This window comes from Castor canadensis, chromosome 16 (assembly GCF_047511655.1).
Source record: "Castor canadensis chromosome 16, mCasCan1.hap1v2, whole genome shotgun sequence".
Taxonomy (NCBI): Eukaryota; Metazoa; Chordata; class Mammalia; order Rodentia; family Castoridae; genus Castor; species Castor canadensis.
The window spans coordinates 11,618,992-11,763,170 of NC_133401.1; the positions used below are offsets into that span (position 1 = coordinate 11,618,992).

General features: G+C 40.7%; 4 protein-coding genes, 1 non-coding gene and 2 pseudogenes across 5 annotated transcripts; 4 read left to right on the plus strand and 3 right to left on the minus strand.

Annotated features, from left to right (window-relative positions):
* Positions 1–12,026: 12,026 nt before the first annotated feature.
* Psmc4 (proteasome 26S subunit, ATPase 4) lies at positions 12,027–19,823 on the plus strand. Its single transcript, XM_020181828.2, has 11 exons — positions 12,027–12,182; positions 12,940–13,038; positions 13,153–13,339; positions 14,573–14,719; positions 14,801–14,910; positions 15,000–15,093; positions 18,519–18,686; positions 18,771–18,847; positions 18,986–19,154; positions 19,355–19,410; positions 19,575–19,823. Exons 1-11 carry the CDS (start codon positions 12,147–12,149, stop codon positions 19,686–19,688), a joined length of 1,257 nt encoding a protein of 418 aa, XP_020037417.1. The 5' UTR covers positions 12,027–12,146; the 3' UTR covers positions 19,689–19,823.
* A 5,885-nt stretch (positions 19,824–25,708) lies between these two features.
* Trnaa-agc (transfer RNA alanine (anticodon AGC)) lies at positions 25,709–25,781 on the minus strand. The gene has a single exon. It is a non-coding gene; the product is annotated as a tRNA-Ala (tRNA).
* Positions 25,782–28,177: 2,396 nt separating this feature from the next.
* Positions 28,178–60,232, plus strand: LOC109697928 (uncharacterized). Its single transcript, XM_074058704.1, is given in 14 exon segments — positions 28,178–28,273; positions 28,879–28,944; positions 31,128–31,178; positions 44,097–44,223; positions 45,324–45,419; positions 55,141–55,218; positions 55,221–55,346; positions 55,349–55,648; positions 55,651–55,709; positions 55,712–56,730; positions 56,732–56,864; positions 56,866–56,912; positions 56,914–56,994; positions 56,996–60,232. Coding segments are annotated over 12 exon segments (2,178 nt in total). The 5' UTR covers positions 28,178–28,273; positions 28,879–28,944; positions 31,128–31,154; the 3' UTR covers positions 57,084–60,232.
* A 3,557-nt stretch (positions 60,233–63,789) lies between these two features.
* LOC109697925 (uncharacterized) lies at positions 63,790–88,295 on the minus strand. The gene is made up of 5 exons (XM_074058703.1): positions 87,600–88,295; positions 85,174–86,218; positions 84,972–85,098; positions 83,828–83,929; positions 63,790–75,920 (listed from the first exon to the last, which is right to left on the minus strand). Exons 2-5 carry the CDS (start codon positions 85,183–85,185, stop codon positions 73,699–73,701), a joined length of 2,463 nt encoding a protein of 820 aa, XP_073914804.1. The 5' UTR covers positions 85,186–86,218; positions 87,600–88,295; the 3' UTR covers positions 63,790–73,698.
* A 29,689-nt stretch (positions 88,296–117,984) lies between these two features.
* On the plus strand, positions 117,985–118,887 carry LOC109697927 (vomeronasal type-1 receptor 4-like). The gene has a single exon (XM_020181829.1). The coding sequence runs from the start codon at positions 117,985–117,987 to the stop codon at positions 118,885–118,887; it is 903 nt and encodes a 300-aa protein (XP_020037418.1).
* Positions 118,888–119,889: 1,002 nt separating this feature from the next.
* On the plus strand, positions 119,890–122,067 carry LOC109697934 (gap junction gamma-1 protein-like; annotated as a pseudogene).
* A 17,568-nt stretch (positions 122,068–139,635) lies between these two features.
* The window catches only part of LOC141417883 (cell adhesion molecule CEACAM1-like), a 14,283-nt pseudogene continuing 9,739 nt past the window's right edge, over positions 139,636–144,179 (minus strand).

The window sequence follows — 144,179 nt, forward strand, 5'->3', positions numbered from 1 at the left end:
AACAATGAATGACATGTTTATGGGTTGGGGGATCTGGGAAATAGTATGGACTGTTTATAGAAGTTTTCTGTGACTCCAAAATTTCAAAATGAAAAGATTGTTGAAAAGGATTTGTGTTTCATTGCCTGTCATCTTTTTTCTTTTAAGTATTATATATTTTGTGACCATCTCATTGAATATCATTAAATATTCTATAGCACTTTAAAAACTGGATTGTATCCCCTAACAGATGGATGTTTCAAAGTTTACTTAACCAATTAGCTGTCATTAGACATTCACAATTGATTTTCTCTGAGTTTAATCCTATCCATCCTTTGCTCATATTCTTGCTGCCTTCTGAATGGTTCATAGCCCTCCCTCCACTTCTATCCTAGAATTGGAAAAACTCTTTATTCCTGCACCTTTGCTACCGATACTGGGGACAGGGTCAACCCCAAGGCCTTACACATGCTAGGCAAGAACTTTACACCTCCAGCCCTCAGAATTGGACTTCTCTTGGAACATCAGCTCTAGCAAACATGAGTCCACCTTCTGGCATGACTTCATAGATGAAGCTGACTTTCAGATGCCTCCTGCACATGAGGACTATGTTCTCTGCCAGCCCAGAAGTCTCTAGTTAATTGTCTGCTGATTCTTGGATGTATAGCCTCTCCCAGAGCCCCAGTGTTCCAGCCATGGTAACACCTTCTTTTAGAAGACAGTATAGCTGAGAGGAAGAAAGCCCTGGGCTCGAACTAGAAGAGATGAAGTTTGGTCAAGTGGTTTGCTCTCAGCTGTAGTCTTCCCATCTATTAAATGACCTCTGTGGGTTGTTCTTAACTACAAGATAAGAGGAAAGGTCATTAAAATGGTGAAGGTAAACACGGGTCTAACTTCAAAAAACTCTCTAAATGATTTTATGTCCTCATTCTTGATAATGACTGGCTTACATGTGCAAAATTGTCTGCAAATCCAAATAATAACTACTAAGTGATGCTATGAGCTTAGATTCCAATTTGAATACAGCTCTACATTTATTTCCTGTGTGATCTTGGGCAAGTGAATTCACTTTTCTGAACCTGGTTTCTCAGGTAGGATCTGAGGACATAGGAAATAGGTCAACAATTCTCACTTCAAATTCCACTTTAATTTTAAAATTAAATCAGATGCTACATATAAAGCACTTAAGAATCATTGTACAAGGTAAAAGGTAAAGACTCTATACAATTATTGGTTATTTTTACTATCCAACTCATAGGGTTGTTGTGAAGAATTAAATATGATGAGTTAAAGTACTGATCAAAGGATCAGAAACATAGTCAATGTTTATGGTTGTGATTATTATCTGTAAAAATTTCATAAGGGTACATTGATTTGTTGTTGCCATAGGGGACAGAGAGAACTTGGTGATGATTTGACGGGCTTGAGGGAATAAAGACAAAGCTCTCAGATGGGTTTAGGTCTGAAACTTGGAAACCAGAGTGATTAGAAGGCAAGGAGGAAGATGATGGATTCCATTTTAAGTGATAAATTCTAAGTCTCAAGTAGAAATCTGGAATGTCTTTTGGGTGTAAGGTGGATACCTGGAAGCAAGAATTAAGAATTCAGAAGAAAAAAAAAAGGAAGGTTTTATTCTTGTTATTGTTTTCCTTTTATTTTTGTTATTGTTTTCCTTTGGGGGGTGGTGACAAGAATGCTTATACCTTAAACAAGAAAGTGACTAGATTTGACTAATCTCTGGGTTTCCTCAGCATAGAGCTGGCAATGAGCAGGGGTCACTAAATTCTCTTTACAAATTAATGGAAATGGTTTCCCCATTTGAGCCTCAGTTTCCACACTTGTAAAATGAGGAAAAGGAAACATCTCTGAGGATTGTGTATGGAGATTCAGAGATCATGGTTTGGAATTTGCCAGGCCAAAAGTAAATGCACAAGCCAGGTGCTGGTGGCTCACACCTGTAATCCTAGCTATTCAGGAGGCAGAGATCAGGAAGATGGCAGTTCAAAGCTAACCCAGACAAATAGTTTGCGAGACCCAATCATGAAAAAACCCTTCACACAAAAGGGCTGGTGGACTGGTTCAAAGTGAAGGCCCTGAGTTCAAACCCCAGTACCACACAAAAAAGTAAATGCACAAATGGGATCCTGTGCAACAATCCACGATATTGACTGTAAAAATTCATACAGTCAATATCAAGTGTGTACACAACTAGTGGGAGTGTAAGTTAAGTTTAACAGCTAAACTAAACACATAGTTACCCTATAGCAGTAATTCTACTCTTGAGTGTACTCCCAAAACAAATTAATACATATGTGTACTCAAAAGAAAGGTACTTGAATATTCATAGCACTAAGATAGCCCTAAACTGGAAAATATCCAGGGCTAAATATAATCACATAATGGACACCATCCAGAAAGAAAATGAAAAAATCATTTCTATACATAACATAAGAGAATCCTACAACCATAACATTAAGTAAAAAAATAAAAACAACAAAGCCTAATGCACATTACACTGTATAGGTCTAGAGAGTGAATTCAAAACAGACAAAACTAACTCAGGTGAGTGACACCCTTTAGAGGGAATGGGGAAAGGGACCACGTGGGGCTTTGAGGACTGCTAATGTTTGGTTGCTTGATCTGAGTACTAGTTATTGCTGGAATGTCAAGAAACATTGCACTGCTGAAATGCTGAGAAACACTGAAGCAATGCAAATATGGCTACCTCAGATAAGAAGGCCAGAGAAAAACAAAAGGACAAGCTGCTCAGCCCAGATGATCCTCCCATCAAATATCCAACACCTCCCGTCATCCTCCTCCCCAGCCACCTTGCCTAATGCCCACCCCCTTCAACCACCCTTTTCCCGCCACAGGGTGCTTAAAAATCCCAACCTGTAAGAAAGGCCTACTCTCATCCCTCTCAGAGTGCTACTCTGATGGCCGAGGGCCCCTCTCAGGCCTCTCTCCCTCAATAAAGGCCTGCTGCTTGTGAAGTTCACAGATGCTTTCTCGGTGTGTCGCTCCTTCTCTTTTTCCTTAAGTGCCTCAGTTCTTTTCCTTCATTTACCTTCCATTTGGTGCCAAAACCCGGGAGAGAATTTTGAGCGGGGGGTTGGAGGTGTGTGGGGGGTCACCATTCTTGGGCTGTTGCAACTCGCTGGCAACCCACTACGGTGCACCCCCTGGTGTCTCCACTCTTTGCTTAATACAGACATGCTATGGCTAAGAGGTGCCTAAGTTCCAGTAAGGGATGTGGCTCATGCCCACCTTCATCCCCAAATCGCCCAGCCTCTCTCTGAACCACACTCTCTCCCTCTTTCTTTCTTGTCTTACTACTCTCTTCATGACTCTGGAGCTATTATACTTTCTAAGCCTCCCCATTACATTAACAATTGTTTTGGGCATGGGGTTAGGCGTAACTGCCCCTTCTGGTTGGACTCAAGCCCAAAAAACATGGTTAGTAGGCATTTTCTGCCTAATAGCCACATCACTCTGGTGCCTGACTTTCTGGCCATATATATGCCCTCAATTTCCCATTTCTCTGTGACCTCCTGCAGGGCCCTTCATTGATTCCACTCTGCACACTCAACACCAGCTTCAATTTCTTCAGGGATAGGTAAGACATGGCCTCTCCATCTGGCACTCCATGGCACCTTGGTGTGGTGGTCTCTGCCCATTCTCACCATCAGAATCCTATTCCTCCCTCTCTCTCTCACCTTCTGACCATTTGGCATTGGGGAGTCTGGCCCCTGGCTACATAGGTTAGAGATGGCTACCTACTGCCCCAGGTTCATTTTCTGGTTTTGCAAGTTTTCTCTGGGGGACACCCTAGGGTGTCTTCTACATAACCTTACCAAACTGGGCCCAAAGGGCAATCTAAAACCAAAAACATCTGTTTTTCTACAGAAATTTGGCCACAATAGAGATTAGATAACTCCTCAAAATGGCCCAAACTCAGAACTTTTCATCCCAATATTCTCTAAGACCTTGACAACTTTATTGTGAGAAATGGCAAATGGCAAGAGGCTCCTTATCTCCAGGCTTTCTTTTACCTTAGATCCCAACCCTCCCTTTGTTCAAATGGCAGCCCTTTCCAAATTCTTCTTCTTGACTCCCACCCTTCTCTGTCAGCACCCAACCCCCTTCTGTTAGCCTTTGACTCAGACCCCCCAAATGACCCCTCCATTGATCACCCCCTCCCCCTAGCCCAAGTTCTCCAGACTCCCACTCTTCCCTGGAAGGGTCCCCTCTCCTCAGAAAATCCCTCCCCAGGCTCAGCTCTTCCTCTCACTTTGTCCCCTCTCCAAACCCAGTCATGGGCACATGCACCCATGACTATCCACAGTAGCTGTCCACATCTACCCATCCCCACCCAACTCCCATTCTTCCCCTATAAGAGATGGAGGGAGTGGAAGGGACAGTCCCAGTCCATGTCCCTTTTTCTATGATAGGTATTTTCCAATCGGGAAATATTTCCCGAAGACTGGGCTCCTTTTCAGATAATCCTACAAAATATCATAAGGAATTCCTCTGTCTCACTTGGGCCTGTGCCCTCACATGGGGCGACATTTACAACATCATAAATGACACCCTCATGGAGGACAAAAAGAAGAGCATATGGAAGGCAGTGTAATAACATGCTGACAAACTCCCTGAACAACATCCCAACAGACACCTTCCTGCAGCCAAGGCAGTTCCTAGAACTGAGCCTCAGTGGAACTATCAAGATGGGGACCCAGCACCACATGATCTCCTGCCTATTAGCAAGCATGGACAAAAATAGTCATAAACCAGTCTGCTTGCTTTGACACCCCATATACTAAAACAAGTCAACTATGACAAAATTAAGGAGCTCACACAGGATCCAGATGAAAACCCCACCCTTTCTCAATCACCTCATGGGGACAATGACCAAATATACCAACTTAAACTCAGCCTCCCAAGAGGGTCATATTTCTTACACCTCCACTTCATCAGCCAGTCAGCCCTGGTTATCTGCAAAAAGCTGCAGAAACTTGAAGAGGGCCCCCAGACTCCTCAACAAACCTTAGTTAATATGGTCTTCAAAGTCTTTAGCAATAGGGAGCAGGAGGCCAAACAAGGGTAAAAATACCAAATTCTGGCTTCTATTCTGTGAAACCAGATGTCCCATACCGGCCCAAAGGACCTACCCAAAGGACACAGCAAGCAGCACCCCCCCAAGCCTGCTTCCAATGTGGAAACCCAGAACATTGGGCAAAATCTTGCCCTAACCCATGCCCACCAACAAGGCCCCACCTACAATAGCCAATGCGGACACTGGAAGATGGACTGTCTGCAGAGAAAACAATCTTTTCCTCCAGCATGGCCTCAGATTCTCAATAGAGTCCCAGCTGAGGATCCAATACCGATGTTTCACTGGGTGACTGACAAGGCCCAGATCATAATGTCCCTGCCGCTGGCAGGTCCGCTGATCCCTGGGTAACTGGGATGGTATTGGGAAACCACAATTCCTTCTTCCTTGATATTGGGGCATCTAGATTAGTTTTAATTGAATATGTGGATCCCCTCAAAAAAATCCTCCTTCCCTATTGTAGGGGTAAATGGCATACCACACATGCCCAACGTGACCCCCCAAGACACTGCATCTTTGGATTTAAATCCTCCACTCATCCTTTCTTAGTCATTCTGGCTTGCCCCTTCCCAATACTAGGAAGAGACATACTCCATATACTTTTTATCCCACCATTAATCCCTGCTAACCCATACAGTTTATTCTCCCTATCTGAGACCTTTCACTACCAAAAACCTCTCCCCACCTCCTACAAGAAGTCAACCCCCAGGTTTGGGACACATAGCCTCACACCACACCCTTGTTAAAATCACTCTAAAGGACCCCTCTACCCCCATTGTCATTCCACAATATCCCCTGGGTAGGGAGGAACACATGGGACTAAAACCAATTATAGACCAACTAAAGACCTCTCATCTCCTAATCCTTGTTAATTCCCCTTACAACACTCCCATCCTTCCTGTAAAGAAATTCTATGGCTCCTTTAGAGTAGTCCAAGACCTCAGAAAAGTCAATGTTGTGGTCAACCCTATTTATCCTATATTCCCTAACCCATATTCTCATCTCTCCCAGATCCCTCCCTGAACCTCTTCTTTTTCAGTCCTAGATATCAAGGATGCCTTCCCTACATCCCTCCTCCCAATCCTTATTTGCCTTCACATGGACAGATCTCATTACCCACCACACCCAGCAATTAGCTTGGATGGTCTTTCTCCAGGGATTTGGGGACTCCTCTCACCTTTTTGGCCAAGCCCTACAGCAGGATCTCAATTCCTTCAATCTTTCCCCAAACAAGCACATCCAGTATGTGGATGACCCCCTTCTAAGAAGCCCCTCAAAATCCTTATGTGAGACCCCCACCATTATTCTTCTTAATTCACTAGCACACTGGGGATTAAGGGTATCAAGGAATAAGGCCCAACTCATTTCAACCTCAGTCTCATACATGGGACTTATTAACTCTGGGATATTGCCAAATACCCCAAAAGAGAAAAACTACCATACTTTAAATCCCTCTTCCCAAGACAAAAAGGGACATTCTTTCTTTTCTGGGATTAACCAGGTATTTTAAATTTTGGATACCTAATTATTCAATAATAGCCAAACCACTATATGAGGCGGTGAAAGGAGATGTAGATGAGCATTTACCTTGCCCCAGGGCCCTCTTAACCCCATTTAATCTCCTCAAACAAGCTTTATCAAGGGCCTCTGCACTTTCTATTCCAAATTACAATAAAATTATTCACCTATATCTACACTCAGATAAAAGCCAAGCCTTGGGCCTGGTAGCCCAACATGCAGGAGACTCAGTGACTCTTATAGTCCACTTCTCAAAACAATTAGACCCATTTATGGGGGCTGGCCAGCCTGCCTAAAAGTATGGCCACAGCAGCTCTCAATACCAAAAGCCCAAAAAATAACCTTCAACCTTCAACCTTGACAGTTTGGTCATCTCACGATATTCAGGACTTAATTAGCCATAAAGCTTCCAACTCCATCTCCCCATCTTGTGTCCAAATCTTACACTCTTTTCTCCTATAATCTGATCTAACTTTTTGGCAATGTGAGAGACTACCTTGCCACCCTCTTACCCTCAAACAGCCCCCCTCATCCAGTGACCTCTATCCTGTGACTGCATTTAAATACTTGATGACTTTCATCACATCTTAGACACCCCCTTACCCAATGCTTCCACCTGGTTTGTGGACAGGAGCTCTACAAAGGCCTCCACTACCACTGCACCTAAGTCAGGTTATGCAATAATCCAGGGGCACCCAAAGAGTACTACATACACACTCATAGAGACAAACAGCCTTCTTCCTACAACCACTTCCCAACAGGCAGAATTATATGCTCTTACACAAGCATTACAAAGGGCAAAAGATAGGATGGTTAACAGTTATGCAGACTCAAAATACACCTATAACATCATCCATTCCAACAGTCAGATCTGGAAGGAATGGGGTTTCTTAACAACCAAGGGGTCCCCAATAACTAATGCAAAACATATTATGGCCCTTTTACAAGCAGTCACCCTCTCCCACAAAGCTGCCATCCTCCACTGTAAGGAACATCAAAGAGAACACTTTCATATCTATTAGCCATAACTTAGCAGATACCACCACCAAATGGATGGCAGAAACACAAACACAACAAACCCCTCTCCAAATTATCTTGCTAGTCCACTACAGTTACACAGAAAAGGAAAAGGAATTGTTAAAAACACAAACACAACAAACCCCTCTCCAAATTATCTTACTAGTCCACTACAGTTACACAGAAAAGGAAAAGGAATTGTTAAAAACTCAAGGGGCCAACCAACACCAGGGTTACTGGCTTCTTAATGACTCCCTTGTCCTGTCAGAACATCAAATAAAACCACCCTTCATAGAGTCTTTCATTCTAACGCTCTGTCCTTACTTCATTTTATTAAAACCCACATTGCCCCCCACCCTAGTCTTCATAAAACACTAAAGGAAATCTCATCCTCTTGCCCCATGTGTTCCAAAACCAGCCCATTATCAAATGTCCTACACCCTTCTTTTCCTACCCACCAGGCAAGAGGCCACTTGCCCGACTTGGACTGGCAGGTAGACTTTACCTACTTGCCCCATTAAGCTCACCAGATATCTTCTAGTTTTCATTGACATTCTAACAGGGTGGATAGAAGCTTTCCCTACTACTAATAAAAAAATCCTCTATGGTAGCCAGTATACTCTTTAGAGAAATCATTCACCATTTTGGTCTCCACAACACTACAATCAGATAACAAAGTCACTTCTACCATCATTCAACAATTAACCTCCTAGGTGGGATCAAGATGCCATCTCCATATTCCATACCATCCACAATCCTCAGGAGGGAAAGTGAAAAAGGTCAACCACACCCTGAAAAACTCACTCACTAAACTTACTCAGGAACTCCAAATGGACTGGATTAAACTATTACCTTCAGCTCTCCTCCTTACCCAAGCCCTCCCACAAAACTTCTGCTAATTAGCCCTTTTGAGGACATGTGTTGCCGCCCTCTTGTAACACCCTCTAACATTCCTTCTGCCCCACTTTCTTCATTACCTTATATGAGGACAACACTATGGGTACACCTGGACACCTACCTCCCAAAACCCACCTCTCCTGCTCCTTCAAACCCTGACCCAGTTCAGATCAGGGAATGGGTTTATTACAAGGCCCCCTCCCCTTAAAACCTCCTTGGAAGGGCCCTCTATGGATTATTTTAACAACCCCCACTGCGGTTAAACTGCAGGGATATAAACCATGGGTTCATGTATCTTCTATAAAGCAAGCCTCGTCTACCCTTGCTGCACTGACCCCTGCTGCTCTCTCGTTTTTCAGGACTGGACCCATCAAAATCTGTATTACCCATCTGCTCTCCATCTGAGAAGCAGATGAACTGACTCCTCCAAGTCTACCAGGCCTTCCTTCAAATACTTCAAAACCAGCTTACAAATTATCATCTACCACAAGACCACATCCAGATCATCTCGGACCTCTGGCTACAAGGAGATCTCATCAACTTCACACCTGACCAAATGCTCTTCTCTTTTGTGTTTTTTTCACACTCAATTCTCACCATTCCTCTCACAATGAATCTCTTGTCTCTACTCTCTTTGTAGAGGCACTCCTCATCCTACCCCTCCAACAGGTAGCAATAATCCCAACCCCTTTAACTGTATACTCTCCCTTGATTAATACCTCTGCTCAACTACTTTTAGCCATCAATCCCAAATTCTCCTTTTGCTGGATCTGCACTAGGTCCACTGAAAAGGGATGGACTGCACTCCTGCCACCTTAGTAGACCACCACAAGAGGGGGACCATATATCAAAGCTCGGCTCACAGGGACACTGTGTTCTCCACCTGCTGCTCACAAAGCAATAATGCCCAAATAAAGCCCAAGGCTTTATTTGACTTAAAATTCCTACTAACACCCCTACTGGGAAACTCACAACACTCCACCCTTCCAAAAGCGCCTCCTCGTATTATAGGCTCTATAGCCCAGGCTGACCTCTATGGGACAGCACCTTTATGCAAACAAAGACCCTACTTTCCAGATTCTTGGCCCATAGGCTCCCTTAATGTCTCCTGCTGTGCACAGATCCTTCTCCTCCCACCCACCCCCCCATCATGGGCAACTCAAACTCCTTAACCAAGGGAGTAATGGGTGCAAACACATCAAAATGGCCTACTTCTTGACCCTCAACCTATTCATTTCATCACACCACCATTCCTTGCCTCCCAGGGCAAGTTCACTACAGCCACCTCGGACTTTTGTAATGGGAGACTCCAACCTAGTGCCATTCCAGTCTTCAATATACTGGGACTCAACTCAAACCTCTTCTCCAAGAGTAACTTCAAACTATTATTCACACCTCATTCCCAGCTCTTTCTCTACCTGTCAACCCACTGGCTCATCATGGAGTCCTCACACACACCTACCAATGCCTCTTCTCCTCTCTTAAAGCTCCTTCTAATGGCCTCCCTCTCCATCTTCTTCCACTCATATGAAGAGAGCAAAATGCAGATCAACTAGAACCCCTCCTTTCCTTCAAGTTAATGTGATGTCTCTTCCCCTCCATAGGGATCATCTTACTGTATGGGTCACAAATATATACATGCGTGCCTACTAACTGGATGGAAATTTGTACACTCATCTTAATTCCCCCAGTCTCATACACCATTAACACAGAAATAATCCCCATTCTGGTTGTTAGCTTGATATGTACAAAAGAGATATTGGCCTCACCCCCTTGGTGGTGGGACTGGGTCTTCTCACTAGAGTTGGAACAGGTTCAGCTGGACTAAAAGTATCAATTAGCCAGTTCCAGGAACTGTCAGAAGCCCTAAAAGAAAGCCTTAATGATATTGCCTTACAGATCTCTGCAATTCAAGACCAGATTAACTCATTAGTAGCAGTGGTCCTACAGAACAGTAGAGGACTAGATCTCCTCACAGTTAAAAAAGGCAGGCTATGCCTTTTCCTGGGATAGGATTGTTGTTTTGTTTTGGTTTTGGTTTTTTGTTTTTTTTTTTTACCAGTAACTCTGGTGTAGTCAGGGACAGGATAAAGAAACTCAAGGAGAAGGCACAACAGCTAACATCCTCACAACCTATTAATATTCTTTCCTCTTTGTATCTGTGGCTCATCCCACTGGCAGTCCCACTCATCCTTGTTTGTCTGGCCCTAATGTTCCTTCTATGTCTCATTAATATTCTTCAAAAACTTTTACAGGAATGTATTACCACTAACTCCTTGGCTACCTCAGGGGAGCAACTCAAGGCCATTATATTTCTACAAACTCTCCAGGCTTGACAAGAAAAAACCCTCACCCCTGGCCAGCCAGAAGTAGTCAGAATACAAACAGTGGCCCCCCACTCCATATATATAATATATATTTTATATATATATAATATATATATGCCTGAAATACTGGAATGTCAAGAAACACTGAAACAATGCAAATATGGCTACCTCAGATAAGAAGGCCAGAGAAAAACAACAGGACAGGCTGCTCAGACCAGATGATCCTCCCACCAAATGTCCAACACTTCCCTCCACTCTCCTCCCCAGCTGCCTTGCTTAATGCCCATCCCCTTTCAACCTCCCTTTTCCACTCACAGGGTGCTTAAAAACCCCAACCTGTGAGAAAGGCCTACTCTGATGGCCGAGGGCCCCTCTCACGCCTCTCTCTCCCAATAAAGGCCTGCTGCTTGTGAAGGTCGCAGATTCTTTCTCAGAGTCTGTCCTTCTCCTTTTCCTTAAGTGCCTCAGTTCTTTTCCCTCGTTTTCCTTTCATTTATACCTGGCGTTCAATTTGTGTAAATTCATCTAACTATAAGGTAATGATTTGTGCTCCTCTATGTCCTTATACTCCAGTACAAATTTACTTAACAAAAATTGTAGCTGGTGTTTGTATCCCTAGTACCAGGAGCACAGGTTTGGGGGACAAACCAAGGTTCCAATCCTGTTCTGCCATTTCTGCCATTTGTGACTGTTAACGTGGCTTCATGGCTTGATGTCCATTTCTTTCTCCATAAAAATCAGCCCCGATTCTATTTGTTCCAGTTCTTATGGAACTGCAGACTGGGCTTCCCACTCCAGGGTGGTGCCTTCTGGGCACAATCTTGGGGGTGGCTTATGAGAAGACCGTCTAAAAGACACTTTCCATGGAAACTGGAGGCCTCCTAAAAGACCCCTTTTATGGAATCCGGCCCAAAGCCACTCCAGTCCCCCAGTAAATGACAGAGCACTTGGCAGCTAGACTGTGCCCAACTCCTCAATCTCAAGAGCAATGTATCTGCGCCACCTACTGGACAACAGGCCCGCGAGCCGGTGCTGGGCAAGATGGCGCCATTGCTCACTACTGCGCACGCGCAAGACGCCAACCCTGTTCGCGCGCTCGCGGGAAACGCAGGGCGCCTAAGTGTGTCTTGGGGCGGAAGTTTTGCCGCACTTCATTCCATTGGGTTTGTGCAGCCCTCTCTCGGCGGTAGCTTAAACTACGTTTCCCAGGATCCTGTTGGCCGGAAACTTCCGCTGTCGTCAGCGGAAGCAGTGACTTGATTTGGCCCAGCCACACACAGGCGGGCTTGGTCACTATGGAGGAGATAGGCATCTTGGTGGAGAAGGCTCAGGTGCGGTGGGAATTTGGGTTTTGGGGCCGACCCGGGCTGGCGGGGTGAAGCTAGACCTTAGTGAGGGAGGCTAGGTGACTTTGAGGATCCCAGCCCGGCTTTGGGTGACTTCAGAGGCCGCAGTGTGGAGCTCTGTACCGTCCCGAGGCCTGTCTTGGTGGCCAAGTGGTTAGGACGGTGGCAAGGTTCAGGAAGCGAAGCGGGGGGTGTTGGGGGGTGGGTAGTGGCGTTAGAGGGTTTTCCGAGGCCTGGCTAGGGGTGATTATGGACATCGTTGACCTGTCGGGTTGGGGTTGAGTCTGGAGATGAGTGGTATATGGGACCTGGCCTTGGGATGTTGGTGCGGTGTGACTAGAGGAATGGCTGATGGTTGTGGCTTGATTGGGGAAGGCGTTGCGATATTACTTGTGGCTTGGCTGAGTAATGCATGTCCCTAATGTGATTTGGGAGTCTGACATGAGAAATCTTTGAGGTGAGGCACTGGTAAGGAGTTGATGGAACATTTAGATCCTAGTTAATGACATTGGGATCATGCTATGAATGGCTTATCAGAGCAGGTCCGTTTAGGAGGCAAGTTGAGAAAAAGGGCTTGCTTAGAGATCAGAAACCTATTTAGAGGGTTAAGTTTCCAGGATTTATTTGGAGGAACTGAATGATGTTGGGAGCCTGTTAGAAGTGGAGGACTTCATGATGAAGTGGGAAGGGGACTCATAAGGGAATTCTCTTTTTCAAATCTGAGTTCTTCCTCTTGGTCTAGGATGAGATCCCAGCACTGTCTGTGTCCCGGCCCCAGACTGGCCTGTCCTTCCTGGGCCCTGAACCTGAGGACCTGGAGGACCTGTACAGTCGCTACAAGGTATATTCAACCCCAATCTGAATCCTGCACAGGGCCTAACATCTCATGCTTCCCCTACTTTCTGCCTTGGCACAGCAAGGCCTAGAGTCATCTCTCTCCTCTTTGTGCTCACAGAAGTTGCAGCAAGAGCTGGAGTTCCTGGAGGTGCAGGAGGAGTACATCAAGGATGAGCAGAAGAACCTGAAGAAGGAATTCCTCCATGCCCAGGAAGAGGTGAAGCGAATCCAGAGCATCCCACTGGTTATTGGGCAGTTTCTGGAAGCTGTGGATCAGAACACAGCTATTGTGGGCTCTACCACAGGTGAGTGGAGAGGTGGGCAGGAGCACCTCAGTCACCTGTCCACTCAACACCTAATTCCTGCCATGTACCAGGAACTGGAGACTGACATGTGCTACATTACAGCTGTTGAGATAGGACAGTTTAATAGTGGTGATCTTCAAAGGATTTTGAGTGATCCAAAAGGAAAAATTATTTTACTTCGTAAGTGTCTGTCTTCTGCTGTTTTTTTGCTGCTTAGTTATATGTATATATACATACATATGTATAATACATGCACATAAGAGATTTGGCTCTGGTAAGGGCTTAGTATTTGGTAATTGCTACTATTAACTTAAGTCCAATCTTCTCTGGTGTCTTACCTGTTTTTTCCTGCTTCTGGCCTTTGCTTCTGTGAGCCAGGCCATCTTTTTATAAAGGTTCTGGGCAAAGGTGTGGTACTACCTGAAATTGTAGTGATGGGGTATGAGGAATTGAAGGGAGGGTGGCATCCAGGGTGAGGCCTGTATCTCTGAATGTGAGATTCAGGAGAACGGTGGGGCATTCCTTAAAAATGGCAACAGGGTAGAGGGGCAGGTTTGGAGGGAGGCAGTAAGAACTGTCTAGGACATTTCAGGGAGCTGTCTAGGAGACTATTGGACAGTCAAGTTGATGATCAGAAGATAGATTGCTGTGCATCTGTCTAACAAATTGGAGAGGAGAGATGGAGGCTGGGTGACCAGGAATCATGAGGAAACCTAGACAGAACATAGGGCTAAATCAGGGCAGAAGCCAGGAAAAGAAGGAGAAGGATTGTTGGAAAGAGACTTGGGAGGCTGGGTGGAAGGGTATAGTGATTGATGGGCTATGGAGAGAAGGGGAGAAAGGTCTAGGACAAGGCTCAGGGTTCTCTATGGGGACTTGGAGGTAGTAGGTGTCCTTGAGACAGATCTGGGAGGAGCAGCACAATTTTGGGAAAGATACAGGGATTATATTGGAACATGTTGAGTGAGAGATACCCAGGGGGAATTGTGCTGGACATCCAGAGCTGGAACTCAATATAGAGTCAGGGCCATAGACATACAAGGAAGTTATTAGTGTGAGTGTGAGGGATGGATTAGAAGAGGCAAGACTGGAGACTGAGAGGGGCCCATCTGTGTCTCAGCGAGCAATATTGGTGACCTGAAGGGTACAACTATGAAGTAAGGGAGAGGGTGGAAGGGACAGTTTTGAGGCCCTGGCAATTCTCATTTCCCCTCTTCCTTCTTGTTCCCAAAGGCTCCAACTATTATGTGCGCATCCTGAGCACCATTGATCGGGAGTTGCTCAAGCCCAATGCGTCAGTGGCCCTTCACAAGCACAGCAATGCCTTGGTGGATGTGCTGCCTCCTGAGGCTGATAGCAGCATCATGATGCTCACCTCAGGTTAGGGGGGAGGGTAGGACCGAGGATTCCCAAGGGGCCCTGTGTTCTAGGCTGGAAGCCCCAGCTCTGCTCTCCCACCAGACCAGAAGCCAGACGTGATGTATGCAGACATCGGAGGCATGGACATCCAGAAGCAGGAGGTGCGGGAGGCTGTGGAGCTTCCGCTTACACACTTCGAGCTCTATAAGCAGGTGAGGTAGCAGGGCAGGGAAAGACCCCACTGGATCTGGGGTTGGTGACAGGACTGTAGACTCATCCTTTCCCCACCTCTGGGTTTCAGATTGGCATTGATCCTCCCCGAGGTGTCCTCATGTATGGCCCACCTGGCTGTGGGAAGACCATGTTAGCAAAGGCTGTGGCACATCACACAACAGGTGAGCCTTTTGCCCCTCACCTTGCTCCCTGCCTGCTCATCCTCCAAAGGAAATGGAATAGCACAGGAACTACAAACACGGGCTCTGGAGTCATAGTCCAGGTATGCCTCTTACTGGCTGTGTAATCCTAGACAAATGACTTCAAGTCCTTATGCTATAGGGGCTAGGCAGAGATTTAGAAAACAATGGCTTGCATGTTGACAAGGAGTCACATCTTGTGATCACAAGAATCACAAAAATGACTTGTGACATACAGCAGGGTCTTGCTGACAAAAATAATAGCCTCAATCTGATCATCTAAAGCCAAAACCCCACCCTGCTCTACATGTGGAGTTGATGGTCCAGTTTCCAGAAGTTAATGACATTTGACCCTGTTTCCCAGGACAACTACCCCCATGTGTGCAGAGACAATAAAAACTTGAGGTCTTAGGACCTCCAGCACAATGCTCTTTCTTCAGTCTGCCTACCCTCCCATCAGGATGGTACACTTTTGTTTTTAGGACAAAAACTTACTTATATACAAAGTTCTTTTTTTATCCAAAAATGCTTTTTTGAAAAAAAAAAATCTCATCTTCTATTTATTGGTTTTTAACCTTATTCGTTAACCCAAATTATATATATGATAGAATGAAACAAAGATCACCTGTCCACATATAGCTGCAGCTATTAGGTAAACTTTACTGTCACTAGGATTTTTCAAAGTTGTTTACAAATTTTTTTCCTCTGGTCTTACATGAGTCTAAGAGTTACAGAATATTATATTCTACCAGGACTGGCTAAGATAATAAAACTTCCACATGACCTTGACCAGCAAAACTTAGTACAAGCCAGAGAAGTCAGAAGGGAAAGAAAATACACAATGAACCCCAAATCTTTACATGGTAACCCTGTAGTTGCAATTTGGGAAACAAGTATCTGGTCTTTCTTGGCCCAGGAGAGAGAAGGAATAAGTTTCTACTGTTGTGCAAGTTTTGCAAGAAAATAGTACACAATGAGAGCAAAACTAAAAAGGTGGTCCTTCCATCTTGATAAGGAATCAGGTATGACTACCAGAATCAGAAAAAGTCACCACTCCTAAGTGGGGGTCTCCTTCAGTCTCCTGGCTTGGCTTGCCAAAATATGTCACCAGATGCAGGTCACTCATTCTGGGGGCCAGAGAGTTCTGGGTCTCATCAGAGAAAAACTCAACAGTAGACATATAGGAGACTTAAACAGGAACAGGTTTGCAAAGCAAAGCAAAAATGTACCCTCCAGATGGAAGGATGGCAGGCTGAAAAAGGAGCACTCTAGGCTAGGTGCTGTGGCTCACATCTGTAATCCCAGCTGCTTGGGAGGCAGAGATGAGAAGGATTATGATTCAAGGTTAGCAAGACCCCATCTCAACCTATAAGCTTGGCATAGTGGTTCATACCTGTCATTCCAGCTATGTGGGAGGCATAAATAGGAGGATTGAAGTCCAGGCCAGCATGAGCAAAAATGTGAAACTACTAACAAAAATAGCTAAAGCAAACAAAGCTGCAAGTGTGGCCAAAGTGGTAGAGGGCCCTGAGTTCATTCCCCGTACTTCCAAAAAAAAAGCACTGTGCTGGAGGTCCCAACACCTCAAGCTTTTATGGTGGTCTATGCTGGGAAATGGGGTCATGTGTCATTAACTTCTGGAGACCAGGCTGCATGTCATCTGTTCCACATGTGGGGCAGGGGAAGTCTGGGGCCTTCGGTGGTCAGACTGAGGCTATTGTTTTTGTGGACCTTGGGGCCTGTGGGTCAGCAAGACCGTGCTGAATGTCACAAGTCCTTCAGTTAATGTCAGCAGTCCAAGATATGCTTACTTACACAAGTCATGATTCGTAGCCCTCAGGTTTTCTGACTCTCAGCCTAGCCCCAGCTGGGCATGGTAGTACATGCCTGTAATCCCAGCATTCAGGAGGTAGAGGCAGGAAGGTCAAGAGAGCTTAAGGCCAACCAGGGCTATGTAAGGATTCCATTTCACCAAAAAGAAAAAGAAAAGGCCCTAATTCCATGGGGTGATTATGAGGTGTTAATGAGATAATGCAATATTTTTCTTAGGGTGAGTTGTGTGTTGTGACTTGTTAGTGGACTGAAGCTGAGGGGCAAGTGGTTGGAGGTAAGAAAGGGGACAGTCTGTGCAATAGTCAATACTCCAGGGAAGCAGAAGGGCAGTGGGATTGCCCTGGAAGAAGTGTTGATCCAGCTTGTATAGTAAGCCTCTCAGGAAGGGACTCACAGAGGAAGCAAGGTGTGAGAAGTCTGCCAGCCACACAGATTGGGAGAGTGCATTCCAGACAGAATGTAGCCTGTGCAAAGGCCCAGAGGTGAGAAAGAATTCATTTAAAAACTCATGAGTAGATTACCTGCCAGTAGAGCAGGGACCTGTTGCTTTTGTTCTTTCCTGTTTCTGGTGTCCAGGGACAACTGTGGTAGATACTTAGAGATAGTGTTCTTGAAAGACTGACTGAGGTAAAGGCTGTGTTTGGCAGGGTTTAGGAGGTGAGGCTGAAGAGATCATGAGGGCTCTGAATATAAACAGTCTCAGACTACTTACAGTCTAAAAGAATTCTGCCTGCCAATTAGAAGACTTGGATTTCATGACAGCTAATGTTAAGCCTTGTGCACAGTTTGTAGGACAGAATACTCAATGTGTAGAAGTGTCAAGATTTACTAATTAGGAGTTGTGGTTGGTGCTGGGCACAGTGGCTCATGCCTGTATTCGTAGCTACTGAGGAGGCAGAGATCAGGAGGATCACCATTCAAAGCCATCCCAGGCAAATAGTTCATGAGACCCTATCTCGAAAAAACCCATCACGAGAAAGGGTTGGTAGGTTTAGGCCCTGAGTTCAAGCCCCAGTACCACCATAAATAAATATTTTTTGAAAATAACTTTAGAGAAAATGATTTTAGAGAATTCCTGTGTGCCCTTCACCTAGGTTCCTTAGTGTTACTCTTATATAACCATAGTACAATTATGAAAAGTAAGAAATTAATGTCAACACAATACTTTGAAGTATAGATTTCCTTCATATTTCATCAGAGTCCCACCAGCGTCCTTGTTCTGTCCAGAATTCCAGTCCAGACAAACAAGCTTAGCTGCATTGGAACAGAAGTTGCACACTTGCTTTGTGTTCTTTGTTCTTAGTGAATTTGGAGGTGCCTCATCATTAAGTATTGGGCCAAAAAAATGATGTATTTAGAGTTCATGATGTGGTCTGCTGTGTCTCTGTGGGGCCCAAGCAGATGGCTGGTCCTTGGGGCTGGATTTAGGTTCACCCTGTGCCTGAGAATGACCCAGCTGCTAGGAGCAAGTGTCCAAGGAACAGGTTGTCTTCAGGAATTCCCAGTTTCAGTTAAAGCAGAAGGGTCCCCAGAGGATACTCATCTCCATCTGACCCTTGTCATTCTCCCATCAGCTGCATTTATCCGGGTTGTGGGCTCGGAGTTTGTACAGAAGTACCTGGGTGAGGGCCCCCGCATGGTCCGGGATGTGTTCCGCCTGGCCAAGGAGAATGCACCCGCCATCATCTTCATAGATGAGATTGATGCCATTGCCACCAAGAGATTCGATGCCCAGACTGGGGGTGAGTGATGCCCAACAGGTACCGGGTCTCGGGCAGGCTTGTTGTAGGGCATGCGCTGGACTGACTGTATTTGCATACTCTCAGCTGACAGGGAGGTCCAGAGAATCCTGCTGGAACTGCTGAATCAAATGGATGGATTTGACCAGAATGTCAATGTCAAGGTTTGAAGTTTAAGATGGACAAGGGGAGGCGTGGCACAGGAATCAGGGAAAGGGAAGCTGGTTAGTGCGGACTGGGTGTCATGACAGCAAAGACTGCATAGGGAAGGCAGATGTTGAGCTAGCCTCTCTTGGTACCAGGTGATCATGGCCACAAACAGAGCAGATACCCTGGATCCAGCCCTGCTGCGGCCAGGGCGCCTGGACCGTAAAATTGAATTCCCACTCCCTGACCGCCGCCAGAAGAGGTTGATTTTCTCCACCATCACCAGCAAGATGAACCTCTCTGAGGAGGTTGACTTGGAAGATTGTATCCTGCTCTGGAAGTAAGGGGAAATGAGGATCTGTCTTCATCTCTGCCTCTGCTACCACCACCAACACCACACTGTGCAGGGGGGAACCAAGATCTAGGGAGGAGGGATGGTCACCACGATGACCCTAGGATGCCTTCCAGCTCCAGGCATTTACCCCATCATGTAGGGAATGGTTTCCTTAACTCACCTGCTGCAGATGTGGCCCGGCCAGATAAGATTTCAGGAGCTGATATCAACTCTATCTGTCAAGAGGTGAGCAATGGTTTCTCTCTGATTCAAGCAAGGGGTGTATGAAGTCCTTTCCCCTTCCCAGAGACCACTGTGCTCAGTCCTGTCCCTTGTTGCATCCCTGGGGTCTTGGGCCCTGTCTCTTCCTCCACCATCACAAGTAGAGTTTAATTCCTGTCTCTCAACAGAGTGGAATGTTGGCTGTCCGTGAGAACCGCTACATTGTCCTGGCCAAGGACTTCGAGAAAGCATACAAGACTGTCATCAAGAAGGATGAACAGGAACATGAGTTTTACAAATGATCCCCCTGCCCCATACACCACCCCACATCACACGGCCGGGGCTTCTGTCACCTCCCTAGGTACCTCTATCCCCAAACCTAGTTTTCTTTTCTTTTTACCCAGGATTTGTTTGTTCAATAAATGGACTGGATTGAATCTGTTTAATTTCTTCTTGGAAGTTAAACTCCTTTGGAGAACTTGAACCTTGGATAGCATCCACTGGGTCCCAGCTGATCTGACAGATAAGCGGGTGAGGTACATGGCCCAGATTGCAGCTTGAGAGAGAAGCAACGAATTTAAACCAGATGACTTCAAAAATGTAGAGAAAGGGATGGAAAATGAATCTCATACAGAAGCTTGACCATGGAGTAAAGCCCAACCCTCATTTCCCACAGACCATTTGGGTTTTCAGTGATTCCTGCCTTCCTTACACTCTGAAGTAGTATTAAGGACAGACAGCTCTACAGAGATCCAGAGCAGAGCATGGATATGGAGTGAGGGAGGAGGTTGAATGCCCTGGTTCTGTGAATGTTTCTGGCTGTTGTCTCTTTCACCTGTGTCACAGCACAGATGCGTTTGGTTGCTAAGCAGTTTCCTCCAGTCCTCACTGGCATCCCAGTGCTCATGCTTGTCCATATGCTCAGGGGCAAGTCCCTGAAGTGTTCTCTGTCCTGGCTGGGCACATTGAGTCTTTGTTGGGCATGTTGCTCTGCGTCTGGAGAACTGTGACATCTGGCATAACTCAGGGAAGTCACATGTAACTTGTAAATCCTTTTCCGTGTTTCTTTAATGCCTGAGACTTTCCCTTCAGTTTGTCTTTGTGACTGCTGGGGTTCCATTTCTGGTTAAAGCTTTGCTCATCTTCATTACTCACAATTCCTCATTCTTGATTACCTGTACTATATCCTGTGATCATTCATCACCTGCTCATCCATTTAGCCGCCATTTAATATGGTTTTGAAGACTGTGTGTAATCTGATCTCTGCTTTTGATGGGACTGGGGCTAACTCAGGGCTTTATGCTTGCAAAGCAGGCACTCCACCATTTGAGCCACACCTCCAGTCCCCCTGCTCACCGCTTACCCTGTCTCTGAGCCCATCATCCAAATACTGTCAAGGCATCCCAGCCTTGGAGAGCCTGAAGGTGTGAACTCCCTCTAGCCTTTTGCATATGCACTTCCTTAGCCTGCTTAAGAGTATCCATCCATCTGTACCCTGTCAATTCTCACTCTCTTGATATCATTTAGACATCTCCCTTTGGACAACTTCCCTGGCCCCCCAAAATGAGGAAGGAGTTCTTTACCTGTGCTCCCTGCACCTGTTCATGCTCTGCTCAGCCAAGCTTCCATGGTGTTAGACTTCCTTGTTCCCCTCTAGGCTGGAATCTACTCTAGTCAGGGATATGGCTTGATCACAGTTCAACCTTCCTGGCCTACACATGGTAGACATTCAGTGGATGTTTCTTCAAAAAAATATGTGAGTATACATTTGGAATTAAGGAGGGAGGAGGGCATAAGGAAAAATAATTGGAGAGTAGCAGCTTTCCAAGTGCTGGGATTATAGGTCTTTGCCATCACACCTGGCTAGAGTGAACTTGTTTTGTTTTACTTTGTTATGTTATCAGAGCAGCCTTGATGTTGGTATTCTGTGAGATTGTCTGTGCCCAACAGAAGATTAATGTGACTTTGCAGTATCAGGACAGCTTTTGGCTAGTGCAGTACAGATAGTTTGCTGAGCAGCCTGGCTACTGTCTCACATCTTAGAAGTGAAGTTTTTGAAGCAGGTGTTTCCTTGCCAAGGAAAACATGCACCTCTTTCCTCTGTTGCACTCTGCAAAAGCAAGGGGAAATGAATATATATATATATATATATATATATATATATATATATGCACTTGTTTTTAATTATAAAAAACAGCACACTGTGTGCACAAAATATAAATTTATAATGAAACAGTGTATTACACATTTGTGTGAACATCATCCAAGGACTTGGTGATTTCCACTAAACTGAATATCCACTGAAAAAATGAAGATGCCTTAAAAGGGGGAAAAAAAGCAAGCAAAATGATTTGCGAGTTCCAGAGAAATTCATGCAGTCATTAAGGTATCTGGAACTCAGAGGTAGACATATGCTGATTCCCAAAGTGTGTTCTGAAGATGGCTTTTGTGTTTTCACATTTATATGTTTCTGCTTTTGTTTTTCCAACACTGGTAGACTGAAGTGTGAGGATCTGGGAGTCCCACAAAAACAGATGGTTTGAGCCGTTAGCTTTGGGTACTGTTTCAACTGAGGGTGTTTAGGCAGCACCCTCTTCACGCTTCACCTCATGCCCAGAAAGGAGGTTTTGTTTTGTTTTGGTATGGTTTTTTTTTTTTTTTTTTTTTGAGACAGGTCTTACATACCGCAGCCCAGGCTCAAACTTTAGATCATCTTGCCTCTACCTCCCAAGTGCAGCACCACCATGCCCAACCTAAGCAGGGGCACCATCCCACCCTTCCCATCAATGTTCAGCCAGTTGGTGAGAGACCAGCTCAAAAGCCAGCCAATCAAAACACAGAAAGATCAGAGGAGCCCAAGAGTTTCAATGAAGCAGTAGAGGAAGGCACTGTAACAGCTAGAGGGTGGGCTCCTTCAGGAGGAGGAGGGTCCTAACAAATTGAATCTTGTAACCCACAAGGATTGATACCTTTGGATTCATCAAAAATGCTGGCCAACCCCCCATCAAAGTAATTAATGCACATGCATCCACTTTTGTTTATCCATCTCTTCAACTGTTCTCTGTCTCATACTTCAGATTTCTCTGTTCTTTTTCCACTTGCCAATTTTACCCACATGTTCTGGAAAGAAAAAACTCGGACTGGTCCCTTCCTTTAGGGAACTGTTTAATGGAAGAATGATTCTTGTCGATCATGGAAAGTGCCGTGGAGGAAAAATTGTAGGGAGAGCTACCCTCTGGGCTCCCTGAGAAGGGAGAGCTGGGAAAGGAAATGTTCAAAATGAACATCTTGTACTAGAGAAGAAGGAAGTACTTAAAAGAATGGCAGGACGTGTTACAAGGACAGGGTGGAAGGGCTGTGGAGCTCCTGCCTAGCAAACATGAAACCCTGAGTTTAAACTCCAGTACCGCCAAATGGAAACCAGATCAAAGGGACTTCTATTGACCAAAAGCTGGCATGATTTGAGCACAAAAATAGTGCTAGTTACAGAGCATGGGTCAAACCTTAATCAGTTAAAAAAAAAAAAAGTGTGATGAGGAACCAGAAGTTTATGTTGTTGCAAATACCCTTAAAAAGGTTTTATCTATATGAAAAAAGTCCAACATTAATCATCAGATAAATGCAAATGAAGCCACAGTGACAAGATGTCATCTATTGGAATGGCTACTATCAAAAAGACAAAGATTGGTGTGGCTCATGCTGTCATTCCAGCTAAGCAGGAGGTGTAAATAGGAGACCAGGCCAGCCACAACAAAATGGGGAGTCCTGAAAATATAAAATAACTGAATAACTGAAAGTGAAAAATAACTAAGGCAAAAAGGGCTGGGGGTGTGGCCCAAGTGATAGAGTGCCTGTATAGCAAGAATGAGACACTGACTTCAAACACCAGTAGCACAAAAAGAAAAAAGACAAGAAAACAAGTGTTGGAGAGAATGGGAACCTTTGTATACTGTTGGTAAAAATGTAAATTGGTACAGTTATTATGGGAAACAGTGTGAAAGTTCTCAAAAAAAATTAGAAGTATCTTGTGACCCACTATTGGGTATGTATCTAAAGAAAGGAAATCAATATTTCAGAGATATTTGTGCTCCCGCGGACTAGTAGCATTATTCACCATAATTAATGTATGAAAACCTAAATGTTAATAAGGGAAATGTTTTATATTTGATAGTAGAGCATTATTCAGCCTGAAAGAAGGGAGGAAATGCCATTTGTGACCACATGGATAAAGGGGTGAAAAGAAGACAGCCTGCCAGTACACGCATGCTTTCTACTTCTTGGCTTCAATGAGGTGAGGAACTTTCCTCCAACAGGCCCTTCTGCCACATGGACTGAGACCTGAAATCATGACCAAAATCAGTCAATACTCCCTTAAGTTGTCTGCCCTGGTATTTGGTCACAATGACATAAAACACAGTAAGCATACCTCACATGACAGTCTATATACTGCTAACTTGTTGAAAATGTCTCCTTTGATCGCGGTACCGAAAAGCAGCAACATGACAAATGTCATCACAAAATCTGCACAGACTAGGGGACATGTCACAATGGCACAGATCATTCTGCACCCATCCCAGATGACTCACTGTCTTCAGTGTCAGCCTTAGAAGAATAGGCAGATGAAGAAGTGTAACTTTCAGCTAGATGTTCAGTCAGAATGGTGGTACATGACAGTAATCCCAGCACTTGGGAGACTGAAGCAAGAGGATCATGAGTTTGAGGCCATCCTGGGCTTCATGAGACTGATCATGTCTAAAAAACAGATGATGGTGATGGTGCTCAGTGTCTTGACTTGCCCTCACACTTGGGCATCTTCCCTTTTCAGGATCTTCAGGTGCATGCACTTTCTTATGTGGTAAGATACTGTTACCTAGAGGCTAGAGATTGTAAGCAAAATGCGAAATGTAGCAAAAGTAATAAAAAGTTTAGTAAAGGAAGGATACATTTTTACAGAGGAGAGTGGATTGTATCAGAGAGATCAGTCACACACTTTTTGTGTCCCAGCTTTATTGGCATTTCAGGGGAAGTTTTTAGAAAGCCTTTTATAAATTTGTCAAGACAATATTGGGTTTTCTATTTTATAATATTGTCAAGGCAGTATTGAGGTTTTTTTAAATCAATTATATCTTATGACACTCCTTTTATGACATGTTTTAGCCTTTTGGTTTTGCCCTTGTCTATTTTGGATCAGTCTTTTAAAGTATCATGTAAAACCCTTTTTTATCCAGAGAATGTCTTTTCACTTACAACTTTGTTTCCTCATGTCCTACCATATTTCATTAGTTGTATCTCAGTATGAACCCTTACACAGTTCTTCTGTGACATGCTTTTACTCTTCTGACATTGCCCTTGTCTTCCTGTTTCTATTTTTGGAAAAAGCTTTTGGGTTTAGGACAAAACCTTATTAGCACTTAAAATCCTTATTCCCCCAATTTTTATGACCTTTTTGTATCTCCTTATCTCCTTACTTTTTTTTTAAAACCTTGTCATCTTTTCACACATGACTGTAGATAGTATGTAATATTTGCTGCTGCTTAGATTTTTTAAAAGGATGTCTTTACACAGTTTTCCCTTCTTTGGTCCTATATGAGTCTAAGAGTTACAAAATATAGCTGGGCTCAGTGACTCACACTTGTAATCCTAACTCCTGGTGAGGTGGAGATGAAAAGAATTGTGGCTCCAAGGAAGCCCAGGCAAAGCTATTGAGGCCCATCTCAATCAAAAGTTGGGCTTGGCAGTGGGCACCTGTGAGGATAGCTGTCTGAGACAGGCCCTAGGCAAAAAAAAGTAAAAGAGGGTTAGGCCTGGCTCAAGTGGTGAAGCACCTGCCCTAGCAAGTGCAAGGCCATGAGTTCAAACCCCAGTACCACACACACACACACACACAAAGTTACAAAATGTTATATTCCAGCTAAGATAACAAAACTTTGAAATAAGCCAGGAGCTGGTGGATCACATCTGTAATCCTGGCTACCTTGGGAGGCTGAGATCAGGAGGATCAGCCTAGGCAAATACTACATGAGACCTGAGCTCCAAAATAGGCAGAGGAAAATGGACTGGAGGTTTAGTTCATGGAGTTCGAGCACCTGGTTTGAAGCCCTGAGTTCAAACCCCAGTCCCACCAAAAAGAAAAAAAAAAACAAAAACAAACCAAAACACTTTCGAATGACCTTAAATACCAAAACTTAATACAAACAAAAAAAGGCAGAAGGGAGAAAAAAATAGACAAAGAACCTAAAATCTTTACATGTCAACCCTGTAGTTATAGTTTAGGATACAAAAGGCAAATTAATAGGTAATTATTTGGTCTTTTTTTTTTTTTTGATGGGACTGAGGTTTGAACTCAGGGCCTCATGCTTGCTAGGCAGGTGCTCTACCACTTGAGCCACTCCACCAGCTTATTTGGTCTCTTTAGACACAGGACAGAAGAGAAGCAAATCTCCACTGTTTAAGTTTTGTAAGATAATAGTCCAGAATGAGAGAACTAAAAAGGAGGTCACTCTAATGAATCAGGTTAGTTTACCAAAATCAGAGGAAAATTAAGTCACCTCCTCCTGAGCAGGGGCCCTGAGTCTTCTGATTTGGTTTGCCAAAATACATCACCAGATTTGGGCAACTGGGTAGGAGAGCCAAACAGTTTTTGATATGGACACAGAGACTTAAACAGAAACATGCTTATTCATATAAGCAATCACAAGAGAAAAATAATCCTCTGGATGAGCAGGTTGACAGACTCAAAAAAAAAAAAAAAAAAAAAGAGTGCTGCTCTGGAGTTCCAAAACCTCAAGCTTTTATTGGGGCCTTAGACGTGGGGTGGTCAGTCCTGGAAGAGTGAGCTATGTGCTAGTAACTTAGAGACTGGGCTCTGTGTCATCAACTTCTCCCACATATTGGGTGTGGGGGGTGGCCTTGTATTGTCAGACTGGGGCTTTTATTTGACCCTGCTGTATGTCACAAGCCATTCCAGTAACGTCAGCAGTCAGGATGTGATTCCTTATCAACATCCAGCCCATAGTTCTCAGCCATCAGATTTCCTAGCTTTCTGCCTAGCCACTATATCAATATGAGGTCCAAGTGCAGTTGCTTAGTACTGCAGCTCCTTTTGTTGAGTCAGTGCCATATCCAGCTAGGACAATCTTGGAACCCAGTGCCCTGCAAGAAAAAGCTGAGTGGCACCACACCAGAACTGAGCTTGGTGTCCTCAGGGTCCCAACACCTGCTTAAATTTATATAGATAATTGTGAGCTTGTACCGTTATTGTTGGTTTCAATCCTGTTTCACAGGGGTCTCACTTTTCTCCCTTTCCCTGTTTGTAATACCCTGCTCTGACAGGGAGAAGCCTGACTCACTTTACCAGATCAATTTCCCTATGACTAATAAACTCTCAACACTGCTGCCATCCCCTACCCCATGCATAGGCTTACTCACCCCACTTGAGGTTTGACACTCACCAACTCTTACCCCACCCACATGAACATTACCAACACCTCCATTTGGGGTCCCACACCCAATGTTGCACAGCATTCACACTCAGTACCTGTTTGGACTCTGAAAGCCATGCTAGGATGTTTGGTGTGGACTTTCTCCTTACCCTGCTCATTCTAGTGATACCTTACTGGCCCATTTTACCACTTGGAATTTCTCGTATAAGGCTCTGCCACCCTGCACTATACCATCCCCTGCATGAAATTTCTTCCTTGCAGTGCTAAGGTCTGAGTCATTGCTGTGAGCAATGACCTTATAGTTTTAGAGCTGAATTTTTCAAGAAGGGGAGAAGGAGGGCAAAATGTTTCATCATTTGAAATAAAGCAAGTAGTTCTCTGGTGGACTAACTTACATAGTCTCAGACATGTTCCTGTGTTCATTCACTACACAACCATCTCACATTCAAATTACACACGAAGACATGCAAACTGATGAGGACTAGTCAGGGAGTTAGGAAACCTGACGACTAAGAACCATGGCTTGGTTGTTGATAAGGAACCACAAACACACTGCTGATGTTAACAGATTGGCTTGTGACACACAGCAGGGTCTTGCTGACTGCAGTTCCCTGGAGCCCACAGAAAATAACAGCCCTAGTCTGACCCCATTCAAGACCCAAAATTCCCCTCGCCTGACATGTGGGAGGAGTTGATGACATACAGCCCAGTCTCTTAAGAGCTAATGACACATACCCCAGTTTTCCAGGACTGACCACCCCCATGTCTGCAGACCCCAATAAAAGCTTGAGGTCTTGGGACTTCATCACAGTGTTCCTTCTTGAGTCCGCATGCCTTCGGTAGAAGCTTTGCTTTACATCAATAAACTCCAACCCTCATATACTCACAGCAGCAGTACTCCATGTGTCCTAATAAACCGCACTGAAAATCTCCAAACCACTTGCAGTCACAGGTGCAGTCGATCCCATAACCCTTACAGTGACAGATACACGCTCACAGGTGCAAAGGGCCACACACTCGTGTTTAAAATACACATTTCCCAGGCACTGCTACTACCCAGGGGAAGAAAGAGACAAAATTCCGCTTTAAGGAGCTTGCGCTTAGTCCCGTGTCTCTCCGAGTCCGGGTCGTAATCATGGAGGCACTCAGCCGTCGCCACTCATGCATTGTGACCAGGATCGGTTAACCGATCCACGTCAGAACGAGACGGTCCCCAGGTGTAAATTCTCAGCTTTCCCTACCAGTGTTTGAGAAGTAGGAGGGGCTGCCAGTCCAATACGCGCCTGGGCCTGCGCAGAGCCTCCAGTTTTCGCCTGTGGACTACATTTCCCAGAAGCCCCATGGGCGGCGTTCGCCTGGCGCTAGGAGCGCTTTCCGATGCGTTCTTGAGGAAGTGCCCAGCCATCTGGAGAGTCAGTGGCGCCGGGAAAAGAAGTCAGCTCTAGGTGAGGCGGAGCGGGACTCTCGGGGAACAGTGTGCACGGGGCTGGCTTTCTGTGTGAGGAGCCCCGGGGCGCGGACGTGGCGTATGATGTCCCGGCCTCACGCCTCTGGAGAAGAGCGGTTGTGTGTCCAAGTGTGACAGTGGGTCCGCGGGTGGCCGTGCGTCTTAAGGCGGGGAGGGAGGGGGTTGGACCTCGGTGACCCCGCCCAGGGTGCAGTTGTGAGGCTGAGACTGGTGCTTGGCGCTTTTTGGTGCATGTCACCGAGCCGCGCGCGGCTTTCTCCGTCCTCTCTCCTCAATGGCAGTGTCCCTAAGAAGAGAGTCAAACGTTGGGCGTTACAATAGAGGTTTCCAGAAAGAAGGCACAGACCGGGGCTCGCGGGGGTGCTTTAAGTTAGAAATGTCCCCGAGACGGACTCCTGGGACGACATGATGGGGAGTCCCCTCTTGGAGGGGCCGTGGGGCGCCCACCGCTTTCCCGGACCTCGGATGTGGGAATCCCAGCCTCCCCTCACATCTGGCCGTGTGTGTGACGTCAGGGCAGATGTGGCCCTGGGGGAGGTTTTCCTCGGTCGCCTGTGTGTCTCCTGATTTCCTTCTCCCCAGGTCCTGCCATTCTCAACTAAAATAAAGTCCAGAGGAGGGGGAATTGTGGGACATCTACAAATCCAGGTCCGTGTGAGTGTCTGTTTCTTCTTTGTTCATAAAATGCATTGTGTCTTTAGGACACGGGAACATTTACTTTTCTGTTCCTGAAATGGGAACCTGTCCTTGGCCTTTCTTCCCGGTGACTGATGGAGCGTACTGTAGATCACTCAGTTTCTTCCCTGGTCTCCAAATGCCCCCTCCTCATTTTTCAAATCATTCTTCTGTACTCACTTTTTTAAATGGTAGAGAACTGCATATCATGGAATCTAATGTTAAAAAGCTTTGTTTCCTAGAGATTAGTGCCTAGGTAGAATGACATTATTGATCTCCAAAGACCCCAGTTTAAAAGTAAGGCAAGATCAGAAATGGCTTGATTGGCATCTGTAAGTGACATGGTATTCTGCTTTGTAAAGTTTTAAGAATGGGAATGTGATTGGAAGTCTGATTATGGAAATCTGTGGCAACCTATGGCAGGATTTTCCCAGGGAGTGAGTTGAGATTTATATTTATAAAGATTTAGAAAAAAAAAAGAAAAAAGATTTAGTCATAAGAATAAAAAGTACTTATATTTGTAATGATAAATAATAATCAAAATTCAATTTTATATGAATCTCATTTATTAAAAGTGGGATTTACTGGTGGAGTGGCTCAAATGATAGAGTGCCCCCCTAGTGAGCATGAGACTCTGAGTTCAAGCCTTAGTACCGCCAAAAAAAAAATAATAACCAATAGATCAAAGAAGATAAATTACAAAATACATAAATGAAATTAAAAACAGGGCTCGTGGAGTGGCTCAAGTGGTAGAGCGCCTGCCTAGCAAGCATGGCACCCTGAGTTCAAACCTGAGAACTACCAAAAAAAAAAAAAGTGGAATTTGAAGGCATTTTATAAGGATTATATCCAAAGCAATACTTCAGTTGACTGTTCAGTGAAAAATAGGAGAACCAGACACTGTTCAGTCTGCTTTGCACAAATGTTTTGAGGCTTTGGCTTTGATCCCCAGCACCACACTACACACATACAACTCTTGGTCATTCTGCAGATGCTGCTCACCTAACTTGTGTTCAAAGAATCTTGATAGTAAAAACATCTTGTATGAAGGCAGAATGCTCAAAAACTGGTAGGCATTATTTTATAACAGTAACACTGATTTCCTCATTGTTTCTACACATGTCAAACTAATTGGCTTTCAACCTGTTAAATTTTTTATTTTAAAACTGGATATAGATTTATCATGTACTTCTGATTATATTACACTTATATTACATCAGGGACTTATAAAGGAGAATGTTTAAAATAACCCCAGCATTACTAGTACTATTTGAAGGAGTTATATTTTAGCAGTTTTTCTGTGCATTTGTGAGTGTACACACGAGTGTACTTTTGTTTCTCCAGAATAGAAATAGCACTGAACGATTTTGATTCTGATTTCTGATTCTGGGGCTAGCGACATGGTTCAACTGGTACAGCACCTGCCTAACAAGCACAAAACCCTCAGTTCAAACTCAAGTACTGCCAGAAAAACCTCAAACCAACCAAAAGCCCTCCAATTCTGATTTCTGATTCTGCAGAATAGAAATTGCACTGTCAGTCAAAGGGCATAGAGACGTTCCAAGTCCTAGTTAGAAAAAGTAGTTCTATCTAACCAAAAGTTTCTTATGCTTCTGTGCATCTAGAGAAGTGCCAAGGACTTTTTCAAGTTTAGTAAACCTTCCAGATATTCATAAATCAATTAAGCATGGCAGTATGGTACAATTTATCACATGGGATAAATCTGATAATACTGAAATCCTTCAGGATTATACATTTTTATAGATTTTTAAGGTGACTTTCATAAGACAGCAACTCTTCCCTTGTCGAGATTTTTTTTTTTTTCGGTGCTGGGCTTGAACTCAGGGCCTTCACCTTGAGCCACTCTACCAGCCCCACTTTTGTGAAGGGTTTTTCAAGGTAGGATCTCACAAACTATTTGCCCAGGCTGGCTTTGAACTTCAGTCTTCCTGAGTAGCTAGAATTATAGGTGTGAGCCACTGGTGCCCAGCTGTCCAGATGTTTTAAGGCTCCATTATGGAACTAACATTTTGTAGAAAAGATGTATAATAGGATACAGAACAAGATGTAATAGCTATGAATATTAATGAAAATCTTTTTATAGGTCAGGGGAACAAAACTGAATTTCATATTAAACTTCTTGTACACCTTATTAGGTTCTTAAACTAGTGTGATGATGAAGAATGATGTCCTTCCAACCAGGCATGGTAATGTACTTCCTAGCACTTGGTATACTGATGCAAGAGAATTGAGAGTTTAAGGCCAGCCTGGGCTACATAGTGAGACCCTGTTTAGAAAACAAACAAAAAAATGAAGCCTTTCCTTCTGTAACTTCAAACACAAAAGGACATTTCTTGGTTATCTTTCTGAGAATCAATTTTGCTACTGTTGTTAATTTAAAAATAATTGCATCTTCAAGGCTTGGCCCTAAAATTTTTAAAATATTATTTAAAGAAGAGTGGGTGTGAGACTCAACTTTTTACTATGGGAAAAAAAAAAAACAGTAGACAATAAGTCTGTTGGGTAAGGATGTAGCTCAGTGCTGGCCACTTGCCTAGCATGCACCAGACCCTGGGTTTGATCCCAGCACTAAGAAAAAAATTCTAGCTAATAACAATGGATTAATAATACTATCTAACTTCTAGTAAGCACTTTTATAACATTACATTGTATATATGTGTTATCTCAGTCCTCATGACAACTCTCATGAGAGGTGTGGTTCTTAAACTAGTTCATCAAAAAAACTAACTGAAAAGTTAACAACTGTCAGACTGAGGCATTCTGAATGTCTCACAACAGAATCTTTTATCAGTGACCTTATATTCTTCCTAAAATTTCCCATATCAATCAGTAGTTCTTGTGAATATCTTTCTCCAATTATAAATGAGAACTAATATATCACTATTAGTAAGGTCTTCGTGTACTACTGTAACTAACTTTAATTTGCTTAACCTGTTGCCAGCTGTAGCTATTTATAGTATTTGGTATAAGTATTTAGTATACTTACAATATTAAGTATAAGTTGTTATGGGATAAAAATCACATGCATATATTTTAAATAGCCATTTCCTAAAAAAATCACCTAAAAAATTGCATTCACAGTGTGCTGGATCTTATGATTGTAATTAGAGGAATATAAGGAACTACAAAAAACAAAGTTGCTGCCCTTAAGTTATTTGTAATACAGCAAAGAATATAAAATTAGAATAGACCGACTAAGTGTAAGGTAGAAGATAAAAAAGCCAGTAGAGGAATCCAGATCTGCCTAAGAAGTCAGAGGAAGATGTTATTTCTCTAGCCACCATCATCAGATTGTGACCAAATTATTTTGAATTCAGGGAAATTCAATGCGATAAGTGGATTTTATGCTGTGTGCTTTATACCAGCTCTTTACATTGAACTATGATGATAGATATATTAAGTATCTACATTCTCCAGTATGATAGCTATTAGCTACATGTTGCTATTAAAAACCTGAAATATGGCTAGTGTAAGGAACTACACTAATTTAAAATTTGATTTAAATAGCCATATGTGACAGTGGCTATAGTTCTTATTCTAATGGTGTTAGATTTAACATGAGACTAACAAGATTATCTTGCAGCAGTGTAGAGGATGTCACAGCTGAAAGAACAGCTTCAGAGCAAAGTAAATGAGCAGGAATACATGCAGCACTACAGGGAAGGAAGCCTAATTAAGACCAGTGTCAATGTCTGTAAGGCATGGCAGTGCATAGACACATTAAAATCTGGTTTGCGGGCAGCTCAGTGCTAGAGTTTGGGAGAAACAAAACCAAACCCAACCAGAGTTGGCTCAGGAGCTGGGAGCTAATGGGAAAAAAGACAGTCAATAAAAATGTAATAGCTGTTTTTAGATTATTTTGAATTTTCTCTTTAGGTTCAAAAGAAGATGAACTTTCTCTTATCAAATTGAAATACATATTCATGCTTATGTTTTTTTTTTAATTTATGGAATATACTTAAACACAAAGAATATGTCATGCAGATCAATGGTGCTGATATATTAGGATATACATTTCTCTCTGAAGGATTTGTCTATCCTTCACTCTGTGTATGTGTTCGTGTATTTTTTTAACAAATGTAATGATACTATATGTTCTTTTCTTTCTTTCTTTCTTTTTGCAATATTGGTACTGAGGCTTGAATTCAAGGCCTTATGCTTGCTAGGCAAGTTTACTCTTCCACTTGAGCCATGCCCCCAGCCTTTTTTTCCTTTAGTTTGTTTTTCAGATAGGGTCTCATGCTTTTGCTCCAGTGGGCCAGCCTTGGACTGCCATCCTCCTATCCCAGATAGCTGGCCACCATGCCTGGTCCCACATCTGCTTTTCAACCTAATTTTTCTGCTTACAAGGTATTGTGGATATGCTCATTCTTTAAATATTTTCTCCAAATGTCCAGTATTTAATATCTATCTAAATTGATATTTTGTTACATACATTATCTGTAATTTACCTAACCAGTCAGCTATTGCTGGACTCACAATGCTGATATCTGCCCTATCTGTATATATCATTTTACTTTACACAGAGCCCACGAATAGGCTTGCATGCTTAATTTTTTCACATACTTATATACCGTGTTTTAAGGTTGTACAAATTTTTAATGTTTAGAAAATATCCATTTCCTCTTGACAGCCTTTAAAAATCATTTTGTTTTTGATACCGGGGTTTGAACTCAGGGCCTCAAGCTTGCTAGGCAGTCGCTCTACCACTTAAGCCACTCTGCCAGTCCTAAATATCTTTTTAAATAATAGTTGTAAGCTTGTTATTTCTTGATAAAATTGTATCAAAATTTAATAGATTCAGTAGGTGATATTTTATGTTTAGTGAACTATTCATGCCCTGAGTTTTAGGGGATAAAAGCCAGAGTTGAAAGAGAATAGATTTTATTCAAAACACAGCTCTGCCTCATACTAAATGTGAATTTGAGCAAGCAACTGTAGTTTGAACCTTCTTACCTCATCCGTTAAACAGAGATAACTGCATTGCATGATTAAATGTTAATATGATAAAGAGTGTTCCATCACATAGAAGACTCTAAAATGTCTGTTTTAATCATTATCACTTGGTAACCATGGTCACGAATTCCTCCCATCGTTTTCTTTTTCTTTTTTTTATTATATTCATATGTGCATACAATGTTTGGGTCATTTCTGCCCCCTTCCCCCTACCCCCTCCCTTACCCCCCACCCCCTCTCCTTCCCTTACCCCCCTAACCCCTCACTACCAGGCAGAAACTATTTTTCCCTTATCTCTAGTTTTGTTGAAAAGAGAGTATAAGCAATAACAGGACGGACCAGGGGTTTTTGCTAGTTGAGATAAGGATAGCTATACAGGGAGTTGACTCGCATTGATTTCCTGTGCATGTGTATTACATTCTAAATTAATTCTTCTTGAACTAACCTTTTCTCTAGTTCCTGGTCCCCTTCTCCTATTGGCCTCAGTTGCTTTAAAGTATCTGTTTTAGTTTCTCTGCATTGAGAGCTACAAATGCTATCTAGTTTTTTGAGTGTTTTACCTATCCTCATACCTTCCTTGTGTGCTGTCGCTTTATTATGTGATCAAAGTCCAATCCCCTTTTGTGTTTGCCCTTGATCTAATATCCACATATGAGGGAGAACATATGATTTTTGGTCTTTTGGGCCAGGCTAACCTCACTCAGAATGATGTTCTCCAGTTCCATCCATTTACTGCAAATGATAACATTTCATTCTTCTTCATGGCTGCATAAAATTCCATTGTGTATAAATACCACATTTTCTTAATCCATTCATCAGTAGTGGGGCATCTTGGCTGTTTCCATAACTTGGCTATTGTGAATAGTGCTACAGTAAACATGGGTGTGCAGGTGCCTCTGGAGTAACCTGTGTCACAGTCTTTTTGGTATATCCCCAAAAGTGGTATTGCTGGATCATATGGTAGATCAATGTTTAGATTTTTAAGAAGCTTCCAAATTTTTTTCCAGAGTGGTTGTACTAGTTTACATTCCCACCAGCAGTGTAAGAGGGTTCCTTTCTCCCCACATCCTGGCCAACACCTTTTGTTAGTCGTGTTGCTAATGATGGCTATTCTAACAGGGGTGAGGTGGAATCTTAGTGTGGTTTTAATTTGCACTTCCTTTATTGCTAGGGATGGTGAGCATTTTTTTCATGTGTTTTTTAGCCATTTGAATTTCTTCTTTTGAGAAAGTTCTGTTTAGTTCACTTGCCCATTTCTTTATTGGTTCATTAATTTTGGGAGAGTTTAGTTTTTGAGTTCCCTATATATTCTGGTTATCAGCCATTTGTCTGATGTGTAGCTGGCAAATATTTTCTCCCACTCTGTGGGCGGTCTCTTCAGTTTAGAGACCTTTTCTTTTGTTGAGCAGAAGCTTTTTAGTTTTATGAAGTCCCGTTTATCTATGCTATCTTTTAGTTGCTGAGCTGCTGGGGTTCCATTTAGAAATTTCTTGCCTATACCTATTAATTCGAGAGTACGTCCTACTCTTTCCTGTACCAACTTTAGAGTTTGGGGCTGATATTAAGATCTTTGATCCATTTTGAGTTAATATTGGTATAGATTGATAAACATGGATCTAGTTTCAGTTTTTTTGTGGACTGCTAACCAGTTTTCCCAGCAGTTTTTGTTGAGGCGGCTGTCTTTTCTCCATTGTGTATTTTTAGCATCTTTGTCAAAGACAAGTTGGTTATAGTTGTGTGGCTTTATATCTGGGTCCTCTATTCTGTTCCACTGGTCTTCATGTCTGTTTTTATGCCAGTACCATGCTGTTTTTATTGTTATTGCTTTATAATATAGTTTGCAATCGGGTTTTGCAATACCTCAAGCGTTGTTCTTTTAACTGAGTATTGCCTTGGCTATTCATGGCCTCTTGTGTTTCCATATAAATTTAATGATAGATTTTTCAGTCTCTTTTATGAATGTCATTGGGATTTTGATGGGAATTGCATTAAACATGTAGATTACTTTTGGGAGTATAGACATTTTTACTATGTTGATTCTACCAATCCATGAGCATGGGAGATCTCCACTTTCTAAGTGGTTTCAGTTTTTCTCCGTTAAGTATAATGCTGGCTGTAGGTTTGTCATATATAGCTTTTATAATGTTGAGGTACTTTTCTTTTATTCCTAGTTTTCTTAGAACTTTTATCATGAAATGGTGTTGGATCTTATCAAAGGCTTTTTCTGCATCTAATGAAATGATTAAGTGGTTTTTGTCTTTGCTTCTGTTAATGTGATTTATTACGTTTATTGATTTTCGTATTTTGAACCACCCCTGCATTCCAGGGATGAAGCCTACTTGGTCGTGGTGAATTATCTTTTTGATGTGTTCTTGAATTCGGTTTGCCATTATTTTATTGAGGATTTTTGCATCAGTGTTCATTAAGGAGATTGGCCTATAGTTCTCCTTTTTGGAGGTGCCTTTGCCTGGTTTTGGGATAAGTGTAATACTGGCTTCATAAAATGTGTTAGGCAGTTTTCCTTCCCTTTCTCTTTCATGGAACAGTTTAAGGAGGGTTGGTGTTGGTTCTTCTTTAAAGGTCTGATAGAATTCAGCACAGAGTCCATCAGGTCCTGGACTTTTCTTTTTTGGGAGACTCTTGATTGCTGCTTCAATTTCATTTTGTGTTATAGGTCTATTCAGGTAATTAATGTCCTCTTGGTTCAGTATTGGATGATCATAAGTATCTAGAAATCTGTCCATTTCTTTAAGATTTTAGAATTTATTTGAATATAGGTTCTCAAAGTAGTTTCTCATGATTTCCTGAATGTCCATGGTGTTTGTTGTTATCTCCCCTTTTGCATTCCTGATTCTACTAATTTGGGTTTTTTCTCTCCTTATTTTAGTCAGGTTTGTCAGGGGTCTATCAATCTTGTTTATTTTTTTCAAAGAACCAGCTTTTTGTTTCATTAATTCTTTGTATGGTTTTTTTGGTTTCTATTTCACTGATTTCAGCTCTTATTTTTATTATTTCTCTCCTTCTATTTGTTTTGGGATTTGCTTGTTCTTGTTTTTCTAGGAGTTTGAGACGTATCATTAGGTCATTGATTTGGGATCTTTCAGTCTTTTAATATGTGCACTCATGGCTATAAACTTTCCTCTCAGAACTGCCTTTGCTATGTCCCATAGGTTCTGGTAGGTTGTGTTTTCATTTTTCATTGACTTACAGGAACTTTTTAATTTCCTCTTTTATTTCATCAATGACCCATTGTTCATTAAGCAATGAGTTATTCAGTTTCCAGCTGTTTGCAAGTTTTTGTCTTTATTTTTGTTGTTGAGTTCTAGTTTTATTGCATTGTGATCAGATAGAATGCATGGTATAATTTCTATTTTCTTATATTTGCTGAGGCTTGCTTTGTGCCCTAGGATATGATCTATTTTGGAGAAGGTTCCATGGGCTGCTGAGAAGAATGTATATTGTGTAGAGGTTGGATGAAATGTTCTGTAGACATCAACTAGGTCCATTTGATCTATGGTATATTTTAGAACTAGGATTTCTTTATTGATTTTTTGTTTGGATGACCTACCTATTAATGATAATGGGGTGTTAAAGTCTCCCACAACCACTGTGTTGGAGTTAATATATGCTTTTAGGTCCTTCAGGGTATTTTTAATGAAATTGGGTGCGTTGACATTGGGTGCATATAGGTTGATAATTGTTATTTCCTTTTGGTCTATTTCCCCTTTTATTAGTATGGAATGTCCTTCTTTATCTCATTTGATCAATGTAGGTTTGAAGTCTACTTTGTCAGAGATAAGTATTGCTACTCCTGCCTGTTTTGGGGGACCATTGGCTTGGTAAATCTTCTTCCAGCCTTTCATCCTAAGCTTATGCTTATTTCTATCGATGAGATGGGTCTCCTGTAAGCAACAAATTGTTGGATCTTCCTTTTTAATCCATTTCGTCAAACAGTGCCCTTTGATGGGGGAATTAAGTCCATTAACATTAAGTGTTAGTACTGATAGGTATGTGGTGATTCCTGTCATTTAGTTGTCTTAGTTGTTTGAACGTTTGATTGTGTGTACCTAAATCAATGTGACTCTCTACTTTCTTTTTTTTTTTTCCTGTAGTTTGGTACTGCCTGCCCTTTCATGGTTATGTTGGGTTTCACTTTCTGTGTGCAGAATCCCTTGAAGAATCTTTTGTAGTGGTGGCTTTGTGGTCACATGTTGTTTTAGTTTTTGGTTATCATTGAAGACTTTTATTGCTCCATCTGTTTTGAATGATAGTTTTGCTGGGTAGAGTATCCTAGAGTTGAAGTTATTTTCATTCAGTGCCCAGAAGACCTCACTCCAAGCTCTTCTTGCTTTTAATGTTTCTGTTGAGAAGTCTGCTGTGATTTTGATGGGTTTACCTTTGTATGTTTTTTGTTTTTTCTCTCTTGCAGCCTTCAATATTCTTTTTCAAGTCTCTGTACTTGTTGTTTTAATGATAATATGCCGTGAGGTAGTTCTATTTTGGTCAGGTCTGTTTGGTGTTCTGGAGGCCTCATGCACCTGTATGGACATAGATTTCTCTAGATTTGAGAAATTTTCTGTTATTATTTTTGTTGAATATACTATGCATTCCCTTTGCTTGCACCTCTTCTTCTTCTTCGATGCCCATGATTCTCAGGTTTGGTCTTTTGATGGAGTCGGTGAGTTCTTGCATTTTCTTTTCACAGGTCGTGAGTTGTTTAATAGTTCTTTGGTTTTCCTTTAATTACCATTTCATCTTTGAGTTCTGAAAGTCTGTCTTCTACTTGTTCTGTTCCGCTGGAGTGGCCTTCCATTTTGTTTTGCATTTGTGTTTCGTTCTTTTTTCTGAGGTTTTCCATATCCTGAGTCACTTTCTTTTTAATATTGTCTTTTTTCAACCTGAGTTCATTTATCTCTTTATTAATCATGTTCTTTGTTTCACTTTGGTGTTTATACAGTGCTTCTATTATTTCTTTTATTTGTTCTTGTGCGTTCTCAAATTCTCTATTTTTGTTGTCTTGGAATTTCTTGAGTGTCTCCTGTGCATTTTGGTTGACCGTATCCAGTATCATCGCTACAAAATTCTCATTACTTGCAGGATTTCTTCTTTCATGTTGTTCTTGAGGGCGTCATTGGGTTCTTTGGCATAGTTCACCTTCGTTTTCTTGAAGTCTGGATCTGAGTATCTGTTTTCTTCATTTCCTTCTGGTTCCTATACTAATTTATTGCTGGGGGGAACTGGTTTCCCTGTTTTTTCCGTCTTCCCATCATTGCCCTTGGTGTTGTTACTGTCCCTGTACTGTGTGCAATTAAGTATTTTCTAGCTTGTAATAATAACAATGGTGATATCTAGAATGGAAGGGTGAGAAGAGAGGGAAAGCAAAGAAGGTAAAGAAAAAAGGAAAAATAAACAAACAAGTAAAAAAAAGAAACAAACAACAAAAAAACCAATGTCAAAGAAATAAACAGGGAGAGATAGTGCACTAATCAACAGTAAGCTAAACAGGCATTAGAGAGACAGGGAGAAGATTAAAAAAAAATCCCCAAGTTCAAATGCAATAAAGTTTCAGTCTTAATAATTTTGGTGTTAGTCCCTCAGCCTCCAATCCTGGAGATGGTGTCTCAGAAGTAGTTCTGTCGTTGTTTCATCAAAGGGGAAAAAAAAACAATAAAACAAAACAAAAAAAAATACAACAAAATATCCCAAGTTCAAATGCAGTACAGTTTCAGTATGTCTTTCAGCATGAGGTTGTAGTTCAGTTGTTGACTCATCAAAGGAAGAGAAAAGGAAAAAAGAAAAAAGAAAAAAAGTCTGGAGACAGTTCTGTGAATGGCTATCTGAGGCTGCAGCTCACTTGCCCACTGCTGTCAACCTGCTGTTGCTGGAGGCTTTATTTACGCAGATCTCTGGGGTGAGCTTAACACTCACCTGGCCCCTCAGGCTTTGTTTACTCAGAGTTCTCCTGGGTGCCATCGCCACTGCTACAAGCTTTCCCCTTTCCAAGCACACTGGAGGAGGTGACACTGCACCCGCTTTCTCTGGCCGACGTGTTTATTTACAATTCATGTGGGAAGTGGGCCTTCCCCCACCCTCCTGTGGAGTTTTCCTCCCACAGCCACTTTTACAAGCTTTCCTGCTCTTGGTTGCTGGTCGTGTGCCGCCTCTCCTCCCTTCTCCAGCCCAGTTTGTTTATTTGCAGTTCTGTGAGGGATTGCCCCCCCACATTGGTACTCAGGGCACCCCACCCTCTTTGCTACATGTCTTTTTGTTGTTGTTGTTGTTGTTTATTCAGTTTGTTTTCTATCTCTTTTTTCTCTGGGTAGGGGCCAGTCTGTCCAGGGGGCTATGCTGATCTGGCCCAGGGTTGTCTGTGGGAGTACCATGTGCTGCTTAGCTTACCTGGTGGTCTGTATCTCTTGAGCCAGTAGGAACTGGCATCTGGCAGTGCGGGAGCCCTCCTGGTTTCTCCATTTAACATGGAGTGGGGATGCTATGCATGGGCTAGGGGTGTGGAGGAGTCGGAATTTTACCTCTTCTTGGTGGTTTTTCCTGCAAGGTGTATCTCCAGCGTCTCGCCAAGATTTTACTTTAGGAAGCACACTTTCTGCTTCCTCCCTCTAGTCGCCATCCTGGAATCTCCTCCTCCCAACCTCAGTATTGAGATAGTGGATGGTCTGGTACTCCAGCAGGAAAGCAAAATAGATGATCCTGGAAGGAAATCGAAGTTGGTTGGAAACAAAGCCCAGAGGGTTCTGGGTCTGTAGTTCTGGCTCAGCAAGAACTTTATTTATGCCATTGCAGTTTTGCAGTAGGAAGCACTGCCTGCTCTTTTTGCCTCCATGTCTGCAGAGTCCAGGCACATACTCAAGCCATGAGTGAAGTTCAGGTTTGCACAGGATGGCCCTTTCTCAGCTCTAAGATGGAGACAGACAGGACAGGATCTGCTCAGGGACCTAACACTTCAGTCTAAGCTACAGTTCAGCATCATCAGAAATTAGGATGGACTAGAGGTCCTGCTGGAATTACTGGCCTGGTTTCACACAGAAGGCCTCTGCTCTGAATCTTCACTTGCATAGTAATTCCCATGGTTCAGGGAGGGCTTGGTTTTATCCAAGCTCTCTTGTGTCTCCCAGTTTCTTTTTGCAGTGCATGGAGTTAGAAATAGATATGAAGGGGAAAAATTTGGGGAGTTCTAAGGCATACCTCGTCTCAAAGTCACTTCTTCCTCTCACAGCCATGGCCTCTCTGGACTCTGCTTCTTTAGTGAATGAGAAAGCCCACAGAGGAGTGGCGGGTTTTTACAGTTCTAAAACCATGGCCCATATAGGTTCCTTTACTCTTCCTTGAAATACTGTGTTTTTTAAAATTCATGTGATCATTTAATTTTATTTATTTAGCAGTTCTGGGAATGGAACCCCAGGCCTCACACATGCTAGTTAAGTGCTCTACCACTGAGCTTCAGCCCAGCCCTCATGTGACCATTCCTGTTATCCTAAGGCTTCCTTCTTACTTCCTAGTAACTCTGATACAGTGAAGGATGGTGCCAAACAACTCAGCATCCTCATTTGCCCCTTTTTTCTTTGACCTGTGCTTACCTGTTCAGCACTCATCTATGTGCCCAGTTTTATTCTCAGGAGCCTTTATGAAGCAGAGAAAGAAGTCCCTCAAGGGAAATATTTGAGCCCCCATAATAATAGTCATGATTCTGTGTAACACAGGGGGTCCCATCAGGCTCCACACACCTGGGTTTTGCAGGCTTATAGGATAGAATTAGTTCTGAGTGTTTTGCTATCCCATTTAGTGTTTGAGGTGACACAAACACTGTCTTCCATGGGAAGAGGCAAGATCTCATGTATTGCAAGTCTGACAGTTCTAGGTTGAAGTGTGATTGAGGCCTGTATTGGAGCAGAGGGGTTGTTTAGGGATCTGTCCAGAGGATCCCTAAGGGATTAACAATTTGACAAAAGTTAATTTTGAAGTTGACAAAATTGTACTGGTCTCCAGTGACATTGGTGTCATTGTGGACCATTCTATGTCAGTGTCCTGTAGCTCAGGAATAAGGTTAGTGTTACTGAGGAATGGAGGGTGGCAGATGAGAGAGCCTCCAGATCTTTAATGAAGGATGGGAATAGGCTCACAGGATAGGGGAAGACCAACATTTTGTCCGACCCAAACCCTTATGTATAAAAGAAGAATTAAGCCTGGCATGTCCACAAGACGAATGTGTTAGTTTGTTTTCTGTTACTATGATGAAATACCTAAGGCTGTATTCTTTATTTTTGTTTTGCTTTTTTGGTGTTTTTTGAGATAGGTTCTTGCTACGTTACCAGGGTGGCCTGGAACTTTTGATCCTCTTATCTTATACTCCTGAGTAGCTGGATTACAGACACCTGCCCTGAAGCTTACTGTAAAGAAAAGAAATTTGACTCACAGTTCTAGAGGACCAAGGTCTAGCGGCCACATCTGATGATGGTCTTCTTGCTGGCAGAGTCCCCAGGCAGTTCAGGGAGTCACATGGCAAGAGACACACTGGCCCCAAACTTCTGGACCCAGGTGATGGTCCCCCTGCTTCAGCTTCTTAAGTAGCTGGGACTGTTGGCACATGCCACGTGCCCAGCTCCACCCTCTTAATACCTCATAATAGGATAAAACAGTTACCTCATAATGGGAATTTAATTCCAAGTTCAATGCATGAGCCTTTGTGGCACACTCAAACCATATTAGCTCATAGAACAGACAGTACAACTAACCAGCCAATAAATGTATTTACTAAAGACATTGTTTACATAAAGGTGAACCTGAGGGTTTTTTTTTTTTTCTTTCTTTCTTTTTCCTTCAGTACTGGGGCTTAAACTCAGGGCCTTCACCTTGAACCACTCCACCAGCCCTTTTTTTGTGAAGGGTTTTTTCAAGATAGGGACTTGCAAACTATTTGTTTGCTTTGAACTGCAATCCTCCCGATCTCTGCCTCCTGAGTAGCTAAGATTACAGGTGTAAGCCACCGGCCCCCAGTGAACCTGAGTTTTGATGAACTCATATAATATTCATCAAGTCCTGTTTTCTAAAGTTGAGATTTTAGAGTACTTTTGTGGAAAATAATTATTTTTAAATTCCTTGAAGAGAGAATTATGGAACTGACATTTATTCAGAGTGTACAATGCAGGTAATATGGCAGATGCTTACTAATACTGCCTCATTGAACTGAGAAGCTGGGTTTTTTTCATTCCCAGGCCTTTGTATAATTAAGTTTTCTCATGGTCTGTAGGATGTTTTGTCTGCATCAGCAATCCTTCTTTAAAACCATAAGTACTCTGCTTCAGAAATACTAATTCCCTTATTCTTCCATACATGTTGGAGGCTTGAACCTCAGTTTACTTGTTTGCTATCTTGTTTTCTTTCTTGCAAATCAGTTTTTCTTTTTTATTTATCTTGTTTTCAAATTATCATACATTAATAATACAGGGAATTCCATTGTGATATTTCCATATATGTGTATAGTATACCTTGAACAATTTTACCTCCTCCATTATATTTCCATTCTCCCTTTTCCTCCTCCCCTACCCCTTTTCAAACAGTGTTTGGTGGATTTCATTATGCTGAAAATAGTGCTTTTTGGGGAGAGGCAGTGCTGGGGTTTAAACTCAGGGCCTCACACTTGCTAGGAAGGTACTGTTACTGCTGGAAACACTCTGCCATACCCCCCAGCCCTAGTTTTTTATCTTGAAAATGCATTTCAATTAAATTTTTTTAATTAAAAAATTATTTGTCATTATTTGGTTGGTTTCTTGGCAGTACTGGGGCTTGAACTCAGGGCCTGGTGCTTGCTAGGCAGATGCTGTACCACTTGAGGCACATACCTTTTTTGCCTTTAGTTATTTTTGGATAAGGTCTCGGGTTTTTGCTAGGGGCTGGCCTCAGACTGTGATCCTTCTACCTATTCTTTCCCAAGTAACAGGAATGACAGATGCACACTACCACACCCAGCTTATTGATTGAGACGGGGTCTTGCTCACTTTTTGTCTGGAGTGGCCTCAAACCACGAGCCTCCTGATCTCCTGTGTAGTAGCAGGGATTACAGGGGTGAGCAGGTAATCCACCATGCCTGGCCAAAAAATTTTTTTCAATAATGCATAGATTTGTCATTACAGGTATCCTTGGCATTTAATGATGTGGCCATAGACCTCTCTCAGGAGGAGTGAGAGTGCCTGGACCCTGCTCAGAGGAACTTGTACAGGGATGTAATATTGGAGAACTACAGCAACCTCATCTCACTGGGTAAGATACATACCCAAATAATGTACAGATCTGTTTTCTGGAATGTCAGCTTTTTCCACTGTGGAATTCCACAGCTTTGTTCTAAGAAGTGACCTGAATTCTTGATCTGTTGCTAAGGAAATAGTTTGAGCATTGTTGGGTGGAAATGACACCTGTGTTATGTGCCTTCATCATCTCCATCCTTCAGTGTTGTTCACTCTTCCCTCTGGTCCTTCCTGTTGCTTGTTTTTCTAAATCATTCCTGGATTTGAGTTTTGTGGCATTTTCAAAGAAACTTATGTATATACCCCATATACTTCAAGTTCCTGCGAAGCTCCAGGTTCACGTCTGCCCTCCTGCAAGAGAACAGCTGGAACCAGGGCTTTGGTTTTCTCACACTAGCAAGAGAGCTTCTATGGATTATACAGTGGTGGACTGGGTTAACAGTGTTCATTTAAAATCCAGGAAGTACACCCTGTCCTAGAACACATACTCTCTTTAACTTGTTCTATGTGAATTTTGTGTTTTCCTTTGAAGACGTATCTAAGGAAGAACATGGAAGCAATTTAGGAAACTTGTATGTCTTTTAGCAAAATAGTAATAACAAAATAATACTATTGATACTCTATGCATCCTTTTAAGCCTTTACATATATATTAAATTGTGTGTGTGTGTGTGTGTGTGTGTGTGTGTGTGTGTGTGGTCCTGGGGTTTGAACTCAGGGCCTCATGCTTGTTAGGCAAGTGCTTTATCACTTCAGTCACACCCTAAGCCCTACATATATTAATTCATGTAATTTTCACAACAGCCTTATGAAGTAAGTAGAATTAGTTCTGCTTTGCAACTTTTCCAGGTCACACAACTCATAGGTGTCAGAAGACTTGAACAGGCCATGGGGCTGCAGTTTGTGCTCACAACCCCTCTCTACTCTGTCTTTAAAAGTAGAACACACCTTTTTCTTCTCTTATCTGGTTTCTTTGAACTCATACTCATAAGTCCATCTTATAATGACTATTAAGTAGCCTTTTTCTTCTTTGCTTTGAAGGCATTAAGACATTTTGAAGTTACGTTTTTGGGGTTTTTTCCCCTACAACTAGTGTCATTTCTTTTCTCATGAGCAGAATATACTATTTTTAAGCCAGAATTGATTACCTTATTGGAGCAAGAGAAAAAGCCCTGACTGGAAATGAGGGACGATACAAGGAGTTGCTACACAGGTGAGTGATGGCAAATCTGGCAGGGGGCTTGTAGCACAAGGGAGGAGGCACATCCCTGACATGTTTGGAAGGCTTCCAAGGTCCGAGGCCTGTGGAGAAGGGCATGAAACCTGGGAAACAGGATATTTTCAACAAGAGAGCTGCCAAAAGAACTTCACCCCTTTGCCATACTCATTTCACTTCTTTCACTTTTCCTTCCTTCTTCAAAGAGGGCTGCTTTCTTGCATCCTTTGACAACCATTTTACCTGTTTCCAGGTATGTCCTCTTTTACATGTGGAACTGTATTCATTTATCCATTACTTAAAATTATTTTATTCAACAAGTATTTTCTGTGTACCGTACCTAAACCAGGCACCGTGCTGGAGTCTAGGCACTACCAATACTTGTTTCTGCTGTCATGGAAATGTTGATGTCACAGTGTGGGAAAGAAGTAAACAGATAATATCAGATTCACATGTTCTGTGAATAAAATCATGCAGGACAAGGAGACAGAATATTTGGACATTAGCAGAGCTAAATTAGATTGGATCAAGAAAGAACATTTGAGGTAAAGCCTTATTTGTTCAGTGGTGCTGGATGAAACCCAGGGCCTCACATGTGCTAGGCGGAAGCTGTACCACTGAGCTACATCCCTGCTCTGGTGCTGATGAGTCTGAGGTCTCAGGCTGTGTGAATTTTGAGGAGTAGCATTCCAAGCAGATAAACTGCACATGGAATGATTGTGAGATCAAATGTCACCTGTGTTTATTCCTAAAACCAAATTAGGCCAACTAACATGAACATCCTTATATAGTTATTTTTTTGTGTTTCCATTTCTCCTAGAAATATATAGAAATAAAATTGCTGGGTTATAAGACAAGGGTATTTTCTTAATCATATGTTGAGGTATATATTACATAATATCAAATGCATCCATTTTAAATGTCAACTCCTGTAATTTTTAAAGATTTAATTGAACTATAATTGGCATCTAATAAACTGCATGTATTTAAAGTGTAAGAATGGCTAAGACCATCACATAAGGCAGTAGTCATCATATTCTTCTCTAAAAGTAACCCCTCCCTCCTGCTACTGGTCTGGGGTCATAAATTCCTTAAGTTTTTATCTTGGAAGGTCTTTATTTTTCCTTCAGTTTTGAAGGAAAAAATGAGTATAGGAATCATGGTTAGTATTTATTTTCATTCAGAACTTGAAATATGTCATTCCAAGCCCTTCTGGCCTGTAAGGATTCTGAAGAATCTGTTATTCTACAGGGGTTGTCTTCAAATGCATCTTGATCCTTTTCTCTTGAAGATTGAAATTTCTTTTTGTGCTGTACTTTGACAGTCTGGTTGTAACAGGTTTCGGTGAGAATCTCTTTTGCTCATGTCTGTTTGGGTTTCTGTAAGCCTACTGTGCCCAGATGTCCATGTGTTTCCCACATGCTATTATTTCATTGACTAGGTTTTCTTTATTTTTCTGGTGGAACTCGGGTCTGAACTCAGGGCTTCATGCTTGCAAAGCAGGTGCTCTACCACTTGAGCCAAGCCTCTGGTCCATTTTGCTCTGGTTATTTTGGAGATCTAGGTCTTAAATTATTTGCCCATGCTGGCCTCCTACTATGATCCTCCTGATCTCAGCCTCCCAAGTATCTGGAATTACAGGTATGAGCCACTGGTGCCTAGAGTTGAGTGGGTTTTCTATGCCCTTAAACATTATTTCTTTCACTTCAGTTATGCTGATGCTACAGCCAAAGATTTTGAATGCTGTTTTTCTTTTGGTTTTTTTTTTTTTTTTTTCCTGTCTGAATGTGGTATTTTGAAAGACCTGTCTTCAAGTTCCAGTATTCTTTCTTCTGCTTGATCTACTCTGTTGAGGGTTTCAGCTGAGACTTATTACACTTATTGAACTTTATATTTCCACAATTACTAGTTGGCTCTTTTTCATAATTTCTCTGTCTCTCTCTCTCCCCGCCCCCCCACCTTTTGGTGGTCCTGGGATTTAAACTCAGGGGTGTGCACTTGCTAGGCAGGAATTCTATCACTAGAGCCATGCCCTCAGGCTTTTTTTAATTTTAGTTACTTTCCAGATAGGGTCTTGCATTTTTGCCTGAGGCTGGTCTCTGATCATACAGAGTAAGTGGGTTCACAGATGCATCCCACCACTCCTGGTTTTTTTATTGAGATGGAGTCTTACTCCCCTCACCCCCACAAGCCGGCCTCAAACTGTGATCCTCCCAATCTCCACCTCCCAAGTAGCTGGGATTATGGGTGTGAACCACTGTGTAACAGCTCTAGTTAACTTTTTAAAATTCACTCCTTTTCAACGCATGGTGGCAGGTGCCAATAATCTCAGAATTTGATAGGCAGAGACAGGAGGATTGTGTGTTTGATGCCAGCCTAGTTACATAGGAAGACCCTGTTCAAAAAAAATCATTCTTTTGAATTCTTTTTCAGGTATTTTATCCACTTCAGTATCTTTTGAATCAGATTCTAGAGTGCTGTGGTCTTTAGGAAGTGTCAATTCCTGTTTTTACGTATTTCTTTTGTTCCTATGTTGAAATTTCCACATCTGGTGGGATGGATGTCTCTATCACTTTATGAGATGACCTCCTTAGTAAGTAGCTTTCTCCTGAAGATGTGTCTTGGGTATTAGTTCATTATGCAGTGTTTTCCAGCTGCTCACTTGTGTCATCTTCCCGTAGCATCTTAGATGATTAGTGAGTCTGGGTACAGTGTACACTGTGAGAGTCAGAGGAACCTGATGTCCTTGTGGATCATACAGGAGTGAGGACATGCCAGCAGTTCAGCAGCTGTGATATAGACTGTATGGCATGTGGGGTGCACTCTGTGTGTCTACTCCTGCCATGGCAGTGCTTGCACCTAGCAGATGATGGGAGTTTTGTTGCCATGGTTATCCTGCTCAGTTCAGAGGTCTAGACATATTTGTTAACGTGTTTAGCTGAGGAGCCAATGGGGCAGAGCTTCCATCTGCAGGATTATGACTGATCACCTTCCATCCAAGCAGGAGGATATGGAAGTGCCTGGGCGCCTCAGTTGGCCTCAATGACCTTGGATAGCCGTTCCTCAGCAGTTTCCTCTGGATCAGTTGGTGGCAGGGGCCCCAGCCCTCGTAACTAGGCCAACCCCGTGCCAATGTGCCTTGGATCAGGTATTGGGTATGGAGAGCCCTTCATCCTGGGAAATGGGGTGCAGCAGGAAAGGGGGCCACCCTCTTGCCAACAGGCAACACGCTTTTGTGTGGAACCAGGCACTAAACCATTAGTAGGTGACCTGCTCTGGGTCAAGGAGCTGCTTTTTTTTTTTCCAATTCATTTATTCATATGTGCATACATTGTTTGGGCCATTTCTCCCCACTGCTCCCTCCTCTCCCCCACCCCCCCTCGCTTCCAGGCAGATCCTGTTCTGTCCTTTTCTCCAATTTTGTTGAAGAGAAGACATAAGCAATAATAAGAAAGACATAGCGTTTTTGCTAGTTGAGATAAGGATAGCTATACAGAGAGGTTCCTAGCATTGCTTCCATGCACAAGTGTATTACAACCGGAATTGATTTATCTCTACCAGACCTCTTCACTACTTCCCGGTCACCTTCCCATATTGACCTCTGTCATTTTAAGGTTACTGTATTAGCTCCTGTGCAGTGGGGACATCAAACACTTTCATGTTTTGGGTTTCCTACCTATCCTCATTCCTCCCATATGTGCTCTCCCCTTAGTGTGTGACCCAAGTCCAACCACATTGCTGCATTTGCCCTAGATCTAAAGTCCGCATATGAGGGAGAACATACGATTTTTAGTCTTCTGAGCCTGGTAACGTCGCTCAGGATGATGTTCTCCAATTCCATCCATTTACTTCTGAATGATTAGATTTCATTCTTCTTCATGGCTGAGTAAAACTCCATTGTGTATGAATAGCACATTTTCTTAATCCATTCATCAGTAGTGGGGCATCTTGGCTGTTTCCATAACTTGGCTATTGTGAATAGTGCTGCAATAAACATGGGTGTGCAGGTGCCTCTGGAGTAACCTGAGTCACATTCCTTTGGGTATATCCCCAGGAGCGGGATTGCTGGATCATATGGCAGATCTATGTTTAGATTTTTAAGAAGCCTCCATATTGTTTTCCAGAGTGGTTGCACTAGTTTGCATTCCCACCAGCAGTGTACAAGAGTTCCTTTTCCCCCACATCCTCACCAACACCTGTTGTTGGTGTTTTTGATGATGGCTATTCTAATAGGGGTGAGGTAGAATCTTAGTGTGGTTTTGATTTGCATTTCCTTTATGGCCAGAGATGGTGAGCATTTTTTGATGTGTTTTTGGCTATTTGAATTTCTTCTTTTGAGAAAAAGAAGAAATGTTTATTTCAGTTGCCCATTTCTTTATTGGTTCATTGATTTTGGGGGAGTTTAGTTTTTTGAGTTCCCTGTATATTCTGATTTTCGGTCCTTTGATGTGTAGCTTGCAAATATTTTCTCCCACTCTGTGGGTGGACCATTTCTTTTGTTGTGCAGAAGCCATTTAATTTTATGTAGTCCCATTTGTCCAGTCAAGGAGCTTCTGAGCTGCAACCTTGCTGTGATCAATTGAAAGTCCGCCCTGGACACAAGGGTTTGTCTCTTTCATCCTGTGCAGACCACCTGACAAACAAACCAGCCATCCTGATCTGCCACCTACCCATCCACCTGCCTACCTCAGGGTCTGTGTCCAGCAGAAATGCCTCCTTTCATTTGTTCCTGCTTGGGCCAAGACCTGGGTGAGGATGTTCCCTGGATCTCTTATGCACGCAAGTGCATGCGCCCATTCCCATTTTGTGGGAGGCACTTCTTCCCCAGAATTTTCCTGCCGGGTGGCTCTGCACCTGGAGGTTGGCAGTGAGGAACCCGTTTCTTCCTTTCCCCTTCAAAAGGTCTCAGGCCTGACCGCACCAGTAGTGGTGAGGAGCCTGCAGCACTTGTCTGCTGACTAGACAGTGGTGTAGGCCCAGGTCTTCATGGGGAGAGGAGTCCGAATCTCAGCACTCTGTCTGTGGCCTTCACACCTATCTTGTCAGTAGTGTGTGATCAGACAAGGTGCAAGGTACCTGACAGCAGGGACCCCCATAGGGCACAATGGCAGCAGGAGTTGTAGTGCTGCTCTCTGCTGCTACTCAGAACACACCTGCCCACGAGCAGAACTTCAGGAGCTTCCCCCCCCTCATTTTTTTAGCCATAGTGCCCGCCGGGGATTGAGCCAGCATGGGTCATAGCTGGAACTGGGCAAAATTATTCTCAGCTGAGGTGCTCATGGAAGTGGGCTAGAGCAGAACTTGACCAGACTAGGGAGTTTTCGCTAAGGGCCAGGCATGGTGGCTCACATCTGTAATCCCAAATCCTCAAGAGGCAGAAAGGAGGATTGTGGTTCAAGGCTAATGCAGGCAAAAAAGTTGGTGATACCCCATATCAGCAAACAAGCTGGGTGTGGTGGTACACATCTGTGATCCCACCTATGTGGGAGGTATAGATAAGAAGATCTCTGTCCAGTGCCGGCTGGACAAAAAAATTCAAGACCCTATCTGAAAAAATAATTGAAATAAAAAAGGAATGGGGCGTTGCCCAAGTGGTAGAGCGCCTGCCTAGCAAATGCCAGGCCCTGAGTTCAAATCCTAGTACTACCACCAAAAAAAAGTTTCTCACCAGACCTTAGGGTTTACAACCCAAGGGTGGGGTGACAACTGGTGATAGGACATTGTTCAAGACCGCCCTAACATGTCCCTGTGGAATCAGAGCTTTTTCCCTGTTTTGTTAGTGACAGGTGCCCATGTTCTTCTGTGCTATGACAAGGGCTGGCAGGAATGGTGTGGGTAACTGCCTTCAGGCCTGGCATCCATTTGAAACCTGAACTGATGAACAGTACAATGTTATGTTTCAGGGACCCTGAGATGGGAATTTGCAGAGATTTCTAACCCTTAGAGTAGTCCAAATCCAGGCAATTGGTCCCTTGTCAAGATGGTTCCACGCTACAGCACCCTGGGGGTTTGCTGGGAGAAGATGTGAATTCCATTTCCAAAGCCAGGCTGCTGTGCAGATTTCAGGTTTCTTCTCTAGTCAAGCTGCAAACCTGTAAGGGTTGTGAAACTTCCAGCAGCCAAAATTGCTGGGATCTGCACTGGGAGAGCTTGCCAGGACTCTCCCTTTTACTTCCACCCCTGCACAGGGAGATTCCTCCTCTGGCCATGGAGCCAGGGTGTTTTATTTCTCTTACTCTGGTGTTATTCCAGGTCTCTAGAAGTTATGGGATCTCCATTTTTCTCCTGTTGATTTCCCATGATCACTCACCTCAATATACAGCTATGCATGTCTTGTTTGGTTGTTTTTTGTGAAGGAGCAGTTGAGAGCTGGGTGCCTGTTTTTAGCTACCTTACCTTGTCCCTTCTTTTCTGTTTTCTTCTAGAAATTTTACAGTTTTATGTTTTTACATTTATGTACTAATCGCAAACACTCTGTCAGAAACTTGAAGAGGAAGGAATACTTCTAGACTCAGTCCACAAGGCCAGCCTGATCTTGACACAAAAACCCAAATGCATTTATAAGAAATCTAAAAATCCGTGTCCTTCATAAACACAGATGCAGAAATTCTAAGCAAAATGTTAGCCTTTACATCCAACAATTTATGAAAAGAATGGCAGTTGCTGGCAGGCCCTGGTGTTCCTTGGCTTGTAGAGGCATCACTCCTCTCTCTATCTCTTTCTTTACATCTCCTTCTCTGTGTGTCTATCTCACTCTTACAAGTAAACCTGGATTTAGGGCCTATCCTAAGTCCAGGATGACCTCATTGTGAGATTTTTAACTTAATTAAATCTGTCAAGACTCTTTGAATTTAGGTCACAGTCTTAGGTATTTAGAGTTAGGACTTGGTCATATCTTTTTTTGGAGGCCACCATTCAACCCACCATGTCTAGGAATAAAGGCTATTATAATGTTTATATCATTTTCCTTCCTTACTCTACTTGTATAAACCTGTAGTACAATTATTAAATAGAAGCGAGTTTGAGGACCTGTGGGGTAAATGAATAATAAAAGTCAACTAATGCTTATTAAATATCTTAGTACTTTAGTTAACATAGGAACAAAAGGAATCAACAGTGGCCATGTACAGGGCAGAATGTGAAAGGTGGTGGAGATGCCTTATGTTCAAGGTAACAATTGGTAATTGGAAAATAATGACATTCTCCAAAAATATTTTTGGGCCAGGTGTGTTGGCTTATACCTATTATCACAGCTACTCTAGGGTAACAGTGATCAAGAGGCTTGTGGTTCAAAATGGGCCTAGGCAAAAAGTTAGTGAGAGTGAAACCCAATTTCAGCAAACAAGGTGTTTCAAGTCTATAATCCCAAGAGGCATAGGAATGAGGATCATGGTTCAAGGCCACCTCTGGCCAAAAAAAAAAAAAAAACAGAACAAAAAGCATAGGACCCTATTCAAAAAATAACTAAGGCAAAAAAGATTGGGGCTGTGGCTTAAGTGGTAGGGTGCCTGCCTAGCAAGCTTAAGGCAGTACTGCCTGCAAAATGACATTTTTCCATTTACATATTTTTGGGGGGTGTTAGAGGGTTGAACTTGCTATGCCTCCAGTCCTTTTTTGCTTCAGTTGTTTTTTGGGTAGTGTCTCTTTATTTCTGGGGCTGGTCTCAGACCATGATCCTCCTAACTGCAGCCTCCCATATAGCTGGGATCACAGGTGTGCTCCAGCATGTCTGGCTTATTAATTAAGATGGGGGTCTTGCTAACTTTTTGCCCAGGCTGCCTTGAACCTGGATCCTATTGATCTCCTAATTGCCATCTCCTGTGTAGCTGAAATTACAGGAGTGAGTTGCTGTACCTGGCTCTATTTAAGCTTTTGACTGAATAATCTTGGGTGTACATTTATTCCTTTTTTGTTATTGTTGGGAAGTAATATAGGAAAGAATACATTTAACTGCACAAAGATAACAGCAATTTGGAATCAGGATGTATTCTTAACTCTAATTTGGGGAAATTAGCTGCCATTTTAGTGACTTGTTTGTAATATTTACTTTTATTCTGGATTTATTACTTTTTAAAATATAATGGTTTATTTTTTCTGTGATTATTTAACACAGTGTATATGTCAGAGTTTATTTTTCAGTGTCAGAAATTAAAATGGAGATTGTTTCTATACTTAGTTGAATTGTAGGCACAAGAAAATGCACAGAACAATAAGAAACATTTATTGTATATAATTGAGAAAAGCTACAGAATAGAACTGAGTTTTGGACTATAGAATCAAGAACACAGCCTGGCCAGTCCTGACATGGTTATCAGGGACAACCTTCCTAAGGAAGTGACATTTAACCTGAGTCCTGAATGGTGGAAAGGAGCCAGTCATACCAAGAAGTAAAGTTGGAGGATTTCTAGGAGAAAGAACTGCCTGTAAAAAGCCTTAAGATGTAGGAAAAGTTATGGCATAAACTATAAGATCTGAAAGGGCGAGTTGTGTAGAAGACCTAGAACAAAGAAGACAGTGCCTTACATAAGGTCTTTCAAGTAAGCAAATACTTTTTTTTAACAAGGTTATATGTTTGGGTTTTATTTATTTAAAAATTTTTCCATTAGCATAAATTAATTGTACAGAAGGGTTTCACTGTGATATATATACATGCATGTAATGTACTTTGATCAAATTCACCCCCTCTATTTTATTCTTTCTTAACCCATCTCTTCCTGCCCCTTCCTTTTAAACAGTTTTTAGTGGGTTTCATTATGCTGTTTTTACATATTTGTATAATGTACTTCTGTCATTCACAGCCCCTCCCATCACCCTCTGCTTTCCCCTTAATAACCTCCTCAGTTATTGTCATATTATTATGACAAGATTATAGGTCTAGATTCCACATATGAGTGAAAACATGTAATGATTGTCTTTTTCAGCTTGGCTTGCCTTATTTATGGATTTTATTTTAAAGGGAGAGAGGTTTGGGGAAAGCATAGGTTCTCAAGTTGTCTGCACGAAGATCATGTGATGGAAAAGATTAAAAATGCAAATACAGATTTTGATTCAGTGTGTCTGGTTTGGCTCCTGAAGAGCAGTATATGTAACAAACTTCCCTGAATACATCCAAAATGGATTAACCTACTCTGATACTCATCTGTTTTACCCTTTTTAAAAGGCACATCATTTTCTGAGATCATTCTGCCCTCTTTCCTGTTGTATTATAGGGCTAGGAAAGTGTGAGGTGTTTGACCCTCAGCACCAAAAAAAAAAGCATTACAATAATGCAGAGTTGTCTAAGGCAAACTATAGCCCGTGAACCAAATAGGCACACTGCCTGCCTTTGGGTGGCTCATGAGTTTTGGCTGTTTTTACAGTTACATATTTCAAATGGCTAAAATAAAATCAAAAGAATATTTTCTGGCAGAAAATTTAATTCTGTTTTTGGTGTCCATAAGTAAAGTGTTACAGCATAGCCACACTCATTCAATTACACATCATTGATGGCTATCTTTGTGCTCTTAACTCAGAGCTGAGCAATTGTGACAGAGACTATATGCCACACAGAGCCTAAAATCTTTAGTGTTGGCCTGCTGCAGAAATGTTTGCTGACTCCAGGTCCATAGCTTTTACTTCTAATGTGTGTTACTTCAGTTTACTTTTTATTTTTACTAAAGGTGCAACCAACCATCCCAACACAGAAAAGTATTATCTTCTTTCTTTCTTTTTAAAACAGATTTGGAGTATAAGTATGTCACCAAGAAGTTATTTCCAGAAAAGGATATTAGTGAAATATATTCATCTCATTTGAAGACAATGGAAAAAGTAAAACCTCCACCAATAAGGACACTATTTTCAAAGATGGTTTACAGAAGAAACATGGATTTGAGAGACAACAGGGAAATCAGATGGAATGAATTAGTCAAATGATAATCCAAAACCAAGGTCTCTTCCTGCACATCAGAAAATTCATACTGAAAGGAAATTATATGAATGCAAAGAATGTGGGAAAGCCTTTAGACAGCAGTCATACCTTATTCAACATCTAAGAGTTCATACTGGTGAGAGACCTTATAACTGTATGGAATGTGGAAAGGCCTTCTGTGGAGTGGGAGACCTTAGAGTACATCAGATGATCCATGCTGGAGAGAGATCCTATGAATGTAAAGACTGTGAGAAGGCCTTCAGACTTAACTACCACCTTACTGAACATCAGAGAATACATTCTGGTGTGAAACCCTATGAGTGAAGGAATGTGGGAAGGCCTTCAGTCATGTTAGAAACCTTAGAGTACATCAGACAGTTTTCATGCTAGGGAAAGACTATCTGAATGTAAAGAATGTGGGAAGGCTTTCAGATTTAATTAGCAACTTACTGAACATCGAAGAATTCATACTGGTGAGAGACCTTATGAATGTAAGGTTTGTAGGAAGACCTTTAGGGTGCAAGGATATATTAGTCAACATGAGAAAATCTGTAATGGCATAAAACCATATAAATGTAATGAATGTGGGAAGGCCTTTAGTGATAGATCATACATTTCTCAACATCAGAATATTCATACTGGTGAGAAACCCTACGAATGTAAAGAATGTGGAAAAGCCTTTTGTCTTCAAACGGAACTTACTTGACATCACAGAACTCACACTGGCGAGAAGCCCTATGGCTAGAAAGAGTTTGGAAAGGCTTTTATTTGTAGCTCTCAACTTACTTTACACCTGAGAACTCATACTGATGAGATTCCTTGTGAATGTAAGGAATGTGGGAAAACCTTCAGTAGTTGCCACCATCTTATTCAACACTACAGAATTCATACCGGTGAGAAACCCTACATATGTAATGAATGTGGGAAAGCCTTTCGTCGTCAAGCAGAACTTACCTAACATCTCAGAATTTATACTTCTGAGAAACCCTATGAATGTAAGGAATGTGGGAAGGCTTTTCTTCATAGCAGTCAACTTATTTCACATCAGCAAATTCACACTAATAAAAATACTTAGGAAGGTAACAACTGTGGGAAGATTTTTAGTTGCCATTATAATCCTACTCGACATTATAAAATGCATACCAACGGAAAACCCTATGAATGTAAAGGATGTGGAAAGACATTTTGCTTTCAAAGAGAACTTATGCAGCATCACAGAATTCACACTGGCAAGAAACCCCTAAAAATATGAAGAATGTGAATACGCCTCTAGTCATCCCTGTTGTCTTACAATATTCATCACAGAATCTACCCTGGTGAGAAACCTGACATATGTATTGAATGTGGCAATACTTTTATATGTAGTAACCAACTTACCTTATATCAAAGAATTCAACTGGTGAGAATACAGGGAATGTGGAGAGACCTGGAGTTGTCAGTATCATCTTACTCAACATTTTAGACATCATACTGGTGAGAAACCTAATAGATGTAAATGCTGCGGGAATGCCTTTCATATTCAAGCAGAATGTACTCCAACATTACACAATTTACACGGGTGGGAAACCCTCTGAATGTGAAGAATGGGAAAGCTTTCAGTGTTGAGTGAGAATGTATTTGGTATCACAGAAATCAAACTGATGAAAAACCTTGTAAGAGGAAAGAGTGGGAAGGCCTTTATTCATAGTGATCAACTTACATCAGAGAAATCACGGTGTGGAAACACTAAGCATAACACAAAGAGGACTCAGTGACCTCTAGAAAATGCCTTTTACCCCAGATAATTCATAATATAAGAATTTCCTTACATGTTAGTGAATATATAGAAATCACTTTTGCTTCATACAACTTAACACAAATGGTTTTAAATGTTAAAGAGTTTAAAAACTAGCATCACTGAGCCATGGTTGTACCTTAGTTGCCTGTTACTGGTGTAGAGCATCTGAAACCTTTGGCGACCTTCCTCTGCCCTCCCCCCCATATACTGTTACTGTTGTTAACTGTTCTTCTATAAAGTACAATAATGGATTACCAGAAAAATGAAATGGAAAGAAAAATAGACATACAATAAAAAACTCATTTTTCCATTTCATTGATATACATTAGCTGTCAAATGCTCTAAAAATTTCTGAGGAGTTGCACTCGTGTCTGCACCTTAACTCATTGCAGACCAGAAACAGTTTGTAGACCAGGTCAACACATGGTCCACATTTTGATAAAGGACTGTAACAGAAAATGACTCTGTCATTGTAATGAATGTGGGAAAGACGTTAGCCACGGTTCATCATTGTAATTCATACTTCCACCTTTGCTTGTGTGTTTTTTGGCAAAACACTTTCCCCTCTGTGCCTTAGTTTTAAAATGGTAATAGTAGTATCTACCTATTTTCGTGAGGACAAAAATGTTAATAAAAACAAGACTTTTAGAAGAATATTTGGCATACAGCAGGTACTTGATAAATATTACTGTTATTATTTGTATCGTTAGTGACAGTATTAGTAAATTTGTGGGACTACCACCCTGTGGGTATAAGGAATGTAAGTATTATCCATTACCTTTCGCTCCTTCCTTAAATTTGGAAAACTAATTATGGACAAAATTAAGTAAACTAGAACAAACTTTTCATTTCTACAGTCAAAACTCATTTTGGAAAATGAGTGTAAAAATCTAGAGTTCGTGAGTGTGAAGATTGTAAGGAAAGCTTTTGAATAATTGGGGAAAGCTGTAATGCTTTTCTTAATCCAAAAATCAAGTATGCTATAGTCTGCCCCTTATTCCTACAATTCATGATAAACTAGAAACACAAGAGACCATCATCCATTTGAGAAATTTAAGAGCACAGTGAACTCTGACATCTTCTCTGGGTTCAGCCTGGGTCTGGCTTGCGTCTATGCAATGACACATTTTCTGTGTAGTAGATGAGTTTAGACTGTAGGTGGGACATGTCTCTCCCAAGAATAAAAGCTGCCTCCTGCTTAATCCTTAATAATCCTTCCATAATCCTTAATACTCCATCCATATTTATGTTTTCTCAATTGTGTGAGTAATTCTTTTCATATGTTATTTTTCTTAATTCTGGGACCAAAATAAATTCCATAGATTACATTTGGTTATAAAATGTTAGTCTTTTAAAATAAGAATAGCCCTGCCTGCCACAACATTATTGCAACATTGACTTTTTAAATGTTTAATTGTCTTATAGAATGTAACATTCTGCATTTTTATCACAGTTTTTTAAAAGTATTTTTTGTAGTGAAAGTAATAGTAAATTTTATTAGGAAACTTTACTAATAAAAGAATGAAATGAATGAAAGTGGGTTGGGTCATCTCTAAAGTGACAAGGAGAGCAACCAGAGTATTTTTAATGGGCTCATTTATCCCTAGCATTTCTCATGAATTGAAAGTTAGAATTAAGACTCAGTAAGGTGCAGATTAAATATTTTGGAATATTTTTGTCAAATTCTTATAGGTAATATTCATATTTTCAATTTTTGGGGGGGCTGGGGTTTGAACTCACAGTTTCGTGCTTACAAAGCAGGCACTCTACCACTTGAGCCACACCCCCTAGTCCTCATATTTCAATTTGCAACCCATTCAGTGCGATACCACTATGCTATCCTATGTTCATTCCCTTAATGCAGTAGTGTGCTTTCAAAAATGTTTACACCAATATATCCCATTCTACATGTTGACCTTAAATATGACATTGACACTCTCTCATCCAAAGGTAGGGCCCATGATCCTTTTTAATTTGGGTAGGCAGGCCTGTATTTATAGCAGGAATGACAGTATATGATTTCTAAGACAGTGACAAGATCTAATACAGTCTGGCTGACCCTCGAAGTCACACACCATGCTATGACAATGTCAAGTAACCACATAGAAAAGCTAAGTGTCCTGACTACTGCCCTAATTAAGGTCCCAGCTGACAGCCACCAGTAAGTATGAAGTGTGAGTCTGTAAGCCTTCAGAAGTTTCTATTAGCCTGGTGCCAAGTAGAGCAGAGACAAGCATTCTCCTGCCTACCCAAATTGCAGATTCTTGAGTAAAATGTTTGAAGCTACTGTTATGGAGCAGTTTGTTAATAGCAATTGGTTATATTATAATTACAAGAGTTCTCTGCTGTGCCAGACTTGAAAACTCTGAACTTGGAAGGCACGCCCCAACACACATTCTCTCAGCAAAGGTTTTACTGGCCCAAGGCACTCAAGTAAATCTTAAGACTAATCATTGAGTGACCACTTAAACATGCTAATGTAGGAGTGAATTCTAGGAGATCAGAATTCCTGGAATATAAAAAAATAACAATCAGAATAGCAAAAACATTTCAGGTCACACACTGCAGGAAACACAAAAACTACAGAATTCAATAAAATTACTAAACAAAGGATAAAAGTACAGAAATGAGAGGTGTGTGGTGGGGAAAGTGTGTGATCAGAATCCAGAGTTGCTATGATACACAGTCTCAAACTTACAAAAGTTTGGCTTATAGTTTTTCCAACTTACAATAGCATGAGAGTGGTATGCCCAGCTTTCTCCAGGCTAGCAACATCGAATACAATACTGTGATGCAGGGTGGCAGCAGCAAGCCTTAGCGACTGGTCAGCCACACTCACAAGGAGAAACAACTAATATGTTATGTGTTGCTAAGCCATGAGGTTTGGTAGGTTGGGTGTAGTAAATGCATTTTCAATTTATGGTGTTCAGCTTGTAATGGATTTAACAGGGAGGCAACCCCACTGTAAGTCAAGGGCATCTGTACAGTCCACTTACAGGGGGAAAAAGAGGAAGTATAAAACTTCCTCAAAGAGCATAGGTTGTGTGGTTTAGCAGACAAAGGCTTGAAAACAGATATTATAAATGTGTTTAAAGAATTAAACAATGTGCAAGCAACTAAAAGTATGGTGTTAATGTCTCAACAGATAATGTCAGTAGAGAGAAAGTATTTTAACATGAACCGAATGGGCATTCTGGAGTCAAGAAGTACCAGAAAAAAGAAAACAAAAGATGGGCTCAGCAGTAGTTTTGAGCTACAAAAAAGAATTTGTGAACTTGAAAACAGTGCAGTAGAAATTATGCAGTCTGAAGAACAGGGAGAACAAAAGAAAGATGAAGATGAACAGAGCCTCAGAGACTTGCAAGACATCATCAAGCATACACCGTGCACATGACAGGAGGGCCAGAAGGTGGAAGGAAAAAAAAGAAGTACCTGAAAAAAATATTTGAACTGGGGGTGCTGCTCAGTGGTGCAGCACCTGCTTAGCGTGTGTGAGGTTTTGGGTTCCATCCCCAACACTAGGAAGTATAATAATCATGGTGAAACCTTCTCAAAGTTGACTACACACACAACACAATCTCAAGTTCCTGAGTAGAATAAATTCATAGATCAATACCTACAAACTGTCAAAGAGTGCCACATCAGAGTCAATTGTCAGAACCCAAAAACAGAGTATTGTGAAAGCAGCAAGAGGAAAAATCATCAGAAGCAACAGAGACCAGAAAGCAGTGGGATGGCATGAGAAGTAGTAATGAAAAACTTACCAACCAGGAATTATATCTGCAGCAAATGAGCTCTCAAAATATAGAGGAAATGAAGACAATCACAGATAGCAATCAAAATAATTTGTTGCTATCATACTTGCCTAACAAGGAACATTAAAATTCTTTAAAATTTTTTCTTTAGGCTAAAAGAAGGTAATGCCAGATAATAACTGGTCACTACTTTGGCAAATGAAAAAGTTCTACTCTTACTTTAACTGAAGGCGATGGTCTAAATCAATAATTATAAAATTGTATGGTGAGTCCACAATGTATAAAGATGGAGTTCATGTTACATGTATTAAAATGATAGCACAAAGGAAGGGGAGGACAGCAAAGTTTCCATATACTATTGATATTAAGTTGGTAAAAATCTCAAATTTCTTAAGTATTATAATTCCTAGAGCAACCATGAAAAGACACCCTTTTTCAAGGTTATAAAAAAGGACTAGGGATGTAGCTCACACTTGCCTAAAACTTGTAAGTCCCTGGGTTTGATCTGCAGTCTCCCAACACACATTTTAACAAGAGTTAAAATGAGCCAGATGTGGTGGTGCATGCCTGTAATCCACACTGCCCAGGAGGTTGGGAGGATCTTGGTTCAAGTCCAGCTCAGGCAAAAGGTGAAACCCCTCCAATCTCAACAAACAAGATGGGTGTGGTGAAACATGGTTGTACTCCCATCTATGTGAGAGGTGTAAGTAGGAAGATCATGGTCTGAGTCCATCCTGGGCATGACCCTATCCAAAGAATAATGCAGAAAACAAAAATAGGGCTGGAGCTCAAGTGGTAGAGTGCCTGCCTAGCCAGCACAAGGCCCTGAGTTCAAACTCCAGTAGTGCCCCCCCACCAATAAAAGGATACGCTACAAAATACCAAGACAAAGGAGGGAAGAGAGAGGAAATAAAGACATGTGACATAGAAAACAAATAGCAAAATGGAGACACAAATTGAACCACGTCAATAGATAAGCTGAAAATTAATGCATGGAAAAATAAAAATTGAAAAAGATCCATCATCCAAATAGAGATCAGATGGCAGCTGGAGTGATTATACTAATGTAAGACAAAATAGACTTTTTAAAGTTACTAGAGCCAGGCATTAGTGGTTCATGCCTGTAATCCTAGCTACTCATTAGGCAGAGATCAGGGGGATCGCAGTTCAAAGCCAGTATAGGCAAATAGTTCATGAGACCCTATCTCAAAAACTCATCACACACACACACACACACACACACACAAAGGGCTGTCAGAGTGGTCAAGTGGTAAAGCACCTGCCTAGCAAGCATGAGGCCCTGGGTTCAAACCCCAGTACTGCAAAAAAAATAAAGTTACTAGAAATCAGGTGGGGCATTATTTAATGATAAAAGGTTGAGTATCTTAGTAAATTACTAACAATTATGAACAAATATGCCCTTAACAAAGGAACACCACACATATATGAAACCAAAAAAATTGAAGGAATAGACAATAATAGATGAAGAATTTAACACTCTACTTTCAAAAGTTGATATAATAGGAAGAAAACAAGAATGAGCAGGGTGCCAGTGCCTTACGGCCTGTATCTTAGGTACTTGGGAGGCTGACATGGGGAGGATCATGGTTCAATGTCAGCCCAGGCAAAAAGACCCTCCATCTCAACCAATAGCTGGGCACAGTGGTGCATGCCTGTCACCCCGAGCTACAGGGGAGGCTGAGATTGGGAGGATCGCAGTTCCAGGCTAGTGCTGGCAAAAAACATTTGCAAGACCCCTATCTCAACAGGGAAATAAACCTGGGTGTGGTGGTATGTGCCTACCATCGCAGCTATGGCCGGAAGTATAAAATAGGAATATTGTGGTGCCAGCCAACCTGAGCAAAAGTGAGACCCCATCTTCAAAATGAGCACAGCCAAAAGGGCTGGAGACATGGCTTAAGCGACAGAGCACCCTGAGTTCAATACTTCAAACACGCAATAGCTCAGAAGAAACATTCCCATTCCAAAAGGGATGACTGGAGAAATACCAAGGAGGGTCAAAGGAAGAGCAAAATCCAGCAATGCACGGAGCTCAATCCTGCAGCTCTGTGGTTGGCCTCTGGGGCACATAATGGCAGTGGAGGGATGTAAGCACCACCAGACACAGGCATCCCCATCCCTATGGCCTTGCTAGCTAATGCCCACAAGCACGCTCTCTTGTCTGGACCCACTTGCTGCCTGTAGCTTGCTTTAGCAGACATTCCACATTCTTGGCATCTCTAACTTCTGGGGTCTCCACTTCAGCTTTGGCTTCACTGTCATAGCTTCATGCATCGCTCCCCAGGGGCTGCCTGCAGGGTCTCTAACCCTGCCACAGACTGCCTGGTCTCACAGGCCTTCTCTTGAAATCAGTTGAAGGCTCAGTGACCCCCCCAAAACACTTGCATTCTGCATGCATGCACAACAGCATCACATGGACAAGACCAAGTTCTGCCAGCAGCGGGAGCATACGCCAGACCGGCTTGGACCACAGTTGCAGCTGTCTGTGCATGCCTGGACGGCTGAACATGGTGAAAGGGATCCTGGGGAATCAGCAGGGCACCCAGGGACTCTTCTGAAGTGAAAGTCTTGCACTTAGACACCTTTGAGTCTATGAGGGGTGGGGTCTTGCTGATTCCTGAAATGCCCTCAAGGTATCTTTTCTATTGTCCTAGTGAAAAGTACTTGGTTTCTTTTTAGTGGTGCTTATTTCTTCAGCAACCAGCTTCTTTTCTGGCCCTGCAAATTCAAATCTTCCCATTCTCCTTTTTATTATGTCTAGTTAAAAGCAGCTAAAAATACTCATACCATTGTCTGAATACTGAGCTCCTTTGAAATTTTCTCCCTCAGATTTACTAGTTCTGTTACGAGTCAACTGAGGCACGACCACCCAAGAAAGATTTTAAAGGAAAGTCTTTATTAGCCAGCTGGCGACTGCTCTGACCAACAGATTGTTGAGTCTCAGAGAGCTGCCCTGTTCCAACTTTTAGCAGGGTGTATAAGGCAAAACTCCTTGGCAATCTTTGTGAAGCAAGCAAGCCTGGGTACAGAAGTGAGACAATGGCTATTTGCTAAGGTACAGAAGTGAGACAATGGTTATTATCTATGAGTATGAATGAACACAATCAACACAATCCACACAACCATTTGACCATATCCTAGTTTGGTTCCTTCTGTTCTTTTAACTTTATGAGAACCAGACTCCCTCCTAAACCTCCCTCAGCAAGGAAATTAAAAACAGCACGTGATTAATAGCTCCCCTCTACACCTGATTAATGGCTTCCGTCTGGCTAAGTTGTTAACCATTTCAGTTCATCATCTTTAAACTCAGCCTCCTATGAAGTCTCAGGGCACTGACTAAATGTAGTTTTTGTTTTTGTTTTTTGGCAGCAATGGGGTTTGGAACCAGGGCCTCACACTTGCTAGGCAGGCCCTCTACCACTTGAGCCACTCTGCCAGCTGTAGTTGAGTTCTTTGCCACAGTGTAACATGAATGGACTCCAATTCAGCTCCTGATGGTGCTCTCATTTCCATTTGAAACTTCATCAATACAGTCTTTACAGTCCTCTGAGTTCCCATCGGAACTTAAGTTCTGCTCACAACATTGTAAACTTTTTCTAACCTGACCATCCGACACTTTCCAAATCCCTCCCACCAACCATTACTAAAGGCTCAGGACCACATGACGGTCACAACAATGACACCGGTTCTCAGCACATTTTGTTAACATTCCATTGCTATGACAAATTACCTGAGAAAATCAACCTTAAGGAGGAGCGATTTGGGCTTGTGGTGTAACTCAGTGGTAGAGTACTTGTTGCCTATCATCAATGAGGCCCTGGGTCCCATTCTCAAGACCAGAAAATTTTTAACTCAGAGGTTTAAATCATGGTCGATTGGCTCCAATGATTCTAGGCCTGTGGTGAAGCAGAACATCATGGCAGGCAGTGTTGCGGGAGTTTGCTGGCTGAGATACAGGACTCTGAGGCCATTAGCAGGAAGCAACATTTTACTGTGCCAGCACAGACTCAGCGGACTCTTGTCCAAAGGCGGAGCCCTGAGAACAAAGGGGTCTCACCTTCTATCCCCTTGCAAGCAGGTTACAGAAGCAAAAAGCAAGGTCTAATCCATATATGGTTATATTTAATTTTATTGGCTACTTTACCATAGTGCTATGTGACTTTTCCTCTCCCTGACCTTCCTCGTGTTCACATTTCTCAGGTTTTATCTCTCTGCTATGCCATCCCTACCTCCCTGCTACTTTCTCAGGACTCAGGCCTAGACTGTTTTCTTCTGATCCTCCTCCCTGTTACAGCAGCATCTGGTGGAGCAAAGCTGTTCATCTCATGGTGTCCAAAAAAGGGGGGTAGGGGAAGAGAGGGAGGCAAGAGAAAGAGAGGGAGGGCAGGAGGGAACACGGGAGAGACTAAAGAAGAAACAGAAGAAGAGATAAAGGGGCCAGGATACCAATACTCTTCAAGGGAACATCCATAATGACCTACTTCCTCCAACTAGACCCCACCTCCTCAAGGTTACACTACCTCCCAATAGTGCCACAAGCTGGTCACCACGCTTTTTGGACATGGCCTTTGGAAGATATTTCAGATAGGTTCTGTGTTGCTATGAATTTGTCCGTTCCTGCTTGTTATGCAATTTGTTAACATACAACTTTTAATACTCTTAGAATTCTGCATGATGGTTCACACCTGTAATCTCAGCACTTGGGAAGCTGAGGCAAGGGACTTGCAAGACCAGTCAGCCACAGTAACAAGGCCCTGTCTCCAAAAAAAAGTGTGGTGGTTCATGCTTGTAATCAGAGCTAATAAAGGCAGGAGGATCACTAGATTGAGGCCAGCCTGGGAAGTGAGAGCCTATCTGAAAAAGAAAGCTACTAGGGGTAGGCTCACATGATAGAGTACTTGCCTAGCATATATAAAACCTGAGTTCAATCCCCAGCACCCCTCAAAAAAAAGAGACTCGTAATTTGTTAAAATTTATTTTAAGTCAGTATCATTCCCTTTCACTTCAATTTTTCTTAATCTAACTAAAGCCAAAGTTACTCAATTTTGTTGATCTTTTCAAAGTGCCAAGTCTTAGTTCCACTAATTTTCTCTATAGTTTTTTCTGTTCTCTCTCCTGCAATACTGGGGTTTGAATTGAGGGCCTTGTGCTTTCTAGGCAGGTGTCCGACCACTTGAGCAACACCTCCAGCCTGCTATTCTCTACTTTAAAACCTATGCCTTTATCTTCGTGTGCATTCTGGAGATCAAGTCCACAACCTCCTGCATGCTAGGCAAGCCCTCTATCACTGAGCTACACCCCCAGCCCTGCTCTAATTTTTTTATTCCCTTTTATTTGTTTTGGGATGACTTCATTCTTCTTTCCCGGTTCTTTAAAGCATACAGCTAGGTTGTACTTCTTTTTTAAATCTTTTTATTCCTGTTTTCTGTACAGCTAGGTTGTTAACTTTCAACATTTTTTCTTTAAAAATGTAAACATAAGCCATTGTAGAGTTCCATCAGAACTGATTTTGCTTCACTCTGCGATATGGCTTTTTTTCATCTTCACTTGCCTCAAGATTTTTCTAATTACCCTTGCGATTTCTTGTCTGACCCACTGGTTGGTTGTGTTTAATTTTCCACATACTTGTGGATTTTCCAGTTTTCCTTGAGCTACTGAATTGTAGTGTTAATACTAAAATTGTGACATTCTGTAGGTCAACAGATGATCTATCCTGCATAATAACCCATGAGTACTTGAGAAAATGTGTATTGTTATTATGTACATATATGCATAAGATCCAGTTGGTTTATAGTATTATTCAAGGTCTCTACTTCCTCATTGACCTTCTGGATATCCCATCCATTACTGACAGGAAGGTATTAAAAGTCTATTGTTTTAAGGCAGCTAATGCTTTCTTCAAGTTTATCAGTGTTTATTTTATATATCTTTGCATTATACAAATCTGATGAAAAGAAATCTACATTTACTTTTTATACTTGCTTTTGATTATATTTTTTTCACAAAATGTTTTGTAATTTCCATCTGGATTGACTTGCTTTCAACTTGAAGAATTTTCATAGAACTTGCTAGGACAAATTCAGATTTTTATCTTTTTTTCACAGAATAATGTTGCTGGATATGATTCTTGGTTGACAGGCTTCCCCCTACTCCTTGTATACTTTGAATTTCATTCCACTGAATTCATTTCCTCCATTGTTAATGAGAAGTCTGCTGTTAATCTATTGGGTCTTCTTGGACATGCTACATCAGTTTTCTGTTATTGATTTCTAGATTTTCCCTTTGATCTTTAGTACTTGTACCTTGAAGTCTGTTTGTAGGTATCTTTGCATCCATCCTTCTTGAGTTTTTGAGCTTCTTGTGTAATGTTTTTCAGAAAATTTAGGGTGTTTTAGTGCTTATTCCACTGATACTTTCCCTCATTTCTCTCTCCTTTCCTTTTGGTATTCTCATTAAGCATATACTGATGCATTTAAAAGTCCCTCACAATCCTCTAAATTCTACTCATTTTTCTTTATTGTACTTTCTAGGCAAATGATGTAATTGAAATTGTATAATCTATTATCTGTCCTCAAGTCCTCTAATTAATTTGGTTCAAACTTACTATTTAGCCCTTCTAATTAATTTTTCATTTGTTCCTACACTCTTCAACTTCAGAACTTCTTTTTGGTTCATTTTATTATTTCTCTTTCCTAGTGTTCTCTATTTGAAGAGGCACTGTCTTTGTATCTTCTCTACATACACTTTATAATGGTTACCATAGAGTTCATCTTTTAAATTTGACATCTGCTCCCTTGCACAGATCATTACTATTGCTTTTTTAAAGGACTGTGAAAAGGTCCAACTTTTGTTCTCTTTGTGTATCTTGTAACTTACTGGTAATTGCTCATACTAAAAAAGATTTCACAGCAACTCTGGAAAATCACTTCTGCCCCCCTTTCTCAAGAGGTTGTTTTGGTTTGGTTAGTTATGTTGGCAAGCCTATTTTAGTGAAATCTATTTCCCTTTCACCTTCCAAAGTGCAGCATTTGGTGTTGCTTTTCAGCTGGTGCAGCCGTATTTGTCTTGACATGACAATAGTTTAAGCAGAATTCAGGCTGTATTTTCCTCTCTCTGTTCAGCTGTCTGCTGTCACTGTAACACTAAACCTCAAAATTGAACAAAAGTTTTAAATGAAATTATAGCAGTATAAATTTGGCGGTATCAGTGTGAATTTTATGACCTTAAAATGATATTTTACAGTGGTACACATCTGTAATCCCAGCTACTCAGCAGGTGAAGGAAGGAGGATCAAGAGTTGGAGGCCAGCCTGGGCAAAATACAAAAGGGCTGAAGGCATGACTCAAATGGTAGAGCACTGGCCTGTAAAAGGCCCTGTGTTCAATTGTCAGTACAATTGCAAAACTATTCTAATAAAAACCAAGTCTAGAAATAAAAAATAAGACAAGATTGTAAAAGGGGGTACTTCTTTCAGGGGGAGAACTAGTGAGTGATGGGAAGGGGAAAGGAGAAGTGGACAGGAACGAATATTATAGAAGTACATTATATGTGTGTATGAAAGTAACATAATGAAACCCACTAAAAACTATTAAATATGAGGGAGAAGAGTCAAGAAAGAGTAATGTAAATAAGGTAAATCTGATCAAAGTGATTATATGCATGTTGTAAGTACCATAATAAATCCCTTTATACAACTTATTTATACTAAAAATTAAGATTAAAACATGAAAAATAGGAAGCTAGTATAAATGACATCACAGCTTTATACATACTAGGTGACTAAGAAATACATAGCTATGACAAAATGGTATTTTGCCTTGAAAAAAAAATCAGTGGCTTTTTTCCATACCTGAAACTTTGTGCACCATAGCAGCAAGGAATTTTGGTCTTTAATACAGTTTACTTTAAAAAGTAACCATGGGTCTTTAAGAGAGGTTGAATCATGAGCTGATTCCATGACTCAGGGTGGGGCATGGGAGAACAAACCAACGAGCAGGGTCAGTATGACACATTTTCTTGAGGACTATAAACAGTTCTTATAACAGTCAAAGGAACAAATGTATAGTAACTCCTACAGGCCACGATGTGCCAATGTGAGCATTGGTAATCATAATATTGTTAAGTGGGAGAAGTCTGTTAAGATCACATTCATATGGATACTGAAAAGATATCACGTTTCCAACATAATACCATACTTAAAGTATAAATGTCCACATAAGATTTTAATTAATCTTATTTTCAGCTGACAATAAAAGCTGTTTATCTTTTCATCTGTTTTATGTTTGTTTAAAGGATACAGTAATCTATTTGTATTCATCTGTAGAAGCAGGATGAAATACAGGGAACTTTGACTATACCATTCCAGGTAATATTCCTGGATTGGAGGAAATGCACCCATACCAGAAGCCACTCATACTAACCATGTGTAAAAGGGCGGTCCAAAAAAATCAGTGCTTCATTATCCAAATAAATAAGAATTCAATAGAATTTCAAAAAAATAAAATAACCAAATGCCCTAAAGAGAAATACTAAAAGCATATACATAAAATGCTTTAAAAGTAGCTACTATACTATAGTGATATTAATTATAAAGGTAATGGAGAAGAGATTAAATACTGCTGATCAAGCAATCCTGAAAAGGATTATAGAGATACAATTAAATGTATTCAGACTATAATTTAAACCACATCTTTCTAATACACCAATATCAGCAAAAATTCAAAGGGACTTTTAACAATGATTCAGGGTCACTTGGCATCAGAATCTTGTTCAAGATCCTGCAACCTTGTCTTTATCTCTTTCTTTGGGGACAAGTAAAAATACTAGTAACACAATAAAGACCTAAACTGTCCAACTCCACAAAGGCAACAATGTGAAATAATAACAGGAGTAAGCATAATAAAGAAAAAGAACTAAAATTGAGGTTTCTTTGAAAATTAATTCATTCATCTTGTAAGCAAGGAGATATCCTATGGATACTTTCTTGCTTTAAAAAGTATTAGGCAAATAATGAATGGAGAAAGAAACTGGAATATAAACACAGTGGAGTATTATTCAGCAAACAGAATGAAATTGTATCATTTGCATGAGAACTGATAGAATTGGAGATCATCAGGTTGTGCAAGACAAGTCAAGCTCAGACAAATATCAGATGTTTTCACTCCTATACAGAATCCAGACCTAAAAACAACATTAAAATGACATGACTATAAAAGAGGGACTCACAGGGAGGGGGAACAGAGAGGAAGGAGGGGGTTAACAAGATCATGTAAATGGTGAATTTGATCAAAGTACATTATATGCATGTATGTAAATATCACAATGAAAACCCTTTTACAATTAATTTATGCTAATAAAAATCTTTTAAAGTATTAGGCAATATACAGAATTTTACATATATAGTTTGTAAGACTATTTTAAAGTGACTAAACTTACAAAGGGGCTCTGACTTCTCAACACAGTATTGCCATAGTACACTTCCATTGAGAGGCCCCTAGGGATCTTTTCTTTCTGTCTTTGATGGCACTACCAGGTATATAAAGCCCCTTAAAAAACTGTGCTGGGTAGATACCAAGGACATCTGCTGGGTCCAAAGGTCAAACTCAAAGAGAACAAATGAACACAAAATGGATGGAACTGGAAACAAGATATAAGAGCTTGAGATCTGAAAATCACACTTTGTATAATCTTTAAATAAAAGACAACTGCTATATCAAAAACTGAAAAATACTTAGAAAATTATAGTGTTAACTTACAAGTGCAATGAAGTAAATGGGAAATGGGAAGTAAGCATATCAAGAGAATAATATACTTTATGTGGCCAGTGTATATTCTGGAATAGAAGAAATCTATTAATATAAATTATCACTGTGGGTTTTTAAATACACTAGAATAAACACAGGATTATTCTTAATCTTAAAAGGGGGGGAGAATCATCATTTTATTTTCCCTTTCTAGTGCATAATGCCACAATGGTGTCACCTTTACTTTTTTTCTTAACCAGCTTTATTACAATTGCTCATGTGTCAGACACAGTATAGGCAGTGGGGCTAAAGTGCTGAACAAAACAAGGTTCCACAGTCTTGGAAAGGCAAAACAGTCTCAGTTTCCTGCTTACACTGAAGGGCACCAATTCTGTATTGAGTACAGTTTCAACTGTATCACACTTCATTATGTTAATACTTTAATGCCACTCATTTCAAAACAGCCTGTTTCAATTCTTACGCATATTTGACCCAAGACTAAACTACACATTACACATACTCAGAGAGGTGGCAAAGCCTCTCCACACAGATTACTTAACCTCAAACTAGACGTTTACAGTGGAGATGTGGCAGCCTCCATCTTAGCCAAATCAGCACAGTTTACTTCATTAGTAATGGGATGGCTGGTACTTAGTGTTGCAGTACAACAAACATCCCACTCAAATTATTTTCTCAAAATGTTTAATTTCAACCTAACTTCCTTTGTACTAGGGATGCAGCTCAGTAGTAGAGTGCTTGTGTGGCAAGCACAAGGCTCAGGGTTGAATCTCCAGCAACACACAAACAGAGAAAGCGTGTGTGCAAGACAGAATCTAGAACTTTTTCCTTAGTTGTAAAAGTGTTTGGGGGCCACAGAAGAAATCCGAGTATTACAGAATTATGGATGGTTTTCCCAAGAGTGATCATGGCACTGTGGCTCTATAATACTGAATGTCTGAGAGATTCACGCTGATATAACAAGGGGTAAAATGTAATGGTGCATAAAACTTAAAGTACAACAAAACTATACATAAAAATACAACAAATTGTTAACTATCTTGAATCTGGGCAGGAGTACATGGGTGTATATTTGAGTATTTCAACTTTCCTGTATGTATAAACATTTTCATAATAGTTCACTTTGTAAGTAACTTTTACTTTTCTATTTCTGGCTAATATATAATTTATCTTAACTTCTGGATAGATCATAAATTATAGGATTTTTGGCCTTTTGAAATTTTTATGGCAAATCACTTTTTAAAAAAAAAAACTTCAATTCTTCAACAGTTATATTGTCAACATCTCCATACTCACTAAATCCATAGGGTTTCTTTCTAGCATTAATTTTATGTAACTTAGTGAGTGCTCAATAAAAGTCCTTTTGTGGGGCCAGAGGGTCTGGCTCAAGTAATAAAGTGCCTGCCAAGCAAGTGCGAGGCCCTGAGTTCAAACTCCAGTACCACCACCATCATCACCACCAAAAAAAAAGGCCTTTTATGTTCTTTACCTTTCATTAGATTTTATCCAGAATGAATTAAAGTTTAATAATGGATGAATGGGTGAGGTTTTCTTAAATTATCTGAAATAATGACTTTCCTCTCACCGAATTAATGCTAAGGAAAGAACAATGTAAAAGCTATTATTTATGAGCACAGGTGTGGTCAGATACTTTTTCAAGGAATTTATATGTACTAAAACACTTTCACTTTCACAACTGTACTAGGTACTATTCCCTTTGCACAATAGTATTAGGTACTATAACTGCTATTTTACAAATGATGGAAAAATAAAATAAACATCTAGCCTAATGTCATAGTAGGATGGCAATGATAAACAATGTACCTCAAGTAAATCTTTTCTTACATTTGTTCCTGTAACTGTTTTCCCCTAGTTTCAGTATGCTGGATTGATTATTGTTCAAAGACCTAAGTTTATAGAACTAGTGGATCAAATAAGATATCTCATAAGGAGTACATTATGAACATGAATGCTACTCTATATTCTTCACATTCAAAGACTTTCTCACTAGAATATCTTCTCTGAACTCTAGGTACCACTTTCCACATTGTTTTCAAAGGGTTTTTCACCAAATACTAATGTTGAGCAAATTCCAATTCACATTTCAGGTTCTTCCAATCTTCTTTTATAATCATAGGATTACTCTCCAATATGACTTCTCTGATGTTGAGCAAATTTTTCATACAGAACAAAGGCCTGTCCATACCCTATATTCATAGGATTTCTGAAGATTCTGAATTTTCTGGTGTGGAGTAAGGTAACCATTTATAGGGTTTCAGAGCTGTGTAAATTCTCAATGGCCAGTAAAAGCTAAAGGAAGTTTGAAACTTTTCCTACATTCCTTACATATCAGTTTCATACCAGAATGAACACTCCCTTGTGCAGAAAGGAGCTAAGTCTAAAGACCTTCCCATGTTCCTTATACTCAGGGTTTCTCACCAGTATGAATTCTTTTATGATGAATAAGCCTTGCATTCCAACTAAACATCCTTCCACATTCCTTACACTCATAGGGTTTCAGACCTGTATGAATTCTCTGATGGGCAAGACAAGCTGAACGAAATCTAAGTTTTCCCACACTCCTTACATTCACAGGGCTTCTCACCAGTATGACCTCGCTGATGTACACTCAGTTCATAATTATTGCTAAAGGCTTTGCCACATTCCTTACATTCATATGGCTTGTCACCAGTATGAATTTTAGCATGCTGAACTAATTTTGAATTGCGACTAAAGGCCTTCCCACATTCTTTACATTGGTATGGTTTTTCACCAGTATGTATTCTTTGATGTACTCTGAGGTCTCTACCACAAGAAAAGTATTTCCCACATTCTTTACATTCATGGGGGTTCTCACCAGTATGAATTCTGTAATGTCCAAGAAATAGGTAATGATGTCGGAAGGCCTTCCCACACTCCTTACACTCAAAGGGTTTCTCACCAGTATGGATCCTCTGATGATCTCTAAGGTGTGTGCTACGACTAAAGCCCTTCCCACACTCCTTGCATTCATAGGGTTTCTTTCCAGTATGAATTCGCTGATGCTGAATTCATATTACTGACGCCTGAAGGCTGTCCTGCATTGCTTACATTTAAAGGGTTTTTCACCAGTGTGGATTCTCTGATGAGCAATAAAAGGTGAACTAAGTCTAAAAGTTTTCCCGCATTCTTTACATTCATAGGGCTTTACACCTGTATGAATTCTCTGATGTGCAGAAAGGACTGAATTAACTCTAAAGGCTTTCCCACATTCCTTACACTCGTAAGGTTTCTCACCAGTATGAATTCTTTTATGATGTATAAAACTTGAGCTCCAACTAAAGGTCTTTCCACATTCCTTACATTCATAGGGTCTTAAACCAGTATGAATTCTTTGATGTGCAGTAAAAGCTGAACGAAATCTAAAAGTTTTGCCGCATTCTTTACATTCATAGGGCTTCTCACCAGTATGAACTCTCTGATGTACAGTCAACTCATAATTATTGCTAAAGGCTTTCCCACATTCCTTACATTGATAGGGCTTCTCACCAGTATGAATTCTAGCATGTTGAATTAAGTTTGAGTTACGACTAAACGTCTTCCCACATTCTTTACATTCGTAAGGTTTCTCACCAGCATGATTTCTCTGATGTACAGTCAGTTCATAATTATTGCTAAAGGGTTTCCCACATTCTTTACATTCACAGGATTTCTCACCAGTATGAATTTTAGCATGCTGAACTAAGTTTGAATTGCGACTAAAGGCCTTCCCACATTCTTTACATTGGTATGGTTTTTCACCAGTATGTATTCTTTGATGTACTCTGAGGTCTCTACCACAAGAAAAGTATTTCCCACATTCTTTACATTCATGGGGGTTCTCACCAGTATGAATTCTGTAATGTCCAAGAAATAGGTAATGATGTCGGAAGGCCTTCCCACACTCCTTACACTCAAAGGGCTTCTCACCACTATGGCTTCTCTCATGAACTCTAAGGTGTGTGCTACGACTAAAGCCCTTCCCACACTCCTTGCATTCATAGGGTTTCTCTCCAGTATGAGTTCGCTGATGCTCAGTAAGTTGATACTGACGCCTGAAGGCTGTCCTGCATTGCTTACATTCAAAGGGTTTTTCACCAGTGTGGATTCTCTGATGTTGAACAAGGTTTGAAATACGATTAAAGGACCTCCCACATTCCTTGCATTCAAATGGTTTCTCCCCTGTATGAATGTTCCTATGGTAATTTAGCTGGGTGAGAAGACTAAAGGTCTTTCCACACTCCTTACATTCAAAAGGTCTCACACCACTATGAAATTTCTGATGTCGAATAAGCTGTATATGAAGTCTAAAGGCCTTCCCACATTCCTTACACTCAAAGGGTTTGCTTCCAGTGTGAATACTACGATGTCGAATAAGATTTGAACCACGGCGAAAGAATTTCCCAAATTCCTTGCATTCATAAGGTTTTGCACCAGTATGAATTCGCTGATGTTCAATAAGGTAGTATTGATGTTTGAAGGTGGTACCACATTGCTTACATTCAAAGGGTTTCTCACTTGAATGGGTTTTCTGATGCCGAGAAAGTAGCAGGTGAAGTCTAAAGGCCTTCCCACATTGCTTACATTCAAATGGTTTCTCACCAGTATGAATACTCTGGTGTTGAAAAAGGTTTGAGCCACGACTGAAGGTCTTCCCACACTGCTTACACTCAAAGGGTTTCTCATCAATATGAATGTTCTTATGCTGAGTAAGCTGTGTCAGAAGAGTAAAGGACTTTCCACATTCTTTATTTTCAAAAGGTTTCTCACCAGGATGAATTTGGCAATGTTCATGAAGCTGGTAAAAATTGAAGGCCTTCCCACATTCCTTACATACAAAGGATTTCTCACTGAAATGAATCTTCTTAGGCTGAATGAGGTTTGAGCCAGGATTAAAAGCTTTCCCACACTCGTTACATTCATATGGTTTCACACCAGCATGAGTACTCTGATGTTGAACACGGTCTGAGGCATGATTAGACTTCCCACATTCCTTACATTCATGTGATTTGTCTGTATTGTGAGTAAGAGTATGGCAAGCATAAGTAGGTATTTTTTGATAACCAATTATCTTCTGATTGACATACCTGTCTTGATATCTCTGTAGTCTCTCAAATGTACTATATTTTGAGTTATTAAAACTGGAGGCTTCTAGACCAAGAGTTTTACTTATTTGCTTTATATTTTGTTTGGGTAAAATGAGTTCATAAATATGATTTTCTGGAAATAATTTATCAGCTCCATAATATGACTCCAAATCTAAAAGAAAAAGGGAAAGCATATTTTATTTTCCTATGATACATATACATACAAGACCTATTAAATGATGTAACTCTAAAATAGTTTCTGAGAATTTGAACAAAAACAAAAATGTAGTTAAGAGGTTAACTTTTTGAAACTAGGTGTGAATCAAAATCATCGGTAAGCTTGTTACAAATATTGATATTCAAGCAACTCAGATGCACACATTCAGAACTTTTAGGGTAGATCCTAAGAACATTTATTTTCAAAAGATGGTTCTGATGTAGGTCAAAGTTGAAGAATCATACTTAAAACTGTTTTTTGGATGGCCTGTTTTTACTCCTAAAATCAATAAACTTTTTAGTATCTTCTTGCTTTGCTCAGACTGTTTCATCACCCAAGCATCTTCTCACCTAGCTTCTTATACAAAACAGTCTATTCACTTTTAAAACTTAAGATATATATTTTTCTCAGAAGAACTGTACCTGCTGGGCCCCAAGTAAATCCCCAACCTTTACTTTCTATTCCAAAGCTCTATTTCTTGCCTTTACAAATTATTATATTTTCACTCATGAAGGTATTTCTTTTTCTATTTTTTGTGCCTAAATCTGTCAATGGTTCTAGGCATAGGTCATAGTACAGAACTGTTTACACAATCCTGATAGCATCCACCATTTAGTAACAGGCACATGCCACATAATTAGTGTTTAAAAGATCATTAGAAAACAAATGAATAACTGATTAATAAGGGAAACAAGGTTGAGAATAGAGATAAATTACAAACACAGTGGGAAAGGGTTATCATAATCATTAATTCAAAAACTTAATTTAAAGAGCCACTAGCTGGGTGCCAGTGGCTTATACCTGTAATCTTAGCTACCTGGAGGTTGAGATCAGGAGGAACACAGATCAAGGCCAGCCCAGGCAAAAAGCTCATGAGACTTCATCTTAACCAATAGTTGGGCATGAAGGTGCATGCCTGTCACCCCAACTATAGCAGGAAGTTTAAAATAAGAGGATCACAGTCCAGGCCAGCCTAGGCAAAATGCAAGACCCTATCTCTAAAATAACCAGAGTAGAAAGGGCTAAAGGTGTTGCTCAAATGGTAGAGCACCAATGGTAGAGTGTGAAGCTCTGAGTTCAAACCCCAGGACCACTAAAAAAATAAACAAAAAATAACTATGATAAACAGAACTTGTCTGATACCACTTCTATTTCAAATGGGAGCAAATGCACATTTGGGCCAGCTCATCATGTATACCTAAAAATGGGAAACAAAAGGATACCATAAGAAAATCTGGAATATTAGGAATAAAAGAGCAAGAGAAATAAACCTATTATCTGAGTAAATATAAAAGGCCAAACTGTGGTCTTGAAATATTTTCCATTAAATGCCTGGGGACATGCCTAATTCCAGGTTTGGAAAAGATGGACTAGAACAGGTTGTTTTCCTATACAGCTTAGAATCTCTGAAAGACTACCAAGGTCAGGCTAAAGGGGCTCAAGCGTCACTTTCAGAAAGTTCCCACTGGACAATGATGAGACAATGTTAGCATCAGTAAAAATACTACAGTGAGACATAGTAAATATTTTAATTCCATGTATTCATAGTCATTCTGAAACATAGGCCACCTTTGAAAGGATGCTAAGAAGCTAACTCATTAGGTTGTAAACTCGTAAGCAAAGGAAAAGGACTGGCTTTTCCATATTATCTATGTAACTAATTGAGTAACCAAGTGATAACTGAGGCAGTTTCTTTTTATAGATGTATTCCAGCTAATGAATAATGAATGAAGAATAGGTATCAAATACCATCATTTTGCAACCTCTTGTGAATTAATGGACATAGAAACTGACCACAGATAGCTACTAACATTACTTAAAACAAGACAGACAAACATGTGCTAACTGACTGAGGCATACCACCATCTGAAAAACATTCTTGCCAAAATATAAAGTCAACACCAGAGTTTCACTAAATTTCCAGATACAAATACCAAATTACAAGGAATAGAGAGAGGAACACGTTAATCTGTTCCACAAAGAGGCAATCAGCAAAATCTAGAGGGTGAGAAACTACAGAACTTCTATCAAGAAAAATAAGGAAGGATTTTTTTTAATTGAATGTGAAACCATAAGAGACTTCAAAGATATTTTAGAACAGTAGGCAAAATAAAATCAGACTACTTGGAGATATTCACATAGAACATCAACTCTGAAAAAATTTCTAGCAGGGAAGGAAAGGTGAGTACATGAGAGACTGCTGGGGCAGCTGGCTTTATCATGACTTGGTGTTATTGCATGCGTATGTTAAAATAATGATGCAATTCTTTGTTTCTTATGACTTTCTGTATTTTTCTGATAGTTTGCTTAAAAACTAAAATGTGAAAAAATGTTAAGCATACATCAGAACATGGGCTGCAAATATTCTATATTCCTCACATGACAATCTTGTTCTGGCCTAACACACCTATCTCCCTTCACTTACTCTGAGCTAACCATCTTACTGCTCACAATCACAGACATCATTGCTTCTTAGGCCATTGTTTTCCGCTCAGTCTGACTGGAATGCTCTCACCTAGTAATGGGCCTGAACTCTTGCTTCACACCTCTGTGCAGGAATGCCCACTTTTAGACATGTTCTGTGACTCACCAAGTGCTGTTATTCTCACCCCATTGCTCCTACATGCATGTCTCCATTACAATTCTCTAATGTTACTTATTCATTCCTTTGCTTGTTTAATCCATGACTTACCAACTAATGGCAAAACATGTGAGAGCAGGGACTTTGGCAATCTTATTCATTATCACTATACTAATAGTGCCAAGCACAACATCTTGTTCAGAGGAGACACTCAACAAATATTTGCTAATATATGATGCATGTTTCAGACAGTGGAAAGATGCATATAAATCTAAATGCAAAAGCAGAGCTGGCAAGCAGATGGATCCAAAATAAGTTAAAAATTTACACTGACTTGAGAAAAATGGCAGATTAGAGACACTCAGCCCTTTCCCAAGCCTCCATGAACTAAAACAGTCATCAGATTCATGGCTGAAAGAGAGAAGGGTGTCAAGGAAATGCTATGGACAGTAACAGTAAATAGCACTCAGGATAAATAAATCACATTTTAGGCCATAAAACAGTTCTTAAAAATACAAGAAAACAATTTTTTGTATCCTATCAGATCATAATAGGATAAAACAATACATCAGTACTAAGAAAAACTAGAGAAACACATAGAGATTGAGCGATACACTTCTGAATGATTAGGGGGTCACTGAGGATATCGAGGAGTTAGAATTAAATGAGAGTTATAATACACATACAGCTAAAGCAGTTCTCTAAGAGGGAAGTTTATAGCCATGACTGCCTACATTAAAAAATCACAGAGACCTCAAAAAACCTAATGATACACCACAAAGTCCTAGAAAAACAAGAAAAAACAAACCAAATCAAGTTTGTAGTAGACAGAAAGAAAAAGTAAAGATCAGGGCAAAAATCAATGAAATAGAGACTAAAAGAACACAAAGACCAATGAGAGAAAGAGCTCCTTTTTAGGAAAAAATGAAGAATACTGATAAGCCTTTAGCCAAACTAACCAAAGGTAAGGAGGAGACTTAAATTAATAAAATTAGAAATAAATAAGGAGACATTAAAACAGATACCAGCAAATTCCAAAGGATCATGGGGGATATTTTAAAAATTTATATTCAAATAAATTAGAAAATCTAGAAGAAATGGGTATATTTCTAGATACATACAATCTAACAAAATTGAATCCAGAGATTATAAATAACCTAAATAGATCTGTAACAAGCAATGAGGCTGAAGCACTGATAAAGAGTACCCCAACAAAGAAAATCCAGGACTGAATGGCTTCACTGAATTCTACCAGATCTTTAAAGAACAACTAATACCAATGGTCTTCAAACTATTCCATAAAATAGAAATTAAAGAATGCTAGAAAACTCATTCTATGAAGCTAGTATTACCTGATGCCTAAACTACAACTAAGAAAATGATGGACCAGTTTATTTGATCAACATAGATGCAAAAATCCTGTTTTTTTGGGGGGAGGTAATGGGGTTTGAACTCAGGGCCTCTTGCTTGCGAGGCAGGGGCTCTACCACTCAAGCCATACCTGCAGCCCCAAAAATTCTTAATAAAATACAACCTGAATCCAGCAACACATGAAATACACACACCACAATCAAGAAAGTTTCACTGCAGGAATGCAAGGATGGTTCAACATATGCAAATCAATAAACATTATACAGTACATAAACAGAATTAGGCACAAAAATCTTATGATCATTTAGAATAGATGTAGAAAAAGACTTTGACAAAAATCTAACATCCCTTCATGATAAAAGCTCCAAAGAAACTAGGAACAGAAGCAACATAATGCAATATAAAAAAGGTTACACATGATAAACCTATAGCTAACACTGTTCTAAAATGAGTAAAAACTGAAGAATATCCCCTAAATTCAGGAAGGACACAAGGGTGTTCACTCTCTTTATTATCATTCAATATAGTGCTTGAACTCATAGCTAGACCCAGTAAGGCAAGAGAAAGAAATTAAAGGAAAACATCAAATGATCCTTATTTTTACAGATGATGTGATCTCAGACTCCACCAGAAAATGATTAGAAGTGATAAACACCTCCAGCAAAGCAGCAGGATACAAAATCAACATACAAAATTCAGTAGCTTTCCTATACATTAACAATGAACAGGCTGAGAAAGGAATCAGAAAAGCAGTCCTATTCACCAGAGCCTCTAAAAGACTAAAATACCTAGGAATAAACCTAACAAAGAAGGTTTACAAGACCTCTGCAATGAAAACTATAAAACACTATAAAAGGAAGTGAAGAAGACATTAGAAGATGGAAAGACCTCCTATATTCATGGATCAGCAGAATACTGTCACAATGGCTAAGCTACCGAAAGCAATCTACAGACTACATGCAATCCCCATTAAAATTCCAATGACATTATTCAGAATTAGAAAAAGCAATACTCAAACTCATATGGAAGCACAAAAGAACAGCCAAAGAAATCCTAAGCAAAAACAGCAACATAGGTATTGTGATAGCTGACCTCAAATTACACAGAGCTATAGAAACAAAAACAGCGGGGTATTGGCACAAAACAGACATGTGGAAGAATGGAATAGAAGACCCAGAAAAAAGTCCACATGGCTACAACCATTTGATTATTGGCAAAGATGCTCAAAACACACATATACATTAGAGAAAAGACAGCCTCCTCAACAAATGCTGGGAAAACTGGATACACACAGGTAGAAGACTGAAATGACTCCTACCTCTCATCCTGTACAAAAATCAACTAAAAAAAGGAACAAAGACCTTAATTTAAGACCTGAAAGTTTGAAATGTTAACATTCGCTGGTAAATGGATGGAATTGGAGAACATCATTCTGAATGAGGTTAGCCTGGCCCAAAAGACTAAAAATTACATGTTCTCCCTCATATGTGGACATTAGATCAAGGGCAAACACAACAAGGGAATTGGACTTTGATCACATGATAAAAGCGAGAGCATATAAGGAAGGTATGAGGATAGGTAAGACACCTAAAAAAACTAGATAGCATTTGTTGCCCTCAACGCAGAGAAACTAAAGCAGATACCTTAAAGCAACTGAGGCCAATAGGAGAAGGGGACCAGGAATTAGAGAAAAGGTTAGATCAAGAAGAATTAACCTAGAAAGTAACACACATGCACAGGAAATCAATGTGAGTCAACTCCCTGTATAGCTATCCTTATCTCAACTAGCAAAAACCCTTGTTCCTTCCTATTACTGCTTATACTCTCTCTACAACAAAATTAAGAGATAAAGGCAAAATAGTTTCTGCTGAGTATTGAGGGGTTGGCAAGGAGAGGGAGGGGGTTGAGGGAGGGGGGAGAAATGACCCAAACATTGTATGCACATAAGAATAAAAAAAAAAAAGACCTGAAAGTTTGAAACGACTAGAGGAAAAAAAATAGGAATATCACTTACTATAAAGGCACAGGGAACTATTGACCAGGACTCCTAATAGCTTAGGAAATAAGAGCAAGAATTGACAAATGGGATTAAATCAAAGGAAATAATTACCATAGTAAAGAGATGGCCTACAAAATGGAAGAAAATTTTCCAGCTTTTCATCTGACAGGAGATTGATATTCAGAATATATAAATAGCTCAGAATATTAAACACCAAAAGAATAAATAACCCAATTAACAAATGGGCAAATGAATAGTTTTCAAAAGAAGTACAAATGGCCAATAAACACATGAAGAAATCTTCAACATTCTTAGCCAGAGGAAATGTAAATCAGAATAACATTCAGATTCCACCTTGCCTAGTCAGAATATCTACCATCAAGAAAACAAGAAGAACAAATGCTGCCTAGGATGGGAATAGAAGGAACCCTTATACACTGTTGGTGGGAATGTGTATTAGTGCAGGCACTATGGAAAGCAGTATGGGTTCCTCAAAACAAAAAAAGAATTACTATATGTTCCTGCCATATCACTCTTGGGGATATACAGAAAAGAATGTATGTCAGCATACAATAGATACATTTACACACCATTTTTTTTCATTTTTCTTTTATTATTCATATGTGCATACAAGGCTTGGTTCATTTCTCCCCCCTGCCCCCACCCCCTACCTTACCGCCCCCTCCGCCCCCTCCCTCTCCCCCCCTCAATACCCAGCAGAAACTATTTTGCCCTTATCTCTAATTTTGTTGTAGAGAGAGTATAAGCAATAATAGGAAGGAACAAGGGTTTTTGCTGGTTGAGATAAGGATAGCTATACAGGGCATTGACTCACATTGATTTCCTGTGCGTGGGTGTTACCTTCTAGGTTAATTCTTTTTGATCTAACCTTTTCTCTAGTACCTGTTCCCCTTTTCCTATTGGCCTCAGTTGCTTTAAGGTATCTGCTTTAGTTTCTCTGCGTTAAGGGCAACAAATGCTAGCTAGTTTTTTAGGTGTCTTACCTATCCTCACCCCTCCCTTGTGTGCTCTCGCTTTTATCATGTGCTCATAGTCCAATCCCCTTGTTGTGTGCCCTTGATCTAATGTCCACATATGAGGGAGAACATACAATTTTTGGTTTTTTGAGCCAGGCTAACCTCACTCAGAATGATGTTCTCCAATTCCATCCATTTACCAGCGAATGATAACATTTCGTTCTTCTTCATGGCTGCATAAAATTCCATTTACACACCATGTTTTTTACAGCACAGTTTACAAGTCATTGAATCAGCCTAGTTGCTCATCAAAAAAATGAATAATTAAAGACAATGTGGTATAATGGAGTATTATTCAGCCACGGAGAAGATTGAAATTATATCATTTTCAGGGAAATGGATGGAACTAGAGATCATCATGTTAAGTGAAATAAGCCATACTTCACTCATAAGCACCACATTTTTTCTCTCATATATACAATCTAGATTCATAAATACAAACAGAAAAAAAAGACACAAATATAAACAGAGGACTATTTGAGGTAGAGGGACCAGAGAGAAGGTGGGAGTGACAAAAGAGGGTTGTGGGGGATGAATGTGACCAAAGTACAATGTATGTATGCATGGAAATGTCATAATGAAACCCATTATTTTGTACATTAAAAATTTACATTGAGAGAGAAAGGATAATTGTTCCACTAAAAAGGGGAAGGAAATCTGAGAAGAAAATGTAGGTGATGAGTAAAAATGAAGATGCTTTGGCAGCTCTTGCTATGATCTTCATTTCCTCCCTAGATCGCAAACATTTTTATCAATACAACTTGAGTCTGCTGAAGAAATTTTTTCAACCAACGGTTAGCAATGTGGTTCCTCTCTAACCACAAGGACCTTCCCAACAATGATGGCTTCCCCTGTCTGCCTTATCCTCACTTACCTGGGTTCCACCTGCTTGTTTCTTTCCTCATGTTCATCCACCAGGGCTCTTTCTCTTGCTCTAGTAAGGTAATCAGATCTGGCTTGGAAATGAACCTTCCCACTTAGAAGAAAAGAAATAACACACCATGTAGATTTTTAAAAATATAAACTTATTCTTAAAACTCTGAGAACCAGTTAAATTTATGAGTCTGAGGAAAGACTTCAGAGATGAGAAGCTCAAGAAAGAGACACCAAGTACTTTGAAAAAATTACTTAATTTCATTTGAACTCATAGAAGGTCTTGCACTTTGAGAGAAAGTGTAACTTAGTGGCTGAGAGCTTGAACCTTCAAACCCACTGTCTGGTTCAAATGCTGTCTCTGCTACCCATTACCCATATCTTGGACAAGCACTAAACTCTTTCAATGCTCATATCTAAAAATACAGATGGTAATACCTATTTTATAGTGTTGATACTAAAATTAAGTAGGTTAATATATTTAAAATACTTCAAATGTTCTGATGTATAATAGCACAAATTTTAAAAAATTATGTTTGTTATTTATTCTCCTCCTGAAACATTTACAGTTCATCTGTAGTACACTCATTCAATTAAAAAGACAAATTTCATGGCCTGAAACTTTCAACTTCAAAGCAGGTAAAAGAAATGTTTGTTGAAAGAAACAGAATATATTCACTTGAGTTTTAATGGATTCTGCTGACCCAATCAATATTATATAAATTGCAGAGGCTCTTTTGACAGAAAAATTAAAGACGATGTCTTCTTTGCAGGTAGGCCAAAAGGAGAAACAAAACAAGAAAGAGAACATCTACAGTACTTCTGAGATGAAATACAATATGAAACCTAGTTTCTTAGATCCTGATCTTTCATTGAATGTCCAAGATTTCAAATTTAGTCCCACATTCATGAAAAACACAGGCAATTACACAGAGGACTAACTCAAGGGAGGACAGATACTAAGAGGGGTGGGCAAGAGGCAGGCACTTCATGGAAATTCCTATTTTCAACCAAACAAATCTTAAACTATTTCTCTGGGTAAAAGGAATTCAGCTACCTCTTTAAAAACAGCCCTGAAATTCACAATGAGAAAAGCTGATATATTGCAAAAAAACATTTCACATGAACTGTGCAGATGACCTTACCCACAGCGACAAAGTTGCTGTAGGTCTCCAACATTACATCCCTGTACAAGTATCTCTGGGTAGGTTCAAGGCATTCCCATTCTTCCTGAGAGAAGTTGACAGCCACATCACTAAATGTCACTGGCCCCTAAAAACCACAAACAGTGAAATTAAAGGAAACTGGCTGAAGAACAATAAAAAAATTTAAGTGTAGGAAACTTACAGGGTGCTGCATGCTCCTGAAGAATCCTGCTGCTGTGGAATAATTTACTTGTCCCAGAACAGTCTGAGCTTCTCCACTAAATGATCATGGTGCCTGCTGTATGACTCACAAATGCTTGGTAAATGTGCAAATCTATCTTTTAAGTTACAACAACAAGAACAAAATCCATGAAATGTCTCCCAAAGTTTTGTACAAAATATCTTTAAAAATAAGATTTATCTGCAACTGAGAAATGCTCAGTCCTCAAGTTTATTATGGTATCAGATGATACCAAGAGTATTTTTTCCAGCTTGAGGAATGACTCAAGTGGTAGAGCACCTGCCTCACAAGGGTGAAGTCCTGAGTACCACCAAAAAAAAAAAACAGTATTTTTTCATCACAACAAATTTTTATAAATTGTATAACAGTCCATATAACTAACATATTAACTGCTGTTTAGTATTTATACATTTAAGATGGTCAGTGTCTCAGGGTTTGCTCAATTTTAGAAATCTGCAATTACCTCTGACTTACAATCTAGGTGATCTTTTCTTTCTGCCTTCACTGAGCATTTTCCTAAAAGCCCATGAAGTAAGTTATCTTGTCGCACATGCAGACTGAGGCAGTCACTCACTATAAATCCTACCTCCTCTGCCCAGAAAGCTCAAATCTGGGGAGAACTTTCAAGGCTTTCCCAAGTGTGATCTAATAACATCAACTCAAACTTCTCAATGCCCTATTTCACTTTGTGACCAACTCTTCCACTGTTCCAACACTTCTCCTGACCAAAGACTAAGCACACAACACATGGTGAATAAGGAGGGCAATCAACACGAGTTGGAAAATACAGTGACAAATAGAAAAAGCACTGAACTTCCAGCCCTCAATGTAATGGGGAAAACTGGGGAGTAGGATCTTGGATCCATAGGTAGGAAGCTACAGAATAAATGATAGCAAAGAGTCACCTAACCTGAGGGTTATCCTATGTCCAGGAAAAGAGAAGTAACAACTTACCTGGACCATGTTTTCAGAATTGTGAAAAGTGACAAATCTTCAGGCTTCCTCTCTTGGAAAACAAAAAGGCCTTTGTCAAGTTCAAAGCTCCCAGAGTAACTTAAATCAACATGATGATATTATTCTGTACTTTCATTTCCTAACTACCTATGCTCACGCTTCTCTTTCCACGACTCTCCAACCACACACACACTTCCTCTCAAACACACAAACTGGCAGCAGACGGGAGGAGTCTGGATAAAACCAAGCTCTTTCCGAGCTCCCAGGGAAGCTACTGTACAGGCAGGAATGCAGAAATGCAAAGGATAAGTATTTCTGCCTTGATGTTCCTCCAAAACATCCCAGGAAGGGTTCCCACCTGACCACCAGCCTTGGGATACATAACTTAGCCTAGGATTTGGCACCTCTCTCCCCCCACACCCCATTTCACCTTTCAGTGCTGAGAAGGGTCACATCATCTAAACAAGAACAACTTCATGAACTCAGTATTGGGTGAAACAGAGAAAGGCACAAATGCTGTAGAGGATGTTCATAGACTTGCTTAGGGAGTATTCAGCATTCTGTAGCCACTCTTAGTAAATGAGATTCCTATGTGATGTAAACTTTTCTTGACTGCTAAATGGTTTTTCCCATGGTTTATAGCATGATTACTGCTTAACTTTATATTGAGTATTTTTCTTTTCATTGTTTTTTATTTTTTCTTTTAGTGGGACTAGGGTTTGAACTCAAGGTTTCATGCTTGCAAAGCAGATGCTCTACCATTTGAGCCACACCTCCAGTTCATTTCGCTCTGGTTTTGTTGGAGATGGGGGTCTAGTGAACTATGTGCTCAGGTTGGACTCAAACGTTGATCCTCCTGACCTCAACCTCAAAAGTAAATAGAATTATAGACATAAGTCACTGGCACCCAGCTATCTTTTTATGATTCTTGGTGAACATAATCTTATTAACAGTTATATACTATTATGGAAGGCTAGGATAAGACTGGCTTAACTATTTCCATATTATGGGATACTTAATTTGTACAAGATAATTTTAAATGTTATTCCAGGTATCAGAGTCTGTTGATTCTAGACCAGAGTTTCTCACCCTCACCACTACCAACATACTGGGCTGAATAATTCTGTGTTAGGAGGTGTGGGAGGACTCTCCTGTGTGATTTCATCTAAATACTAGTCTTCTTGTCCAAGCAGAGCCTAGAATTATAAGGTTTATTTCCATTCCATCCAAGAACTGTCATTCTTGTGAAAGACAGTTCACAAGAAGAGATGAAGAGTTTGCCAAATGGTTATGTGAATACTGAGGACTAAGGAAAGACAAGGGACAATGTTAAGGGACCAAAATGGTACCCCCTCCTTCATTTCCTGACATTTTACTGTAATCTCTATTGTAAAATCAAAACCACATTTATTAAAAACAAAGCAAAAACTCACTCTTGAATTTTAGATGTGCAATACTGCTCTCATTCTATTCCTGGCTCTTCTTTTGGGTAATGACACAACTGGGAAAGGAAAGCAAGCACGAAACCTCACGCTTTTCTTACAGACTGAGTTTGAAAGCATCTTCCAAGGGCACGCGTTGCCACACGTCACAAAAGAGAACAGAAGCGAACGTGCGCAGAATGGTTGCTAGAAGCGGAGCTCTAAGAACACCGGGATTCGCAACGCCGACCAGACGTCCTGGGTGACACTCGGAGGCCCTCGGGGTCTCAAATTCCCAGCCCAAATCCAGGACTGCACCTTCCTGTGATGAGCTTCATTTTAGACTCAATACCTTATTTTCCTATTGGGCCATTCGTCTGCTTCTGTCCACGCAGCTGTGAGAGAAAAACAGCAAGCAGCAGGAGCCGAGAGACACCGCACAGTGACACTCACACAGCCACTACAAAGAGCGCTCGGTGTCCACACGTCCTTCTGCTTCTACGCAAAAAGCCATCGAGCACACACTCCCACCCTCCGCTTGTCACTGAGCCCTGCTCTGGCAGCCACCAACTTCTTCCTCACCTTACTGCGTCTTCGACCCCGGAAGTAGATTTGTTAGGTCCTGCGCAGTGACTGCTGGGAAATAGAATTCCTCCCAAGAAAATCCCTGGTTGTCTAGCGCTCTGCAGTCACAGCGCTCCCAGCATGCAACTTGGGCCCGCCCGTCTGGGAGCCGAGCCCGGTGATTGGTGGGCGTTTTAGCGGCGTGCGCAGGCGCAGATAACTGCTAACGATAAAGACGTCTGAGAGTTAATCTTCTTAGGTTGCCCAAGTAATTTATTTTTCTATGGAGAAGAGTGCAAAGGTGCATACTTCTTTTTAAAGGAAGGAATTCAAAGTAGAATTATATCAAGATGTAGCTTGATAAATCAAGGTTAACATATATCTAGGTTAACATTGTTTAGGTTAAAATATATTTACATTCAGGCAAAATATTTTAAGGCAATATTTTAAGCTGCATATTGAATATTGAAATGAACAAACACAGAATGTTTATTTTTGATAAATGTATTAACATACATTAAGCCCACCTTTTTATTAGAGAATTTATTGCATGTGGCTTTGATCAAGTGCAGTCAAAAATAAATTTTGAAAAAATAAATTTAATATTTATAAAAGTTTTAATTTCCTGCCTGTTCATTCCACAGCTCGGTTGATGTGGAGAAGCTTTTTGTCGGTGCACATTATCGTCAGTTGTGTTCAAATCGTGTGATCTGCTGAATGTTTTCCTGCTCTTGGTTCTGTGAAAAGACACCTTCCAAAAAGCAGATGGTGCACAATGAGCAAGCTACAAAGAATATGTTTAAATTTAAGTTATAAAGTAAATGTGAGGTTTGTTGAAAGGTAGCACGTGTTTCATGGCACTTGATGAAATTATGGAAAAAATGAATCAAGCATCCACAGGGCAGTACTGAAATCTATGTATCCTGAGCATTCTTAGTTTTTCCTCAAGAGTGGTCTCCTTGGAAACATACACCCATGGATGTCAAGAGACTGCTGAACTTTAATCAGTTCAGTTTCTTCACTAGTATCACCATATATTAAAGTATGTATTTTCCAATGTGATATATTATTTTTTAATTTTTCATAAAATTGTATGCAGTCTTTATTGTCAAACTTTATGGTTAGTAAATTTGAAATCATAGCCACAAAGCCATACAGACTCTTCTCTGTACACCATATTTTTAAAATTGGGAAATGCTCTCTACATATACCAAGATAACCAGAAGTCTCAGAATATATTCAATGAAATGGAAGATGTCCTCATTTATAAGCATTAATATGAGATATGAAAATATTAGATCTGAATACTTAACCAGTTACTGTGTTCTGCATTCAAGGTACATTTCCTTGAAAGCTACTTCTAAAAGGCAAACAAGCTGTCTTTATTTATGATTCCTTTGACTATTAAGCCAAAATTAAATGCTGCAGAATCTTAAGAATTCTCAAATTCATTCTGACACAATTGTGGAGGGGAGAGGGACTGATAGAGGGGATGGGTTTGATTGGAGTACATTATCTGTATATATGGAAACACCGCAATAAAACCTCTAGCACTACTACATATGCTAATAAAAATGGAGGAAAAAAGGGAAGGAAAAGAGTTGTAAATTCCTCCAGGAAAAATTGGACCATTAGCTAGGCACTGGTGGCTCATGCCTGTAATCCTAGCAACTTGAGGGGCAGGGATCAGAAGGATCACAGTTTAAAGCCAGCCCAGGCAAATAGTTCACAAACCGTATCTAAAGGGCTGGCATAGTAGCTCAAGTGATGGAGTGCTTGCCTAGCAAGCAGGGAGGTCAAACCCACTGGGAGGTCAAACCCCAGTCCTAAACAAAAAAATAGGTGTATTATCAAAAGATCACTTCCATAACTAGAGAAGTACCTAAGAAAAGTTAAAGAATTTAAAAATTGAGCCTTGTACACCTTTTCAGGTTTTTTGGGTTTTTTTAATCACTCAACTCATTCAGCCTTTCCCTTAACTTATAGGGATAAATTCCATTGTCTTTCTGGGTTTTTGTTTTTGTTTTTGATGGTACCGGGATTTGAACTCAGGGTTTCATGCTTGATAGGCAGGCGCTCTACCATTTGACCATTCCCCCAGCGATCATTGTCTTTCTGTTGGGCAACCTTTGGTAACCAAAATTAATAAATGTCTCAAAAAGTGCAAGTTTCTTGCCATCTTATTATTGAATACAATGAATAAATTTCCAAACAATTTTGAAACTTGCAAACTAGATGTAGAAGATCTCCCAATAATATTCCATACTATCATAGACACTGTATTTTACAAACATTTTATAAAAGTTTAAATAACTTAAAAATAAAATTGATGGCAGACACCAAAGATAGATATGTACAGACTTGCTAAAGATCTCTCTTCCTAATTATCATCAACTTAGTGGAACATGCACACATATACGTTCAGGTACACAAAAAATTTGATAAGAACTTTTCTTCAGGTTGTAGTGATATGCATAATTTTAATGCTGTTATTCACTATCTAGTTATCAATATTTATTTCTCTTCATTTCTTTTTGGATTTTGCAATTATATTGTTTTTACCATAACACCATGTGTTTGACTGCTTTCCATCACTATAACAAAGTTAACTTATAAAAAGGAAAACTTTATTTTGCCCAGTGGTTTTAGAAATTCTAGTCCATGGATGGATAGAAACATTTCTTAAGGCCTCCACAGGTCATGTAAGAGGGCAACAGTGAGCACATGGCAGAGCAAACTGCTCACCTCATGATCCAGGGAGTCAACAGGAAGAAGCCAGAGTCCCATGATGACTCTCAATGATGTTCCCCCCAGTGATCTAGGGGCCTTCCATTAGGCCCTATGTCCTAAAGGATATGTTATAGTTTGAACATGAAATTTCCCATACAGACTCATGTTTTGAACACTTGGGGAACACCACAATATTAATTATAATTAATATAAACAAGTAATAATTAATGGTAAGTTGTTGTAATCAATTATTTAAAAATGAAAACTTTCCCTCCCAAGATCAGAATTAAGCAAGGGTCTCATTCTCATCACATTATTGGAGGCCTCATTTGATGCACTAAGGCAAGATATATGAATAAAGGGCATAAAGATGGAATACAAATAAATCTGTTATTAGTGACAGATAACATGATCGTATACTAACAATTTTTTAAATCTACAGAGATATAATCTAACAGTGCTGCTAGATTCAAATACAAAATATGATTTTTTTCTGTGCACTTTTTACATACTACCAACAAAGAAATATATAAAATGGTGTCTTTTAATATATAGTTAAAAATCACATATCTAGGAAAACATAATAAATGATATGTAAGCCCTCTACACTGAAAACTATAAATAATTCCTGGGAAAACATATAGCAATTACAATGATTAGTCCATATTGATTGGAAGATTCAATTTGTAAAAACATTAATTCCCATTCGAGCACTGGTGGCTCACACCTGTAATCTAGCTCCTTCAGAAGCTGGAGGATCTCAGTTCAAGTCCAGCTTGGGCAAAAGTACATCAGACCCCATTTCCAAAATAACCAGAGCCAAATGAACTAGATGCGTGGCTCAAGCACTAGGGCACATGTTTTGCAAGAGTGAAGCCCTGAGTTCAAACCACCAAAAAAAATCTCCCAAAATGGAACATACCTTCAGTGCAACCACAGGCAAAATTCCAATAGGTATCTAGGTGAAAATTTATAAGCCAATTTAAAAATGTATATGGAAATGTAAAGAACAAAGAATGACCAAGAGAAAAGCTGAAGAAAAAGAACAAAATTGAGGGGCTTTTTGCAAATTATTATAAAGATAGTGTGCCAATGGCACAATGATAAATAGATCAATGAAGAAAAGTAGAGAGTTCACTAATTGTAGTGTAATTGTAGTAGAGAGTAGTGTAAATTAAATAAACAGGGTTCCATTTTATACAAAACTGTACAGTTTTAGAAAATTCTTAGTTGTATATTATATAAATTATAATGTTTTATCAGTAAATAACATTTGGGTAAAAGACATTTAAATAATACAATTTTATTCATCTCACATTTAAAAAGTAGAGTTTATAAACTGATGTCACCAGTATCTCACCACGTGATTTATAACCAAGGAGACACTGAAGAACATTGGGGTACACAAATGGAATGTGGATGATTGAACATATGTAAGAAAAGAACACATGTTTTTTCCTTTAGCAATACTGGCTTTAAACTCAGGGCCTCACACTTGCTAGACTTGCTAGACAGGTACTCTTATCACTTGAGCCACTCTACCAGCCCTGAAAAGAATATATCTTAATGATGATTTCAAAAGCCAGTAGAGATATATGATAGCTGAATAACACAAATAGAAAAGAATTAGTCTTCAACATTTATATCATACTGTCCACAACAATGAAATCATGTGTTTGTAAATGTACAATCAATAAGACTTTTAGATGAAAGCATACAAGAGCATACAAGCCTTTGGAAGAAGCAAAGCATTCCTAAACAGGATACCAAAAGTGCCATCTTAAAAGAAAATAATGCAATGGATAATTAAGATATTCTGTTTTGGCTCATGCCTGTAATCCCAATACTCAGGAGTTGGAGATAGGGAGGACTGCAGTTTGGGCCCAGCCAGGGCACAACTTACCGAAACTCCATCTGAACAAAAGAATTTAGGCATGGTGGCTCATGCCTGTGATCCCAGGTACCCGGGAGGAATAGCTCTGGGGATATCTGTCCAGGGCCAACCCAGGCAAAAATGCAAGGCCCTAACTGAAAAATAATACATAAAAAAGGGATGAGTTTAGGGCTTAAGTGATAGAGCTCCTGTCTAACAAGTGAAAGGCCCTGAGTTCAAACCTCAGTTCTGCCAAAACAAGAAATCCTGTTTATAATATTTATGCATACAAAGTGTACAAACACTGAGTGAGTGAACACACTTAAACTCAACATATCCTGCAAAGGACTCATATTGAGAATGTATAAAGAACCCTTAACAAGAAAAATTTAAAGACAGGTAATCAATAGAAAAAAAAGACAACTTTTTTAAAAAAAGAACATTACAAAAGAGGATAAACAAATGGATTGTAAATAATACATAAAGCCAGACACCAGTGGCTCACACTTGTGATCCTAGCTACTTGGGAGGCTGAGTTCAGGAGGATTATAGTTTGAAGCCAGCCCAGGCAAATAGCTCAAGAGACCCCCATCTCAAAATAACCTGAGTTAAATGGACTGGAAGAGTGGCTAAAGTGGTAGAGCATCTGCTTTGCAAGCATGAATCCATGAGTTCACACCCAATCCCACAAAAAAAAACCCAAAACGCATTGTGATATCACTACTGGTGAGTATGCCAGTAGAGCTAAAGTGAAGCAGATAATTCCTAATGTTGACAGAATAATTGGAGCAACTCGAGTTCTCACTGCTGGTGGAAGTATCTGTTCATGTGTACAAACACTATGTAAAAATGTTTTAGCATTGTCTATTAAAGCTAAGCTATGCCTACCCTATCATCCACCAGTTTTCAACAAGTATATTCTCAAAGGAAATTTAAGCCTACGTGTCACAAAATATATGTACAATATTTATAGCAACAGTATTCTAATGGCTAAGTCTGAAAACAAGAAAAATGAACATGTACCTTAAATTTATACAATTGAAATTTATTCAGGTAAGAAAATAAAAGAATTTTAACTTTGTGCAATAAAGTGACTATTTCAGAAATATGATGGCGAATTACAGAAAACAGGTATAGTGAGCACATATGCTATTTCTACAAATCTCAAATTAGTCAAATTTACTCTATGGTGTTGGAGGTCTGGAAAGTCTTAACTTTTGGAGGAATTTATTATAACCTAAAAATAGACCCTGTGTGTTGACATTATTATGTTTGTTAATCTAGGTCTTGGTTTCATGAGAATGTTCAAATCGTGAAAATGTAATGCTCTGTACAGTTATGAGTTACACACTTTTCCTTGCAAATGTTATACTGTAGTAAAAGGTATAGAAAAAAATCAGGCCAAGTAAGAGATTGAGGGAGTGTGTCTGTAGCTCAGTGGAAGAATGCATGTCTACCATGCACAAAACCCTGGCTTTGATCCCCAGTGGAGCAAACATAACCCAGCACAACAAAAACCAACAAGCTGGGCCTGGTGGCACATGTCTATAATCCTGGTTAATTGGCCACTGCCATGATTTCTCATGTTTATTTTCAGACCACGGTGGAGTCCATCTGAATTGTCTGATTATCCAACCAGTATCAAATCGCAGAAACGAGCTCTCAGACCCACATATGCTATGGCAAATGTGGCCCAGCTGTGAAGACATCCACCAGAAAACATGCCCTCTACTGTAATTAGGTCTGGCATTTACTCCAAGAGGTATTACTTTGATTGGAAGGTCAGGCTCTATAATAACATGTCATTTCCTGGTACACCAACGCTAATGAAGTTTCAGGCAAAATGTTGACATTTCCATGCAATGAACACACAGAAGTTTTCAGTACCAACGAATTACCCAAATTCAGTGTCACCCAGTGAAGGGCTAGTGGAAACAAAAGTTCTTACCATTTACTTAAAATATTCTGTGTTCCAGGCCTATAATTTCCCCTACCTTATGTTGAATTCATCTTGACTCCATGCTGAAAGAAAAACAGATTAAGAATAAATGAAAGAACAAAGTGGAAAATCAGACAGGGCTACACATGGAAAGAATGGAGAAAAAACACTGCAGGTGAGTTGATAAGAGACCCTGCTGTGGTTGAAGAAAAGCCCTGCACATCGAAGACAGGCTCTATCATGACCCTTGTACATCTCCCAAAAAGGCATTGTGGTTGGGACATTGTGTAGATTTTCTTCTCTGAATATTCACCCTTCTTATGTCCTGGACAATTTCTAAGTCTAAAATACAACTCCACTCACCTCTGTTCCAGAAACTTGTGCCTGATGTTTACCAGAGTTGTCACAGGAGGGGAAACTAAACCCTCAGTTATAGGTTTCGTTCCTTGATTCCATCTCTCTCTAGAGCTGTGATAATTGGGTGTTTCTACAATCAATGACAAGGCCTGCAAGGAAAGTCTCTTAGCATTCTTCCTAGCATGCTAATTATCCAAATTAATTGGATGTTTACAAAGACTAACTCAGGATGCTGTCAGAGGTAACTGGATGAAAAGTTTTTCTGCACTTCCTACAGACAGGAGGTTCAATATCTTTGAGTTGTTAAAAATGAGGGATTTGGGAAGACTCACACATCCCTGTCTATGTTACTAAAAAAACTCTAAGGGGTCCATTTCCTAGAAGACAATTTTTGTATTTCTAAAAATCTAATGGATTTCAACTATTAAAAATTTGGTAGAAAAAGTGGCCTTCCCAAGACACAGTGTGTGGGGTATATAAATAAGATAGCAGATGTTGATGTAGAATCTTTTATGAGATGTAAAATAAATGAGATGAAACTGAGTGGTGGAATGCCAAATAGTATTGATCAAGATAATATGGGAGTGAGTAAACAAAGGGACATGAAGACTGCCCTCTCAAGAAATGCAATTGTTTTTTTTTTCTTTTATTATTCATATGTGCATACAAGGCTTGGTTCATTTCTCCCCCCTGCCCCCACCCCCTCCCTTACCACCCACTCCGCCCCCTCCTCCCCCCCACCCCCTCAATACCCAGCAGAAACTATTTTGCCCTTATTTCTAATTTTGTTGTAGAGAGAGTATAAGCAATAATAGGAAGGAACAAGGGTTTTTGCTGGTTGAGATAAGGATAGCTATACAGAGCATTGACTCACATTGATTTCCTGTGCGTGGGTGTTACCTTCTAGGTTAATTCTTTTTGATCTAACCTTTTCTCTAGTACCTGTTCCCCTTTTCCTATTGGCCTCAGTTGCTTTTAAGGTATCTGCTTTAGTTTCTCTGCGTTAAGGGCCACAAATGCTAGCTAATTTTTTAGGTGTCTTACCTATCCTCACCCCTCCCTTGTGTGCTCTCGCTTTTATCATGTGCTCATAGTCCAATCCCCTTGTTGTGTTTGCCCTTGATCTAATGTCCACATATGAGGGAGAACATACAATTTTTGGTCTTTTGGGCCAGGCTAACCTCACTCAGAATGATGTTCTCCAATTCCGTCCATTTACCAGCAAATGATAACATTTCGTTCTTCTTCATGGCTGCATAAAATTCCATTGTATATAGATACCACATTTTCTTAATCCATTCATCAGTGGTGGGGCATCTTGGCTGTTTCCATAACTTGGCTATTGTAAATAGTGCCACAATAAACATGGGTGTGCAGGTGCCTCTGGAGTAACCTGTGTCACAGTCTTTTGGGTATATCTCCAAGAGTGGTATTGCTGGATCAAATAGTAGATCAATGTCTAGCTTTTTAAGTAGCCTCCAAATTTTTTTCCAGAGTGGTTGTACTAGTCTACATTCCCACCAACAGTGTAAGAGGGTTCCTTTTTCCCCGCATCCTAGCCAACACCTGTTGTTGGTGGTGTTGCTGATGATGGCTATTCTAACAGAGGTGAGGTGGAATCTTAGCGTGGTTTTAATTTGCATTTCCTTTATTGCTAGGGATGGTGAGCATTTTTTCATGTGTTTTTTGGCCATTTGAATTTCTTCTTTTGAGAAAGTTCTGTTGAGTTCACTTGCCCATTTCTTTATTGGTTCATTAGTTTTGGGAGAATTTAGTTTTTTAAGTTCCCTATATATTCTGGTTATCAGTCCTTTGTCTGATGTATAGTTGGCAAATATTTTCTCCCACTCTGTGGGTGTTCTCTTCAGTTTAGAGACCATTTCTTTTGATGAGCAGAAGCTTTTTAGCTTTATGAGGTCCCATTTATCTATGCTATCTCTTAGTTGCTGTGCTGCTGGGGTGTGGTTGAGAAAGTTCTTACCTATACCTACTAACTCCAGAGTAAGGAAATGCAATTATAAAACCCAGAACATCATGGGGTTTAGAGATAGTTTAAATTCTGATGGGTAAGGGCTGCTAGATCAGGATTTAAAAAATTACAGTAAATATATTTAGTATTTATTAAATCAAGGTCCATTATTAGCTTAAAAAGAATAAGATCCATGGCAGAAGTAAGGAAATTAACTTTCATCTTGCAGAGTGATGGATGGACCCCCCATTTAACAAAAATTTGGAAGCAAAGAATGAGTCTAAAGTGAGGATCTAGGTGGAAGGAAATAGAGGGATTCTCAACAGATTTTAGCAAGTTGACTGTGAAGCAGAAGTTTGATGAGATAACGATGCATAGAGATTAGAGGAGAATAGAATATATGGAAACACAGCAGTAAGCCTGGCACCAATGGCTCATGCCTATAATCCTGGCTACTCCAGAAGCAGAGATCAGGAGGATTGTGGTTTGAGGTCAGTCTAGGCAAAAAGTGAGATCCTATCTCAAGAACACCCAACACACATCAAAAAATGATGGGGGATCAGATGGCATAGTGGTTCAAGTGGTAGAGTCCTAGCAAGCATCAGGCCCTGAATTTAAACCCCAGTACCTCCCCACCAAAAAAAAAAAAAACCAACAGTAGATAATGGCAGAAAAGCATTGAAACATGAAGCAGAAGGGATCTGCTGGACACAATCACAGCACAGATTCAGGTTTCTCATTGCCAATGAGATATTTGTTTAACACCAATCTACTCACTCTGTATTCAGCTACAAAAAACATCCACACAGTAGCTCTAGAAAAAATGATCACTTGATTTGAGGAGTTTTTTAGGGCAGATTCATGGAATCTGCAATAAGAAAGGTATCTTGGATGCTGAAACAGAAAGGATTAACACGAAAAAGATTACACTAAAAAGAGATAGAAAACTGGTATAAGTCGGTACAACATAAAAGGAAGAATGTATGTAAATGCCCTACATTCAATAACTATGCAGAAAAAGAACTGTAGAAATTTGAACAGGGACATCTAGAGTCTTCATTGAACACTAAATTATGAATGCATAAGATGAAAGTCCATAAGATAAGCATAGAAAAACCAGGAAATTATAAACAGTACAGTTTCCAGAACTTATTCAAAGGTGAAAGATATTCAAGTTATGACCAGGCAGAGAAGAGAGCCCTCGTGGATCTCTTAGATCATTCAACAGAGGCAAGAGAAGGCCCAAACTTAGTAATGGACTAAAAATCTCTACAGAAAAGAATATTCTAAGCTCACCCCATCAAAGCTTAAATACAAGCAGAAGAAAGGAAACTTAAACCACAAGTAAATCAACTAAATATCAGAATGAAACCTAACACAACCTAACACCTCTTTTTGAAAAGTATACAAAAATCCAGGAACTTGACATACTAAAATTGACAATGCCCATCACCCAATGAAAAATATTATATATGCCAAGAAGCTAGAAAAATGTGGCCCATGAGCAGGAGAAAAAGATAGGACAGACCCCTATATCTTTTTAAAAGTTTTAAAAATCCTTAGATGGGATTAATAATAAATTATACACTGGAGAAGAAAATATCATGAATGAGGAGAAATAGAAATCAGTACTATCTAAAATGTAATAAAATTTGGCTATTATCAAAATGACAAAAGATAATAAGTGTTGGTGAGACTGTGGATAACAGGGACTATTATACTCTGAAACTGGGAATGTAAATTGGTGCCACCATTATGGAAACCAGTATGGAGGTTCTTCAAAAAATTTTTTAAAAGGCCAAAGAAATTATCTTACCAACCTTAATGTAAAACAAGCACCTCTGGTGACCCAAAACAGAAATAATAAACTTGCTGAAAAAGAAATTAAGAAAATAATTCAATTCACAATGGCTACAAAAATATTTAGGAACATACGTCACAAAGGAAGTAAAGTATCTCTCCCAATTAAAACTATAAAACACTGATGAAAGGAATTATAAAGGGTACAAAAATGGAAAGATAACCCATGTTCATGGATCAGAAGAAATCAATATTGTCAAAATGACCATACTATACAAATCTCTCAATGCAATGCATATCAAAATCCCAGTAAAATCTATATGAAACCACAAAAGACACAGAAGATTGCTTAATCTTGAACCCCCAAACACAAAAACAAAACCAAATAAACAACAACAACAACAACAAAAACATGCATCACAATATGTGACTTCAAAGCAGCTATAAAGCTATGGTTACTAAAGCAACATGGTATTGGCATAAAGACAATGCTACAGAATAGAGAACTCAGAAACCGATTTTTTACAAGGGCACCAAAAACATATTGTGGTGAAAGACAGTTTCTTTAATAAGTGGTGCAGGCAAAATTGGATATGTGTATGAGAGGAATTAAACTTGATCCTTTACTCTCACCATAAGTAAAAATTAACCTAAATTGGATTAAAGACATAAACCTTAAACCTGAAACTCCAGAATTACTATAAGAAAACCTAAGGGAATACTTCAAGACTTTGGTATATGCAAAAAAAAAATTTAAGAAGGTCCCCAAAGTTCAGACAACAAAAGTAAAAATAGACAACAGGGTTTACATCAAACTAAGAAGCTTCTGAACAGCAAAGGAAACATGTTACAGGATTAACCTAATTAACGGGAGAAAATATTTGCAAATGGTACATTCAATAAGATATTCACATCTAGAGTATATAAGGAACTCAAAAAATTAATGCTGAAAAATCCAAACAACAAAAAAAATTCAATTAAAAATGAACTAAAGTACTGAACAGAGTCCAGCACCAGTGACTCACACCTGTAATCCTAGCTACTCAGAAGGCAGCTATCAAGAGGATCACAGTTCAAAGCCAGCCTGGGAGCATAGTTCTTGAGACCCTATCTCAAAAATATCCAACACAAAAGGGCTGGTGGAGTGCTTCAAGTGGTAGAGTGCCCTCCTAGCAAGTGCAAGGCCCTGTGTTCAAACCCCAGTACCACCAAACAACAACAAAAAATCTGAACAGATACTGCTCAAAAGAAGACATATAAATACATGAAAATATGAGTAGTTTCACTGGTCATCTGGAAAATGTCAGTCAAAATCACAATTTGATAGTGCCTCATCCAGGTTAGAATAGCTATCATTAAAAAGACAAGAAATAATAAATGCTGGTTAGTATGTGGAGAAATGGGAACATTAATATACTCTTGGTCTTGGTGGGAATATAACTTAGTGCAGCCATTATAGGAAGCAGATTCCTTAAAAAACTAAAAATAGAAAAAGTAACATACAATCCAGTAACTCCCTGATTGGGTATATATCCAACAATGATGAAATCTTTACTCCAAAGAGATACTTGCATCCCCATGTTTATTGCAGCACTATTCACAATAGCCAAAATATGGGATCAATTCAGCTGCCCTTTAGTGGATAAATGGACAAAGAAAATGTAATAAATTTATTTACACAATGGAATGCTCTTCAGTGATTAAAAACAATGAAATTCTGTCACTTGCATCAACATGGATAGAATTGGAGAGCATTAGAAAGACTGAAGCAAGCCAGATATAGACAAATATCACATGTTCTTAGTCTTGTATGCAAACTAATAAGTCAACCTTGTTGAAATATGGAATGGAATCACAGTACTACAGACAGGGAAAGATAAGATAAAGGGGAGAAGAAAGAAGTTAAGAGGTATTTTTAAGAATGCTGAAAGGTGGTGGGGAGAGAAGAGAGGGAATGAGAGCTCTGGTTAGAAAAAAAGTGGATGGACATGACCAATTAACTATGTGTACATGCATGGAAATATCGCCGTAAACCCCATTAATTTGTATAATTAATATGTGTTAAAAACTATAAATTAAGAAGATAGTGGAGTGGAAGTTTCCTCTGAATCTCTCTGCAAATGAAAAGTCATAATAACAAAGAATTATATTCTAAGGAGAGAAAGAGTGGAATAAAAGCCGAGTTGACAGAAAGCTAAAAAGCATGGAGAGACCAAAAGATCAGAGAGAACTAGGAAACAATTCTCAGTTCCAATCCCAGCTCTCCACCAGGAGAAGAACCCAAAGCCACAACCACAGGTAAATCTGGAGAGTGTAGGCATCCCTGGTGACAACAGACTGACAGTGGCAGATTTGCTGCATGCAGGACAGCACTGGTATAGAAATCTATTGCATCATTCTCCACATCTTGTAGTGCTATAGCCAAGAAACTTCTTGAGAGGGAGCAGCTATTGTTTGAGACTGAACTGCTCTGAGGACCTGAAAACAAGGAGCAATCACAAGTCAGGACTGACTGAGTGGCTCAAGCAGTAAGAGTGCCTGCCTAGCAAGCATGAGACCCTGAGTTCAAACCCCAGTGCCACCAAACAAAAAAAAATTGGTGGACAAGTCAGTATGGGTGGAAACACCCTGCCACAGTGTCTTAGTGGAAGACAATCACACAAAAAAAGTCATAAAGAAGGGGGAAGGTTAAACGTGGACCCACTGTGAAGTTTAAGCAGCAGAAAGTGCAGGCTGTTAAGGTTACAGTGGTCAGTGGTCCCACCAACTGGGGCAAAGGAACAAGACCTGTTGCCTGTGGATTACTGTGGGAGCCAAGAGCTCAGAGCCAGCAGATCATTCATCTTCCATGGCTTTCTCCCTGCTGCAGGGTGGTTTCCTGCAGAGCCCACTGAAAGTAGATTGCTTGGTTTCCTCTGTTCTCTCTCTCCAATTTAGGCAGAATTTGCTGCTCTGTTTTCTTCCCCCACTCTCTGATATACTTGGAGTACACTGCCCTTGGCTTGGACATCTGCCACCCCAGAATGAGTAGAGACCTCCCTGTCACGTGGGCCATAAAGCTTATTGGGCTGGCAGGGGGTTTTGTACACAAACAAGGGAAAACTACAGTGAATGCAGCCCTGTCATTGACAACATGGTCCTTGACCAACTGGCCCTCAGTCCACAAACAGCACCAACCTACATAGTGGGAACAGAAAGAAATACAATAGAACCAACTATGACCCATTCCCTTCACCCAGGACCTGGTGGATTCCAATACTAGAGGACCCAGAAAGAAGCTTCTCCTTTCTTTGTCTTCTTATTATTACCTTTCATTTAATTTTTTTACTTTAAAATTTTTTTCTTAGACCATGAATCAAGTGGTAGAGCACTTGCCTAGCAAGTACAAGGCTCTGAGTTCAATCCCCAGTATCAAAATTAAAAAATTATGTTTTTATTTTTATTCCTCTTCTTACTTTCATTTAAGTTTGTTTATTATTTTCTTTATCTTGTAGTTAACTTGCTAAAACCTCTTGCTCTTTGCTCCTCATATTCCTTTCCCTTTTTTCTTTCTCTTTTCCCCATCCTCACCCCCTTCATTTCATGATTTATTTTTACTACTATTACTTTTATTGATTTTTTTCACTTCATAGATTACTATACATTATTTTTTACTTCTTTATTCTCCAAGGTTATTGGTAGAATAGTAGTTGTTTTTAATTAGTTTTTCTTGTACCACTCTTCTTGCTATTACCAGTTCTAGAGATTGACCTTTCAAGAGAAGGCTGCTTATTAAGAAGATCCTTTCATAGGCCAGACATGATAGGACATGCTTGTAATCCCAGCTGCTTGGGAGAAAGTGATAGGGGGATCATGGTTTCAGGCCAGCCTGGGCAAAAGGTTAGCAAGACCCTATCTCAAAAACAATCTGGACCTGGTAACATATGACTGTAATCCCAGCTACATAGAAAGTTAAGGTAGAGGTGAGAGGATTACAGTCTGAAGCCAACCTCGGCAAATATATGAGTCCCTGTCTAAAAAATGAACCAAAAGCAAAGAGAGTGGGGACATGACTCAAATGGTAGAACACCTGACTAGCAAGCACAAGGCTCTGAGTTTAATCCTCAGTGCTGCTAAGAAAAAAAAAAGACCCTCTCATAAAAGTGGAAGAGATACCCATCCTAACAGATAACACCAATCTGAACATAGAAACTCTAGAAACATGAAAAAACAAAGCAACATGACTCCTCCAAAAGTTTGTAACTATTCAGTAACTGAATCCAAAGTTACCAAAGTGGATGAAATGCCAATGACATAAAAGGCTAATTTGAAAAGTGATCCATGACTTCAAAGAGGATAAAAATAAGCAACTGAAGGAAGTAAGGAATACAGTACAAGATATGGATGAGAAATTCAGCAAAGAGTTAGAGTCTAAAAATACCCACATGGAAATCTTAGAAATGAAGACCTGAATAAATCAAATAAAATACCAATAAACTAAACCAAGCAGAAGACAGTATATTGTGTTGATGAATTATTACATTCACAGTGTACTATGAGAAAAATAGTAAGTTAGCTGGGCACAATGGCCCACATCTTTAATTCTAGTTTCTCATGGGCTGAGATTGGGAGGACCCTGGTCAAGTCCAGCTGAGGCAAAAAGTTACTAAGACTCTATATCAACCAATAAAAGATAGATGTGGTGCAATGTGCCTGTCATCCCAGCCTATGTGGGAAGTATAAATAGGAGGATCACAGTCCAGGTCACCCAAGGTATATATGCAAAACCTATTCAAAAAATAACTAAAGAAAAATGACTGGGTACTTGGATCAAGTGGTAGAGTACCTGCCTAGCAATTGCAAGGCCCTGAGCTAAAATCCCAATATTGCCAAAACAAAAACTATGACCACAAGTTTTAGGACCTCTGGGGCATAGTTAAGAGACCATATCCAGCAACAGGAGTCCTCTGCTTACTGACCAGAGCTGATTGAGGACAGCCCCTATGTTACTTGTATCAACAGACCTGCCAACAAATAAACTCTGTCCTGACTCCAAACCAGCAGAGAAAACAGGGCAGGAATTGGCCTTAACAAAATGACCACTCTAACTTTTTACAAATTCAGAGGAGAAACAACAACAACAACAACAAAAAGCTGCCCTTCCACAAAGAAAACTGAAAATACAAGCTTGGGAGGAAGAAATGTACCTGCTTTCCCTCAGCAAGGAAGAAATATTAACTGATTTATACTTTATTTTATTTTTCACAGTAGATTGTACTTGGATTATTGTAGTTATTTTGTTTGCTCCTTTTTTCTGCTTTGACTATTTTTTCTTTTGCTAAATTCATTTTATCCTGTTCTCTCTCAACATCATTTAATTTTTTAATTATCTCTCTTTTCATTCCTTTCCTATTTTGCTTCCTTTCTTTCCCCAATCCTCCTTCTATTTTTAGTACTTAATTATCAATGCCTCTAAATCTAACAACTTTTAAACTCCTAGTATATTCCAAAAGTGTGCTAGTTCCTTTCCTTTCTTACTTTATTTGGGGTGGAGTTGATGTTTCAGAGCAGATGTTTCAGATTTAAATATTGGATGTGTTTTTGAAATGTTATGGTTATTAGTCCTACCTGCTTTCTCTCCTTTGAGTGATATAGGGATGGTGGCATGAAGAGAAGACTCCCCTTGGCAGACTCTAATAAAAAATGAATAAATAAAACAGAGTCATCCATTCCTAATGATGCACAAATTGCAATGCAGAAATACAAGAAATGTGAAAAATCTATTCCCTATAATACCTTCAAAAGTTCATAATTCCACAATTACTGATTCAAGAACTATCGAAGTAGCTAAAATACCAGTACAAAGTTTTCCTGTAAAAATGACCAATGACTTCAAAGAGCATTCAAACAGCAGAATCCATTAAGGAAGTCAATTTAAGACCTGGATAAAATGTCAGCAAAATTGGATGAGAAATTCAACAAAGATATTGAGATTCTAAAAAAAAACCCAAACAGAATCCTGGAAATGAAAAACTCAATAAACAAAGGTAAAAAAAAATCCCACAGTGGAAAACATCACAAATAGATTAAACCACACAGAAAAAAGAATACCAGAAATTGAAGACAAGATAGAGGATATTCTACATTGTGATAAGAATAAAGAAAAAAACATGAACACAATTTTCAAGAATTCTGGGACATGATAAAGAAATCAATCCAAAGAATCCATGGGATAAAAGAAGGGGCTGAAAAACAGACTAAAAGCATAAGAAAGCTATTCAATGAAATTATAGCAGAAAGTTTCTCAGATCTTGGGAAAAATATGGACATCCAAGTAAAGGAAGCATATAGAACAAATACTAGACCAGGAAAGGAACTCTATAAGTCAAATTATAATTAAAATGTCAAGTCTAGAGAACAAAGAAATGATATTGAAAGCTGCAAGATGAAAATGCCAAGTTACTTACAAAGGCAAAAATATCAGAATTATATCAGACTTCTCAACAGAAACCCTAAAAGTTAGGAAAGAATGGATGACATATTTAAACACTTAGAGAAAATAACTGCCAGTTAACAATGCTATCTATACATACATCTAAGTTATCCTTAAAAATTAAAAAAGCAAGGCTTTCCAAGATAAGCACAAATTAAAGAAATTCATGACCAATAAGCAGCAATTGCAGAAGATATTTAAAGGAATCCTTCACACAGGAGAAAGAAAGACTGTCACAAACAGGAATGCACAGGAAAGAGTAAATGTCATGAGAGAAATAGATGAACACAAGACAATTAGGAAAGAATCAATCATGTTCAAATCAATAAGCCAGCAACCTTCAAATATGAATAAGGGTGAAAGAACTAAACAAATAATAATAGAATCTAGCATTAAAAAAAACCAACAAAATTACAGGAATCAGAAAACACCTCTCAGTAATAACCCTAAATGCAAATGGCCCTAGTATTCTAAAAGACACAGATCAGCTGGTTGGAATAAAGAATAAGATTCAACTATTTGTTTTCTACAAGAGACACTCCTCACTAGCAGAGAAACATGTAGGCTGAAAGTGAAAGGATGGCAAACAATTTACTAAGCAGCAAAAGATTAAAGCAAGCAAGGGTAGCTATATACATATCAGTCAAAAAAGACATCAATCAGAATTAGTCAGAAGAGATAAAGAGGAATCTTATGGTACTAAAGGGAAGAATCTATCAAGAAGATACAATAATTTAAAATGTGTATGTGCCAAATCTTAGTGCACCTAACTTCATAAGACCAACATAAAGGGACAAATAGGTCCCGATGCAGTAATAGTGGGTGGCTTTTTCCATAATATTGATGTATTTGTGTCAGGTCTATATTCCACATATGAAAAGAGGTCATGCTAAGAGGAGGTCACATATGAGAGAGGGAGGGTAAAAGAAGGAATTTAAGGTCAATATGGTTGATGTACTCTCTATACAAGAATGAATATAGAATTTTTAAGCCTGTCAAAAACACCATAAGAAGGGGACTAAGGTAGAAAGAAGAAAAATAGAGGAAATGAATCAATTCAGGTTATAGTACATTTATACATGGAAATGTCACAAGGAAACTTACTGTATAGCTATCTTAAACAAACAAAAATATCATTTTTTCTTCAGCTTACTAGACAGACATTCTACAACTTTTTTTTTAATTTTTGCATTCTACAACTTGAGCAACACTGCCAGCCCTTCCTCAATATTTTATAGTTTTCATTGTAGAGGTCTTCACCACCTTAGTTTATTCCTAGGTATTTAATTTTTGAGACTATTGTGAATGCAGTTGTTTCCCTGGTTTCTTTTTTTTTCCTCCTCTCTTTTTTTGGTGGAACTGGGAATTGAACTCAGGGAGTCACATTTGCAAAGCAGGCGCTCTACCCCTTGAGCCACACTTCCAGTCCATTTTGCTATGGTTATTTTAGAGATAAGGTCTTGAGAACTATTTGCTTGGACTGGCCTTTAACCAAGATCCTCCTGATCTCAGCTCCCCAAATAGCTAGAATTATAAGAGTGAGTCACCAGCACCTGGCATTTTCCTTATTTCTTTCTCAACCTGTGCATTATTGATCCGTAGAAAAGCTACGGGTTTTAATGTTAATTTACTATCCTGATACTTTGTCAACAGTGTTCACCAGCTGTAAGGGTTTTCAATGCAGTCTTTAGGGTCCTTAAATATAGGTTTATCATCTACAAACAGGAGTAATTTGACTTCTTCCTTTCCTATTTGAGTCCATTTTATCTGGAGCCATAGTAGCAAAAATGTTACTGGCATGAAAACAGATGTGTAGATCAATGGAACAGAATAAATGATCCAGAAATAAGGCCACACAGCCACAGCCATCTGATTTTTTTACAAAGGTGCCAAAAACATGTGGGAGAAAAGGCAGCGTTTTCAAAAAGTGGTGTTGGGAAAACTGGATGTCCATATACAGAAGACTAAAAGTAGTCCCCTATTTCTGATCCTGAAACAAAATCAATTCAAAGTGGATCAAAGATCTTAAAGTAAGACCTGAACATTTGAAACTGCTACAGGAAAAAGTAGAGAAAACGCATGACGATACAGGAATAAGCAATGATTTTCTGAACAGTACTCCAATTGCTCAGGAAATAACAGCAAGAACTGGCAAATAGAATTGCATCAAATTAAAAAGTTTCTGCACATTAAAGCAATCACCAGAATGAAGAGACAAACCCATGTTCATAACAGCACTGTTCACAAAATAACCAAAATATGGAATCAGCCTAGCTGCCTATCAACTAATGAATAGATAAAGAAAATGTGGTATATTATATACACAGTGGAGAAGAATGAAATGATGTCATATAGAACTAGAGATCATCATGTTAAGGGAAAAAACCCAGAATGAGAAAGTCAAAAGTTGTATGTTCTTTCTCATATATAGAATCTAGTCCTTAGAAATGAATGACAGGATTGTGAGAACCCAGAAAAAGATGTAGATTGCAGACACACGCCATATTCTTCTATCTCCATGAACTAGAAATAAAACCTCCACATCCTACATGATCCAGAAGTTCCCACATCAGGCTCTGGCCTGGTGGATGGGAAAGTCACCCAGTAACTACATCTCCATCTAGAGACACCCCCCAACTGCTACTCCACATGCCTTGAGCCTAACCCAGGCAGATTATCCCAACCCCCTTTTTTTCTCTTTGCTTTTTCTCCTTACTCTTTCCATCACTTGTTTAAAGCTATTCCATTGTGGCTTATTCCACCTCCTTCTTTTATTATTCTTAACCTTTCTATCACTTTGCAATCCCTAACAATGTCACCTTTCTCCAAAATAAGTGAACTATATTCCTACACTCCAATATTTTGTTTATCCACAGTCCTCACACTTCTCTCTCCTTTCCCCCATCTTCTTTCTTCCTTATTCCTTTCCCCACCCCTCTTATTTTTATTACCTAACTTTTAACTCCTATGCAAATAAGTTTTATTTTTCTAATCCCCTACTGTACCATATTAGAATTTTAGTTCACTTCATTTATAACATGATCATTGTTTAGACAATGTTAATAGTGTTTTGCTTCATGTAAATATCCGGTTTGATATTGAATTGGTGAGCTCATTATTGCTGAGTTATACCTCTGCCAGTGGTGAAAACAGCACCTCAACCCTGCCACTACCCAGTCCTGCTAGAACATTCAAGGGAAAGATTTTAGGTAATTAAAACTCCCAATCAACAAATTGACTCCAAACAAGCACACAATATAAAAAAGCAAGGTAATATGACAGCTTAAAAGGTCAAAAATCACACAACAAAGGATCTGAATGATAGTGAAGGGAATGAAATCTCCAATTTTGAGCTCAAAACAATAATGGTGAGATAAAGAACAATGATTAATGAGATGAAAGAACACCTCGATGAAATCAAAGAGAATATGAATAAACAGCTAAATGAATTCAGGTAATTCAAACAAACAAATAAGTGAACTTAAACAGAATTCAAATAAACAGCTGAATGAAATAAGGAAGACAATGTAAGACATGAAAGGGGATTTCAACAAAGATACAGAAAGCCTGAAAAAGTCAAATTGAAGGCCTGGAAATGAAAAGCTCCTTAAGTTAAATTCTAAGAATTCAGTTGAAAACCTCACCAGCAAACTGAATCAAATGGAAGGCAGACTATCAGGGTTTGATGACAAAGTACATGTAATGGAAAAATCAGATAAAAATGAAAAGGAAGAAATGCAAACAGAATATGCAAATATTCTGTAACTTCATTAAAAGACCAAATTTAAGAATCATGGTCACTGAAGAAGAAGAGGTGCAAGCCAAAAGAACAAGAAGTATATTTAATAAAACAATAGCAGAAAACTTCCCATATCATGCCCATTCAGGTACAAGAGGCCTTTAGGATTTCAAACTGACAAGACCAAAATGGGACCTCTAAATAGCATATTATAGTTAAAACATTAATCACAGAGAACAAGGAAAGAACATTGAAAGCTGCAAGGGAGAAACTCCAAGTCATTTACAGAGGCAAACCTGTCAGAATAACAGCAGATTTTTTAACAGAAACCTTGACAGCAAGGAGGGCATGGAGTGATGTATTTCAATGACTGAAAGATAACTGTCACCTAGATTACTCTCCCTACCAAAGCTGTCATTTATAACTGAAGGAGAAATAAAAACTTTCCATGAGAAACAGACACTAAAACAATAGAGGACCACTAAACCAGCACTCCAGAAAGTACTCAAAGGAATCTTAAACAGAAAAGAAGACAAATATGGCCATGAAAATACAGGAAAGAGTAAATCTCACCAGACAAGTAGATAAGCAAATGAAGAGTAGGAAAGAATCACTTAAAAAGCAACAAAATGGTAGGAATTACTACATTTCTTTCAATATTAACACCAGGTATTAATGGTCTTAATTCTCCAACAAAGGCATAGAATGGTGAGTTGGGTTAAAAATCAAGACCCAAACATTTGTTGCTTACAAGAAATGTCCTGTTGGTGGAAATGTAAACTACTGAAGTCACTCTAGAAATCAATATGGAAGTTCCATAAAAAATTAAAGATAGGACTGCCATATGATCTTGCTAAATCCTGGGCATATATCTGAAGCAATATAAATCAACACACCATTGAGATATCTGCATATCCATGTTTATAGCAGCACTATTCACAATAGTCAAAATATGGAATCAGCCAAGGTAACTAGCAACAGATGAATGGAGAAAATTTGCTACATATACACAATAGAGTATTATTCATCCATAAAGAAGAATGAAATTACGTCATTTGCAGGAAAACAGATAAAACTAGAAATCATCATGTTAAGGGAAATAACCCAGACTGAGGAAGTCAAATATCACATGTTCTCTCTCATATGCAGAATCTAGTCCTTAAAAATGAATGACAAGGATATAAAACAGGTACTGTTTGGGGGTGGGTCCAAGTAGGAAGGTGAGGGCAAAAGGAGAAGGTAGGGATGAATAAGGTCAAAGTATTCTATACATATATGGAAATAGAATGATGAAACCTGTTGATTTGTTCCAAAAAGGTGGTAAAGAGGATGAAGGGGCGTGATGGAGGAGACAGGTTTGATCAAAGTACATTGAGTGCATGTATAGAAACTTCATAATGAAACCCCTTTGTTCAGCAAATATATGCTAATAAAAATGAAATAAAGGATAAGCCTTTAACTGCAAAGAAATGAATGACAGTAATGTAAAATATGTTCTGTTTGGGGGTAGGTCCAGCCCGGGCGCAGAGTGAAGGGCAAGGATATAGGGGAGGTGAACATATTTGAAATACTTTATACATATGCATTAAAATAGAAAAATTAAACCTTTGAACATTGTTTTAAGAGGGGTAAATTCCCACTATCAAGGTACAATGGTCAATTTTCCTCCACCTACTCATTAATACTTATCATTTATCATTATGATGATATTTTGCTCCACTTTGGATAGCTTCTATTGCTATTTCTTTTAGTTCACTGATCTCTTCTTCTTGTTGTACAATCCATTGTTTATCCAATCTAGTGACTTTTTAAAAAAATAAAACAAGTTTGTCTAAGTGGATGAAATGCTAGATGAAGAATTCAAAAGGCTAATTTTTTATATGTTGATGACTTTAAACAGGATACAAACAAATAGCCAAATGAACTAAGGGAGACAATGCAGGATCTGGGTGAGAAATTCAACCAAGAGATAGAGATTCTAAAAAAATAAAAACCACATGAAAATATTGGAAGTGAAAAGCTCAATAAATCAAATAAAACACTCAGCAGAAAGCATCACTAACAGACTGGGCCAAGCAGAAGATAGGACTTGAAGACAAAATGATGAGTTATTAAATTCAGATTATAAACCAGGTACTGGTAGCTCACGCCTGTAATCCTAGCTACTAAGGAAGAAAAGATCAGGAAGATTGCTGTTGGAAGTCAATCTTGGGCAAATAGTTCTCTAGACCCTATCTCAGGGGAAAAAAAAACACAAAATAGGGCTGGTGGAGTGCCTGCCTAGCAAGTCAAAAAATGTTCAGATTACAATAAAAAAATAGAAGAAATTATGACCACCACTTTCAATACCTATGGGCATAATTAAGAAACCAAACTTGTGAATCTTTGCTATAGAATAGGGAACCTAAAAGCATTCTAAATGCGTGGGAAACCTAGTCAGTAACACAACAGTAGAAAATTTCCCAAATTGTAAAGCTACATTGGTCTATTTTATTAACTAATTTTTCTCCTGTTTATCACTCATATTGCATATGCCAGGACTGCAGAAGAATAATTTTATTATATAATGGACACTGAATTTTACTTTGCTGTATGCCTGCATTTGAGTTTTATTTTTATAAAGAGGTGTTCAGGCCAGGTATGTATAACTATAATCCCTTCTATATGGAAGGCAGAGGCAGGAAGATCTTGAGATCAAGGCCAAGCTGGGCAAAGTTACCACTGAGACCCTGCCTCAAAAACAAAATAAAAACAAAAGATGGGGTGGCTAAAGTGGTCCAGTACTTTCCTAGCAAATGTGAGGCCCCAGAACCAGAAAAAAAGTAGTATCTAAACATGATCTATATAAACGTATATGTAGAACATTTTTTAACAGTGGAACTACACTATGGAACTCAGGGAAAGAGGGAGGAGAAAAGAGAATGATAGAGTATCAGTAATATCGTAATACTTAAAGTCTGTGAAGGTAGAGGATATAAGGATATGTAGTGACAGCTGTCGAAAAGTGGAGGGTAGGAAAGAAGGCTAAGGAAGAGCAATGGAAGGGGTTGAGTGGAACAAAGTATACTCACAATGGGGATGCATCAAGAAACCCCTTTGAATATCAACTTAGAAATTAATAACAAAAGACTGGACTATAAAATAGGTACAGTGTGGGTGGGGTACTTATGGAGGGGGCAGTGAATGAAGGAGATTAAGGGGAGAGAATATGTTTGATGGATTTCACATACTTATACGAAACAGAACAAAAAAACCTCTTGCAATTGCTTTAAGTGGAGCGGGGAGGGGGCTAAGGGGGAGAGATGGAGGGAGTGAGCTAACCAATATACAATATAAGCCTATTTGGAATTGTCACAATGAATCCCCTCGTACAACAAATATATCCTAATTTTTTTTAAAGTGGTGTTCAGTTTTGGGTTTTTGGTGGGTTTTTTTGGTACTGGGGCTTGAACTCAGGGCCTACACCTTGAGCCACTCCACCAGCCCTTTTTTTGTGAAGGTTTTTTTTTTTTTTTTGAGATAGGGTCTAGGAAACTATTTGCCTAGGCTGGCTTCAATCTTCCTGATCTTTGCCTCCTGAGTAGCTAGAATTACAGGTGTGAACCACTGGCACCCGGCAGTTTTGTTCTTATAGTCAGTTAATTTGCTGTGGTTCAGTTTCATTCTTTCAAAGATTGCATGTATATCTTGTTGGGGTGACAGGGACAGTCTTTTCTATAGAGTTGCTTAGTTCAATTACTAAGATAGGGCCCCTCCAGTGTCTCTATTGAAGGCTTCATATCATCCCTTTCTGCCCAATCACATATATTGAACATCTTCCAGCTTTGAATAAGCTCTGGGAACTGTTTACTTCACGATTTCTTGGGTTTTCTATGCTCAGCCTTTGAACTTTCATCTTGTGTATTCACAACTTAATTGATGAAGACTCTATGAGTCCCCATCTGGATTTCTGTAGCTCTATTTCTGTGTACCTTTCTCTTCTTTCTCTTTGAATGTTGGGGGATTGATACACATTCTTACTTTTGGGTCATGCCAGTATACACCAATCTTTCTTTCTCTCCTTACCATAATTTTTGGTTAATCCTTTCAGTCTCTTTCAACATCCATGATTTCTTTCTGACTGCCATTCCATGACTCTGGGCTGGAAAAATTTCAGATCTAGTGACTAATTTTTCCAATAGCTGCTCTGTGTAAGTTATGTGCAGATGAATACACAACTGAAAGATTGGTATCAGCCATAAGTATTTCATTAGCAGCAAATCACCTGAATTCCTGCTAAGGTTGTTTCCAAAAGATCTCTTTGGTTTTATCTTTCAAGTCTTTGCCCTTATCTAGTGCTCTCAACTCTGCTCAAATAGATCTGCTTTCCTGTCTCTTTTTTTTCTCTCCTGCTTCCTAGTGAACTTCCTACCCTCTGTTAAAATCCTTCCAGCCTGCAGATTGATCCTCACTTCACACCTTCTTATTACCTACATTTATGTTAAATGGTTGCTCCATCCTCTGAAATATGAAGATTAATTTCCTTACTTCTGCCATGGATCTTATTCTTGTTAAGCTAACAGTGAGCCTTAATCTAACTAATATTAACCATGTTTACAGAGATTCAAAAAATCCTGATCTAAGCTGTGTGTGGTAGCATATGCCTATAATCTCAGCACTCTGGAGATTGAGGTAGGAGGACTGATAGTTCCTCCTATCAGTCCTAAGTGAGCTACATAGAGATTTGAGGTCAGCCTGAGATATATAATAAAACTGTGTCTCAAAAACAAAAAGAATCCTGATCTAATCTAGCAGTTCTTACGATTAGTGCTTGTTTGTTTGTTTGTTTTTGTGGTACTTGGGTTTGAACTCAGGGCTTTGTGCTTGCTAGGCAGGCATTCCACAGCTTGAACCATGCTTCCAGCTACCATTAGTATTCAAACTATCCCCGAACCTTGTGAAGTTCTGGATTCTCTTTTACAGCTGCATTCATTGAGAAAATGGTCTTTGTGCCCCTCTGTTTTCTCCCGCCCATAGATTCTCGATGCATAGTGTGCTGACTTTCCACTACTCAGCCTCAACTCATTTATTTTACCTCTTAAGTGAGTTCTGAGCCAACAGTTGCAACACTCTGACAATGGAAAGCCTCTTTTTCTACCAAATATTTGGTCAGTGGAATTCCTCAGATTTTTAGGAACCTAAGAGTTTTCTTCTAGAGTATGGACCCCTCAAAGTTCTTTTTTTTTTTTTGCTTTTTTTAAATTCATATGTGCTTAATGCAGAGAAACTAAAGCAGATACCTTAAAGCAACTGAGGCCAATAGGAAAAGGGGACCAGGAACTAGAGAAAAGGTTAGATTAAAAAAGAATTAACCTAGAAGGTAACACCCATGCACAGGAAATCAATGTGAGTCAATGCCCTGTATAGCTATCCTTATCTCAACCAGCAAAGCCCCTTGTTCCTTCCTATTATTGCTTATACTCTCTCTACAACAAAATTAGAGATAAGGGCAAAATAGTTTCTGCTGGGTATTGAGGGGGGGAGCGGGAGGGGGTGGAGTGTGTGGTAAGGGAGGGGGTGGGGGCAGGGGGGAGAAATAAACCAAGCCTTGTATGCACATATGAATAATAAAAGAAAAATGAAAAAAAAATAAATAAATAAATTCATATGTGCATACAATGTTTGGGTCATTTCTACCCCCTTCCCCCCCGCTCCCTCCCTTACCCACCCTAACCCCTCGCTACCAGGCAGAAACTATTTTGCCCTTATCTCTAATTTTGTTGAAGAGAGAGTATAAGCAATAATAGGAAGGAACGAGGGTTTTTGCTGGTTGAGATAAGGATAGCCAAACAGGGAGTTGACTCACATTAATTTCCTGTGCATGTGTGTTACCTTCTAAGTTAATTCTTTTTTTTTCCTTTTATTATTCATATGTGCATACAAGTCTTGGGTCATTTCTCCATGCCCCCACCCCCTCCCTTACTACCCACTAAGTTAATTCTTCTTTAACTAACCTTTTCTCTAGTTCCTGGTCCTCTTCTCTTATTGGCCTCAGTTGCTTTAAAGTATCTGCTTTAGTTTCTCTGCATTGAGGGCAACAAATGCTATCTAGTTTTTTGGGTATCTAACCTATCTTCATACCTTCCTTGTGTGTTCTTGCTTTATCATGTGAAAGTTCTTTTTTTTTTTAATAACATAGACAGGGTTGTGTGAGTCTTCTCAAATCCCTCATTTTTAACAACTCAAAGATCTTGGACCTCATGCCTATAGGAAGTGCAGAAAAAACTTTTCTTCCAGCTACCTCCGACAGCATCCTGAGTTAGTCTTTGTAAACATCCAATTAATCTGGATAATTACCACGAATAAAAAACATGCTGAGAGACTTTCCTTGTAGGTCTTGTCAGTGATAGTAGAAATAACCCAATTATCACAGCTCTAGAGAGAGATGGAATCAAGGAACGAAACCTATAACTGAGGGTTTAGTTTCCCCTCCTGTGACAACTCTGGTAAACATCAGGCACAAGTTTCTGGAACAGAGGTGAGTGGAGTTGTATTTTAGACTTAGAAATTGTCCAGGACATAAGAAGGGTGAATATTCAGAGAAGAAAATCTACACAATGTCCCAACCACAATGCCTTTTTGGGAGATGTACAAGGGTCATGATAGAGCCTGTCTTCGATGTGCAGGGCTTTTCTTCAACCACAGCAGGGTCTCTTATCAACTCACCTGCAGTGTTTTTTCTCCATTCTTTCCATGTGTAGCCCTGTCTGATTTTCCACTTTGTTCTTTCATTTATTCTTAATCTGTTTTTCTTTCAGCATGGAGTCAAGATGAATTCAACATAAGGTAGGGGAAATTATAGGTCTGGAGCACAGAATATCTTAAGTACATGGTAAGAACTTTTGTTTCCACTAGCCCTTCACTGGGTGACACTGAACTTGGGTAATTCATTGGTACTGAAAACGTCTGTGTGTTCATTGCATGGAAATGTCAACATTTTGCCTGAAACTTCATTAGCGTTGGTGTACCAGGAAATGACATGTTGTTATAGAGCCTGACCTTCCAATCAAAGCAATACCTCTTGGAGTAAATGCCAGACCTAATTACAGTAGAGGGCATGTTTTCTGGTGGATGTCCTCACAGCTGGGCCACACTTGCCATAGCATACGTGAGTCTAAGAGCTCGTTTCTGCGATTTGATACTGGTTGGATAATCAGACAATTCAGATGGACTCCACATGAGAAATCAGGGCAGTGGTCAGCACAGGGTCAGTGCAAACAAGGGTTTCAGGACTTAGTGTAATCTCACAGAGCCTCAGTGCACCTGGACCTAAGAAAGGCCTCCCTATCTGCACTGTGTGCTCCAGCGCACACAGGGTTTCTTATCAGCCACGTAGCTCTCCTCCCTGTCACTTGGCAGGTGCTGCTTCTCCTTATGACAGTTTCCTGATCTTCCTGATTCTTTGTTATTTTCTGAAATTTGTCTGTAAGATTTGATATGACATTTCAGCTTAACACTTCCCAAATCATTTCCCTGGTTTTTGGGTCCTTCACACTCATTTTTTTATTTCTTATTTATTATTTTTCCTGGACACTTCATTCTGAGTCACTGATATATTTGACTATGCTTCATGTTATCACACACTAATTGCTTGTATTATTTTTAGGAAATTGGGTAGGTTCATCCAGTTCATTATTTTTTTTTAAAAATGGTTTGGTTGGGTCATTTATTAAATACCTCTCACAAATCTTATTTTAAAATATTGCAAATCCTTTTGTTGTTGTTGTTTCTATATGTTTGAAAAATTTGATAACAAAGTGAGAAAATGACATGACTTTTCTTATGCAATATTTAAAATTTGATGCAAATTGTCTAGCTCCCAACAAATTCTCTGGTGACTTTGATATTGAATCTGTAGCTTGTTGAGAAACTTTCAAAGCTTGACAGCATATCGTGTCTTTGCAACTAGCAATGTGAATTTCACTTTTTCATTCAAGATTTCTTTACTACTACTACTACTTGGTGTTTTAATTTTATATTTTTAGCACATCACTGATACAATTTACTCCTAAGAATTTCAGTTTTCATATGCAGTGTGCTATTTGATTTTGCATATTTGGAAAATTTACTATCATATTGCTTCTATGATATTTTAATAATCTTTGAAGATAATAAAATCCAGCCCTTCAGCTCTTATTATTTTTTAGACAGAATTCGTTTTTTGCTCAGACCAGCCTGGACCATAATCTTCCTATTTTATGTTCCCACTGTTTATAGGATGACAGGCATGCACCACTGCACCCAGCTATTGGTTGACACAGTTTCTCTCAAACTTTTGCCTGGGCTGGCCTGTAAATATGTTCTTCCTGATCTCGGCCTCCCAAATACTTAGGATTACAGGCTTAAACCATGGCACCAGGCTAAGATTGTAGAGTTTTGAATAGCATAATTAGTAAGCTTTGTACATTAAGTATTTTGAACTCTTGAGTAGAGAATCTAGATCTTATGTGAAGTCTCTATTAAGGTATATAACATCTTGAAATAATTTTCGATATATAAATGACAGCTCCATTCATTTCTTCATATATTTCTTCATGCAACAGACATGGAATGACTGTAACATGTTGTTCTGGACTTCAGATGACCTGAAAACAAGTGATAAAGAATTCTTACATTCATGCCTCTTATGTTTCTATGGGAGGAATTTGACTTACTGCAACAGATATGAGGTAATCCAACTTCAGTTTTTCTAAGTACCCAGAGAGAACAGTAGATGATAAGGAGGGAAGGAATCCTTCAGAGATGGGGTTATTATGTGTGGATCTAGAATATGGATTCCAGAAAAAAAAGACTTTAAAGAAATGACAGTGAAAGCTATATTTCATATGACTTGGAGAAATTCACGTGTCACTTCTGCTTTCTTCCTCCAGATTCCTGACTCTGAGTAAAATCATCCAACCTCAGTCACTGAGGCAATGATTTCTCTTGATGTGGTGATGGGGATGGTTCTCCTCACTCAGACTGGAATAGGGATCATGGGGAACGCCTCTCTCCTTTGCCCTTGTATTTACTTTCTATATAGGAGACATGGATTGAAACCATTGGAGAAAATAACCACCTGTCTTGCTTTAGCCAACACATTGTGGATTCTTTGTGGAGGAATCCCTCAGACAATGGCAGCCTTTGGGCTGCAGTATTTCTTGGATGATTTTGGTTGTAAACTTGTCTTATATTTTTACAGAGTGGCCTGGGGAAATTCTCTCAGCATCACCTGTATTTTAGGTAGCTTCCAGGCTTTAAGTATCAACCCTACAAACTCCAGATGGGCAGAAGTCAAATTCAGATTCCTAAAGCGTATTAATTCTGCCTGTGTCCTGAGTGGGATGTTTCATCTGCTAGTGAATATCATCATTCCCATGAAAGTGACTGGAAAAAGAAGTAACATAAATACCACTGTGAATTCAAACCTTAGATATTGTTCTCGTCTATACATAGATACAATTATAGAATCATTATGGTCATTTATTTTCTCTTTAATAGATGTTATTTGTTTGGGAGTCATGATATGGGCTGGTGGATCTATAATCTTTTTCCTTCACAAGCACAAACAGCAAGTTCGCTACATTCACACTTCTAGACAAACTCTCCAAATATCCCCTGAGACCAGAGCCACAAAATCTATCTTGACACTTGTGAGCACTTTTGTCTTATTTTATTCTCTCTCTTCTGCTTTTGAAATGTATGCTTTTCTTTTTGACAATCCACAGACATGGCTTGTAAACATCATTGTGATTCTATCATCTTGTTTTCCAACCTTCAGCCCCTTTTTGCTCTTAAAAAGAGACAACCATGTCTTCAGTCTCTGCTCTTTCTGCTGAGAAAGTTGTAGAATTTATCCAACTATAGACAGCATTGTCAATATCCCTCATCTGTTCATCGCACACTGTGAAGTGCCTTCTCTGTATTGAGAGTATTTTACATGCAGTAGTGGACAGGCAAGGTGTCTGCTGCAATGAAGCCTGTGGGAATCCAGACACGAAGGAAACAGCTGCAGAAATGATTACATGCTCACATCTGCACAGGTTTCTTCAATGAGGAGCTCTGGGTATGTATAGCTCAGGACCTTTGTTACATTCAGTGTGTAGGAGGCCATTGGTTTGAGCTTAGCTGTATGTGACACTCAACAGATCAATGCAAAATGGAGTGACTAATGCTAAATTCCCACATTGCCAAGTCAAAACTAAGTTGTTTATCTGACCTTCCAAGAAATCCAGAGTGTGAGAGCTAGTGGCCAAGTTGTCCTCCGTTTTTCCTTTCTTCTGTTCCTTTGTGTCTATATAGTTAACTTCCTCTCCTCAGCTAATCAGGATATCATTTTGTTTTATAGAGTAAGGCTTTGGCTGTTTCTAGAATCACAAATAAAAGTGTCTTTAAACTCCATATGTTCTAATTTTCTTTTGACACGTGTGTGTGTGCAGTTTTGGATGCTCCCTGAATATTTTGGAGGAGGAAGCAGCCATCGTAGGTACTTTAGGAAAACTGGAAAACATGTTTGAACAAGATTTGCAGAAAGGAATGTGGATGATTCCAAAAACTGAAAACACTCCATGTACCTGGTCAGACAAACAAAAAGAGAATTTGGTGTGAGCTGAGGTAATCGAATTGGGGTGCAAAGACAACTTGTCAGGCCTTACAGATTAGGTTAGGAATCTACCAGAAATATCAGCAGTAACCTCAGGCAATTTAAGGATTTTATCCAAAAAAATGTGGACCTTTAATGAATATCCAGTTTTCCTAACAATAATGAACATAATTTATTGGGTTGAGTGAGTACAAATATGAAAGCATTAAGAGATGTTTGAAATAACCAGCTCAAGGGGATGCTGACCGTGATACAGACAGTGGACACCAGCATCAAGTGTACCGCACTCATGTGATGATTCTTTCAGGAGGAAGCATGGACCAGACTCAGCAGTTGTTTCATGAAGAGTTGTCTGAGGAAAGCTGGAGTGGGTGATGACTCAGGTGTCTCACTGAGCAAGGGGTTTGGTGATGGGGTGTCTCCTGGTGTTGGGGAAACTTCCTCAGGAACCTACAGTTTGGGTGTAAAGATGACATACACTCATTTTAGCACATGGAGTTTTTGTGTCTCTAAGGCACCTGAGTCACACAAGCCATATGTCACACACTTGTGCACATGTAGAGCTCAGGCAGCAGGCTTGTTTGGAAAGACACTTGTGACATATATTAGTAACAGAAGTTAGGGAGAGATGAACTGAGAGAAAGGGAAATTCAGAAGTGAAGAGAATAGGCCTGAGACCTAGGAATAGTTGTCCTCATTTAGTAATCATGTACAGGAGGTGGAGCCACACTTCAGTTCATTTATTTATTTTGTCATGGATATTTAATTGTTCGCTACAATATTCTCGTCCCTGTCATAAGTGATATTGGATAGAGTGACAAATAAAATAGGAAAACATAACTGTCCTTAAGGCATTTCGATTCTACTTGGAGAAGCCAGAAATGTTCAATGAGAATGTTGTCACCCTGTGTTATTTCAGAAGGCAATAATCTCTCTGTTGAAAGATGATGGGTTGGTCTCTCTGCAGGTACGGGTGGCAGAAGTTGTTCAGACTCAGGTAAGGACAGAGGTGAGGATAGTAGTGAAGATAATGGTAACCTGGGGCCCTTGGAGTGATAACCAACTAGACTGGTAGAGTCCAGACTGAGGAGGCAGCTCCAGGGACACCACTGGCTGTGAGAATTTGGGAAAGTTGCAAACAAAACATAATTTCCCTAAGGAAATTTTGAACTTGTTCAAGGTACACTGCCTGTATGGCATTATCACAATGAAACCCTCTTGTACTATAATGTATGCTAGTAAAAGAAGAGTAAAAAGAAAGTGAATAACAGAAGTTCTGGACCACCAGATAAACCAATCTGATCACCATGACTTGGTGCTTTCTGGGATCCACAGTTACTTTATATCTGTGCACGAGATGGTCACTGTATTGGTGTTTTCCCAATCCTTCCAATAGCTGTAGGAGGGGAGCCCATCTATTATGATGAGCAAAGCAAAGTTGTGTAACATAGACCAGCCGGGCTGGGAGGACATCTGCAGTGATGCCTTTGCACTGCTCAGCCATGAACACCTCTCAATGTTCCAGGTCCTCCTGGGGACAACTGCATCTGTGATGTCCCTGTGATATGCCATTCATAACCTGTTGAGGTAGACAAGGAGGCAGCTAAGAGCAAACCCTAAGCAATATGTTGAAAACAGCACTGGGATCTGGAAGAAGCAGAGGATGACCATGAAGAGGATCCCACAATGTATCCAGAGATGGCATTACAGTGTGAAAAAGGACAAAAGAGCAGACACCCAAACCCAAGCATGATGGCCAGTGATGGATTTGGAAATCTGGGCACATAAAAATCTAAGTGCTGCCATTGCTGGAAAGGACTGTATTTGAAGTGGGTTTTGCAATAGGAAAATGAATATTTCTACATGGCTTTCCAAGTCCACCAATCTTATGTGTGGAGCAGACTTCCTTACCCTCCTAAGACAGACTGGCAGCTTTATTTCTAGACCCTCTGAAAAGACCATCGTTCTTCTGAGAAAGTCGGGTGTTCAGGTCTCTGCCGATTGCTTGTCATTTGAGAGATGCCTCATTTAGCATTTGGGACCATTTGAGACACACTATACAGCAAGAGGAGGGACCTTGAAGACCTGGGTAATTCTCTTTTCACCATCCACTTGACACTGCTGTCAAACCATCAAATCCAGTACATTGAATTTTCCAATGCTAAGATAGTCTATAAGAAATACAAAGCCAACGTAGCCCAGAAACTGCAGTCTGACAGCCCTGGGACACCTCCCAGCTGACCTAAGAAACTAATATAGCTGGGAACGTTTGGATCTAGTAATTCATGCCTATCATCACCAAAGCAATCCCCATGGGTCTAGCAGGGAAGGCAAAATGAGGTCAAAAGCTTCATCCAACCAAAATGAAGCTAGTACCAAAACGGGGTGGGGATGGGAAGACTCCATCTGGACTTAATCTTGTTTGGTCTGGCTTAAACCTTGGGCTTTTCCTTGTTTATGGTAAGCAAGGGCTCGCTGAATAATGACTTCAATTGGGAAAACATTTGCTTCTGGTTAACTTCAGGGATGCTGTTTGCATCCTGAAAGTGGGACTGAGATGAGTGGGGAGAGGAGAAACAGTGTTCCCAGGTGCACAGTGCTCTCAACAGTAATACAGTTGAAGAATTTAATATTTGTGTCTCCCAATCTCCCAGATCCAGAGAACAATTGATATATTTAAATCATTCTTGTTGAACAGTTTTTGTATGTACAATACATGGTATGTTTTTAGTATGAGAATTGTTTGCATTTGTACATTGTACTTCTGTAGTTATATTTTTATATTAAAGGAAAATCCTTACAAATAAAAAAGAAAGGTAATGGGTATGAGGGGAAGATGGAAAGCCCTAAGTACTTCAGATTTTAATGATCTTGCCAGGAAATCTCTTTCTTACACTGACATTTGAACAGAATCCATGACTTGAGGGAGTAAGTAATGCATACAGCTCTTGGCTATAATGTAGAGGGTTGAGGAACCCTGTTGAATAAGAAAAGTTATTGGTGCTAATGGTAGCACAGTTACCATTGTGACTGCAGGGGAAAATGAGAGTGAGGCAGGAGTAGGGTTTGTAAGTGGCAGCTCATGTAAAGTGCTGTCATAATATAATATAATATAATTATGTTAGCTTTTACCCTAAAAGAGATAGAGATCCATCAGAACATTTGGGCAGGGGAATGATGACTGGTGGTTTCAATTTAGCTAAGTTAGAACTATATTTCCAGAACTCCTTTCCCAAGTGTTTTCTGGTTATAGTTGGCCAAAGAGATACTTATCCCATATTTAGAAGTTTGAAGTGCAGCAGCATTCATGTTTTCTGAAGGTAAAGGTGGCCCCTATTGTGGCTATAGCTCTCCCACATAGCAGGTGACCTGTTGACTCGCCCTATGGTCCTGATATCCTGATTGGGCCTGTGGCCACTCGTGTTTCTGCCAGGTCCCCTCCTTCAGCTTCTCTTAGCACTGGGCTAAGGGCATGCAGTCCTTGACAGGCTGTCAGCTTCTTCCGCAGATCACCCACATTGTGCAAGTTGGAAGGGGTGAGGGATGGACAAAGAGTCAGTCCTTCTCCACTCTCCCCACTACCTGTCCAGTCTTTCTTCCTTATCACTAGGCCAACCAATAGGCAGTGCTCTTAGGTAACTATCAGATGCAGAGACAGCAGCATTCTGTGGACTTCTTCCCCAGCTCCCACAATTGCAAAAGTTCTGTTCTTTATAATAATGCCCATATTCCATATTCTCCCTAGTACTTCTGCTTCTCTGATTGAATCCTAATTGATACAATAGCTTTATTCTCAGATTCATGTTCAAGAGATGTTTAGAAGGCAATTGCAACAATCCAGATGAGGTATTGTGATCTGGACTAGGGTCCTAACATTGGACATAGCTATCAGTGTTGAATTCCTGGACATATTTTTACACTTTTGCCTTTTTTTTCTGAGATAATTACAATCCTCAGGCAAATGCATACATTTTGTGCTCCTATTAATTTTTTATTATTTCTGTGCCAGCCTCCAGTGCAGATGAGATTTATAAAAGCTCCAAGCTTTCTCCTTCTGTCTCTCTCTCTCTCTCTCTCTCTCATGCTTTGCTTTGCCTGAGATCTAAGCCTAAATCTTATGCATCCTAGTCAAGCTCTACCTCTGAGCTACATCCCCATCACTTCATTCTCTTATTTTCTTGACCTGATGTCATTTTCCCCTATGTATTTTACATTAATAAAGAAAAGGGTACAAATCTTTAGTGTTCTCATTATCACACAATAAAGTGATGAGAATGAGCATCCTTGCTTAGTTCTGACCTTGGAAAGGAAAGTTGTCAACTTTTGATCATTTATCATGAATTATGCTTTGCTGTAGGATTTGAATGAGTAAAAGAAACTAGGGAAAAGGAACTCAAGAAAATCAGGAAACTGATGGATGAGACAAATGAAAAAAAGCCTGTAAAAAGATAACTTGTAGGAAGGATCTAAACAAAAGCTCTAGATCTGAAAAGTATAATAACTGAAATAGAAAATTCACTAGTTTTTAATAGCATATATGAGCAAGAAGAAAAAAGAATCAGAGAACTTGAGTATAAAGCAATTGGAATCATCCCATCTGAGGAGCAGAAATTAAAAATGAAGAAAACGAACAAAGCCTGAGGAACCTGTGGGACACCATCTGGCCTACCAACAAGTGCACCACAGTCATTCCAAATGGAGAAAGGAACAGAAAAAAAATGATGTCTTAAACTTACTTCTCAATTTGATGAAAACTAAGAAGCTACGAATCAGTTCAACTAACTTCAAGGAAGATAAACTCAAAGAGATCCACTTACATAATCAACCATTGAAATCCAAAGTCAGAAAGAATTTTGAAAGCAGTAAAGAAAAGCAACTCATTGCATTCAAGAGGTCTTCAATATGATTAACAGTCAATCCCTCACCAGAAACCAAGAAGGCCAGAAGGCAGGGTCTTGTGGTTTGAATCTGAGATGTTCCCTAAAGACTCGTGTCTTGGGAACTTGGTTTCCAGCTGATGGGCTTTGAGATATGATTAGACCCTGAGGCTCTGGCCTAATCAATGGATTCATCCCTTGGTGGCATTATTGGGAGACTGGGCCTAGTTAGAAGAAATAGATCCTTGGTGGTGTGCCTTTGAAGGATATGTCTTGGCCCTGGCCACTGCCTCTATTCTTCTTTGCTTCCTGGCTGCAATGACATGAACAGCTTTCCACCACCATACCCTTCCTCTTTGATACTTCTGCCTTGCTACAGGCTTAAAAGCAATGGTGCCAGTTAACCATGGGCTGAAACCTCTAACACCATATGTCAAAATAAATCTATTTTCCTTGAAATTGTGTCTCTTGGGTTTTTGTCACAGCCATGAAAACTGCATATCACATAGAAGGCTGGCATATTTAAAGTCTTAAAAGAAAAAAAATTCAACCAAGAATTTTGTCACCAGGAAAATGGCCTTCATAAATGAAGGAGAAATTTTTAAATTTTTTTATTATTATTGTACTGGGGGTTCATTGTGACATCTACCAAAATTCTTACAATATGTCTTAGTTAAATACACCCTCTCTATCATTCTCCTTTATTGTCCCTCCTTCTTTTCTTAGAATCATTTCAACAGGTCTCATTTTTCCATTTTTATACACGAGTACATAATATTTCTACCAGTCACACTCCTACACCCTTTCCTTATATCCTCCCCCTCCCACTGGTACCAAACCACAGACAGGACCTGTTTTACTTTCCTGTTCTCTGTTTTTGAAAAAAAAAAGACATTTTTTATAAGATAGCTATACAGGGAGTTTCCTTGTGACATCTCCATGTAAACATGTTTTATAACCTGGATTGGTTCCTCACCTCTATTTTCTCCTTTCTACCTTAGTCTACTTCTTATGGTGATTGCAATAGGTTTTAAAATTGTACAGTCTTTCTTCTAAAGAAAGAGAAATTAAGACATTTCTACAAATACAAAAGCTGAGAGCATTCATTACCAGTAAATCTGTCCTATAAGACCTGCTAAAAGGAGTCTTTCAGGATGAATAAAAGATACTAGACAGGAACTTGAAGCTGCAAGAAAAAATAAAGAATAGTATTGTTATGTGTTAGATTAGTAACTTCTCTTTTTTTCCTATGTGACTTAAAAGGCAATTGCAAACAGGAAGCAGAGATGGTGAGGATGGAGGCCAACACAGACAAAAAATTCATGAGACCCCATCTCAACCAAAGCAATTGTCATCCCAGCTACACAGGGAAACACAAATAGGAGAATCATGGTCCAGGCCAACCCAGTCATAAAGCAAGACCCTAAATCAAAAATGACCAATGCAAAAATGACTGGTAGAATGGCTGAAGTGATAGAGCACCTTCCTCATAAGGACAAGGCCCCAAATTCGAAGGAACCAGCAAAAAAAATAGAGGCAAATGCAGAAAACAATAATTATAAATCTATGACAATGAGCTTCTGTGTCTAAAGATGTAATCTATGAGAACAACATTCGGAGGAAAGGTTAGAGATAAAAAAGAGCATGCTGGAATACTATTTAAAATAAGTTGGTATGATGTAACTCATACAACCAGTGGGTCAAAAAATCACAAAGAGAAATTAGAAAATATCTCGAGATGAATTAAGGTAAAAACACAACATAGCAAAATTTATGGGATGCAGAGAAACTCTTACTAGGGGAAAATGTATAGCTATCAATACCTGCATTAAAAAGAAGCCAGGTGCTTCTAATCCTAACTACTTAGAAGGCTGAGATTTGGAGGACTGTGGTTCATGGCCAGCCAGGGCAAATAGTTCGAGAGAATCCATCTCCAAAACAATCAGAGCAAAACTGTGGCTCAAGTGGTAGAGAACCTTGCTTTGCAAACACAAAACCCTGAGTTCAAATCCCAGACCCACCAAAAAAAAGTTCTCAAAAAAAAAAAGGAAGGGGACCAAGGAGAGAGGGCATGGGAGGGGGAGGGAGGGTACTGAGAGAGGGGATATGATCAAAGTATCTTATATACATGGTGACAATGTCACAATGAAACCCTCTGTTCTGTATAATTTGTATGCACTAATAAAAAGATTATAGACTAATATGAAAATTTTAATTAAGAAAATAAAAGAAGGATGACAGAGTGGCATGCTCCTCTAATCCCAGGACTTGGGAGGCTGAGGCGGGAGAATCACGAGTTGTAGGCCAGGCTGGGCTACATAGTGCAGACTCTGTCTTAAAAATTAGTTAGGGCTGGTGGAGTGGCTCAAGTGGTAGAGTGCCTGCCCAGCAAACGTGAGGCCCTCAGTTCAATCCCCGGTACCACCAAAATATGTATGCATATATAAATTAATTTTAATTTAATAAAATAAGAAATAGAAAATCTAGATAGACCTATAACTAGTAAGGAGATTGAATCAGTAATTACAACAAACCATCTTTCTAAAACTCCCAAAGAAACAAAGTCCACAAACAGCTTTTTTGGGGAATTCCACCAACCAATCAGACAACACTTAACACCAACCCTTCAAAAAACTGAAGAGCAGGGAGCACTTCTACCTCATTCTGTGAGGTCAGCCAGATGAAATCCCAGCCAGACAAACATGCTGAAAAAGAAGAAAACGACTGTACAACTTCTGCAATGGGAGGTGTCCATTTGCCTCCTCACTGGACTCACACAACTGAGGAATCTCACAAAACACAAGAAATGCTTGTCTCCTGGGTAGATTTAAAAAAGTGTAAAATGTCCACTACCCACCTCTACAGGGTCTTTTGTGTTTCCTCGAATATTCTAATGTGTCCTAAAAATACACTCATACACCAATAGTATAATTAAAGCAGGAACAAATTCTCTTTACTGTAGTGGTAAATAGTATAGAAAATCCATTCTTGCATTCAAAATATTTCTCAGGCCTTTACTATGTATAAGGCACTATTCTAGTGCTGGGAATTCAGCAAAATCAAAAGGTACAAAATTGCCTGCCCTTCTTCTGGGGATACAGGTAATAAACAAAATGAATAAAAAATTACATTAGATGATTAATGCAAGAAGAAAATAAGCCAAGGAGAAAATAAGAGATAGCAAGTTAGGCAAGGACACTCCCACTAAAGTGACAATTGAGCAGGGGCCTAAGGGGGTGGCAGAGAGCTGGTGGATCCCCAGGAGTGGGAACTGGGGGAAAGACAGATCCAGACAGGGTAAAAGTAGAGTGTTCCAGGAGAAGAAGCAAAGGTGAGGTCAGAGTTCACAGGGAAAGGGATCACAGCAGAACTTGCAGGCCCCTGAAGGCAGTGTAGTAACTCCTAGTCACTGTGGAGTCACTAATACTGATAAGCAGAGAATGGACAGAATCTGATTTGCACTTCAGCAGAAGAGCAACTTAGTAGGGCAGGGGTGGACACCAACAACCAGGTTAATAAACTGTTGCAATAACTCAGGAAAGAGGTGAGGTATGTTCTGGGCGTTTACATTTGGAATATGTCATAATGAAGTCACCAGCATCTGCTGACAGATCAGATGTGACGTATGGAAGGAAAGAAGGAGTCCATCAAAGGTGACCCCAAAGACGTTGGCCTGAACAACAGGAAAGACACAGCTGCTGTTAACCAGAATGGGACCAGCAGGTTTAGGAAACAAGAGCTCAGCTTTGAATACAAGTGGTTTAAGAGTCCATCAGAGATCCAAGGTCATAAAAGACAAGAAAATATGAAGGAATTGGTATCGTCTACAGTGATGATTTCCTGGTTTTGATCATTACTCTGTAATATTAAGGGAAGCAGGATGAGGGATATTCAGGAGCTCTGTATCTTCTCAAAAACTTTTCTCTAAGTCTAAAATTATCTAGCATTGGAGCTTCCACTTCAGTTTCTCTGGGTTCACTTGACCTGAGAGAAATCAGATCATGACATAAGGATGGCATGGAGAGGACCACACTGTGGGTAACTGAGGCCTTCCACCAACAGCCAGCACTGTCGTCCAGGTGTGGGAAGGAGTCACCTTGGAAAGGGATCCCCAGCCCCATGGGGCTCTTGACAACACCCTTGATCCAGAGCCACTCAGATAAGCCACTCTTGTATACCTGGCCTACAAAAATAAATAAACGTTACTGTTTTGGTCAACTAGATTTTCTATTTTAAATCTAGAAAGTTTCATGTATGGAAATATCACAATGAAATTCCTTTGTACAACTAATACATGCTGATTAAAAAAAAAAAAAAAAGTAAATCAATCAAGAAAGTTGCTGTTGCACATAGTGGCCACCAGATGGCGAAAGGATTTCAACCAAAGAGGCTGACAATAAGATAAAGAGGTTAATCTCCCACCCCACCCCCAAAGTTCGTTTACATATTTATCACCATATCAATAAAATCATCAGATTTATTCTTCCTAGATCTGGACAATTTAGTTTTAAAGTTCATTAGGAAGGACAATAAGCAAGTTGTACCCAAGTCCTAGTCCAGAGGTCCAACTCCAGCGGTTCCGTTGTGTCGGGTCTGGCCACAGATATGCCAGTTAGAGAAACAAGTATTAGTCCAGGTCAGAGAAAGGAAATTTATTAATGCACAGAGAGGGGGAGTAAGAATTTCAGTCCAAAAGGAACTAAAAATATACGATGGAGAAATAGCAGCCTCTTCAACAAAAACTGCTAGGAAAACTGGTTAACAGTCTGCAAAAAACTGAAATAGATCCATGTATATCACCCTATACCAAGATTAACTCAAAATGGATCAAGGATCTTAATATCAGACCACAAACTCTTAAGTTGATACAGGAAAGAGTAGGAAATACTCTGGAGTTAGTTAGTATAGGCAAGAACTTTCTCAACGAAACCCCAGCAGCACAGCAACTAAGAGATAGCATAGATAAATGGGACCTCATAAAGCTAAAAAGCTTCTGCTCATCAAAAGAAATGGTCTCTAAACTGAAGAGAACACCCACAGAGTGGGAGAAAATATTTGCCAGCTACACATCAGACAAAGGACTGATAACCAGAATATATAGGGAACTTAAAAAACTAAATTCTCCCAAAACTAATGAACCAATAAAGAAATGGGCAAGTGAACTAAACAGAACTTTCTCAAAAGAAGAAATTCAAATGGCGAAAAAAATCACTTGAAAAAATGCTCACCATCTCTAGCAATAAAGGAAATGCAAATTAAAACCACACTAAGATTCCACCTCACCCCTGTTAGAATAGCCATCATTAGCAACACCACCAACAACAGGTGTTGGCGAGGATGTGGGGCAAAAGGAACCTTCTTAACACTGCTGGTGGGAATGTAAACTAGTACAACCACTCTGGAAAAAAATTTGGAGGCTACTTAAAACGCTAAACATTGATCTACCATTTGATCCAGCAATACCACTCTTGAGGATCTACCCAAAGGAATGTGACACAGGTTACTCCAGAGGCACCTGCACACCCATGTTTATTGTAGCACTATTCACAATAGCCAAGTTATGGAAACAGCCAAGATGCCCCACCACTGATGAATGAATTAAGAAAATGTGATATCTATACACAATGGAATTTTATGCAGCCATGAAGAAGAATGAAATGTTATCATTTGCTAGTAAATGGATGGAATTGGAGAACGTCACTCTGAGTGAGGTTAGCCTGGCCCAAAAGACCAAAAATCGTATGTTCTCTCTCATATGTGGACATTAGATCAAGGGCAAACACAACAATGGGATTGGACTTTGAGCACATGATAAAAGCGAGAACACACAAGGGAGGGGTAAGGATAGGTAAGACACCTAAAAAATTAGCTAGCATTTGTTGCCCTTAACACAGAGAAACTAAAGCAGATACCTTAAAAGCAACTGAGGCTAATAGGAAAAGGGGACCAGGAACTAGAGAAAAGATTAGATCAAAAAGAATTAACCTAGAAGGCAACACACACGTACAGGAAATTAATGTGAGTCAACTCCCTGTATAGCTATCCTTATCTCAACCAGGAACACTTGTTCCTTCCTATTATTGCTTATACTCTCTCTTCAACAAAATTAGAGATAAGGGCAAAATAGTTTATGCTGGGTATTGAGGGGGTGGGGGGGAGAGGGAGGGGGCTGGGTGGGTTGTAAGGGAGAGGGTGGGGGCAGGGAGGAGAAATGACCCAAGCCTTGTATGCACATATGAATAATAAAACAATAAAATTTAAAAAAGAAAGAAAGAATACACAGATTGGGGGAAAGAGAAAAATTGATACTGTATTTCAACAATTAAATGAATATTGAAGAATGAAAAAAAAAGAATTTCAGTCCATCTTCAGGGTACAGATATGAGCTTTAGGTGTTTTTTGTTTGGTTGTTGGGGTTTTTTGGGGGGGATCGATTATAGGGTGTTTATTTGTTTGTACTGGGGCTTGAACTCAGCATCTCCCTTGAACTTTAAGTGTAAAAAGAGGAAGAATGGGGGAAAGGTATAAGAGGTATATATAAATGAATAATTGAATAGTCCTGGTCAAAATATGATGAAATGTTGCTCACGATCTCAGGACTGATCAGGTAAGACCTTGTCACAATTAGAAAGACACCGTTGCTGTCAACTCTTGCCACAAGATGTTTATCCATCAGTCCTATCTGTTTCTGGAAGCCAGGTTGACTAAAAGGACAAAATGGCTGAGAGCGAGGAAAACAGATACAAAATGGAGGCAGGGACGCCCAGTTTTTTTCCTGCTCTTAGTTCCTCTTTGCACACTCAGGCCCAAAGTGAAGAGTCGGTGCTTTTAGCAAAAGCAGTTTCCTGAGTACCTGAGACATTGATACAAGGTCTTTCCACTTTACTTCACTGATTAGTCACAGTAGCTTTATAAAGTAAGAAAATCACAGCCACTGCTTTGATAAGGAGAAAAATTCAACTTATGGTTTAACTCACAGGGAGGGGCTGAGGGTCACTCACAGCTCACGACCAGTGCAAGGGGGTCACTCTTGCTGGAACTGGCCAGGTTGGAGACCTCACACTGATATACTCCGGTGTCCTCCCTCCTTACGGGGTCTATGCTAAGGGAGCTATTATCTTGGGATGGTGTCATCCTCTCTGTGAACCACAGACTAAAATTTTTGTGACTTTATAAAATATCAGACCCTACTGTTCTGTACACACATATATGTAGGAGAGCCATTTTGTCCATCCTATCCCTCCCTGTGGCCATGTAAGATTTACATAAAATAGGAAGGCGTTCACTCTTTGTTAAATCCACAGGGTTTCTCAGTCTAACAGGACTTTTTTCCTGGCCTGTGGACTGAATGTAACAGGGAAGAAGTTGTAGGTTTAACAAAAGACTGGCACTCTTAAGAATCAAAGGAAATTACCTCAACACAAGAAAGGCCACGTGTGAAAAGTTCACAGGTATCGTAATAGTTAGTGATGAAACACTGAAAGCTTTTACTCTAAGACCAGGGACAAGACAAAGTGCTTCTTTCACCACTTTTGTTCATCGTAAGACTGGAAGTCCTAGTCAGAACAATCAGGCAAACAAAAGAAGTAAAATCCATCTAAAGTGGTAAAGAAGACTATCTCCGTACACAAATTACATGATTTTATATTTGAACACCTAAAATCCCACGAAACAATAGTTACAAATAACAAATTCAGCAAAGTTCACAATGTACAAATTTACACACCAAAATCACTTGTACTTCTATATACTAACAATGAACAATCACAAAATGACATTAAGAAGACAATTCCACTTATAATGGTATCAAAAAGAATGCAATCTGTAGGGATAAACTTAACCTAGGAGGCAAAATATTCTCTAAAAAACTACAGGGTTGGCAAAGTGGCTCAAGCAGTAACAGTACCTGCCTCATGAGTGTGAGGCCCTATGTTCAAACCCCAGTACTGCCTAAAAAAACTACATAACATTACTGAAAGAAATAAAAGCAGACATAAATAAATAGAAAGACATCCCATGTTCATGGATTGATAGACTTACTATTGCTAAGATGCAGTTGGGTCTTCAGAGCCAGGACACAGCTCAGAGGCATCGTCCCCAAGACTCACTTTTCCCATTTCCCTGCACCTGAGCCAGGGATGCTCTGACATTGATTGACTTCACAATTCACAATTTATCCATATTCAGGACAGGCTCCCCAGACTCCTCCACCCACCCCATCTCACCCTAGATGGCGTCAGAGCAGAGCCAGTCACTGGGGGAGGGGGAAGCAGAGCTCTGAGCTGCTCCTCCCCCATGCAGTATGTGAGCAGGAGTGAGGAGTTCAATTCTCTGTGGAAACAGCCTTGTATGCTCCTTTTAGCTCACAGAGATAGTAAAAGAAAACAAAGAGACACAGAAAAGGAGTGTGTTCATCGCCTTTTTGTTCTATAACAAATACCAGAGACAATCAATGTATAAATAGAAAAGGCTCCACACGGTCCTCACTGCTTCCTATAGAGGGAGAAGGGGCATCAGACTTGAAGGACAGAGAACATGGCTCCATATTGTTGGATCCCTCCTTATTTGGAGTCAGAGTTTGAAGGTTTCAGTTCATGATTGATTGATTTACCCTCTGGGTGAGGCAGAACATCATGGTGCAAGCTCTTAGCAGTGCAAAACTGTTCAACTCATTGCCAGGAAGTGAAAGAAAGAAAGAAGTGGCCAGGATGCTACTTCGTCTTTGAGGACAGTTTCCTGATAGCTTAAGGACACCCAGCAGGGATCTGTTGGGATAGATTGTCTCTCCACCACTGTATGCCAGCTCATGGACAATTATGCGAGTGTCTATCATATATATTGCAATTCCATAGCTGTCCCTTTGAAACAGCTATGGCCTTTAAGTTTCTCTGGCAGATCGTGGACAAGTAGAAGAATGCCCTCCCTTCAGCAACATTGAATGGCCCTTATTCAATTTTGACTAGGGCAGTGGTCAGGGGGCTCCAGAAGGTGAAAAGTGAGGTTAAAAGGGAAGTGTGAGACTAAAAAGGCATGGAGAGATAGGTGAGGAGATGGCTCTGCATCAACACTTTTATTAGGGAAAGAGAGCCTGTGGAGCTGGGTCTCTAGCAGAAACTAGAGTCCACTGCGACTTACAGACTGGAGGTTAATATATGGGGAGCTGGTGGGGAAATACCAGGAAGGTCGCTGGGTAGGAAAATTTTCTTGTGAGTCGCTAAGGAATGCTGTTTCAGGGGGACCAAGGAAAATAAATTGTGGTTAGGTCTCTAGTCTGCTCAACTGTCCTTGGTGCCCAGAGGCAAAGGTTAACAACTGTCCCTTTGTCATTCTTTGGGGTCAGGTGGGGAGTTTCTGGTAAGCCACCTGTGAGGGGAGGGAGTCTAGTCCTAACCTGGCTGCCCTTACTGTTCACCCTGACAGGAAAAGAAACTCATGAGTATTGGGGCTTTTTAATTGAATGGAAAGATGGGGTTCTGGGGGGTGAACAGGTATCTTCACTCCCAGCCTTATATGAGTGTGTGTGTTCACATATGTGTATCAGCATGTGTACATGTATACATGTGTGTAGGGCTCTTACAGGGTTGAGGTCAGTACCATGACCTCCATTCCTTCCTTATCTCTGAACTTGTCACTCTCTCTGTGTATAACACTCTTACCAGGTGTCTGCATGGCTCACCAGTCTGCCCTCACATCCCTGCTCACACTCAGGTGAGATGTCCCTGAAAGACCCCTTCCCTGATCACATCCCCTTGACATGTGGATTGAGTAGCATTTTCCCAGCCCTCAGGCTGGGCTGGGGCATGTGAGAAGAGGAGAGGATCATTGACCCTGTGTCCTCACATGAGCCATACTGCTCAGGTGGACAAGGTTCCATCACTTTTCCCAGCCCAATGATCGCAGGCCTGCCGAATAAAGAAACTAGACCGGTATGGGGCTCTCAGACTCCTCCTCCTGCTCAGGGGTTTCTCCATCCTCTCCACCCTCAGGGTGTCTGGGCCTCACTGAGTCAGGGAAGGTATGGATCTTGTCAGAACCCAACAGCGGACTCCCTTAGCAGAGGACCAGGCTTCACCTGTCACACCTCATGACCCTCACTGTCCTGGAAGCACAGGAACTGTTCTGGGCTCTGCTTGGAATCAGAGTCTTATTGCTCTGTATCTCTTGCCACAGCCCACAGAATCTGAGACCATTTGGAGACTCACTCCCCCTTCCCTTTGTGGGAGATGAAAGGGTCACTGTCCTCCCCATGCAGGGGACTTCGGCAGTGTCCCAGTTTGGATGGTAATGTGGGATGGGGAAAAGGGGTTCTCAGTCCTCATCAGCTTGTAATCAGCCATCCTGGTGAGGTTGTGACAGGATCTGCCGAGGATGTCGGAGCTCACACACCTGAACGTGATGGTGTCGGGCTCACCTGGCTCAGCGTCCTGCCCCCTCAGTGCTCTGATGTACATCCTGAGCTGGACAGGAAAGGAGTCAGGGGTCTAGACCCAGAAGTCCATCTTCTCCTTGGGCTTGGAAGCATCTCTAATGGGCGGTTTGGGGTTGTAGTGACTGAGTTATCAGGAATTCGTGAGACTCTTCCACCTTATGAGTTATCCTTACATTTGTTTTTTGTTCACTTCACCTTCTGAGACATGAAGGCATGAGGGATGCATTTCCACCTTCTCTGAATGTGAGGGAGAATGGCATCAGCAAGAAGTTTGGTGGCAATGAGATGCCCTCATTGCAGACGGTGGAGCATTTGTAAATTAACAAGTCATGGCATTCTTGGTTTCTTTACCAACCTAAGCCAAAACATTGGAACCTTACATCTGGGCTAGCTGTGCAGATTCAGTGTTGCCCACAGGTAAAAGAGGTGATCAAAATGAAATATTCACCCAAATTTGTAAGGTTTTCTTTTAATATTCTCATCTATAAAAGTCTAAACCCCACTTGAGCAGTGATGTAAGGGGCTGCGCTGCCTCTTGCTTTCTTTCACTACAAGTTTCTTCTAATTACTCTGAAATCTGGCCACGACCATGAGCTCACAGCTCACTGTGAGCATGCTCTTCATGGATATGCTTAGGGGAGTGTTGGGGACCAGGAGGCACAGGTTTGAATAGGGAAATATGGGGAGGGGCAGGTGAGGAGTAAGGAGCACCTAAAAGGAGCAGGTGGCTTAGGGCTTTGTCTATGAAGCAGATCAACTAATAGGTTTGGGCTCCCAAAGGGAGGAGAGGCCACCCCAGCAATGACACAGTGCTGGAACCTACCTTCATGGAGAAAGAGCAGCAAGGAGGTCATCCTGCTGCAGCTGGGCTGGGGAGTTAAGTGGCAGGAGGTTGACCTTGGGGGCTGTGTTGTGTGTCTGTCCCTGTCACAGACTTGAGGAGGGGAGGACTTGAAAGGGGCTTCTTGATAGTGGAATGTTCTAGTGACTGCTGATTCCCCCAGTGCTTCTCCCTGCAGAGAGTCAGTTTAAGGTCTGAAGCTTACCAGGGGTTCAGGCTACATCCAAAGGAGATGATGAGGGGGACACACACAGGACAGAGACTGAGGGTGCCAGGACAGAGTTCAGATGACCCCAGTGACTGCTCGGATGCGGGATGTGAGGAGGGGTCAGTCCCCATCCAAAACAGGGCAGCCCCAAGAATACACATGTGGCCCTGACACAAGGCAATTGGGAAGTATGAATGTGAGACTGCAAGTGTGAGTGTGAGACTGGGCCTGGGTCCCTGGAAGGACAGGGCTGGGTCTATAGGAACAGAGTTGCTCTATGGATGGGATGAGATGGATATGACAAATGAGAAAGAATGGGGGAGGGTGACAAGGCTTGGCTTGGAAGAGCTGACAGAGTGGTCCAGGGGCTCAGTGATCTCAATTTCCAAGGAACTCAGCTGGGAACCAGGTAGCAGGATACTGTGCTCAGGGGTCTCCATGGTGGGTGATATGTTAATTTCAAAGTCAAACACAGAGATCAGAAGTTAATCATGAAAAGATTCCATAATTTTTAGGGGAAAATAGTGTCCTGAATCTCAGGGGTGTTGTTTATTTATTTATTTATTTATTTGGCACTCCTGATGATTAAACAAACGCTCTGCCACTGGGCCACACACCCAGCCCTGACTCTCAGTGACAGGACACTGTGTTTGCAGCAGGCTCTCAGCCATACTTGATGTACAGTAATCTGCCAGGCAGGAAGCTGTGGTAAACATAGCAATGACATTAAGGTCCGTTCATGGGCAGAGGACACATAATACAGAAATTAGAACAGATCCCAATCTTCCCTGTTGAAAAATGCACAGAGAAATGTGACTTTTCCTGCAGTCTCTTTTTGTCTCCCTCCTCCTTGCTGCAGAGCCTGGGAACTGTGGTACTGAGATGCTGTATGTGGTGATGTTGAAGGGCTGGTGAGCTGTGATCTCCCAGTATTTTATTATTATTATTATTATTATTATTATTATTATTATTATTATTCCTAACAACTGAGTGAGAATGGGTTGAGGTGTCATGTGTCCCTACTTCCTGTTAGGAAGTAGAGGATAATGTGGATATCATTGCAGGACCTAACATCAGGTCAGGACAGTCAAGTGCAGGTGCTCATGTGTAGTTGTTAGTGAAAAAGGATGACAAAATGGCCTTGCAAAGTGTAGTGGGAAGAGGGTTTAAAGGAGTTTCCATCCTTATCCCCAGAGACTGTGAATGTGTGACATGGGAAAAGACACTTTAAGATTACATAAGGATCATGAGACTGGAAGGTTCTTGGAGTTTATCCTGGTAATCGCAAAGACCCACAGTAATCACAAGGTCCTATCCTTACAAATGAGAGAGGGAGGCAGGGGAGTTGAGAAGGAGGGGGAGGTGTGAGGTATAAGGATGGATGCAGAGCAGAGAGGGGCATCAGGACATCACGCTGCTGGCTTCAGGGTGAAAGAAGGGGCCACAGCCCAGGAAAGCAGACAGCTGCTAGAGGCTAGAAAGGGTGAGGAAAGGGACTGACCCCTGGAGACTTCAGAAGGAATGTTCAGTGTGCACAGGTTGATTTCTGTTGTTGTATGCTACTGTGTTTGTGGCAATTTGTCACAGCATGAATAGGCAACGAGTGCAAGAGGAGGAGCCACTTTGTCTAATCTGGGGCTCTGTGCATGTGGCATAAGGACTCACAGGACTAAATCAAGACGGGAAACCCTGTGGGCCGTTCCACTTCTCATCTCGGGACAGGCAACATCTGGGCATGGCAGAACATCCTCGGAGCTCTAGTGCAGGGACAGTTTGTGGGATTATGGTGCATGATATGAGGAGATGTGAGGCCATCACCCTGACCAGGGTCCTCAAGGAAGGACTGAGAGCAGTGACCCAGGTGTGTGGAGGAGGCTGTAGGTGGATGTCCTGTAGGCCAGGTCAGGAAGGGGATATGTTGTCCCATCTCCATGGAGCCTGGAGAGGATCAAGTGGAGGAGCCCTGCACCTTTGCCTTGCATACTCAAGTGTGGAGAGGAGGTTTGTCCAGTGAGACCCAATCAGGAGCAGAGGGGGAAATGAGAGTGATCAGAGGTCATGGGGCAGTGCTCAGATGACCTTGCTGGAAGTCTGAACCTGGTGTGTTCCCCCCAGTTAATCTGACAGTCCCTCTCTGTGTCCCCACAGGAGGAAGATGTCATGAGCACTGGCCAGTGAGCAGAGGAGACATTCAGTGACCAGGATAGGCCACCCGGACTCTCTGGACACCTGAGCGCTCTGCTGGCTGCAGGGCTCTTGCAAATCTCACTCCTTCCTGTGAATGGACCCCAGCCTTCATCCTGGCTCCCAACTCCTAATTCCTGTGTTCTGCAAAGGCACAGCATGTGAACAACTCAGAGAAATGTTTCCCTTGCATGACACAGGTGACATCTGACATAGAACTTCAGGTGAATTTTTGCTCAGAGAAGTTCCCATGAGAACAGAAAGAGTCAATGAAAGGAAGGACCTCTTTATTTAGCTCCTTTCCAGTGACCCCCAAGTGCTCCCTTCACTTTCCATGAAACCCCCTCTTTATGGGGTCAGGTGGTCTTGGTTTGTCCCATTCAGAGCCCAAAGATGCTTGTTTGTCTGTCCAGAAACCCCGGAGTGACCCCTTATGCTCCAAGGACCTAGAGTCTCCTTAGGGCTCAGACTCCATCTCTGGTCCATCATCCAGACACTGGGGACCCTCCCTCAGTCATCTCAGTCATAAGCAGCAGTTTCTGGTGGAAACTAAGAAGCCACGTATGCTTTGGGGTTGATCCGACTATAAATGTCTACATCAGGGTTTATTAATTCCTGTAAAAGGAATAGATGAGGCCTCTGAGCCCTGTGTCCTCCTCAGAACAGGATCCAGTGTCTCCCACACCCTGATCCACCCAGGGCTGCTCTCTGCCCTGACCTGACTGTGCTCAGGGCTCCAGCCCCCAGACCCCTCCGCCCTCTGCTCACCACCCCATGATCCTATTTGGTTGTTGTTTTCTGCATCTCAAAATTCAACCAAGTTTGGTTGGAGGGCAGGTCCTAGGTTCCCTTTGGGACTGCCAGACTAGAACCTTCACCTCCCACACTCACCTGGTAAATGGAAGCAGATGCCCTGGGGCCAGGGAGAGGGGTCTGTGGGAAGTGAGAGAAAACAGATGGCAGGGGACAGGGAAGGAGAGCCATCAAGGTCAAGGACCCAATAAGCAGGTGCCAGGCTGAGCCTGGAAGGTTCTGGTCTCTACAGGCCAGAGCTTACTTCCCTGTGTCTACTTTCCCCATTTTCCCTCAGGAGTGACCAGCTCTGCCTCCTACTCACCACCTTCCATGTCCAGAAGGACCGCCAGTCCCAGTCCTGGCTGTGCCTACCCAGCACCCTCCTTAGCCAGGACCCCTGACTGGTACTCCCAGTACCCATTCTGCACCAGCTGGACTACAGGGGTTCCTCAGATGGACAAAGAGACCCAGGGTGGGCTCAGGCCAGGGTAAGGATGGTTCTGCCCCTGATAACAAGCTCAATCCTGGCCAGGGCTATTCTGACCCTGTCCTGGCCACATGGGGAAGGTGGGTCTGTGCCACACTGGGGTGACAGTGCCCTGACCTGAGCCTGCACAGTGGGACTCTGTGTGAAGGTGGAGGGGCCTGGCTTACCAGGAGGCCTTGATGATGGAGGGTCCATGACCTAGAGAGAGAGATAGGAGTTAGCAGGAGGGTATGAAGAGAGCCAAGCCTCTCCTCTAGGAGGGCGTGGAGGTCCTTGGCTCTCAGAGCATCAGAGAAACAGAGCATCTGTTATGGCCCACATTATGGGCCAAGTGAGCCAGTGAGGCTGAGGAGGTGACCATGATCTAGAGCCCACAGGTCTGGGTTTTCTGGAAGTCAGGGCCTCTTGTGCTGAGTTTTTCTTGGTGAAGCCCCATGGAAAAGATCGGACCTCAGGGTGATAACTGCTGAAGTAGACACTGGGGAAAACCTGTGACTCTAGCCACATCTGGGGCCAAAGAGCACTCACCTGGGGTGGACGCTAGGGGCTGGTGGTTTCCTAAGACAGTGGTCCTAGGAAACATAAGGCTTATTAATGTGGGTGCAGTGGGTCCAGAGAGGGTTCATGACTTTGGGGAAAACGGGATGAGGAGGGGACCTCATTTCCAAGAAGTATGGACACCTCCTCTCTCCATAAGTTCCATGGTAGAAGGGGTCCCAGGGAAGGGGAACAGAGGAAAGGCCTTAAGATTCCACTCTGTCTGAGTGGGAGGGGAAGGTCCCAGTCCCTCAGGCAGATGCGGGCCCAAGAGAACATTGACCCAGGGACCAAGAAAAGGACTGAGGGCCCAGGAGAGGAGTCAACCTGAGGTTTTGACTGAGTGAAAGAGTTCAGGCCTGGGAAGAAAAGCATGGTCAGCCATGTGAGCAGTACCCTGGGGGAGCTGCATGCATCACGATTCTTCATGACCTTGGTGTCCCTGCTATGGTCAGATCCTCTGATCAGATAGTAAAGTGTTCAAGTGTGACAGTGGCTATGTTCTGTCCCTCTATCCACCTTGGCAGGAGACAGATGGGACAATTGAGGACTTGCTTCCTGGCTGGGCCCTGGCAGTCCCATCTCACCTATCCAGGGCTGTGGGCAGCACAGCATCTGTGGAGGGTGCTGACCTCACCCAGTCTGTCCAGGCTCCTCCACTCTCCCTGTGTGACCCTGCCAGGACCACCCCTCAGATCCTGGGTGGAGGCTGTAGGTGGATGTCCTGTAGGCCAGGTCAGGAAGGAGATATGTTGTCCCATCTCCATGGAGCCTGGAGAGGATCAAGTGGAGGAGCCCTGCACCTTTGCCTTGCATACTCAAGTGTGGAGAGGAGGTTTGTCCAGTGAGACCCAATCAGGAGCAGAGGGGGAAATGAGAGTGATCAGAGGTCATGGGGCAGTGCTCAGATGACCTTGCTGGAAGTCTGACCCTGGTGTGTTCCCCCCCCCAGTTAATCTGACAGTCCCTCTCTGTGTCCCCACAGGAGGAAGATGTCATGAGCACTGGCCAGTGAGCAGAGGAGACATTCAGTGACCAGGATAGGCCACCCGGACTCTCTGGACACCTGAGCGCTCTGCTATCCTGGGAAGTGGGTGAAATACACAGGGGAGGGGTGTTTGCTGAGCACTGACTCCCCAGGTAGCACTGCAAGCTTACTGTGTGAAGAATTAGGACAGATGCCAGGCTGGGTCCCTAGTTGTGCCCATTTACAGAGGAGGAAGCAGCCCGGGGTCAGCAGCTGGTGAGGGAGGAGCCGGTGGAACAAGGAGTATCCATGGGCAATTGGGGATGGGATCCAAGTCCAGAACCCAAGGATGGGGGACTCCTTCCTCCTGCTTGGTCAGTCTGCGGTGGGGAGAAGCCTCAGTACCTGCCAGGCCTTCTGAGGAGCAGGAAACAGACTAGGGTGGCCACTAGAGCCATTCCAACCAGGACACCAATCACGATGAGTGTAATGGCCCCTGCAGAGAGGCCTGTCACATTTCCTTCTGCTGAAAAGAGAAAAGGAAAGAACAGTGTTCCAGAGGAACCATGAAGGACCTTGCAGGGAGGGGATGGGTTGAGGCTGAAGGACCCAGCACTGAGGACCCAGTGCCATTTGTCATGTTGTCATCAACCTGTCCTCCGACTCCATCACTGCAAGCTGTTGCCTCATTTTGCATTGAAACCCTGGGCTCATTCTACAGGCTCTGAGGATCTCCCCCATCCCCATGTTGATATCATTTTCTACCCCTGACAATGAAATACACATGAGAAGGGGTTGGAGGGACTAAGGCACTCACAGATCACAGTCAGCCTGAGAGGACCACTCTTGCTGGAACTGACGGGGTTGGAGACCTCACACTAATACTTCCCGGCATCCTCCCTCCTGATGGAGTCTCTGCTGGGGGAGCTGTTGTCCTGAGACAGGGTAATCCTCTCTGTGAGCTGCAGACTCTGGCCGTTGAAAAACCACTGGATGGAAACTCCATCCCATGAGAGGCAGGTCAAGAGCACGAATTCCTGTGCTGTGTCTGTGGTGCTGGTGACTCAGATGGAGGGCCGTGTCACTGGCTCTGTGGATAACAGAAGAGGACTGACTGAGTGTGGCTTGAGACCTGGGCCACACTCCTTCCTCAGAGACCTCAGGCAGCTCTTGGGGTCCACAGTGAGCTGTGTAAGGTGGCTAGAGAATGACTCTGACACTTGAGGCGGTTGTATGTCTTTGTTCAGATGACAGCTGCAAGGAGAGGGCTGCACCTCGCTCTGAACCTGGATAACTCAGGTGACCCCTGACTGCTCCCCTGGATGTCTCTGTAGCATCCACACCAGGATCCTCTTCTCACCCCATGTCAGCATCCTCCCCATCAGGGACTCTTGGGAGGTTTTTCCCAAAATTTTTCTCATAGTTCTACTGCATTTTGTGCTGCTATAACAAAATAGTTGAGACTGGATAATTTATTAAAAACAGATTTATTGCTCGTAGTTTGGATCCTGAGAAGTCTGAAATCCAGGGGCCCTGTCAGGTGAAGGGCCCTCCTGCGGGAGCACAGCATGGCAGAAGCATCACAGGATGTGAGTGTGTGACAGAGAGGAAGGAAGGGGTGTAACCCATCCTTTCATGAGGAACCCACGCAGCATGACCTGGCCCACTCCTGGGACAGCTGCTAGCATGGCTCCATTCGTGAGGACAGAGTCCTCAGGACTTACTCACATTCCAGTAACCCCACCTCAAATCACTGTTATATGGGGGGTCCATTTCCCTCACATACTTATGGGAAGACACATTCAAAGCACAGTAATTAATTAAGATTACACACTTTTTTTTTGCTACATGTTTCGCCTAGGGTGGGGAAGCAGGGATTATGAACCCTGCTTCATAATGAATTCTGTGGAGCCAGGGCATGTTCCCATGAAGTAGTGAAGACATGGGTTTCATGTTAAATAATTATTAGGAAACGAGGACCACACAGCTGTCTTCATGACCTAGAAAGGGTGTAACGTAAAGACTGGGGTTTTTTTTTGGTGGGACTGGAGTTTGAGCTCAGGGCTTCACACTTGCAAAGCAGGTGCTCTACACTTGAACCACACCTCTAGTCCATTGTGCTTTGATAATTTTGGAGATGGAGTCTCTTGAACTATTGCCAAGCGGGCCTTGGGTTCAAGTTTCTAGGTTATAGGAATGAGTCACTGATGCCCAGCAGGATTCCTTGATTAAAGGGGAAAAGAAGTTCCTAATCAGGCTGATTGAAATCTCTAGAGAGAGGTGGTCACAGTGCTGACCAAACCTGGTGTCCCAGCTTTGCTCAAATACTGAGTTTAGCCTTGCCCTTCCCTCCCACGCAGGGACTCCACAGTGAAGCTCCCTGTTATCCAAGCGAGTGTCCCTCAGAGTTCTCCAGGTGGCTCACATGTGCAGGTGTCCACGGCCTTACACAGCTTCAGAGCCAGGACACAGCTCAGAGGCGTTGGCCCCCAAGGCTTGCTTTTCACATTTCCCTGCACCTGACTTGGGGAGACCCACTCAGGTGTCCATAAGTGGCATAGTTCATCTGGTTCAGGACAGGCCTCCCAGATACCTTCTCCATCATTCCATCCTACCGCTCATGGAGTCAGAGCAGAGCCAGTCGCTGCATGAGCTGGGAACAGAGCTCTGAGCTGCTCACACCCATCCATCCCTCACCTGTGGGGCTTTCCTCCTCTGATTTGAGGGACAACAGGGGAAGTGTTTGTCAAAGCCTGTGTCTTCCTTGTAGCTCATGGAGGATATAAAAGAATATGACAATTTAGTGACAGAAAGAACCTACTTGTCATTTCCTTCCCCTATCTGTGAAGCCCTCTCTACCACATGGGACTCAATGGAGAACTCCCTCCCCACATTCCAGGAAGGACTCCAGGTCTGCCAGGAGAAATGAGAGACACACAGGTAAAAGCAAGGCTCAGGGATGGGGCCAGAGGCTCAGGGGAGGACTAGGATTTGCTCATGACTGTGGACACAGGCTGAAAATGACCTTCTTCCTGCTCCTTCCAGAAAACCAAGGACTCCACTCCAGGGATCCACTTACCAAAAAAAGGTCATATTTACATATATGCTGGGGTTTGAGCTGAGAGCCTTGTGCTTCCCAGGCAGGCACTCTACCACGTGAGCCACACCCCAGCCCTTTTTGCTTTAGGAATTTTTCAAATAGG

What these genes read in the sequence shown, in the direction of transcription:
- Psmc4 (XM_020181828.2), top strand. Translation starts at nt 12,147, where the DNA reads ATGGAGGAGATAGGCATCTTGGTGGAGAAGGCTCAG. An exon ending in TCTTGGTGGAGAAGGCTCAG is followed by an intron (nt 12,183 to 12,939) that starts GTGCGGTGGGAA and finishes CTCTTGGTCTAG; the next exon opens with GATGAGATCCCAGCACTGTC. An exon ending in TATTGTGGGCTCTACCACAG is followed by an intron (nt 13,340 to 14,572) that starts GTGAGTGGAGAG and finishes TTGTTCCCAAAG; the next exon opens with GCTCCAACTATTATGTGCGC.
- LOC109697925 (XM_074058703.1), bottom strand. An exon ending in CAGCAACTTTGTCGCTGTGG is followed by an intron (nt 83,930 to 84,971) that starts GTAAGGTCATCT and finishes TTTTCTTCTAAG; the next exon opens with TGGGAAGGTTCATTTCCAAG. An exon ending in AACAAGCAGGTGGAACCCAG is followed by an intron (nt 75,921 to 83,827) that starts GTAAGTGAGGAT and finishes TTTTTCTTTTAG; the next exon opens with ATTTGGAGTCATATTATGGA.
- LOC109697927 (XM_020181829.1), top strand. Translation starts at nt 117,985, where the DNA reads ATGATTTCTCTTGATGTGGTGATGGGGATGGTTCTCCTCACTCAGACT.